The following is a 119,716-nucleotide window of genomic DNA, read 5'->3' as shown; positions in this document are numbered from 1 at the left end:
CCAGGTTATTTCATGCTGGCTGAGTTTTTCTTTGCTCTATCTTTTGAAATCAATTTATTTTATGATTGAATATTCCAAGTATTCTTTAAATATCTTGTTTTTAATTACCACAAATCATTAATTTAATTTTTTCTTTCCTACTTTATGAACAAAAATACTTTTTATATTACTACACATGGGTCATCCAAGTGTGATTTAAAATTAAATGCCTTAATACTATAATAATTTGTTTCAAGTAATTACTTTAGCAGTGAACGGGGCCAGTTATTTATTTATTAACTATGTCGTTAGCTAAGCCAATTACAATAAAATTAGCTAACTAAAGTAGAATATGTCGACAGCTCGGTAGCTAATAGTAATTACTTGTAACTTTCTGACAAGTAATCTACTCACTCTCAAGGGAACCTAAACATGATCAATTTTTTCTAAGGTAATGTTAGAACAATTGAAAAACATTACTTGCATGTATGAAATGGGTAAAGGGCGCTGTGCTGAGCTGTGAAATGTCTGACACAAGCACAATTCACAGTTCCCACCAAACGCTGGAGTAAATGCATGCGGCTCGGTTCTGACCCATGTGTGTAAACTTGATGTAGAATTACAAAAGCTGTGCTTGTTCATAACTTAAGAAAGGAAAAATAAAAATGATTTGTGCTAAACAAGATATTTACTGCATATTTGGAAAAGTAAATGACAAAATGAATTTATTTCAAAAGTATATGATAGAAACACTCAGCCATACATGAAATAACCTGGAAAATGAACGCAGGTCGTTTTTGACCCATGTTGTGCATTAGAAGGGTAGTGATACAAAAAGGGTTTTTATTCAAAAAGTAAGAAAAGAAAAAATAAAATAAGGATGTATGATGATCAAAAACAAATTAATTGAGGAATACCTTGAATACTGAATGATGGCATTAATTTATTGCAAAGATATAGAAGATAAAAACTCAGCCGGGTCACTTTTGACCCATGTTTTGCATCAAAGGGTTAATGTGGAAATTACATGGAATTTGATGGTTGACATGATTGACAGATTAGCTTAGTAGGCTACCTACATACATGAACATAATGTAAGACAACAATTAGACATCAATTTCCTTAATATTTAGTGCATCTTTAAGCTTTGATAAAATATTAAAGGGAAATTAAATTTGAGAACTCTATCTTCTAAAACTACAATGGCAAGCTGTTTCAGTTCACTTCTTCAACATTCCGGCGACTTTCATGACAAAAAGGTCTGCCTCAATAAAAGCTCTTGCTTATAAACAATGAGTAGACTTAAACACTTCTCAGTGCCTCAGTTGTAATGCTTGGACCTTTGTTGTACCATCAATGAAGTAGGGAATTTATTCAAGCTTGTTTAAGGGTGGAAAAAAATTCATCTTTGAGTTTCTAGCGCCAGTCTTTACTACTAGCAACGCCAGTGTGTTCGGACAAAAAATGACTGAACTCAGCATGACCTTTTAACATGCCATTTTTCATTTTACACCACCAATTTACTTTAATATTAATGAAAATAAGTGCTCCAACCCCTAGTAATTGTGTTTGTTGTTTTGTGAACAGAATAGGATGATACGGAGTGAACGAGTAACCAATGGATCCACACTCTATAATCGGTAGTGTACATTAAATAGCACATGTATAGATTTACAATTATAAGTCTGTAATTATTAGTCCTAAACATTAAGAACTGAAGCCATTTCAAAAACATATGAGATATCTTCATGATACCATAACGATTATTTTGTCATAACAGTCATTGTTATTTCTTCTTGGATGTGAATTTATGGGCCAGGGCGTTTCAAGATTGATACTTGATTCAAGGATCGGACTGGATGAAACCTACGCACATTCATAGTACTGTGCACATTCATAAATGTGAACTGGTGAAGTGCCAAAAATATGACAATCTAACCAGACATGGCAAGCGAACACATTATACACAAATATACTGTTATAATAATGTGTACATCTCATCTCATTATCTCTAGCCGCTTTATCCTGTTCTACAGGGTCGCAGGCAAGCTGGAGCCTATCCCAGCTGACTACGGGCGAAAGGCGGGGTACACCCTGGACAAGTCGCCAGGTCATCACAGGGCTGACACATAGACACAGACAACCATTCACACTCACATTCACACCTACGGTCAATTTAGAGTCACCAGTTAACCTAACCTGCATGTCTTTGGACTGTGGGGGAAACCGGAGCACCCGGAGGAAACCCACGCGGACACGGGGAGAACATGCAAACTCCGCACAGAAAGGCCCTTGCCGGCCCCGGGGCTCGAACCCAGGACCTTCTTGCTGTGAGGCGACAGCGCTAACCACTACACCACCGTGCCGCCCAATGTGTACATTGTTATTATATAATGTTAATACACAATGTAATTAATACACACATGTTGGAATTTACTCTCCTACCCTACAAAACATATATTCTGACCTTTTAATTGCATTAATATTTTGCTTTGGGCCTGAGATATGGGCAGATCTCCATTTGGTGGCCATTTTGGACGCCATCTTGAATTTCTCAGAGAGCACAAGGGGGCTTTCCGGGGACTTTTAGTATGTTATTCCTAAAGGTATTCTGAACATATTCTGAAATTTTCAGCTTGTTACTAATTTGTTCCGGGTATATGGAATCAATTTTGTGCCAAAATGTTCATACAATACTTTTGAAATATCAAACAAAAACGACAAATCAAAATTTAAAAAAAATTTTAAAAAGTCATTTTTTTTAGACTGGCAAACAAATTATTCGTGTAATCGTGCAAAATATCAGTCTATTACTCTTCAGAAACCTTTTATTTTTGTTCCACGTCTTTCTCAGTTTTGTCTGACGTAATTTATTTTGGTTGCGATTCCAGCTTTCTCGTTTGCGCTCCCTGACTTTTTGCTTGCAGTTTTGGCACAAACTTCACGTGTGGGTGGGCTGTCCAGGAATGCATTCCCATTGGCTAACTTGTGTTTGACTGACAGCTACGCTCAGCCATTCCCTACTCGGATTCTGGCGGACTGTTTGACGAGTGATCGATCCATTGATGGTAAACAAGGATCGAGTGGACTTCAGTGGCGACTATGATACTGAATTAATTCAACAGAGTGTAAGTGCGGGACAAATGTGTTGCAGTAGTGCACATTATGCAGGTGTTTCGTGGCAAGTCAAATGTTAGCCTTAGCTCCGCTACCCAATATAATAGCTGTCTTGCTAACGTTAAACACGCCTGCATAATGTGCACTACTTCAACACATACACAGTTTAGAGTGATCTTCATTGAAAAGAACAGAGCTTTTCTTTCAAAAATAAGGAAATTTCAAAGTGACCCCAAACTTTTGAATGGTAATGTATATAGAGCTCCAGATTCTAGTATTGAGGTCTTCAATAACTGGATAGAGGAAATGTACTCAAAAGTGAGTCACAAAACAGTCTTCATATGCGGAGACTTCAATATTGACCTGCTCAATCCAAATAAACACAAAATAACAGACAATTTTATCAACACAGTGTACAGTATGGCCTTATTCCCGAAAATTACTAGACCCAGCAGAATCGCCTCACACGGAGCCACCCTCATAGACAATATATTCACTAACAGTTTTAATGACAATTTAGTAAGTGGACTATTGATAAATGATATCAGTGATCATTTACCAGTTTTCTCAGTTTATGAAACAAAATTTGGGAATAATAAACCAGAAAACACAAAACTTTTCACAAAACTGACTTAGATCAGAGGAATCAATGAACACTTTTAGAAATGAATTGCTGGCACAAAACTGCGATGAAATATACCGACTAAAAGACATAAATAAAGCATATGAGGAATTCTTGAGGATATTTATATCATTATATAATAAAAATTGCCCAATTGTTCAATACAGTAAAAAAGTCAAACATACAGTATGTCCATGGATTACAAGGGGTTTACAAAATGCCTGTAAAAAGAAAAATACATTGTATAGAGAGTTCATAAAGCAGAAAACTAAAGAGGCAGAGGATAGATATAAAAAAATATAAAAATAAATTAACTAATATTATAAGGGGGGGCGGCACGGTGGTGTAGTGGTTAGCGCTGTCGCCTCACAGCAAGAAGGTCCTGGGTTCGAGCCCCGGGGCCGGCGAGGGCCTTTCTGTGCGGAGTTTGCATGTTCTCCCCGTGTCCGCGTGGGTTTCCTCCGGGTGCTCCGGTTTCCCCCACAGTCCAAAGACATGCAGGTTAGGTTAACTGGTGACTCTAAATTGACCGTAGGTGTGAATGTGAGTGTGAATGGTTGTCTGTGTCTATGTGTCAGCCCTGTGATGACCTGGCGACTTGTCCAGGGTGTACCCCGCCTTTCGCCCGTAGTCAGCTGGGATAGGCTCCAGCTTGCCTGCGACCCTGTAGAACAGGATAAAGCAGCTAGAGATAATGAATGAATGAATGAATGAATATTATAAGGGCTGCTAAGAAAGAATATTATAAGAAATTATTAAACGATAACAGAAATAATATCAAAGTAATTTGGAGCACTTTGAACAGTATTATAAAAAAAAATGGGTCAAGATATATAAATTATCCAAGGTACTTTCTTAATAATGACAAAGATGAATATAATATGGATGTGGTAGTAATAGTTTCAACCATTACTTTGTAAACATAGGACCAACCTTAACAGAACTAATCCCAGATCCAGGAACATCTGCTGAAAATCTGGGCAATTTGATAAATAATAATCCTTTTTCAATGTTCCTTACAGCAGTGGAAGAAAAATAAATTGTTGATATTGTTGGGAAATGTATGAACAAAAAATCTACCGACTGTGATGACATTGACATGATGATATTGAAAAATGTTATTGATGGAATATCCAAACCATTCACATATATATGCAATTTGTCATTTCTAACCGGTACATTTCCAAACAGAATGAAAACAGCAAAAGTCATTACACCACTTCACAAACTACAGACCTGTCTCACTAGCTTCGCAATTCTCCAAAATTCTCGAAAAACTTTTCAATAACCGATTGGATAAATTTATTGACAAACATAAACTACTTAGTGACAGTCAGTATGGATTTAGAGCATATAGATCAACATCAGGGCGGCACGGTGGTGTAGTGGTTAGTGCCGTCGCCTCACAGGAAGAAGGTCCGGGTTCGAGCCCCGTGGCCGGCGAGGGCCTTTCTGTGCGGAGTTTGCATGTTCTCCCCGTGTCCGCATGGGTTTCCTCCGGGTGCTCCAGTTTCCCCCACAGTCCAAAGACATGCAGGTTAGGTTAACTGGTGACTCTAAATTGACCGTAGGTGTGAATGTGAGTGTGAATGGTTGTCTGTGTCTATGTGTCAGCGCTGTGATGACCTGGCGACTTGTCCAGGGTGTACCCCGCCTTTTGCCCGTAGTCAGCTGGGATAGGCTCCAGCTTGCCTGCGACCCTGTAGGACAGGATAAAGCGGCTACAGATAATGAGATGAGATGAGATCAACATCACTGGCTTTAATAGAATTAGTTGAAGAAATCACCAATTCCATAGAGCAGAAAAAACATGCAGTTGGAATATTCATTGATTTAAAGAAAGCATTTGATACAATAAATCATGACATATTAATAAAAAAACTGGAATGGTATGGCATCAGGGGTATAGTTTTAAACTGGGTTAAAAGCTATTTAAGTAACAGGAGACAGTTTGTGAAGCTGGGAGATTGCTCTTCCTCATGTTTGGACATAACTTGTGGTGTTCCCCAGGGGTCAGTGTTAGGACCAAAGTTTTTTATACTATATATCAACGACATATGTAGTGTATCTAAAGTAATGAAGCTTGTCTTGTTTGCTGACGATACAAATATCCTCTTTTCTGGTGATAATTTAATGGAACTTTTGCAGGAGATTACAACAGAAATAAGTAAATTAATCACATGGTTCAACAGTAACAAATTATCATTAAACTTGAATAAATCCAAAATAATATTATTTGGTAACAACAAAACAAACACACAAATAAATATTCAAATAGATGGGGTTATTATAGAAAGATTTAAGGAAATCAAATTTCTTGGAACAACTATTGATGAAAAACTCAGCTGGAAACCACATATAAAAAACATACAGTCCAAAGTATCAAGAAGTATTGCAATATTAAACAAAGTCAAACAGTTTCTAGATCACAAATTACTCCGGATTCTTTACTGTTCTTTGGTTTCACCTTATTTAAGTTACTGTGCAGAGGTATGGGGCAATAATTACAAAAATACAATACATTCATTATTCATTCTCCAAAAAAGAGCAATAAGGATTATACACTAGGCTGGTTATCGGGATCATACAAATACATTATTCTTACAGTCAGAAATACTGAAATTTGCAGATCTGGTGGACTATCAAACAGCACAAATATTATTCAAAGCAAACAATAATCAACTACCATATATAATGACAGTCAATGAAAATGTCCAGGTGACATTTATGAAAATAATTTTATTCATAAGCTATGAAATCATGTACTAGAAGCTTACAGATCAATATACTGACATTTAACTCGAGATGAATAAACAAAAAATCACAATTGTTGTGAGCTTTGATAATGTACAGTCCGAACAAAATGGATACCCTGTAATTGGAAAGTTGCAGCTTCAGTACCGAGTATTGTCCCCACCAACAGCAATACAAGCCGTCAGTCTGCGACGCATACTGCGTATCAAACGGCGAATCCTGTCTTGTGGAATGGCCTGCCACTCCTCTTGAAGAGCCTGGATCAGTTGACCTCTGTTCATGGAACGAGGAACACGGTTCTGGATCTGAACACCAAGGTGATCCCATAAATGCTCAATGGGATTGAGATCAGGTGAATACGCAGGCCATAGCAGGGTTTGGACATTCAATCGACGCCCAACTTCTGAAAAACTTAGGCCGGCTTGCACCATGCCGAGGGCCCGCCATATGTCATCTGGATTTAACCGTGGCATCTTGGACATAAGGAATACAAAAGTCGGCTTTTTCATGGCCTTAATAAAGGCTATCCAACCCATCCTTTCAACTGTGTACAAATTTTTGTTTTTCTCCAAAACAGCACTTTGAGCTGATTCCTAAAGACCACTCCCTGAAGACTACTGAAAAATGTTTGGATTGAGGAGAACTCATTAATGACTTCTGTGCACGCTATTCAATAGAAACATCTCAAAACAAACATTTCCCCAACTCCGTATTGCATAATATGTTGAATTATTGACCTGGACTTTTTCATTGACTGCCAGTGTAATATTCAAAAACTGTTCACTGAAAGAGATGGGAGTTATAATTTAAGGGGTTTATTTAAATTTAAAAATTATAGGGTGCACACAACCAAGAAAAGTTTTTGTATTTCTGTTTGTGGGGTGAAGTGGTGGAACAGTATACAGTGGTGCTTGAAAGTTTGTGAACCCTTTAGAATTTTCTATATTTCTACATAAATGTGGCCTAAAACATCATCAGATTTTCACACAAGTCCTAAAAGTAGATAAAGAGAACCAAGTTAAACCAATGAGACAAAAATATTATACTTGGTCATTTATTTATTGAGGAAAATGATCCAATATTACATATCTGTGAGTGGCAAAAGTATGTGAACCTTTGCTTTCAGTATCTGGTGTGACCCCCTTGTGCAGCAATAACTGCAACTAAACGTTTGCGGTAACTGTTGATCAGTCCTGCACATTGGCTTGGAGGAATTTTAGCCCATTCCTCCGTACAGAACAGCTTCAACTCTGGGATGTTGGTGGGTTTCCTCACATGAACTGCTCGCTTCAGGTCCTTCCACAACATTTCGATCGGATTAAGGTCAGGACTTTGACTTGGCCATTCCAAAACATTAACTTTATTCTTCTTTAACCATTCTTTGGTAGAACGACTTGTGTGCTTAAGGTCGTTGTCTTGCTGCATGACCCACCTTCTCTTGAGATTCAGTTCATGGACAGATGTCCTGACATTTTCCTTTAGAATTCGCTGGTATAATTCAGAATTCATTGTTCCATCAATGATGGCAAGCCGTCCTGGCCCAGATGCAGCAAAACAGGCTCAAACCATGATACTACCACCACCATGTTTCACAGATGGGATAAGGTTCTTATGCTGGAATGCAGTGTTTTCCTTTCTCCAAACATAACGCTTCTCATTTAAACCAAAAAGTTCTATTTTGGTCTCATCCGTCCACAAACATTTTTCCAATAGCCTTCTGGCTTGTCCACGTGATCTTTAGCAAACTGCAGATGACCAGCAATGTTCTTTTTGGAGAGCAGTGGCTTTCTCCTTGCAAGCCTGCCATGCACACCATTGTTGTTCAGTGTTCTCCTGATGGCGGACTCATGAACATTAACATTAGCCAATGTGAGAGAGGCCTTTGGCTGCTTAGAAGTTATCCTGGGGTCCTTTGTGACCTCGTCGACCATTACACGCCTTGCTCTTGGAGTGATCTTTGTTGGTTGACCACTCCTGGGGAGGGTAACAATGGTCTTGAATTTCCTCCATTTATACACAATTTGTCTGACTGTGGATTGGTGGAGTCCAAACTCTTTAGAGATGGTTTTGTAACCTTTTCCAGCCTGATGAGCATCAACAACACTTTTTCTGAGGTCCTCAGAAATCTCCTTTGTTCGTGCCATGATACACTTCCACAAACATGTGTTGTGAAGATCAGACTTTGATAGATCCCTGTTCTTTAAATAAAACAGGGTGCCCACTCACACCTGATTGTCATCCCATTGATTGAAAACACCTGACTCTAATTTCACCTTCAAATTAACTGCTAATCCTAGAGGTTCACATACTTTTGCCACTCACAGATATGTAATATTGGATCATTTTCCTCAATAAATAAATGACCAAGTATAATATTTTTGTCTCATTTGTTTAACTGGGTTCTCTTTATCTACTTTTAGGACTTGTGTGAAAATCTGATGATGTTTTAGGCCATATTTATGCAGAAATATAGAAAATTCTAAAGGGTTCACAAACTTTCAAGCACCACTGTAAATAAGGACCTCAAGGGATGTCCAGACATGAAGCGGTTTAAAAAGATGTACAAAAATTTGATTTTCACAAGGTATAGGATGAAGGGGATTAATCATAACTGGCTGTTTATTGTGTAAATTTTCTTTTTTTTTTGAGTCTTTGTCTATTTGTTTTATTTTTATTTTGTTCTCCATTGTGAGCGTGGTATTTGTAGTAAACTTGCGTGTAGACATATGGATATACATATATAATTAATTAATTATATGATATAGTCATAGAGAATTGATATCTGAATAGTTGAAGTAATGAGTAGTATAGAGTGTATGTATGTGTGTGTGTTCGTGTGTGTATGTGTGTCTATAAGGAAGCTCGATAATCAATTTATATTGACTAAAGTAGAGGGGTGGGATTAAATAAGTTTTTACTTCAGCCCACTCCTTTTCAGACATGTAAACTCAAAACTGCTTAGTGCGTCCTTGTTTGTATTTTTGTCTTGTTTTCTTTTGTTTTGATTTTGATATATTATTATTACCTATATTATTTAAGGTTTATTTTCTAATTTAGTGGCTTTTTACGTGTTCTTGTTGCAAATGCTGTTTTGCTTTTCTTGTTATCTGCTTATTTATTCATTGTTTCTTTACATGTTTGAAATAAACTATCATCATCAAGTTGAATTCCATAAATGGGGACTTTTTTTTTGAAAGGTTTATAGCTATAGTTAAAGTGCATTAATGAGCTTTTATTTTGACAGGACTTTAGTTATGAAAGTTGCTCTAGTTTTAACTGTTATAGCGATGGGACTTTAATTTTGATAACTTGCTGGCTGTAGTTAAATTGGGTAAGTGAAAATGAGGATTTTTTTCAATTTCATTTTCTAGTTGTAGTTGTTTAAATACTGCAAATTAGACTTAAATTTTGGAGGAAAACAGTTATTGAATGGAGGAAATAAGGGGGACTTGACAGTTTTATTGTTGTAATTTTAACTGCAGTAAAGAGGATACTATAATTTTTATTACTGTAATTTTAGCCGCTGTAAAGAGGACTTTTTATTTTGAAAAGTTATATGGTTGTAGCTGTAACTGCAGTAAAAAGATTTTAATTTTATTTCTTATTGTAGTTTTAGCTGCAGAAAAAGAGAGGACTTTTATTATGAAAAGCTACATGGCAGTTGTTATAACTGCAGTAAACCGGGATTTTAATTTGTTATTATTGTCTTAGCTGCAGCGAAGACTTTTCAAAATAAGTTATATGGCTGTAGCTGTAGCTGCAGTAAACAGGGATTTTTTTTTGTAGTTTTAGATGCAGTAAAGAGAGGACCTTTATTTTGAAAAGTCATATGGCTGCAGTTGTAACTGCATTAAAGAGTTTTTTATTTCTTATTGAAGTTTTAACTGCAGTAAAGAGGAGTTTTATTTTGAAAAGTCATTGTTCTAGCTGTAACTGCAGTTTTTTATTTTAAAAAAGGATTTTTATTATTGTCGTTTAAGCTGCAGTAAATGGAGGACTTTTATTTTTGAAAAGTCATAGCTGTAGTTATAACTGCAGTAAAAAGGGGATTTTAATGTTTCTTATTGTAGTTTGAGCTGCATTAAAGGGAGGTTATAACTTTTCAAAATAAGTGAATGTAGTTATAACTGCAGTAAAAAGGGGATTTTAATTTTTTTCTAAGTTTTAATTGCAGTAAAGAGATGACTTTTATTTTGAAAAGCTACATTGCAGTTGTTATAACTGCAGTAAACAGGAATTTTAATTTTTTTTATTGTAGTCTTAGCTGCAGTGAAGACTTTTCAAAATAAGCTGTATGGCTGTAGATGTAACTGCAATAAAATGGGATTTTTTTTAAAAATGTAGTTTTAGGTGCAGTAAAAGCGAACCTTTATTTTGAAAAGTCATATGGCTGTAGTTGTAACTGCATTTAAAAAGGGATTTTAATTTTTGTTTCTTATTGAAGTTTTAACTGCAGTAAAGAGAGGAGTTTTATTTTTGAAAAGTCATTGTTCTAGCTGTAACTGCAGGTTTGTTTTTTAAAAAAAATATTTTTATAATTGAGCTGCAGTAAAGGGAGGACTTTTTTATTTTTGAAAAGTCAGCAGTAGTTTAAACTGCAGTAAAAAGGGGGATTTTAATTATTTTCTAAGTTTCAATTGCAGTAAAAGAGGACCTTTATTTTGAAAAGTCATATGGCTGTAGTTGTAACTGCATTTACAAGGGGATTTTAATTTTTTATTTCTTATTGAAGTTTTAACTGCAGTTAAGAGAGGACCTTTATTTTGAAAAGTAATTGTTCTAGCTGTAACTGCAGGGTTTTTTAAAGATTAGATTAGATTAGATTAGATTAGATTAGATTAGATAAGGATTTTTTTTTTTATAATTGTCGTTTGAGATGCAGTAAATGGAGGACTTTTTTATTTTTGAAAAGTCATAGCTGTAATTAAAACTGCAGTAAAAAGAGGATTTTAATGTTTCTTATTGTAGTTTGAGCTGCATCAAAGGGCGGAGTTATAACTTATCAAAATAAGTGAATGTAGGTATAACTGCAGTAAAAAGGGGATTTTAATTTTTTTATTGTAGTCTTAGCTGCAGTGAAGACTTTTCAAAATAAGCCATATGGCTGTAGCTGTAACTGCAGTAAAATGGGATTTTTTTTTTTTGTAGCTATAGGTGTAGTGAAAGAGGACCTTTATTTTGAAAAGTGATATGGCTGTAGTAAAGAGAGTTTTATTTTGAAAAGTCATTGTTCTAGCTGTAACTGCAGGTTTTTTAAAAAGGATTTTTAAAGTTGTCATTTGAGCTGCATTAAAGGGAGGAGTTATAACTTTTCAAAATAAGTGAATGCAGGTATAACTGCAGTAAAAAGGGGATTTAAATTTTTTTTTATTGTAGTCTTAGCTGCAGCGAAGACTTTTCAAAATAAGCTATATGGCTGTAGCTGTAGCTGTAACTGCAGTAAAATGGGATTTTTTTTGTTGTTATAGGTGTAGTAAAAGAGGACCTTTTATTTTGAAAAGTCATATGGCTGTAGTTGTAACTGCATTGGGATTTTAATTTTTCTTATTGAAGTTTTAACTGCAGTAAAGAGAGGAGTTTTATTTTGAAAAGTCATTGTTCTAGCTGTAACTGCAGGTTTTTTTAAAAGGATTTTTAAAGTTGTCGTTTGAGTTGCATTAAAGGCAGGAGTTATAACTTTTCAAAATAAGTGAATTTTAATTTCCTCATCTGAAGCGGTGACTTTAATTTTGAAAACGTTCCCGGCTGTAATTGAATGCGGAAGTGGGTCTGGGCGGCGCTTCCGCCTGTGCTGAGGAAAGTTGGGCTGCCAGATCAGGGCGGATTCTCGGATTGTGATCAGAAGATGGACAGTCAGGGGAGGAAAGTGGTGGTGTGTGATAACGGCACCGGGGTGAGTGCATGCGCTCTCTTTCACCTGCGTGTTGAGTGCAGGCTGTGATTAGTGGCGGCGCCATTTTAGATGGAAACGGGAAGTCGGGCTCCTCACCTACCAACCGTGTTGGGTGGAGGAGGTTTGTTCATCCGCACTCGTATTCCGGCAAGTCCCGCCTCTCGCTCAGGGATTGGTTAGAGCTATTCACTTTCCGTCTTCTGAGTGGTTGTAGTCGTTTGAACAGCCAATCACATGTTGTGAAGCGGAATACGGGTGTGTAAAGAAGTGTCGGAGTGGGTTACGGCTAGTCAATGGAATGTGATTGTCAGCAGTTGTTGTTCCGGTCGGTGAAAAAAAAAAAACCCATTTTAGCTTAAAAACCCACGGTGTGTTTGGAGAACAAACCACGCGATATGTTTTGGATGTGCTTTACATCATGTTAAAGATGAAGTAGGCGGTTTGTTAAGCTAGCATGTTAGCTCATTGATTCTTAGCTTCATAATGAAGAAATAAATTCACAAATCCATATTAATGAGGGGAAATGGACAGAGAGGACCTAAAGACCTCACAGGAGAGTGTGTGTGTGAGAGAGAGAGAGAGAGTGCTCAGGCCTTGCAGATGCTCCTGATCCGGAAGAGCAGTTTAGAGAAACACACCCACTGGCTTTACTGTCTTTATGAGGACCTGGTATTGACCTCATCCCCTTCTGTACCTCACACTAACTCTCTAAACCTCACATCAGTCACCAAAAGGACACGTTTGGACCTTTTTAGTTACTTTTTTTCCTTTCTAAATAGCTTTTTTCTTTCCTCATTAGGACCTGCAAAATGTCCCCACAAGATTAAAACTTCAAGTCAAGTCAACTTTTTATTGTCAAATATGCTACACATTTCTAGGTGCAGCCAGGGGCCGGAAGGAATCCTGTTTGGGAACCACAGGATTTCATCTCTGCTTTTTGCGGATGATGTTGTCCTGTTGGCTTCTTCAAACCAGGACCTTCAGCATGCACTGGGGCAGTTTGCAGTCGAGTGTGAAGCGGCTGGGATGAGAATCAGCACCTCCAAGTCCGAGGCCATGGTTCTCGACCGGAAAAGGGTGGCTTGCCCTCTCCAGGTTGGTGGAGAAGTCCTGCCTCAAGTGGAGGAGTTTAAGTATCTCGGGATCTTGTTCACGAGTGAGGGAAGGATGGAGCGTGAGATCGACAGGCAGATCGGTGTGGCCTCCGCAGTGATGCGGTCGCTTTACCGGTCCGTCGTGGTGAAGAAGGAGCTGAGCCAAAAGGCGAAGCTCTCAATTTACCGGTCGATCTACGTTCCGACTCTCACCTATGGTCATGAGCTTTGGGTAATGACAGAAAGGACAAGATCGCGGGTACAAGCGGCCGAAATGAGTTTCCTTCGCAGGGTGGCTGGGCGCTCCCTTAGAGATAGGGTGAGAAGCACAGTCACTCGGGAGGAGCTCGGAGTAGAGCCGCTGCTCCTCCACATCGAGAGGAATCAGCTGAGGTGGCTCAGGCATCTTTTTCGGATGCCTCCTGGACGCCTCCCTGGGGAGGTGTTCCAGGCATGTCCCCCCGGGGAAGACCCAGGACACGCTGGAGGGACTATGTCTCTCAGCTGGCCTGGGAACGCCTCAGTGTTCTTCCCGAGGAGCTGGCCGAGGTGTCTGGGGAAAGGGAAGTTTGGGCTTCCATGCTTAGACTGCTGCCTCCGCGACCCGGCCCCGGATAAAGCGGAAGAAGACGAGACGAGATGCTATACATGCTCGACATACAGCACAGATGAAATTTCAGTCCTCTCTGACCCACGGTGCAAACAGGCAGTGCAATAAATAAAAATAGAATAATTGAAAAAAAAAACAGTACAAACACTCTAGATAGGAACTAGACATAGACTAAACACTCAAACAATATAAACAGTAGATAAAAACAAGACATAGACTAAACACAGACGATATAAACACTAGATAAGAACTACACACAGACTAAACACTCAAACAGACAATATAAACACTCTAGGTATGAACTAGATGTAGACTAAACACTCATATATACATATAACCTGGCTAACGCGACTTCAAAGCTCTCCGAGCATTTGGTCTGGCCAAGCTATTAAGCCAAACCGTTTCCCAGAGCCCGTGGTTGACCCGCCTCCCTGAAATGCCTCAGTTTGCTATTGGTCGAAGCCAGAAAAGGCTGTGATGAAGCTTAGGACCAAGACATCACATCACTCTTTCCTCTGACGTATGTGACGCGACGGGGCTAACTGGTAGATTAAACTCTTACCGAAGCCGGTCGGGAGCAAGGCGAAAACGTCCTTCCTTTCAATAAATACCTCCAGGGCTGCTCTTTGCTCCGTTTTCAATGAGAACTTCCCGTTGAATGCTTTCAATACAGCATCTACCGCTGTGTCAAAGGCTTGCCGCTGCTCCATGTTCGTAATGTTTCTAGTGAATGAAGCGCTTCCGGCATAGATTCTGTAAACAATCTATGGCTTCCGGTCGCAGTTCTACTACGCCACTGCCTTGAACACGCCTCTACCCAGGGCCGTTGGAGATGCTCAAAGTTGATTGGTTCCCGATTTTTCAGGAGCTTGGAAATGCTGTAGATAGCCTGCCTGGCCAGACTAAGCTCGGAACAGGCCCTCGTGTTGCGTCACGCTTAGGATGGGCGGGCCCAGGCTAATATACATATACTACCCTTTTTCAGCTCACTTCAGCCCGACATGGCTCGCGTTTCGACTACCTCAGAGCAGCACGACTCGGCTCGCTTCAGCCCTACTCAGCACCCAAAACTCGCACCGTTTTAGAGTGGGGCTGAAGCAAGCCAAACCGAGCCGAGTGGGGCTAGGGGCGTGAGCAGACACTCCCCTGTGCACTGATTGGTGAGGAGGAGTGTCCTCACATGCCCACACACGCCCCGCGAGCACGCTGGGATCTATAAACCCGGAAGAAGAAGAATTACGAGAATTTCTGGAGCCTTATGCGCCTCGCCTCATCTATACGCTCTTGCCAGTATCTGTTGGCGTTGTCGGTGACAAGCCACAGCACCAAGACCAGCAACACTAACGACTCCATGTCCTCCATGTTTATTGTTTACTATCCGGGTCGTGAGACTACCGCTTAAAAGGTCACTGATGTCACTGTTTGCACCGCCTAACGACATCACGTGACGTCCACCCACTTTCGCTAACTCCACCCAATGTGTCCACCCACTTCCAGCCAGCGCGGTTGTAGTCGAAATGCAACTCCAACAGCCCCACTCAGCTCGGCTCAGCGTTGGTAGTGGAAAAGCGGCAATACATATATACACACACAGGGGCGGACTTACCATTAGGCAAACCAAGGCGGTTGCCTGGGGCCCCTAACAGTTAGCGCCGTCATGGTAAACACCAAACAATATATATGTAATCTTAATTTGTCTCTGATATTAAGTAGTCAACGATATGAATGGAAAAACACACCAAAATAGCATCAGAATATCGAATTCATGTGTATATAGTATTTGTCCCAGCACACACACACACCCTGGTTGTTTTACATTGGACTAGTCCATGATCTGACGACGTAGACAGGTGCGCGACGGAAATTCAAACCAAAGCAGAGGGAACTGTAAACAAGATGAAGCGCAGTTATGAGAGTGGTTGCGCTAAACGAAAAAAAAGGGCACAAAGCAAAAAGAATGCAGCTGCACTGCCAAGTAGGGATGACCATTATTCTGTATGTGTGTTTCAAGACTGACTTTTGAGGGCCCCATGTCTGTATTTCACCTAGGGCCCCAAAATGGCTAGAACCGCCCCTGCGCGCGCACACAAATTGGTTCAAATAACCAAACAGTCAAGGACACTTGAGGTATAGCAGGTAAACATAAAATAAGCAGTATAAACAAACTAGCAGCTGTTAAGATGAGGTAGTGCGGAATAGTGCAAATGAGCGAGGTAAAGCGAGATGTGCGGTCCCTGAGTTCAGTGCGGTAAAAAACTTGTCAGATTTCCTGTCCTTGTAGGGACATTTGGTCCACACACACTTCTCACCTCTGGCATCATTTCTCACATCTTAAAAACAGATTTTGTCAGTCATGATAAACTGTTATGATAAATCATGATACAGTGGCATGCAAAAGTTTGGGCGCCCTTGCTGAAAATGTCCGTTACTGTGAATAGTTAAGTGAGCAGAAGATGAACCGATCACCAAAAGGTAAAGACGAGACATTTCTTTTCAGCAAGATTTTTTTTGTTTTGTTCAGTTGAAAAGGAACACCATGCGAAAGTTTGGGCACTTTGCGTTCTCGGGTAACTTTTGACCAAGGTTCCAGACCTTAATTAGCTTGTGGCTTGTTCAAATTCTTCGTTAGGAAAGGTCGCAGATTTCAAAGCCGTATAAATTCTTTGACTCTTCAAACTTGTCCCTAAAATCAACAGCCATGGGCTCCTTTAAGCAACTTGTCGCATTCTGAATAATAAAATAATCGTTGCTGACAAAGCAGGAGAAGGCTACAAGAACGTAGCAAAGTGTTTTCAGGTAGCTGTTTCCTCAGATCGTAATGTTATTAAGAAATGGCAGTTAACAGAAACAGTGGAGATCAAGGTGAGGTCTGGAAGATGAAGAAAACTTTCTGAAAGAACTGCTCGTTGGATTGCTAGAAAGGCAAATAAAAACCCCTGTTTGACTGCAAAAGACCTTCAGAAAGATTTAGCAGACCCTGGAGTGGTGGTGCACTGTTCTACTATGCAGCGACACCTGAACAAATATGACCTTCATGGGAGAGTCATCAGAAGAAAACCTTTCCTGCATCCGAGCCACAAAATTCAGCGTCTGAAGTTTGCAAATGAACGTCTAAATAAGTCTGATGCATTTTGGAAACAAGTCCTGTGGACTGATGAAATCAAAATAGAACTTTTTGGCCACAATGTGCAAAGGTATGTTTGGAGAAAAAAGGGGGCCAAATTCCAGGAAAAGAACACCTCTCCAACTCTGAAGCATGGGTGTGGATCCATCATGCTTTGGGGTTGTGTTGCAGCCAGTGGCACAGGGCACATTTCATTGGTCGAGGGAAGCATGGATTCAAATAAATACCAGTAAACTCTGGAAGCAAACATCACACCATCTGTAAAAAAGTTGAAGTTAAAAAGAGGATGGGTCCTACAATAAGACGATGATCCAAAACACACCTCAAAATCTACAATGGAATACCTCAAGAGGCCCAAGCTGAAGGTTTTGCCCGGGCCCTCACAGTCCCCTGACCTAAACATCATTGAAAATCTGTGGATAGATCTCAAAAGAGCAGCGCATGCAAGACAGCCCAAGAAACTTGTAGAACTGGAAGGCTTTTGCAAGGACGAATGTGTGAAAATCCCCCAGGTAAGAACTGAAAGATTATTAACTGGCTAGAAAAAGTGTTTACAAGCTGTGAGACTTGCCAAAGGGGTGTTGCTAGGTACTAACCATGCAGGGTGCCCAAACTTTTGCTTCAGGCCCTTTTCCTTTTTTGTCATTTTGAAAATGTAAAAATGAAAATAAAAAATTGTTTTTGCTTAAAATATAAAGGGAATGAGTCGTCTTTAACTTTATGCCTTTTGGAGATAATTTCATCTTCAACTTGCTTAACTGTTCACAGTAACAGCAATTTTGACCAGGGGTGCCCAAACTTTTGCATACCACTGTAAATAACCAAAGTGCCTCTTCGCTGAGCCCTTCCTTCACGCTCTGGTGTACTGGATGAGCTCTTACAGGAAAATAACACCACGTCCTGAAGTGCTTTATTCGTCTTGTACCACAGATTTCGGGTTACAACTGATTTTTAATGAGCGACACTTTTGTTCTTTTTAATCCAAATCCAATATTAGAAGTTAGTTCCTGTTCTCAGTTCTGTTACAACAGGCCTCTTCTTTCTCTCTTCGTTGAAGACTAATAATCTTTACGGTAACACCAGCACCTCTCCTAACCTTTAAATTGATGAAACTCTTTATAGATGCTTTAATGTCCCAATCTGGCAACCCAGGGTGCTCTGATTAGTGTGTGTGTTCTCTATTTTCTGACAAACCCAGCGTACACACAGGAAGTCAGCTCGCACTTTTTTAACACTAAGCATGACTCAAATCTAAACTGTGTGCAGACGTGCAGCAGAACTCTGTCTGAAAAAGGATGTTAAAAAAAAAAATCCACCCTCAGGCTTTGAGTAGTTTATATCCTGCATTCTGTTTCACACTAGGCTTCAGTTTTGGAAAGTTTGTGTAGTTAGACTTTTTACTAATAAGAACACGGGTTCCTGTTCTAATTCTTAACCTTTGAAAATCATTGACTGGATGTGGCTTCAGTCTGGGCAGGAGAAGCTCCAGGCTGTGTGAGTGAAGCCCAGCAGTGGTCAGATGAATCCTGGATGGCAGGGCAGGGTGGGAGGAGGATTATGTGTGGGTCAGGGGAAGGCTGGATGGGAGAAGCTTTCGGCTGGCCAGGTGAAGCTCGAGGCTGGATGGAAGAAGCCCAGGGTCAGGCAGGAGAGGATTTACTGCACCAGCAGGAGCTTCACATCATGCACTGCAATAAAAGATCGTCCAGATTCACCAAGTTAGTCAGTTTGGTGGATGGTTAGTAGAAGAGGACACACATGCACACTGTGGCATGTTCAGACAGGCTTTTGATTTTGTTCCTCTTACTCACACACTGCCGATGGGCAGGAGATCAGGGAGCTGAGCTCAGCCAGAGGGGAAGATATGGGTGTGTGTGTGTGTGTGTGTGTGAGTGTGAGTGTGAGAGAGAGACTTGACTGAGAGCTCCATAAATAAATGTTTAAAATGTCTGTAACATGATGTGTGTAACATTTATTATATCGAGTGAACAGTAATGACCCTTTCTCTCTTCCCCCCCGCCCAGTTTGTGAAGTGTGGCTATGCAGGCTCTAATTTCCCTGAGCACATCTTCCCTGCGCTGGTGGGGCGACCCATCATCCGCTCCACAGCCAAAGTGGGCAACATTGAGATCAAGGTAACCACAAACGCTCTCACCAATACACCTGTGTACTCGTATGTTTGCATGCACTTGTTTATCCATGTTAGTACATTGTTGCCTACTTGCGTACTCGCACACTAGCGTACTTGCACACTACACAACTCATTTGCACACTTGCATACTCCACAACTCCGCACTTGCATACTCGCACATTTGCATACTACACAACTCCTCATTTGTATACTCGCACACTTCATACTTGCATACTACACAACTCCGCACTTGCATACTCGCACATTTGCATACTACACAACTCCTCATTTGTATACTCGCACACTTCATACCTGCACACTTACATACTACACAACTCCACATTTGCATACTATACAACTCCACATTTGCATACTAGCACACTTCATACTTGCATACTACACAACTCCACATTTGCATACTCGCACACTTCATACTTGCATACTACACAACTCCACATTTGCATACTCGCACACTTCATACCTGCATATTCGGACACTTGCATACTACACAACTCCACACTTGCGTACTCGCACATTTGCATACCTGCATACTACACAACTCCACATTTGCATACTCGCACACTTCATACTTGCATACTACACAACTCTACATTTCCATACTCGCACACTTCATACCTGCATACTCGCACACTTGCATACTACACAACTCCACACTTGCATACTCGCACATCTGCATACTACACAACTCCGCACTTGCATACTCGCATATCTGCATACTACACAACTCCACATTTGCATACTCGCACACTTCATACCTGCATACTCGGACACTTGCATACTACACAACTCCGCACTTGCGTACTCGCACATTTGCATACCTGCATACTACACAACTCCGCACTTGCGTACTCGCACATTTGCATACCTGCATACTACACAACTCCACATTTGCATACTCGCACACTTCATACTTGCATACTACACAACTCTACATTTCCATACTCGCACACTTCATACCTGCATACTTGCACACTTGCATACTACACAACTCCACACTTGCATACTCGCACATCTGCATACTACACAACTCCACACTTGCATACTCGCACATCTGCATACTACACAACTCCGCACTTGCATACTCGCACATCTGCATACTACACAACTCCACATTTGCATACTCACACACTTTATACTTGCATACTACACAACTCCACATTTGTATACTCGCACACTTCATACCTGCATACTTGCACACTTGCATACTACACAACTCCGCACTTGCATACTCGCACATTTGCATACCTGCATACTACACAACTCCTCATTTGCATACTTGCATACTTCATACCTGCACACTTGCATACTACACAACTCCGCACTTGCATACTCGCACATCTGCATACTACACAACTCCACATTTGCATACTCTCGCACTTCATACCTGCACACTTGCATACTACACAACTCCGCACTTGCTTACTTGCACACTGCCTATATACTACACAACTCCACATTTCCATACTCGCACATTTTGTCCCTGCATACTCGCATACTAAACTCCATTTGCATACTCGCACACTTCATACCTGCATACTCGCACATTCGATTACTCCCACACTTGCATAGTAGCACACTTCATATCAGCACGCATGCATACTTACACACTAGAATACCTACACAAATGCACACTTGCACATTTGCATCCCTGTATAATTGTGCACTTGTATACTCGCACAGTTGCAGACACACTTTCTCTCGCACACAGTCGTGCTCTTTAACTGTTCAACATCTGCAGCATGTGAGCTGCAATGGCGCTCAGGCTGCCTTTGTGATCTCAGCGAGTGTAAGATATTATTATTATTATTATTATTATTATTATTATGAATAATAATAATGCATGTTTCTGTGCGTTTCCATACTGAAATAACTGGATAACAGCAAGTGTGTAATGTATGAATGTTATCACTGAATGGGTGGCGCACACTGGTTAGGAACGTCTCTCTGAAGCTGAAACTTGGGGAAACAGGAAACTGAAATTCTTTCTCTCTTGCTCTTATTTCTGTTGCTCTTCCTGTTTGTGGTTTTGTGTTCTTTCGATTACCCATTCATGTGTTCAAGGGTAATGGATTGTGTCTGTGTGTAGCTATTCAATAACAAGGGTACAGTCTCTCGGATTTATTTCAGTGTGTGTGTGTGTGTGTGTGTGTGCTGGCTGCCTTTCAGTTCTCTACCCCTGGTGAAGTCACTAATGATTGCATCAGTGTTCCTCAGACCACTGTGCTGCAGATGTGAGCGCTAAATAAAGAACTTTACTTGCTCTCTCACTATCTCCACTTTAACAGGACGCATTTCCTTTAAAATTAATACTGCTAAATTGTTCTCAATATGGACAGAGACAAGGTATAATACGTTATTTCAGTCTTGTCTTTGGCTGTGTATGTTTGGCTTGCATGGAAGGAGATCATGATGTACACAGAAATGCAAACATGGCGCATGTATAGATGAATTTTATAAATGTATCCCTGATGAGCAAGCCTGAGGAGACAGTGGTGAGGAACAAGCCCCTAAGATGACATGACGAAGAAACCTTAAAGGAACAGTCCACCGTACTTCCATAATGAAATATGCTCTTATCTGAATTGAGACGAGCTGCTCCGTACCTGTCCGAGCTTTGCGCGACCTCCCAGTCAGTCAGACGCGCTGTTACTCCTGTTAGCAATGTAGCTAGGCTCAGCATGGCCAATGGTATTTTTTGGGGCTGTAGTTAGATGCGACCAAACTCTTCCGTGTTTTTCCTGTTTACATAGGTTTACATGACCAGTGATATGAAACAAGTTCAGTTACACAAACTGAAACGTGGCGATTTTCTATGCTATGGAAAGTCCGCACTATAATGACAGGCGTACTAACACCTTCTGCGCGCTTCGGCAGCGCATTGATACGGAGCTCAGATATCAATGCGCTGCCGAAGCGCGCAGAAGGTGTTAGTATGCCTGTCATTATAGTGCGGACTTTCCATAGCATAGAAAATCGCCACGTTTCAGTTTGTGTAACTGAACTTGTTTCATATCACTGGTCATATAAACCTATGTAAACAGGAAAAACACGGAAGAGTTTGGTCGCATCTAACTACAACCCCAAAAAATACCATTGGCCATGCTGAGCCTAGCTACATTGCTAACAGGAGTGACAGCGCATCTGACTGCGTCTGACTGACTGGGAGGTCGCGCAAAGCTCGGAGAGGTACGGAGCAGCTCGTCTCAATTCAGATAAGAGCATATTTCATTATGGAAGTACGGTGGACTGTTCCTTTAAGAGGAACCAGACTCAAAAGGGAACCCGTCCGTGATTTTATAAATAACCCACTTCTATAACTGTGTCCTGTGTAGTCAAAAAAAGTGGAATTGTGTAACCAGGAAATTCATTATAGTTTTGACATGAAGTCTATTGTGTTGAAGTCCTCAACTTATCACTGATGGAGACTTGAGTGCGTAACTTTTCATGACAGCTGCGGTGCTAAAGTTATGCCAATTGTAGTCCTAAACCATTATGGCAAAACTCCATTACGTGTCCAGAGCCATCTTCTAAGTGTATCTTTGGACAAAGGTTTCCATAGTCGTTGGCTGTCCATCACTAGCGATGATGACTGCTTCATTAGGACGTGCAGAAATCTCCTTTCCTAATGAAGTGCCTTGCACAGTGAGGTAAGACAAATGATGTCGTGCCCGCATTGTGTTGTCTCTCTGGACCGCCAGACCTGATGCCAAGTGGTGCACAAAAGTGCCACAGACCTGACAGGTATGGAAGTTGCCCTGCAGTGACAACTGGCTTGCCGAATGATGCCATCCGTTGGCCATTTGAGTGGCTCTTCTGCATGCCATCTGGTGGTGTGCCATTGACCCTGTTGGGTTCATCTGCCACATTGCACCATGGGGTGATGACTTGATGTCTCCAGCCAGAAGTAGGGCATTAGGATGGATCAGGCAGGTCTGGAGAGCAGGAGAGGTCAGAATCACTGGTATCTCAGGAGTAGCATGTGTAGCTTGACAAAGAGAGAGAGAGAGAGAGAGAGAGAGAAACATGTTGTTTGGTATGCGCCTTGTCATAGTAATGGTTAAAAACGGTGTACATTGTGTGCTGAGTGCAAGCATGGACTTCGGCAAGACTGACTATGACGACGTAACTAAAAGGGAGAGCCAGAAGGTAACATGGACATGAGGGAGCTCTGGGACATAAAGCAGCCAGCCACTACACAGTCAACAAACTTGAGTGAACATGTGCATCCATACAAACCAGTTTACCAAAGCAGTTTATGTCTGAGGACCCTCCAGATCTCCTCCACCAAGGCTTGATGAAACAGAACTTCTGATGCCCCTTTTCCACCAAAGCAGTTCCAGGGCTGGTTCGGGGCCAGTGCTTAGTTTGGAACCAGGTTTTCTGTTTCCACTGACAAAGAACTGGCTCTGGGGCCAGAAAAACCGGTTCCAGGCTAGCACCAACTCTCTGCTGGGCCAGAGGAAAGAACCGCTTACGTCAGCGGGGGGGCAGAGTTGTTAAGACCAACAACAATAACAAGACCGCGAAAGATCGCCATTTTTAAGCAACGAGAAGCAGCACCTGTACAAACGCGAAGTCATTTATTATTGTTGTTGCTGTTGCTGCTTCTTCCGTGTTGTTTTTGCTTCGATATTCACGCCAAGGTTTATGCAAACGTAGCGACGTAACTGATGTATACAGTGACGTAATGACGTGGCTTCCCTTAGCACCGCGAGCTATGGAAAAGCAAACTGGTTCTCAGCTGACTCGCAAGTTGAACGAGTTGTGAACCAGCACCAGCACTGGCCCTGAACCAGCCCTGGAACTGATTTGGTGGAAAAGGGGTATGAGTCCTGAACACTACTTGGAAGGCTGTTCCATAGCTGTGGGGCTTTGTAAGAAAAGGCTCTGCCCCCTGATGTAGCCTTCACTATATGAGGTACCAACAAATAGCCTGCACCTTTTGATCCAAGTCAGTGTGATGGGCCATAAAGGACCAGAAGTTCGCGGAGGTGCTGCGGCGCAAGACCATTCAGTGCTTTATAGCTCACTAGTAGTATTTTATAATTGTGAGCCAATGCAGTGTGGATTAGATAGGGGTGATGTGGTGATATCCTCTGGTTCTAGTAAGGACTATGCACGTATTTATGCACTTATTGGAACATCCAGTCAGTCAGGCTGGCAATAATCTAACCTAGAGGTAACAAAAGCATGAACTGGTTCTTCTGCATCGTATATGCAGAAGAATATTTTTGTAATATTTCTGAGATGAAAGAAGGCTGTCCGAGTAATATTATCTACGTGCGCTTCAAATGAAAGACTGGAGTCAGTGATCACACCAAGGTCTTTTACTGCTGCGCATGATGAAACCAAAAGATCATCCAGAGTTCTAGCTGTATGTGGTCGTAGTAAAAGTACTTGTGTCTTCTGAAAAGGAAGTTCATCAAAATCCAGTGTCTAATGTCCGTCACGCGTTCTTCAGTTTTATTAAGCTAGTTTGATACTTGTATACTCTACAAACTTTGCACACCTGCCTAGTAACACACTTGTTTACAAAAATTGACATCGCGTGATAGAATAATTCATAAAGCTCGTAAACAAAACTGTGCGCGTTATGATGAGCAGAAATCGTCTAATAGCAGCCGTATTTCCTGTAAGACACAGTTTCATCATATAGCAAGTTCTACAACAGTATGTGAGGGCCTTTTGAGTGTTCCAAGCTAAAACACCACAAGCCTTATGTGGCTCCCTGTTGAAAGAAAAATGTTTGACCGTGTGACCTGTGACCCCGACAGGACCTGATGGTGGGGGACGAGGCAAGCGAGCTGCGCTCCATGCTGGAGGTCAACTACCCAATGGAGAACGGCATCGTGCGCAACTGGGATGACATGAAGCACTTGTGGGACTACACCTTCGGCCCCGAGAAGCTCAACATCGACTCGCGCAACTGCAAGATCCTTCTCACTGAGCCCCCAATGAACCCCACCAAGAACCGAGAGAAGATCATCGAGGTATGTGATCTCTCACCACTATCTTTTATCCATTGCTCACGTCACTCTCGATTCTGCAACTTTTACACAATTTCTAACTAGCGTGACCAGCATCTCCATCTAGACACGGAGACTTTTATCTGGAACTGCTTTTTTGTGGCTGTGCTCAGTGGAGATTTGTCCTTCCTCGCTCTCTGTAGGTGATGTTCGAGACGTACCAGTTTACTGGTGTTTACATCGCCATCCAAGCTGTGCTCACGCTCTACGCTCAAGGTATCCAAACAGCACTCGGAGCGTTGGAATGATGTTGACGGTTAAGGGTTGAGAGTATTAAGCTGAGGGTTTGTGTTTAGGGTGCAGGGTTGAACATCAAAGCCTGAATGTTGGGCTATAGGCTAGGGGGTCAACAGACTTCAAGTTTATTTGGAACTATTAGCTCCATTTAACGGTTGGGGTTTAGGGTTAGATATAAAGGTTGGGATTTAGAGTTAAATCTGAAGGTTGAGGTTGCGGGTTGGGGTTTAGTGTTAGAGCTGAAGGTTGTGGATTAGGGTTGAGCATTAAAGTGCATATCACGGGTAAATTCAGGAGCAAGATCAATGTAATTCTCCTATTTTATTATTAAACTTTGGTCAAATATCTGTAACGTTCTGCATTCTCTGCAATTTTTTTACCTTGCACAATACCAGAAAAATTCAGTTGAAATCGAGCCATTTGAGGCGAATTGGTCCGCCTCTGAAAAAACTTGGCGTTTGGATTTCCCGGGAAACATTGATTTTCGTGACGTCATCTGCGGGACGCCTCCCTCTGAATCCTACATCAGCGCTGGTTTGTTTATGAGAAAACGACCTGGTGGTTTTCTGCAAATTTCTTCAACGTTATCGCGTAATTATTACAATGGTTAACAGATGTATCGTAGGAGGGTGTAGCAACACCAATCTTGATGGGATTAGTACTCATCGCTTTCCAAAAGACCGGACAATGAGAGAGAAATGGGAGCGCTTGGTCTACACAGGCTGTGCACTGAAACCGTGCAAAGCTCGCGCAGCCTGCTGGCGCTTCCGCAGGTGACGTCACGAATCTGGCTCCAGACTCCCTTGGGATTTTTCCAGACGCGTTTTTGTTATTTTATTTTTTTCTGCTGTAGACAGATGGCCTTGTGCAAAAGTACCCTTCTGGATGAGTGTGTAAAGGGACATACTTTCATATATAAAAAAAAACCCACGAAATTGGTCCAGAATATGCACTTTAAGGTCGGTGTTTAGAGTTAGATCTGAAGGTTGTGGTTTAGGCTTGGATATAAAGGTTTGAGTTGAGGGTTGGGATTAAACGTTAGACCTGAAGGTTGTGCTTTAGGGTTGGATATAAAGGTTGGAGTTTAGGGTTAGATTTGAAGGTTGAGGTTTAGGGTTGGGGATTAGCGTTAGATCTGGAGGTTGTAGGGTTGAGCATTAAGGTTGGGGTTTAGAGTTCTATCTGAAGGTTAAGGGTTGGGTTTGAGGGTGGAAGGTTTATGATTGAGGCTTTAATGTTGAAGGTGGATGGTTCTAGTTGATTGTTGAGGTATGGGTCTAAAGCTTGAGGTAGAAATTTATCAGATTGAGGATAAAAAACAAGGGTTACGAGTTGACTGTTGGAGTTGAGAGTTTAGGGGTGGTGGTTAATTAAAGTCTGGGGTTTATGATCAGGCCTCGAAATTAACTTTTTTCCCTATTGTCCCAGAACTGTCCCAAAAATAAATTCCAACTGTCCCAAAGTGAGGATGGACTGTCCCAACCTGGTTTTCAGGAAAATAATATAAATAAAATAAAATAACCTTGGTCGTTACAGCCAGGAACAGTTTATTGAAATCAGATTGAATGTCAGACAAGAATAAGGCCTTACTGTAGGTACTAAATTTATGAAAAATTTATACACCAATGGAATTTTCCTTACTTTAAAGTTTAACGAAAAAACTAATTTGGCGCCAATAATATTGAAGTGGAAGAAAAAATACCGAGGACTTGGACTTCTTCGCTGGCCGCTTGCCCGAAAGGCTGTTGTCCATGATCGTTCCCGAGTCCCCTTCATCACTTCCATTGGCGGCGCGCCCCCCCCCCCCCCCCCCCCCCCATCTGTAGGCCGGCAATCGGGCTGAACTTCAGATGTCACTGAAGTTGTCGGAGCAGTGACTGGCTGTTGAACTTGGAGCAGTGACTGGGGCTGTTTCGGGCGCTTTACCTCCGTGCGAGGTCTTGGACTTCTTCACTGGCCACTCGCCCGAATGACCTTCGTCAGTAATCGCCCCCAAGCCCCCCTCCCTCCTTACATCGGCACCCCCCTCATCTGTACGATCTGGAGGCCGACAATCGGGCTGAACAGCGTTGTCAGGTGTCACTGAAGTTGTCGGAGCAGTGACTGTGGCCGTCCTTGTCGCTCCCGTCAACGCTGGGGCGTCCCGCGAGGAAAAATACGTGAGAATTGTCCTCTGCGCCATGACCCAACATCACAACATACTGATATTTCTGTTTTCGGCAATTCCACTCGTCATTTCGCAGGAAACTTGGCGAAGTTTACCGAAACTCACGAGGTAGCTCGAACTACACCGTACATTCCCGAGCTTTGCCGGTTTACCATATTTGGCATTGTCAGCTGATCTCCCGAACATCACCGAGCTCATGATTCTTTACGAAGATCGTCCGGAAAGCGTCATTCAGGATGATTCATGCTACCGAACGTATTCCGGAAATATCCGAACATTAAACAGTTGCAGTTTGCAATATTTGGTGGATGCCTTGATTGGCTGGAAGCTGTGATTGGTTGAACGTTGTTTACATGGATAGAATGTCGGCGAACTGGCAGGAAAGTGATTCGCACACGCGCTGTAATAGTGCTGAATACAGATCAAAGGCGATGGGCGGGGTCACGAATCCGTGCGTCTCTGGCTCCCATGCGCGCTGTAATTGCAGAGAACAGATCAAATTCGGGGGCTTTTTGGGAGCCGAAAGCTGGGTCGCGCGCCTGACAAACGTATTGATGATTTTTCTACTGTCCCAAAAATGTCCCAAAGTGATTTTTTTTTTTTTTTTTTTTAGTTGTCCCGGCCTAAATTTTAGTGGCCATCGGGACACTGTTAATTTCGAGGCCTGATGATTGAGGGTTTGTGAAATAAGATTTAATATTTAGGGTTTGGATTAAAAGTAAAGATGAGAGATTAACCGAGGTTAACAGCTCATGCTGATCCCGTGTGTGTAGGCCTGCTCACTGGGGTGGTTGTAGACTCTGGTGATGGTGTGACTCACATCTGTCCCGTGTATGAGGGCTTCTCTCTCCCCCACCTCACACGACGACTGGACATCGCCGGCCGAGACATCACGCGCTACCTCATCAAGGTACACACACGTGCACGTTTCCTTTCCGTCGTATTGCATATCTACCCATGCTACCGCAGCAAAGTACACTTGCTTACATACACATCAAAACACTCACTCATTCCTTCTGATCTCCTCAATAACGTGTGTGCTGTGTAGCTGCTGTTGCTACGAGGTTACGCCTTCAACCACTCGGCTGACTTTGAGACGGTGAGGATGATGAAGGAGAAGCTGTGCTACGTGGGCTACAACATCGAGCAGGAACAGAAACTTGCGCTGGAGACCACTGTGCTGGTCGAGTCCTACACTGTGAGCTCTCACACATACACGCAGTCTCACGATAGTGTGAACTTCTATTTTGCCTCCACTAGAGGGCAGCAGAGGGAAGTTGTAACTTTCCACTTGTTTTCCTCTTTTGGGGGGGGAAGTTTTCCAGATGCTCTTGTGTACAAGACGTACATCTTGAACGATGTCTCCTTAGAGGCATGTTTAGTGTTCAACCTGTGCATTATGGGTATTCTGCAGCTGCTAGGTTACGTGCTACTTTATGCAGTGCACTGTGGGACAGAAAGAGAGTGTAATTTATTAACTCTCTCTCTCTCTCTCTCTCTCTCTCTCTCTCTCTCTCTCTCTAGCTGCCGGATGGGAGGGTAATAAAGGTCGGAGGTGAGCGTTTCGAAGCCCCCGAGGCACTCTTCCAGCCACACCTGATTAACGTGGAGGGGGTAGGCGTGGCCGAGCTGCTCTTCAACACCATCCAAGCAGCTGACATTGACACCAGGTCAGTTACCATGACAGCAGTTTGTCACTCTGGGCTTGAACGCAAGCTGTTCGTGGATGTTCATCTTCCTATAAAATTTTGCTGTAGTTTCCTGACGACGCTAATTTGACTCTCTCTTTTTCTCAGGGCTGAGTTCTATAAGCACATTGTGTTGTCCGGTGGTTCGACGATGTATCCTGGTCTCCCGTCCCGTCTGGAGCGTGAACTCAAGCAGCTTTACCTGGAGAGGGTGCTCAAAGGAGATGTGGACAAGCTTTCTGTTAGTACACACACTAGGGCTGTAACGATACACCCAACTCACGATTCGATTCGTATCGCGATTTTTGACCCACGATTCGATACGCCCACGATTTTTTTTTTTAATGTTTTTTTTTAAAGTAGTAAATTTGACTTATTAACATTTACTTACTTACATTAACTGTTTAATAACAAATAATTCAGACCACTGCAGAGAATGAGTAATATGTATGCAAAAATGAACAAATGTATAAACAAAGATTGTTTTATTTCTCAAAATAATACTGTTGAGCCGGAAGCTCTGTTTTTTTCGGTTCTGAAAGTCATTTTTCCAAATCGTGATTTTTTTTTTTTTTGGGGGGGTGGCTCTCTCACTGTCTCACACTCATAGGGCCAATGATTTTCTGTGATCGCGGAAAACGGATGGAAATTACGGAATTTTTATGGTGAAACATTGCTCACATGTCAAAATGTAACTGGCGCAGAAGGCTTCCGCCCAAGCAGACATGCCTTCAGTGTTGCCAGATATTGCTAACGTTTTCCACCCCAAAATATGTTCAAAACCAGCCAAAAAGCACCTAAACCCGCCCAATCTGGCAACACTGCATGCCTTTCCGGTCAAGTGATTGTGATTGGCTTGTGGCACACCTAGCCAGCCAATGAGCTGCTTGTTTACAGATTCGCTCCCCGCGTCGCAACCAGAATGGCGACTGCTTAAAAGAAATGAATGCTCTGCCAGTGGCGAGTGTGGACGTTGCGTGACTCGCAGAAGATTGTCGCAGGTCGGCGAAAAACGACTTACTAATAGATATAAAAAAAAATAAAAGTAATTTAAGTAAGTTTAAAATGTAATTTAAATAAAAAGTAAAGTATTCATAAATTGAAGTTTGGAAGCGCCTCTGTTTTTGGGCTGAGGAGAAGTTTGAAAGGGTGTACCGCGATTCTGCCGCCTTGTATCGCGATACGGATCGTGGCTCTGCGTATCGCGATTTCGATACGCATATCGTTACAGCCCTAACACACACACACACACACACACTTTCACATTTCGCAAGCTATTAGTCACTTGTGACACATCTGTGGATCTTCATTTATCGTAACAATCATTCTATAGGTTGTTTTCAGTCACATGACTTTGCTTGCGAGTTTACTTCCAGTGAATGAAGTGATGGTCAGACAAAACGATTTGGCTGCCGTTATGTAAATCACTAGTGAAACCGTCTCCGACTATTTTTGTAGTTTAAAGGCCAATGCATGGTCAAGATACCTTCAGAAAGTTGCTCTTTGCGATGGGATGGAGCCGTACATGCGAGTAAAGAAGAATTTTTTTTTTCCCCTACGAGTTGGAAAATCATCCATCCGTTGAGTTCCCAGACATCTCCAACTACCTGGTGCTGCAGATATCGTTCTACACGGACACAGGTGAAAACCTGGAAGAGCATAGAAGAGGGCAACTTTTTATATGTGGCTGGGTTAAAGATCTGGGGATCAGGGCACTACAAGATAAATCCTGTATGGTTTTTGCCCGGGTAAGGAGGAATTTCTGGGCTTTTTGTACACGTCTTTGTGATGGTTGCTAGGACACTACAAGTTTTAGTATCGGGTGTAAACAAGCCACAGACGCTGGATTCTCAATCCTCCCTGCTCTTCTCTTCCAGGTAAATAAATCCTTCATAAAGGTGCACAGAAACCCCTTTAAAGACCCGGGTGTTGGTGAAACAGGACGGAGAAGTTATCACTGCTCGCTGTACAGTGGTGCTTGAAAGTTTGTGAACCCTTTAGAATTGTCTATATTTCTGCATAAATGTGACCTAAAACAACATCAGATTTTCACGCAAGTCCTAAAAGTAGATAAAGAGAACCCAGTTAAACCAATGAGACAAAAATATTATACTTGGTCATTTATTTATTGAGGAAAATGACCCAATAGTACACGTGAGTGGCAAAAGTATGTGAACCTCTAGGATTAGCAGTTAATTTGAAGGTGAAATTAGAGTCAGGTGTTTTCAATCAAAGGGATGACAATCAGGTGTGAGTGGGCACCCTGTTTTATTTAAAGAACAGGGATCTATCAAAGTCTGATCTTCACAACACATTTGTGGAAGTGTATCATGGCACGAACAAAGGAGATTTCTGAGGACCTCAGAAAAAGCGTTGTTGATGCTCATCAGGCTGGAAAAGGTTACAAAACCATCTCTAAAGAGTTTGGACTCCACCAATCCACAGTCAGACAGATTGTGTACAAATGGAGGAAATTCAAGACCATTGTTACCCTCCCCAGGAGTGGTCGACCAACAAAGATCACTCCAAGAGCAAGGTGTGTAATTGTCGGTGAGGTCACAAAGGACCCCAGGGTAACTTCTAAGCAACTGAAGGCCTCTCTCACATTGGCTAATGTTCATGAGTCCATCATCAGGAGAACAGTCAGCAATAATGGTGTGCATGGCAGGGTTGCAAGGAGAAAGCCACTGCTCTCCAAAAAGAACATTGCTGCTTGTCTGCAGTTTGCTAAATATCATGTGGACAAGCCAGAAGGCTATTGGAAAAATGTTTTGTGGACGGATGAGACCAAAATAGAACTTTTTGGTTTAAATGAAAAGCATTATGTTTGGAGAAAGGAAAACACTGCATTCCAGCATAAGAACCTTATCCCATCTGTGAAACATGGTGGTGGTAGTATCATGGTTTGGGCCCGTTTTGCTGCATCTGGGCCAGGACGGCTTGCCATCATTGATGGAACAATGAATTCTGAATTATACCAGCTAATTCTAAAGGAAAATGTCAGGACATCTGTCCATGAACTGAATCTCAAGAGAAGGTGGGTCATGCAGCAAGACAACGACCCTAAGCACACAAGTCGTTCTACCAAAGAATGGTTAAAGAAGAATAAAGTGAATGTTTTGGAATGGCCAAGTCAAAGTCCTGACTTTAATCCAGTGGAAACGTTGTGGAAGGACCTGAAGCAAGCAGTTCATGTGAGGAAACCCACCAACATCCCAGAGTTGAAGCTGTTCTGTACGGAGGAACGGCCTAAAATTCCTCCAAGCCGGTGTGCAGAACTGATCAACAGTTACCGGAAACGTTTAGTTGCAGTTATTGCTGCACAAGGGGGTCACACCAGATACTGAAAGCAAAGGTTCACATACTTTTTGCCACTCACAGATATGTAATATTGGATCATTTTCCTCAATAAATAAATGACCAAGCATAATATTTCTGTCTCATTTGTTTAACTGGGTTCTCTTTATCTCCTTTTAGGACTTGTGTGAAAATCTGATGTTTTAGGTCATATTTATGCAGAAATATAGAAAATTCTAAAGGGTTCACAAACTTTCAAACACCACTGTAACTGCATGGCTGCTGAAGCAGTTTCGTGTGTTACCTCGTGAGCTCTGCTTTTGGGTTTACGTGGATCTTCTCGATTATCTTCTCTCTCTAGTGCAGTGTAGGAGCCCAATCTACATCATCGTGATTGATAAATTGAAAACAAGCGTGTTAATTTTTGAATATGGCGGCCACGATCGAACAGTCAACAAAAACACATCTGAGGACTGAAGTGTCTCCTGAACTTCCTTCAAAAGCATCATGAAATAACGAAATAACGGAAAATGGCGAGAAAAGGTGATTTGCGAATCCAAACGAAATAAATCTGAGGAATTTACAAATCTTTCACAAGGTGATCACTGCAAACTCGAGTGTTCTTTGACTCTGCTCCCTTCCATCGCAGCGAAAGGTTCAAGAGCCACCCTTTATCACTTCATGGAGAACTCAGAAGAAACTTTTATCAGTTTCATGGTTTGATCAATTCGAACAGCGCAAAACAATGCAAGTGTAGAGCATTTTAACGACTAGCAAGGTGTCCCAGTGGTAGTATCGCTTTGTGAACAGTGAGCTTAGCTGATCACCACTTCATGTCTTGCATATCTAATGAGGCGGATGTGACTTCGGATGGAACCGACCTACAGTATAATTAAGATTTGTTGGAAAAGCGCCATGTTGTGCCTCCACCACCAGGTGTCGCCAGAATCCACACAGCAGCTCATAAACGTATTTAAATCATAAACCTGGTTTAGGGCAGGGTGCATCTATAGGAACAAAAGGTTTATGGTCTTCAAAACAAGTCATGGGTGACTTTAAAGTCTCTAAAAATCAAAACTGATGTTTGGGAGCCTTTGTGCTTGTACAAAAATACAGCCGTATAACTTGGTATAAGAAAAAAAAATTGAAACCTGGGCTAGTTTTGGAGAGATTCTGCACGCCTCCATCAGCAAGTGTAAGCAGGATCAGTTTAAGTAGCGTAATAAGGGGATTTTCTGTCACCATAGGTGCTACCGATGCTCAATCTCATCTCAAAAACGTACACCATAAACATCAGATTGGACAGATGTGGGTGAAGAACCGGTGTTTCAGAACCTGTTTTTCATATTTAGCTCATTCGCTAAGCTGCTGTGAGGTTTGGTGGATGTGTCATGATTTTTGAACACCATTGGCTGTCACTCTGACTTCCTGTTTAGTCAACATGCGAATAGTTATACACTCACTGGCCACTTTATTACAAATCAAGAGCTTCAGTTAATGTTCAGACATCAGAGTGGGGAAAAATTGTGATCTCACAGTGAAGTGTGACTTTCTTTCACTGTGGTGAAAGAAAATGGGTGTTGGTTTGAGCCCGATGGAGTGGTTTGAGTATTTCAGAAACTGCTGATCATCATCTGGGGTTTTCACACACAACATTCTCTAGAGTTTATGCTCTATGAATGGTGCGAAAAACAAAAAACATTGAGTTGACCAAGTGAGCGACAGTGCCGTGGGTGGAAATGAACACCTTGTTGATTAGTGGTTGGAGGAAAATGGCCAGATTGGTTTCTAGGAAGGATATAGTAACTCGTATCACTCTTTACAACCGTGGTGAGCAGAAAAGCATCTCGGCAGAAAAGCAACAGCAGAAGAACGCGTTGGGTTCCAAGAACGGGCATCTTAGAATCAACAAGAAGTTCCTGTTAAAGTGGCCGGTGAGTGTACTGTATGTAGTAACACGTCTTTTTTTTTTTTTTCTCTCTCTCTCTCTGCAGAAGTTTAAGATCCGTATCGAGGACCCCCCTCGCCGTAAACACATGGTGTTTCTGGGCGGAGCCGTGCTCGCTGACATCATGAAAGATAAAGATAATTTCTGGCTGACCAGAGAGGAGTATCAGGAGAAGGGCATGCGTGTGCTGGAGAAACTCGGCGTGACCGTCAGATAAACCCCACACACACACTTGAAATAATTCACACACATTCATACAGGGTGGCATTTTGGCAGTGTATAAATGGGGAAAATAAGCAGTTCTACCTGATTGTTGTAATAATAATAATAATGATGAGAATAATAATAATAATACTTGAATTTTACAGTTGCAGCATAAAAATATCATTGTCTTATTGATGCAACGTTCTGACCACGATGTGGACTTTTAAAGCTCTGATAAGTGGGGAAAAAAACGGTTAAGTAAAATCTTTCATGTTAAAGTACTTGTTTATTCTGCCAAAATTAATCCTCGGATGGAGCTTCTCTCATGCTCGCTCGCGCTCTCTCTCTCATGCTGCCTCTCTCGCTCTTTCTCCTTCTCTCTCACTCATGTCTGTCGTGTCATTTTTGAAGAACGTACAGCTCAGTGGTTTAAAAGAGGTTACAAAACATGTAAAATAAACTTGGATGGATAAATAAATCAATAAATGAATCACCAGGAGATCCAGACAGCAAGAACAATGAACTGTAACGTTGTTTAAAGGTGCAGTCTGTAATTTTTTTTTAAAAAGTTCCTGGACTTGCAATAATCATGAGATTTTAGAGATAACTTGGAAAAACTTTGAGTCGTGGGTTTTTGTTTTGTTTTAGTTTTTTAAACTTATTTTTCTGGCCCTGAAATGATCTCTCCGGCAGTTCTGCCACTTTTCTCTGAAGCGCAACTCACAAGGCAAATGCATTTTGAACGGGTTTTTTTTTTTTCTCTTTCTAAAAATTACAAACTGCCCCTTTTAAAGTTTAAAGCCAACAGGATCAAATATTTAAAGGCACCCGGCTGAGATGGGCTGCTTTTTTTTTTAAATGTAAAATGTGTTCCTGTCCTGTCTTTCATGTTTTTAATTGTTTTTGTTTGCTTGTCAGAAGTGCACACACTGTTCAAGACGCTCTGCTCCACTAGAGGGCGCAAAAGTGAACAAACTCAGTCAGCGTTATTAGCCATGTAGTTTAGAGTGTAATGTGGTGTGCGGAGGGAATTAGGACCGTGTTCCATCCATTAGGACCAAATTACTATCATTCCCACTTAGTGTTAGAACTGGACTGGAACGGGACGTTTCAGAAATTAGCTTGGAGAAAAGGAAAAACGAAAAAAGATCCTGGATCAGTGTGGTACTTGGAACGTAGCCTTTGACGTAAATGTTACACGTGTCCACAATAATGTGAATGAAACCGTTTCCAGATCAGACCGGCATTTGAGTGAAATGTCAGCAGCGACGCTGCCCTCAGAACATTCCCTCGGAAGTTTAAATCTGCTAACGAGGAGGAATGGATGCTAGCGTTACTAACAAAGCTAACCTTCATTCATCGCCTGGAGAATCAGCATCGCGTTTTAATCAAACTGTCCCTTTCACAGCCACTTCATCGTGTCAGTTTCTCAGCTCAAATCTGTCCGCTAATTAGCATCACATGTTTTAACGGAGGTTGGAATTTTTAATTTAATTTTTTTTTTTTGGTATCCGCTTCTTATTTTGATATGGTTCATTTTCTCGACAGTTGGTTGGGTTAGCGCAGCTTGCGTACACAAGCAGGTTTTGTGCAGTCTAGATGAAAAAAAGCTTAAAAAAAAAAAAATGCTAATAATAAGCCTGGCTATGTTGCTACATGTTATTTGCAGTTATTAGCAATACTTCTCCTCACATTTAAACGGCTAGTAGATAGCTACTGTTGGCAGCTAGCTAGCTAGCTAGCATAGATCGACATATTAAGGAAGCTGTTGAATTTAAAGGTGCCTTTATGGTAAAAGAAACCTATTCAGAAATGTAAACAAAATTCATGATGATTTAACACTGGGGTTACTTCATGTAAAGACCGACAGAAAGGAGTTATATTTCTAAAAATCATGAAGGATTTTTTTTTTTTTTTTTAGATTAGCAATTAGCATTTTACTTCAGGCTTGAAAGCCTGGTCGCTATTTTGAGCTGCACATGTTGCTATGGTAACAGTATTACATAGTATATCTACTGAAAACAAAACAATCAGTCTTGGTTCGTTCACCGAGGTGATAATTGCACGCTAACTGGTATTGTCGCGTAGCACACAATACCAACAATATGTGCTAGCATACAAAAACAAATGATAACCCCGTCAGTCTTGATATTGCATTATATTACTGTAGAAAGTGATGTACACAATTGTGTACGCGGTGACCCGAAGGAGTTAAATCTGAAATCACATTTTGAATCGACGTTTGCTGACTAGCGATCTCGATTAGCATTGTTTCTGCGTGCTGGCCCTTTAAATGTGAGGACGGTTGTTGCTAATATGATTGCTGTGAGTGGTGATGAAAGCTAAAGGCTTTCTCACGCATGGAATACGTAAATAAATATATCACAGGGTTTCTTATTTTCCCTTTTTTCTCTCGTTATCCCCAAGCAGTAATGCAGTGCCAAGTCGTACCTTTTTTTTTGGGTTTTGTTTGTTTTCTGTATTTTGTTTATATTTTTTTATTTGTAGCATACTGCCAAACAACTGATTTAAATAAAGTAAATTCATTTATAATTACACAGTGAAGTCTTTTCTTTATACTGACTTATTGAAAGCAGGTGTGTGTGAGAGAGAGAGAGAGAGAGAGAATTGCTTTGATATGAAGTGTGTAACCATGACAGCGCACTAAGAATGACCACCGGTCTTGGTATCCATGGCAACCTGTACACAGCTGAGTAACTCTTTCTGCACATCTTTCACAGACTCGGCCAAGATGGGTCTGTTTCGGTGACCTGGTGTGTGTGTGTGTGTGTCAGTCACACTGGGCTGTGCTCACATTTGTTTCAGATTTACTGCATGTAAACACATCGTGGGAGTCAGACTCGGTGGGGCCGTTTAAATCAACACAAGACTACAACACGTTACATACAATACATATTACACACTACACTACCGTTCAAAAGTTTGGGGTCACTTTGAAGTGTCCTTATTTTTGAAAGAAAAGCACTGTTCTTTTCAATGAAGTTCACTTTAAACTAATCAGAAATCCACTCTATACATTGCTAATGTGGTAAATGACTATTCTAGCTGCAAATGTCTGGTTTTTGGTGCAATATCTCCATAGGTGTATAGAGGCCCATTTCCAGCAACTCTCACTCCAGTGTTCTAATGGTACAATGTGTTTGCTCATTGCCTCAGAAGGCTAATGGATGATTAGAAAACCCTTGTACAATCATGTTAGCACAGCTGAAAACAGTTGAGCTCTTTAGAGAAGCTATAAAACTGACCTTCCTTTGAGCAGATTGAGTTTCTGGAGCATCACATTTGTGGGGTCGATTAAATGCTCAAAATGGCCAGAAAAATGTCTCGACTATATTTTCTATTCATTTTACAACTTATGGTGGTAAATAAAAGTGTGACTTTTCACCCTGAAGCAGAAACTGGTCCACCCTAAGGACAGAATACCCAGACACAAACAGGACAACGTAGTGTATGCAATTCAGTGCAGTGAGAATTGCACGGATTCGTATATTGGGGAGACGAAACAACCGCTATACAGGCGCTTGGCCCAACACAGGAGAGCCAGCTCCTCAGGCCAGGACTCGGCTGTCTACATTCATCTTAACAACAAAGGACACTCATTTCAGGATTGTAACGTACGCATTTTAGCCAGAGAGGATCGTTGGTATGAGCGAGGAGTTAAAGGCTACGTTTACATTACGTCGAATCAGCGGATCATCAGATTAACGTTCTTAAAACAATTCGCGTTTACACTAAAACCGTTAGCCGTGCACACAGCAACACCAATACACGGATACGCTCGGCTCCGCAGGCATCCTGCGCTCCAAATCACTCCGCCCTGAACAGCGAGTGCCCTCTGGAGGGTGCGCACTCCGGCCCTGCGCAGCTCACAGAGCGCGCGAGTGAAGTGCACGAGCCACGATTCGGGACTGAGCCGCTGTGTGTGTGATCCCAGCGCATATCACTTACTACTTGCAAGTGGAAGGATGGCAAGCCTAAAGACAATCATTAACTACACAATGGGCAGTATTTGCATCAGTATTTGCAGTATTTTCATACTTTTATACTCTTTAATGAAAGGTGATACAAGGCGGAAGTCCGCGCCGTTTTTCAGCAGTCGCGTCATATGACCAACGCCAGCGAATCAGGAAGGTGGATGTCACAGTGACGTTGTCCAATGACGACGCCAGCTAGAGCTCAGCACAGCGTATTCGTGTATCTCAATGTTTACACAGCACCGGACCAGACACGATCTAGATTGAATACGTGGACCCTGGCGGATTCCCGTTTCCTGGCTTTTCCAGGTGGTTTAATGTAAACGGACAGTGCATCCGCGAAGAAAACGAGACAGATACGGTCTAATGTAAACGTAGCCAAAGAAGCCATTTTTGTCAACCTGGAATGGCCATCACTGAACAGAGGTGGGGGTCTAAGACATAATTTGTCAACCATCTACAAGGCGGTCTTGGACACTCTTCCCAGACGGCTGGGTGTACGCCAGGATCCAGCTGTTTTCGGTGACTCACAGGAGGACAGGGAGAGTCAGATTGCCATTGATCACCCTAACGGGCGATCCTTTGATCACCCTAATGACTCGCCGTTCACACCCAGCCTCCAGTGACCCACACCAACATGATGCCTCAATGACACCTTAGATGAGCTGGTCATCAGAATTCTGATTCTGATCCAGGAGAGGATAAATATCTGATACTCCCTATTAGTCAGACAGAACTGAGGAAGCCTTTTGGACGAGAGGTGAAACGTTTTCAAGAATCTTCAAGCAAGTCCAGTTGCCCATTTCTACCACCCACAGTGTGACTTTTCATGGAAAACACAATTGTCTGGGTGACCCCAAACTTTTGAACGGTAGTGTATATACACTACACTACATACACTACCCACATTACACTACACTAGACTATACACTACACTACACACTTTTTTTTTTTTTTCCCCCTCTTCCTTTCCTCTCCCTAATTGTAAAGCAACCTTGGGTGTGAGAAAGGTGTTCTATAGAGTCAAGCCGGAAAGTCTGCACACCCCTTTCACCTTCACGTTTTATTACATTAGATTTATTCTACAATAGATTGAGTTAATTTACTGTCCCAAAATTCTACACAAAATGGCCCATAATAACGAAGTGAAAGCAGGTTTTTAGACATTTGTGCTAACTTATTAAAAATCAAATTGTAAAATATATATATACACAAGTGTGCACACCCTTTGATATGACACCCAAAAGTGAGCTGAGGTGCATTTTGTTTCCACTGATGCTGCTTGAGATGTTTCTACAACTTAATTGGAGTCCACCTGTAGTTCAATTGATTGGACATGATTGGGGATTGCCAACACCTGCCTATATAAGGTCCCACAGTTGACCGTGCATGTCAGAGCAAACTCCATGCCATGGGGTCAAAGGAATTATCTGCAGACCTCAGAAACAGGATTGTGTCAAGGCATAGATCTGGAGGAGGATACAGAGAAATTGCTGCAGCTTTACAGGTCCCAAAGAGCACAGTGGCCACCATCATTCGTAAATGGAAGAAGTTTGGAATCGCCAAGAATCTTCCTAGACCTGGCCGCCTGGCTAAACCGAGTGATCGGGGAAGGCGGGTCTTGGCCAGGGAGGTGAGCAGGAACCTGAGGGTCACTCTGACAGAGCTCCAGTGTATCCTTGTGGAGATGGGAGAACCTTTTAGAAGATCAGCATTCCACAAATCAGGCCTTTATAGTAGAGTGGCCAGACAGAAGTCACTCCTTAGTAAAAGGCACATGACAGCCTGCTTGGAGTTTGCCAAAAGGCACCTAGAGGACTCCCAAACCACGAGAAACAAGATTCTCTGGTCTGATGAAACCAAAATTGAACTTTTTGGCTTGAATACCAAGTGTCGTGTCTGGAGGAAACCAGGCACCGCTCATCATCTGGCTAATGCCATCCCTACAGTGAAGCATGGCGGTGGCAGCATCATGATGTGGGGATGTTTTTCAGCAGTGGGAACAGGGCAACTAGTCCTGATAGAGGGAAAGATGAATGCAGCTGAGTACACCGAGATCCTTGAAGAAAACCTGCTCCAGAGCGCTCTGGACCTCAGACTGGGGCGAAGGTTTACCTTCCAACATGACAACAACCTGAAACACACAACCAAGCGAACAAAGGAGTGGCTTCGGAGAAAGTCTGTGAATGTCCTTGAGTGGCCCAGCCAGAGCCCAGACCTGAATCCAATTGAACATCTGTGGAAGGAGCTGAAAATGGCTGTGAACCGATGCTCCCCATCCAACCTGATGGACCTTGCAAGGATATGTCAAGAGGAATGGGCAAAAATGTCCAGAAACAACATCTTTCCCAAGATGCCTTGAAGCTGTAATTGCTGCCAAAGGTGCATCAACCAAGTATTAGGCTAAAGGTGTGTACAGATATGTAACCTCTATAACTGAGATTTGTCAGTAAAATAAAATTGCATATTTTCTAAAAAACAATAATTACAAATGTTTTCACTTTGTAATTATTGGTGATTGTGTGTAGATGTTTGAGGCAAAAAACTCAATCTATTGTAGAATAAGTCTGTAACGTAATAAAACGCGGAGAAGGTGAAAGGGGTGTGCAGACTTTCCGGCTTAACTGTAAATTGAAATAATATTTTTACTACACTATACACTAGACTCCACACTATACTCCACACTATGTACACTGCGCAACACTACACTATACACACACTATACACACTATATACAATACACACTACACTAGACTGCACACTATACACTACACACTGCACTAGACTCCACACTATTACACACTGCACTACCCTATACACACTGCACTAGACTCCACACTATATACAATACACACTACACTAGACTGCACACACTGCACTAGACTACGTACACTATATAGACAGCACACTACACTAGACTAAACACTACACTACCCTATACACACTACACTAGACTACACACTACACTACCCTATACACACTATACTACAACACACTATCCTATATACACTGCACTAGACTCCACACTATTCACACTACACTAGATTACATACACTATATAGACTATACACACTAGACTACACACTATACACACACTATATACAATACACACTGCACACTATACACCTCATCTCATTATCTGTAGCCGCTTTATCCTGTTCTACAGGGTCGCAGGCAAGCTGGAGCCTATCCCAGCCGACTACGGGCGAAAGGCGGGGTACACCCTGGACAAGTCGCCAGGTCATCACAGGGCCACACTATACACACTACACTATATAGACAACACACTACACTAGACTAAACACTACACTACCCTATACACACTGCACTAGACTCCACACTATACACTAGACTACACACACTACACTATATAGACTACATACTACACTACAACATACTACACTACCCTATATACACTGCACTGTATAAACACACTACACTATAACACACTACCCTATACACACTACACTAGATTACACACTATGCTACAACACACTACACTACCCTATATACACTGCACTAGACTGCACACTATTCACACTCCACTAGACTACATATACTATATAGACTATACACACTCCATACTATGCACTACACACACTATATACAATACACACTGCACTATACTCCACACTATACACTACACACACTATATACAATACACACTGCACTAGACTCCACACTATACACTACACACACTATATACAATGCACACTGCACTAGACTCCACACTATACACTACACACACTATATATACAATACACACTGCACTAGACTCCACACTATACGCTACACACACTATATACAATACACACTGCACTAGACTCCACACTATACGCTACACACACTATATACAATACACACTGCACTAGACTCCACACTATACGCTACACACACTATATATACAATACACACTGCACTATACTCCACACTATACACTACACACACTATATACAATACACACTGCACTAGACTCCACACTATACACTACACACACTATATACAATGCACACTGCACTAGACTCCACACTATACACTACACACACTATATATACAATACACACTGCACTAGACTCCACACTATACACTACACACACTATATATACAATACACACTGCACTATACTCCACACTATACACTACACACACTATATACAATACACACTGCACTAGACTCCACACTATACGCTACACACACTATATACAATACACACTGCACTAGACTCCACACTATACACTACACACACTATATATACAATACACACTGCACTATACTCCACACTATACACTACACACACTATATATACAATACACACTGCACTAGACTCCACACTATACACTACACACACTATATATACAATACACACTGCACTAGACTCCACACTATACACTACACACACTATATACAATACACACTGCACTAGACTCCACACTATACACTACACACACTATATATACAATACACACTGCACTAGACTCCACACTATACACTACACACACTATATATACAATACACACTGCACTAGACTCCACACTATACACTACACACACTATATATACAATACACACTGCACTATACTCCACACTATACACTACACACACTATATACAATACACACTGCACTATACTCCACACTATACACTACACACACTATATACAATACACACTGCACTAGACTCCACACTATACACTACACACACTATATATACAATACACACTGCACTAGACTCCACACTATACACTACACACACTATATACAATACACACTGCACTAGACTCCACACTATACGCTACACACACTATATACAATACACACTGCACTAGACTCCACACTATACGCTACACACACTATATACAATACACACTGCACTAGACTCCACACTATACGCTACACACACTATATACAATACACACTGCACTAGACTCCACACTATACGCTACACACACTATATACAATACACACTGCACTAGACTCCACACTATACGCTACACACACTATATACAATACACACTGCACTAGACTCCACACTATACACTACACACACTATATATACAATACACACTGCACTATACTCCACACTATACACTACACACACTATATACAATACACACTGCACTAGACTCCACACTATACACTACACACACTATATATACAATACACACTGCACTATACTCCACACTATACACTACACACACTATATACAATACACACTGCACTAGACTGTACACTACACTATATTCACTACACTATACTCCACGCTATGCACACTGCACACTAGATACACTGCATGATTATACACGCTACCCTATACAACACATTATACCATACGCTACTCACTGTAAAACACACAATAGACTACACACTAACAACACACTGCACTCTAAACTACACTTCAGGCTACACAACACACACTACTACACAGTACATCATACTAGACTACACACTTAAAGGAACAATCCAGTATTTTTCAACATAATTTCGATTTATAGTGTGTGTGTGTGTGTGTGTGTGTGTGTGAATGCCACACATCTTCCTGTCCAGCGGAAAGAGCAGGACGCCTGTTCTCAGATGGTGTGGTGGTTGTATGGAGTATTTCCTGATGCATGCTGGGTATCGGAGCAGCAGCACACTGGGATTTCCTGGAACACAACTATTTCACAGCGCTGAGGTTGAGGAGATTCGTGACTGTTCTGTGGAAATCTACACTGTAAGAAAAACACTGTACTCTGAAATGATTAGGATTTTTTTTAATGAAATTCATCACGCAGGAGGTCAGAGGTCACACATCAAACACGCACCATGCGTCGTTTCATTCATGACTGCAGATATTCGGCAAACAAAGGTGTGTATAGCAGCATGGAGACAACACACACACACCGTGCATCATTGTCTCCGGCTCACCGCCCTAGAGCAGCGTGGGAAAGTTTGTTTGAAAGTTGTCAGAATGTGTGTGGTTTTTCTTTCCTCTCTGTCTCCGTTCCCCCCCTTCCTGTCTGCACTTTTCTTTTTCAGCCATTGATATGAGTGACCTTGACATGATCTCACACACACACACACACACACACACACACACACACACACACACACACACACTGTCTTGCCTGCACTACTTCCACCCCTGACTGATTGTTGCATGTCACGCACAACAGCTTCCTGGTGTGTGTGTTTCCTGGAGTGAGAGGACGTCTGCTCGTCCGGAGACCGGTGTCTCTAGCACGAGACAGGTGTGAGGTCAGTGCCCCTGTGAGAGAAGGACGGCGTGTAATTGTGCACCGAGTTGTGCATCTTAACCTCAATCTAATAACCTCAAACCTTCACCAGTATTTGATCACATCATCATCGAACTCCCCCTGAAGCACATGGAGTATCGTTCTACTGAAATATTCCTCATGAGTTCAGTGAGTCCCGTGTTGTATTTTCATTGTTCCTGTGAGAAGGTGGTGGTTGTGCTGTGCTTTAATATCACAGGAGGACGTCGTTGTAGCCTGCAGAGTCCCACTGGAGTTTAATAAAAGTCTCATATGGTCAGGTGTCTGTCTGTCTCTGTCCCCTTGTCTATCTGTGGGGATCCTTCTGGATCGCTTTCAGACTCCCACTGTGTGTGTGTGTGTGTGTGTGTGTGTGTGTCCCTTTCTGTATTTCTCTCTCGTTCTGTCTGTGTATGCCTTTCCCCTCTCTGTGTGTCTCTCTATGTATATGCCTGTCCTCCTCTCTGTCTCTCCCTCTGTGTACTCCTGTCCTCTCTCTCTCCCCCTCCCTCTGTATGCATGTCTGTCTCTCTGCCCCTCTCTCTCTCTGTGTCTCTCACTCTCCCCTGTGTGTGTCTCACTCTCCCTCCATGTGTCTCTGTCTTCGGGTCTCTCTCTCTCTGTGTCTCTGTCTTCGGGTCTCTCTCTTTCTCTGTCTTTTGAGTCTGTGTCTCTCTCTCCTTCCCTCTGTGTATGCATGTCCTTCTCTCTGTATGTGTCTCTCTCTCTCCTCTCTCTGTCTGAGTCTCTCTCTCTCTGCATGTGTGTCTCTCTCCTCTCTCTGTCTTTGAGTCTCTCTCGTGTCTCCTCTGTGTGTGTCTCTCTCTGTCTCTTTCTCTCTCTTCTGTGTGTCTCTATCTCTGTGGCTGTCTCTCTCTCCGTGTGTCTCTGTCTTTTGAGTCTGTCTCTCTCTCTCTCTGTATGTGTGTCTCTGACTTGGTGTATGCACCTCTCTCTGTCTATCTTTTTGTCTTTGTCTCCTGTGTGTGTGTCTGTCTGTCTCTCTCTCTTTTTCTCCCTCTCTCCCGTGTGTCTGAGTCTCTCTATGTCTCTCTCTGACTTGATGTCTCTCTGTCTCTCTCTTGTGTGTGTCTCTTTGTTTTGTCTCTCTGTCTCCTGTGTGTGTCTGTCTGTGTCTCTCTCTCGTGTGTGTATCTCTGTCTGAGTCTCTCTCTGTATGTCTGTCTCTCTCTGTGTCTCTCTTTTTGTCTTTGTCTCTCTGTCTCCTGTATATGTGTGTGTGTGTGTGTCTCTCTCTCTCTCTCTCTCTCTCTGTGTGTTGGTGTTGTGTTCTGCTTGGACGTGTGTCACATCACACCCCCTCAGTCAATAAAACCTTTCACTTTTACACCAAGTTCCTTTCGTCTGTGTTTCTGATCTGCAGTCCCTGTATGATAAAAAAACTGCTGTTTGTGGACACGGATTTGGCTTTTTTTAATCTGTGGATTTTATTTCACTGTTTATTTCCCACAGTGCCATAAATTTCCCAGCGCAGGCTTGAAGATAACCTTTATTTTATTTAAAAAATAAACTTGAACATAAAAAAAATTGCTAATCTGGGATCAAGTTTTTCTCTGTCTATAGACCTGGTTTGAAAAACCTCGAGCTCCAGCAGGACGTCCCTGTAAACACGAGCCACTTTCTCTTTCGACCGCTTCATTACAGACAGCAGAGATGTTCATTTGGAGTTTAAAGATTGTCATTGTGAGACATCCTGTAATTGTTCTGTCACTTCCTGTAGACAGGATGCTGTAACATTGAACACACATTTCCTTTAAAAGAGGATTTCACCGAAATAAAAAAAGACGATGCTGAGAGAGCTCGCGCAAGTACGACCCACGCCTTCTGACCAGTCAGTCAGGAGCTCGGAGGGGTGTGAAGACTTTTACACATCACTGCGATTTCTCGAAATGTACACAAGAAACATGGAGCAGGTTGTTCAGGCACTTTCCTTTAATATCTCAACATCTTCAGGAGCAGGGAGTCCATAGGATGGACACACACACACACACACACACACACGGGGCTCTTTGGGCTTCCTGCTTCTGTTTATCATTATAAAAATAGAACAGCTTATTCTTCATCCTTTCACTCTTTCTCATTATTGAACGACACCGGTATTGCAGAAGCTCGCAAAAACAGAAGAAGAAAAAAGAAGGCGAGATCGAGATGAGTACGACGACGTATTGGGGCCATTGTAGGTAAATTACAGAATGGGGGAGGGGGTCATATTCTGAGGGAAAAAACTCAAAGGTTAAAGTGAAATTTGCGAGAAAAAACTTGGTTTACGAGAAACAAAATTCAGAAAAAGTGACTTTAAAAAAAGGTTGGATCAATATCATGACACCACAGACGCCACGGCTGAGCTGAGAGTTTGAGGAAACACAGTCTAAAAGAAAAGCGTAACAGATTTTCAACTACGTTCCCCAGAATGCACTGCAGCTGGGAAGCCTGTGATTGCTGCGCTTCCTGGATGCAGTGAGGGATGAATGGGTAAACCACAGGTTTGTTTATCCGTGTCCTGTCTTTGTCTTTCTGTTTATAATGTATAATTATTGTGTAAGAGCAGTTTCCTGTGACTTTCAGCGAGTGGTTTCTCCTCGTCTGTACAAATCTGTGTCACTCTGAAACGCCTCAGATGAGAGATGTGGGACACGCAGGCTCTGGTGTCAATGTGGTTCCTTGGTAGCAAAAAAAAAAAAAAAAAATCACAATTTTTCTGGGTTTTGTTTCTCATAATTTTGTGACCTTTTTTATTCTTGTAAATGTGTGACTTTTCTTGTAAATTTTTGACTTTTTTTCTACTCATAAAATTTGTGACACTTTTCTTCCTGTAAATTTCTGACTTTTTTTTCCTGTCCTAAATTTCTGACTTTTTTTTCCTGTCCTAAATTTGTGACTTTTTTTCTTTTCGTAAATTTACGACTTTTTTTCTTCTTGTAAATTTGCGACTTTTTTCTCATAAATTTGTGACTTTGCCCTCGTAAATTTGCAACTTTTTTCTTGTAAATTTGCGACTTTTTTCTGCTCAAATTTCTGACTTTTTTTATTCTCATAAATTTGTGACTTTTTTTTTATTCTTGTAAATTTGTGACTTTTTTCTGCTCATAAATTTGTGACTTATTTCCTTGTAAACTTGACATTTTTTTATTCTCGTAAATTTGTGACTTTTTCTTGTAAATTTGCAAATTTTTTTCCTCGTAAATTCGTGACTTCTGCTCATAAATTTGTGACTTTTTTTCCTCATAAATTTGACTTTTTTTATTCTTGCAAATTTGTGACTTTTTTTTTATTCTCGTAAACTTGTGACTGTTCCTCATAAATTTGTGACTCTTCTTGTAAATTTGTGACTTTTTTTTCTACTCATAAAATTTGTGACTTTTTTCTTCCTGTAAATTTCTGACTTTTTTCCTGTCCTAAATTTGTGATTTTTTTTCTTTTCGTAAATTTACGACTTTTTTTTTTATTCTTGTAAATGTGTGACTTTTTTCCTTGTAAATTAGTGAGGTTTTTTCTTCTCATAAATTTGTGACTTTTTGCCCTCGTAAATTTGCAACATTTTTCTTCTTGTAAATTTGCGACTTTTTTCTCATAAATTTGTGACTTTGCCCTCGTAAATTTGCAACATTTTTTTCTTGTAAATTTGCGACTTTTTTCTGCTCAAATTTCTGACTTTTTTTATTCTCATAAATTTGTGACTTTTTCTTCTTGTGAATTTGCAGGTTTTTTTCCTCATAAATTTGTGAAATTTTTCCTCATAAATTTGTGACTTATTTACTTGTAAACTTGACTTTTTTATTCTTGTAAATTTGTGACTTTTTCTCCTTGTAAATTTGCAAAATTTTTTCCTCGTAAATTTGTGACTTTTTTTCTGCTCATAAATTTGTGACTTTTTCTTCTTGTAAATTTGCAAATTTTTTTCCTCGTAAATTTGTGACTTCTGCTCATAAATTTGTGACTTTTTTCCTCTTAAATTTGTGACTTTTTTCCTCTTAAATTTGTGACTTTTTTTATTCTTGTAAATTTGTGACTTTTTTTTTATTCTCATAAACTTGTGACTTTTCCTCATAAATTTATGACTCCTTGTAAATTTGTGACTTTTTTTTATTCTCGTAAATTTGTGACTACTTTTGTTCTTGTAAATTTGTGACCTTTTTCCTCGCAAATTTGTGACTTTTTTCTTCTTGTAAATGTATGACACTTTTTTTTCTTCATAATTTTTTTTACATTAATCTCAAAAATCCTGAGTTTTTTTCCTTGGAATATCACCCCTCCCCCAGCTCCATGTTTTTTTTTTTTTTTAAATACCTAAAATGGCCTTAATACTGTTGTAAATGAGAGCCAAGGGTACGGGATTGACCTCATGGAGACGTGGTTGTCCGCTGGTTAGTTGTTGGTGTGTGTTGTGTTTGAGCATTAAAAGTCCGATCATCTGCTTATACTGTGTGTGTTTGTGCTTTAGAAAAAAAAAGACAGCTTTTTATTTGTCTTGTAGATAATTACATTAATTTTGAGGCTGGTTCTCGATTTCAAATATACACAGTGTAAATACGGCTTCACTCATTCCCCCCCCACAGACGTTTACAATACAGTTTGACAGCGATGTAGGCTGCGTGTTAACTGGACATTCAGAAAAGCAGTTACAGTTGTGAGATTTAGAACCTCTGAGATTTTTTTTTTTTTGGATTTCTGCATGAATCGGCTTTATCCGTGTCAAATATATAAAGACGATTTTATTTAATATAACAAACCATTTTTATAAAATGGTGCATTTCACAGGTTGGTCATTTTTTCCCCCTGGTCTTAAACGACGGCAAACCCGGAACGAGCGCGTTGGAGAATTTCTGATTGCGGCAAAATTCATGGTCACGTGAACATACATTTAAAAAAAAAAAAAAACATCTTTGAATCTTCAGGGCTTAATTGAAATTTCAGGAACAGAATGAACAAAGTGCGATGGGAGGCTGCTGAATCGTGTCGTATCAGGCCTGACTCCGCCCCCTGGATGTTTGGTTCTGGTTCAGACAGGAAGTTTGCCACCATGATAAAATCACATGGTGCATCCAGTTTGTAATTTAAGGGTTAACAAAAAGTTGTCCATATATATTTATAGGTTTTATGAGAACATGTCCTTCATACTTAAAAAAATACTGCGACATTTTAGTAACAAATGTTAAAGACGGTTCCTTAGTAGTTTCCTAATAATAAGAAAAAAAAGATGTTAAAAAATATTAGCAGGACATTTATACGTACATCCTCGGAACCTTTTCTTCATGTTGTGACATTTGTTGATAAGGGTGCAGTATAACACTACGTTCACACTGCGAGGCTTAATGCTCAATTCCGATTTTTTTGTGAAATCCGATTTTTTTGTGAGGTCGTTCACATTAACAAATATATGCGACTTGTATGTGATCCTCAGTATGAACGAAAAGCGACCTAAAAGTGTTCCGCATGCGCATTGCAGGATACGACGACGTCACACGCAGTGAGCATGACCAGTGTTTACGGAAGTAACCTAAAGTTTCCTGTGTATGACAGTAGCCAGCATGGAGTACCTGGCGATGATGCAGTTGTTGTTGCGACGGAGCCAGAACATGCACAATAGCCTGATGTTAAGGAGGAGGTTGAGAAGAAAGAGGGCAAGGGTTTTGGCTCAGGCGTTCTGCGGGGTAGTGACTGCAACCTCCGTTCAAAGGAACATCAAAGCCATGTTGTTGTAACTTTTTTTTGAGAGACCCGCCGCCTACTTCAGCGCAGAATAGTGACGTTTGTGGCTTGTTGATGACGTGTAAGTCGGACGAATGCGACCTGGCGGTTCAGACTGAAGTCGCATATGAAAAGATCGGATAGGGATCGGAATTAGGACCACATATCCAAACGGCCTGGGTCGGATTTGAAAAAATCGGATCTGTGTCGTTCATATTGTCAATAAAAGATCGGATACAGGTCACATATGGGCGAAAAGATCGGATTTGAGTCACTTCAGCCTGCAGTGTGAACGTAGCGTAACTGACTCAAAACGTTACTGTAACGTTCTCGTAACATTCTCTGGTTTATACGAACATTATAGGAAATTTATTTATTTATTTATTTATGGAATCCTTCGAACACCTTCCTGCCTGATCTGAGAACACACACTGTGTCAGCATGTAAAGAAATTTCAACAAAAATACACATCAATAAAAAGGGTTTGGATGTGTTTCCCCCCCCATCATCGGCGACGTTAACGGTTTAAGGACAGTTCTTCAGCAGAGAGGTCAAAATTATGAAATTATTAACGTGTCAGCTCAGTGATGTCACTAAAGTACAGAATCCGAGGCAAAATGGACTGAAAACCGTATTTTTAAAAAAATCGCCTCAATTATCGCAACATTGCTTCAGAGAAATCTTGGTTTGAATTTTATGAAATGAAAGTTCAGTTTTTTTTCTGACATAATTCCGTTACTGACTTTTCTTTCCTCATAAATTTCTAATTTTGCGTTCGGAGTTAAACGTAGCCAATTTTTTTAGGGTTAAAAGATACCCCATACAGTGTGAAATATTTATTCGGGCTCAAGCACCGCAGGTGCAAAGCCTTATTGTTTCCGGCGTGGTTTTTCTTATTGTTTTTGAGGCACGTGTGATGCTTGAAAACGCAAGAATTTTGATCACATGCATAAAATCACAAAGTTACATTAAAGAAGGGACTGGGCGTGGTCCTGGAGCTCTACAGCGCCCCCCAGAACAAGCTATGGTTGAGATGAAGTTTCTCAGATAGGCACAAGATTCGGTGTGATCAATACTCTTGTGATACAGGACAAAGTTCACTTGGTTCTACTTGACTCCGCCCAACAGGAAGTCAGCCATGCTGGATAGAATGTGGGATTTTTTAATTTTCCTACGCTGTTTTGAGAGGCTCACTATGGCTAAAAACTCATGGAAATTTGCACATGCATTTGTCCTAGGATATAATTTGAGTTGAATCAGTCTAGGTGGGCTTCATTAACTCCATAGCGCCCCCTAGTTCAAACATACAGATTTGACACTTTGGAAATATTCGAAAACTGAGGAAATTTCGTGCACTTGTGAAAATAGTGCAAAGGTTTATTATTTTTAGGTTAGTTGCCTTGGGTGAGGCTAGAAGGCATCACAGTGCCGAGTGCGAGGGCCGTTTATCGCCGCTAGAGGCTATGCTTTAATACCATTATCTTGAGTACTGCAACTAAAAAAAAAAAAAGTTATCACATTTTGCTGTGAATGTAATTCCGTTAACGAAGAACTACCCTTAACCATCGCGCGATAAATGAATGGAAATGTGAAATAACGTTTGTTAAATAAGATTGTCTTTTAGTTGTTATTATGACAGTTTAAAACCCTTTCATGGAGAAATCCAGACGATTCCATTCTGAGGTTTCTCTCTCTCTCTCTCTCTCACACACACACACACACACACACACTTTTCTATCACAGTTGTACTTCACTGTGGCACATTCAGCCCGTACACACGCTCGGCAGCTTATCGTTTTGGCTTCAGCAAAAAAATAATTTCCACATTTTTGTCTCCATTTCATCACATACAGATACAGCACACATTCGGGTTTGTCTGTTTGGACAGGATGGACGTTCACGTACGAGTTAAACGCCTCCGATGGGAGGGGAGAGCTCCACCTCGGATTGGCAGGCCACGGCGACGGAACGAAAAGTAAACAAAAACGAAACAATATTGTAAAAACGTTAAAGTACCTGGATATATATATATATATCCAGGTGTGTGTATATATACACTTTATTATATATATATATATATATAAATGACTATATAAATGAATTTACTGTTAATGGCATAGAAGCTGAATTGAATGGCACCAAAAATAACTGATAACACATCAGGTGTCCGGAGAAACCAAAACCCTGTGGAAAAAAAAGTCACCGTGTGACGTTTGCTCACGTCAGTCTCCCTCCACTTGTCTGTCCGTGTCACCCGGCGGCCTTGTGTCGAGCGCCGCAGCAGTGGCATGCAACAGCGCAGCGATGGCAGGCACGCAGCGGTGCGTAGCAGCACATGCAGGGTGCGATGAGCGACAGGCCGAGCAACGCAAGCCAGCGCAGGACGAGACGCCCGTCACTGGGGTCACAGGAGCACGGCTCTGAGTACTCGCCCTCGGCGTCGGCCATGCAGTGGTACAGCAGGCTGTCGGCACACCACATGAAGCTCACGCGCCGTATGAGCGCCACCACTGGGTCGGGCGCTTCCTGGCACTGTCCGCGCCGGTTCTGTGAGGGGCTGAACACGTCTCGGCAGTACACGCAGCGCACACGTTCGTCCTCCGTGCGCCACGGGGCCCGAGGCTGGCACGACACCACGCCACCACTGATGCCTGATTTACCGTCGTCTCCAGAGAGCCTGTGCGGGTATGGGTAAGTGTAGTCGTGTTTGGGCACTTCGCTCTTGGCGAAGGAGACGTAAGTGTCCGTAGGTTCCGGGTGCAGGAGTTTGTGGGCGGCCGTGGTGGCGTGGCGGTAGTCCTCGTAGCCCGTTAGCCAGGCACGCTCACGCGGGTTTATCCGCACAAGCTCCTCCTCTTCCTCCAGGAAGTTCACAGGAACGTGGGGGAACATTGGCACCGCCTGGAGTCACACAAGAGCAAGAAAGAGATCACAGTACGGCAGACAGCGTTGTGTAACTTTACAGTGGAGTCGTGACGATTCCACATGTTGTCGGATTTCTAAAGTAAAAACTTTAACGTATCTTAACATTAAAAGAGGCCGCGGATTAATTAACAATTACTCACCTGAGGCTTAGTGAATATCGGTGAATAATAAGCGAAACGAAGTCGAGGCTATTATTCACCGATATTCACTGAGCCTGAGGCGGATAATTGTTTTAGTACAACCCCGATTCCAAAAAAGTTGGGACAAAGTACAAATTGTAAATAAAAACAGAATGCAATAATTTACAAATCTCAAAAACTGATATTGTATTCACAATAGAACATAGACAACATATCAAATGTCGAAAGTGAGACATTTTGAAATTTCATGCCAAATATTGGTTCATTTGAAATTTCATGACAGCAACACATCTCAAAAAAGTTGGGACAGGGGCAATAAGAGGCTGGAAAAGTTAAAGGTACAAAAAAGGAACAGCTGGAGGACCAAATTGCAACTCATTAGGTCAATTGGCAATAGGTCATTAACATGACTGGGTATAAAAAGAGCATCTTGGAGTGGCAGCGGCTCTCAGAAGTAAAGATGGGAAGAGGATCACCAATCCCCCTAATTCTGCGCCGACAAATAGTGGAGCAATATCAGAAAGGAGTTCGACAGTGTAAAATTGCAAAGAGTTTGAACATATCATCATCTACAGTGCATAATATCATCAAAAGATTCAGAGAATCTGGAAGAATCTCTGTGCGTAAGGGTCAAGGCCGGAAAACCATACTGGGTGCCCGTGATCTTCGGGCCCTTAGACGGCACTGCATCACATACAGGCATGCTTCTGTATTGGAAATCACAAAATGGGCTCGGGAATATTTCCAGAGAACATTATCTGTGAACACAATTCACCGTGCCATCCGCCGTTGCCAGCTAAAACTCTATAGTTCAAAGAAGAAGCCGTATCTAAACACGATCCAGAAGCACAGACGTCTTCTCTGGGCCAAGGCTCATTTAAAATGGACTGTGGCAAAGTGGAAAACTGTTCTGTGGTCAGACGAATCAACATTTGAAGTTCTTTATGGAAATCAGGGATGCCGTGTCATTCGGACTAAAGAGGAGAAGGACGACCCAAGTTGTTATCAGCGCTCAGTTCAGAAGCCTGCATCTCTGATGGTATGGGGTTGCATTAGTGCGTGTGGCATGGGCAGCTTACACATCTGGAAAGACACCATCAATGCTGAAAGGTATATCCAGGTTCTAGAGCAACATATGCTCCCATCCAGACGACGTCTCTTTCAGGGAAGACCTTGCATTTTCCAACATGACAATGCCAAACCACATACTGCATCAATTACAGCATCATGGCTGCGTAGAAGAAGGGTCCGGGTACTGAACTGGCCAGCCTGCAGTCCAGATCTTTCACCCATAGAAAACATTTGGCGCATCATAAAACGGAAGATACGACAAAAAAGACCTAAGACAGTTGAGCAACTAGAATCCTACATTAGACAAGAATGGGTTAACATTCCTATCCCTAAACTTGAGCAACTTGTCTCCTCAGTCCCCAGACGTTTACAGACTGTTGTAAAGAGAAAAGGGGATGTCTCACAGTGGGAAACATGGCCTTGTCCCAACTTTTTTGAGATGTGTTGTTGTCATGAAATTTAAAATCACCTAATTTTTCTCTTTAAATGATACATTTTCTCAGTTTAAACATTTGATATGTCATCTATGTTCTATTCTGAATAAAATATGGAATTTTGAAACTTCCACATCATTGCATTCCGTTTTTATTTACAATTTGTACTTTGTCCCAACTTTTTTGGAATCGGGGTTGTATAAATACACAGGTGACTATTTAAAAAAATTGGATTAAAAATTATTTATTTCAAACTTCAAAAGCGACATGCAAATGTAATAATGGTGCGGCGCACATTTGTGTCACTTATCTACACCGAGTCACATAAAATACTTTGTTCTGAAATCGATAAAATAAATCACAATCCCACCTTACCTTTGAATAGACGAGAAAAATGGCGAGCTGCAGTTAAACAGGAAGAAAAACATCCCCGTGTGTGTGGAGAACATTTTTTATTTTTTTCACGGTGCAGTTTTCATCAAATCCTGCGCTCTGATTGGCTGGCAAGCGGGTCCGTATCCTATGGTACAGACCCCGGTTACGGACCCCGGTTATGGACCTCCGGCGTCTCGCTCGTTCACAGCAGCAACAAACTTAGCAGCAATTTTTGTCAACATTTATCTTTTTTATAAGATTTATTTATAAGATTTTTATCAAAAATCTTGTAAATTTTTGCCAGCATTTCTCAGGAGAATAGCATTAATTTTACATCATGGATAGCGATAACGACAGTGTTCACAGTGAAAGCGAGTTTTACTACCCTGAGGAAGAAGAAATAAAAGAAAACATTTCAGGAGAAAGCTAAAAACCTCTAACTTGCTAACGCCGAGCAAAAACATGGCTGAATCCTGAATGACTCCTATTTGTATAAATAGGGGACTACACAGGCGGCAAAATGTAGTTTTTTTTCCTGCCATGGAAGTGCACTTGTATACCGAGGAGGAAGCCATTTGCATTACAGCCATGAATGAGGATTCAAAATGGCGGCTCGGCTCGGTTTTCCCTTTCGGGCGCTCTTGTTTTCTGTTAGAATTTGGTAAAGAAAAAATAAATATATTATTTACCAGCTTAAGGTCGGTCCGTATGGTGAAATACCGTGACCTCGGCCTTGAATACTGACCTCGGCCCAGACGGCCTCGCTCAGTACTTTCAAGACCTTGGTCACGGTATTTCACCATACGGACCTCCCAGCTGGTAAATAATAAATATATATGTATCAGGTTGGGGCGGCACGGTGGTGTAGTGGTTAGCGCTGTCACCTTACAGCAAGAATGTCCGGGTTCGAGCCCCGTGGCCGGCGAGGGCCTTTCTGTGCGGAGTTTGCATGTTCTCCCCGTGTCCGCGTGGGTTTCCTCCGGGTGCTCCGGTTTCCCCCACAGTCCAAAGACATGCAGGTTAGGTTAACTGGTGGCTCTAAATTGAGCGTAGGTGTGAATGTGAGTGTGAATGGTTGTCTGTGTCTATGTGTCAGCCCTGTGATGACCTGGCGACTTGTCCAGGGTGTAACCCACCTTTTGCCCGTAGTCAGCTGGGATAGGCTCCAGCTTGCCTGCGACCCTGTAGGACAGGATAAAGCGGCTAGAGATAATGAGATGAGATGAGATATATCAGGTTAGTGTGAAAGCTCTGTGTGATGTTAAAATGTAAATTTGGATGTGGGCTTTGGTTTGGACGTGATATATTTTATTAGACCTAACGTTTGTTTCGACCAGCAGCATGTTTGTTAAGTAGTGATAATGTAGATGTGGCTAAACACCATAAAATATGCTAGATTTAGGCCCTGGATTGTTTATTACTGTTAGAAGTCCAAGTTTGAGCTTACCTTTGTCATAATAAGGTATTTTTCTTTATCAGGAATTTCCCATAACGTTCCAGCATACACGAAACCTGCCTCGAAATATCGGTCGGCATCTGTACTTTTGTCTGCCTTTAGCATCTCCGATGTATTTCGAAGTCCCAAATACTAAACAGTTCAGGATGTCATAGTGTCCCAAATCCGGTAGCTGGTCTGCCGAACACTTTTTAAGTGGAATAAATAAATTTTTGGGTAAATTAAGGGAAAAAAAGAAGCCCTTATTTTTTATTTTTGTCACATGCAAACTAAAGCACAGCGAAATTCCTCCTCTGCATTTAATCCAAGCTGAAGCAGTGAACAAGCATGTGTGCACACACAGAGAGAGAACAAGAGAGCAGTGTGCAGAATAAATAATAAATAAATACATTTGTGGGTAAAGTATATGGCTCTTAGATGCCTGCATGTTTCAGCTTTTGGATGTAACTCGATCTGCTGGTATAAAATAAATTTTTAATCGCTTCAGACAGATTGTACTGACTGCATTTTCATTATTAACTGTTGTGGCTGTTTCTTTGTTTGCCCGGCAATATGGCGGATGCTGCGTGGAAAAACAAAAATCTGTGACGTCAGTGAAAGTCCTCTATGCTTGCCTTTCGATGTTTCTTTACATTCTTCTGTAATCTAACTCAAAAATCTGGAACTGACAGGGCACATAAAAAACAACAACGAATGATCCATGAATTGGCGACGCAGATAGATTTCAGAGTCATAGACTGAACTGCAGTTCTTCGTAACATGAACTGTAGACACAAATGCAGATGTAATGACGTACCTGGTCCAAGAAGTAATGTTCGGAGTGCCTGTGCTGGTTGTAGAGATGTCCCAGAATGCACTGGTGGTGATGCGATTCACAGAAGCTGATCGGTGCGAGAGTCTGCAGCGACGGCTCCCTCTTCTGAGACGAGTTCGACGAGCTGTCTGTGGCAGTCTGATGGATAGTGAGAGAAATAAATAAAAACGTCAGAATAAGAAAGATTAATATATTCTTCTATATACAACCCTGATTCCAAAAAAGTTGGGACAAAGTACAAATTGTAAATAAAAACGGAATGCAATAATTTACAAATCTCAAAAACTGATATTGTATTCACAATAGAACATAGACAACATATCAAATGTCGAAAGTGAGACATTTTGAAATTTCATGCCAAATATCGGCTCATTTGAAATTTCATGACAGCAACACATCTCAAAAAAGTTGGGACAGGGGCAATAAGAGGCTGGAAAAGTTAAAGGTACAAAAAAGGAACAGCTGGAGGACCAAATTGCAACTCATTAGGTCAATTGGCAATAGGTCATTAACATGACTGGGTATAAAAAGAGCATCTTGGAGTGGCAGCGGCTCTCAGAAGTAAAGATGGGAAGAGGATCACCAATCCCCCTAATTCTGCGCCGACAAATAGTGGAGCAATATCAGAAAGGAGTTCGACAGTGTAAAATTGCAAAGAGTTTGAACAGATCATCATCTACAGTGCATAATATCATCAAAAGATTCAGAGAATCTGGAAGAATCTCTGTGCGTAAGGGTCAAGGCCAGAAAACCATACTGGGTGCCCGTGATCTTCGGGCCCTTAGACGGCACTGCATCACATACAGGCATGCTTCTGTATTGGAAATCACAAAATGGGCTCAGGAATATTTCCAGAGAACATTATCTGTGAACACAATTCACCGTGCCATCCGCCGTTGCCAGCTAAAGCTCTATAGTTCAAAGAAGAAGCCGTATCTAAACATGATCCAGAAGCGCAGACGTCTTCTCTGGGCCAAGGCTCATTTAAAATGGACTGTGACAAAGTGGAAAACTGTTCTGTGGTCAGACGAATCAAAATTTGAAGTTCTTTATGGAAATCAGGGACGCCGTGTCATTCGGACTAAAGAGGAGAAGGACGACCCGAGTTGTTATCAGCGCTCAGTTCAGAAGCCTGCATCTCTGATGGTATGGGGTTGCATTAGTGCGTGTGGCATGGGCAGCTTACACATCTGGAAAGACACCATCAATGCTGAAAGGTATATCCAGGTTCTAGAGCAACATATGCTCCCATCCAGACGACGTCTCTTTCAGAGAAGACCTTGCATTTTCCAACATGACAATGCCAAACCACATACTGCATCAATTACAGCATCATGGCTGTGTAGAAGAAGGGTCCGGGTACTGAACTGGCCAGCCTGCAGTCCAGATCTTTCACCCATAGAAAACATTTGGCGCATCATAAAACGGAAGATACGACAAAAAAGACCTAAGACAGTTGAGCAACTAGAATCCTACATTAGACAAGAATGGGTTAACATTCCTATCCCTAAACTTGAGCAACTTGTCTCCTCAGTCCCCAGACGTTTACAGACTGTTGTAAAGAGAAAAGGGGATGTCTCACAGTGGGAAACATGGCCTTGTCCCAACTTTTTTGAGATGTGTTGTTGTCATGAAATTTAAAATCACCTAATTTTTCTCTTTAAATGATGCATTTTCTCAGTTTAAACATTTGATGTGTCATCTATGTTCTATTCTGAATAAAATATGGAATTTTGAAACTTCCACATCATTGCATTCCGTTTTTATTTACAATTTGTACTTTGTCTCAACTTTTTTGGAATCGGGGTTGTACTTCGCATTAGCGCTGGACTCTCATCCAGCAAGGTTCAGCACCGAACGTATCCACAAGGTTAAGAGCGGTATGAGAAAAACCCGAGCCATCAGACAGCACAATAATCTCATGCGAAAGCATAATAACAAAAAAAAAGAAGTAGAATACACAGTAAGATGTCCATGTCAGAGACTGATATCTGATGATGTCGTTCTGTACACAGTGACGTGAGACCGTACTGGTGCTCCGTTTCCAGTTGTCTATGGACATAAAACAATGAGGAGATGAATGTCAGTGTTCCAACAGCAATTTGTGTTGTGGCATTCTTAGCTATCCAACTTTACTGCAAACATTAGCTACCTGCGTTAGTTTACTACATAAAGGGTATTTATTAGGTAATGTTTTGGTAAAAGAGTAAATCAACTCGGCCTTATCAGGAACATTAGTCACTGCTGTAGCAAATAAAATTAGAGAAATGCATTACAGTATTATAAAATGTTATCCTCCACTGGGACTGACAGAGGCCACGCCTCCTTCATTAGGAATGAAAGGGTACAGGGGCCACGCCTCCCTCATTACAACTGAAATTCACAGAGGCCATGCCTCCCTCATTAGGAATGAAAGTCACAGAGGCCACACCTCCTTCGTTTGGAATGAAAAGCACAGAGGCCACATCTCCTTTATTAGAAATGAAAGTCACAGAGGCCACGCCTCCTTCATTAGGAATGAAAGGGACAGGGGCCATGCCTCCTTCATTAGGAATGAAAGTCACACAGGCCATGCCTCCTTCATTGGGAATGAAAGGGTACAGGGGCCACGCCTCCCTCATTACAACTGAAATTCACAGAGGCCACACCTCCCTCATTAGGAATGAAAGGGTACAGGGGCCACGCCTCCCTCATTACAACTGAAAGTCACAGAGGCCACACCTCCTTCGTTTGGAATGAAAAGCACAGAGGCCACATCTCCTTTATTAGAAATGAAAGTCACAGAGGCCACGCCTCCTTCATTAGGAATGAAAGGGACAGGGGCCATGCCTCCTTCATTAGGAATGAAAGGGACAGGGGCCATGCCTCCTTCATTAGGAATGAAAGTCACACAGGCCATGCCTCCTTCATTGGGAATGAAAGGGTACAGGGGCCATGCCTCCCTCATTACAACTGAAATTCACAGAGGCCACACCTCCCTCATTAGGAATGAAAGTCACAGAGGCCACACCTCCTCCGTTTGGAATGAAAAGCACAGAGGCCACATCTCCTTTATTAGAAACGAAAGTCACAGAGGCCACGCCTCCTTCATTAGGAATGAAAGGGACAGAGGCCACACCTCCTTCATTAGAAATGAAAAGGACAGGGGCCACGCCTCTTTCATTACAACTGAAAGTTACAGAGGCCACAACTCCTTCATTACAACTGTAAGTCACAGAGGCCACGCCTCCTTCATTAGGAATGAAAGGGACAGGGGCCATGCCTCCTTCATTAGGAATGAAAGTCACACAGGCCATGCCTCCTTCATTGGGAATGAAAGCGTACAGGGGCCACGCCTCCCTCATTACAAATGAAATTCACAGAGGCCACACCTCCCTCATTAGGAATGAAAGTCACAGAGGCCACACCTCCTCCGTTTGGAATGAAAAGCACAGAGGCCACATCTCCTTTATTAGAAACAAAAGTCACAGAGGCCACGCCTCCTTCATTAGGAATGAAAGGGACAGAGGCCACGCTTCCTTCATTAGAAATGAAAAGGACAGGGGCCACGCCTCTTTCATTACAACTGAAAGTTACAGAGGCCACACCTCCTTCATTACAACTGTAAGTCACAGAGGCCACGCCTCCTTCATTAGGAATGAAAGTCACAGAGACCATGCCTGCTTCTTTACTAATGAAAGTCACTGAGGCCACACCTTCTTCATTTGGAATGAAAAGCACCAAGGCCACGCCTCCTCCATTAGGAATTAAGGGCACAACGGTCACGCCTTATTCATTAGGAATGAAAGTCACAGAGGCCTCACCTCCTTCATTACAAGTAAAAGTCACAGAGGCCACGCCTTCTTCATTAGGAATTAAAGGAACAATGGCGACACCTTCTTTAGGAATGAAAGGTACAGAGGCCACGCCTCCTTTACTAAATCTGACAGACAACACAGAGGCCACGCCTCCTTTACTAAATCTGACAGACAACACAGAGGCCACGCCTCCTTAATCTGACAGGTGACACAGAGGCCATGCCTCCTTTACTAGAAGCTGACAGACGACACAGAGGCCACGCCTTCTTAATCTGACAGGTGACACAGAGGCCATGCCTCCTTTATTAGAAGCTGACAGATGACACAGAGGCCACACCTCCTTAATCTGACAGGTGACACAGAGGCCATGCCTCCTTTACTAGAAGCTGACAGATGACACAGAGGCCACGCCTTCTTAATCTGACAGGTGACACAGAGGGCATGTCTCCTTTATTAGAAGCTGACAGATGATGCAGAGGCCTCGCCTCCTTTACCAAATCTGACAGATGACACAGAGGCCACACCTCCTTTACTAAATCTGACAGACAACACAGAGGCCACGCCTCCTTTACTAAATCTGACAGACAACACAGAGGCCACGCCTCCTTAATCTGACAGGTGACACAGAGGCCATGCCTCCTTTACTAGAAGCTGACAGACGACACAGAGGCCACGCCTTCTTAATCTGACAGGTGACACAGAGGCCATGCCTCTTTTATTAGAAGCTGACAGATGACACAGAGGCCACGCCTTCTTAATCTGACAGGTGACACAGAGGCCATGCCTCCTTTATTAGAAGCTGACAGATGACACAGAGGCCACACCTCCTTAATCTGACAGGTGACACAGAGGCCATGCCTCCTTTACTAGAAGCTGACAGATGACACAGAGGCCACGCCTTCTTAATCTGACAGGTGACACAGAGGGCATGTCTCCTTTACTAGAAGCTGACAGATGACGCAGAGGCCACGCCTCCTTTAGTAAATCTGACAGATGACAGAGGCCACGCCTCCTTTACTAAATCTGACAGATGACAGAGGCCACGCCTCCTTTACTAAATCTGACAGATGGCAGAGGTCACGCCTCCTTTACTAAATCTGACAGATGACAGAGGTCATGCCTCCTTTACTAAATCTGACAGATGACACAGAGACCACGCCTCTTTTATTAAATCTGACAGATGACAGAGGTCACGCCTCCTTTACTAAATCTGACAGATGACAGAGGTCACGCCTCCTTTACTAAATCTGACAGATGACACAGAGGCCCCGCTTCCTCTACTAAATCTGACAGATGACACAGAGGGCATGTCTCCTTTACTAGAAGCTGACAGATGACGCAGAGGCCACGCCTCCTTTACCAAATCTGACAGATGACACAGAGGCCACGCCTCCTTTAGTAAATCTGACAGATAACAGAGGCCACGCCTCCTTTACTAAATCTGACAGATGACAGAGGCCATGCCTCCTTTACTAAATCTGACAGATGACAGAGGCCACGCCTCCTTTACTAAATCTGACAGATGGCAGAGGTCATGCCTCCTTTACTAAATCTGACAGATGACACAGAGACCACGCCTCTTTTATTAAATCTGACAGATGACAGAGGTCACGCCTCCTTTACTAAATCTGACAGATGACACAGAGGCCATGCCTCCTTTACTAAATCTGACAGATGACAGAGGTCACTCCTCCTTTACTAAATCTGACAGATGACACAGAGACCACGCCTCTTTTATTAAATCTGACAGATGACAGAGGTCACGCGTCCTTTACTAAATCTGACAGATGACAGAGGCCCCGCTTCCTCTACTAAATCTGACAGATGACACAGAGGCCACGCCTCCTTTACTAAATCTGACAGATGGCAGAGGCCACGCCTCCTTTACTAAATCTGACAGATGACACAGGCCACGCCTCCTTTACTAAATCTGACAGATGACACAGAGGCCACGCCTCCTTTACTAAATCTGACAGATGACACAGAGGCCACGCCTCCTTTACTAAATCTGACAGATGACACAGAGGCCACGCCTCCTTTACTAAATCTGACAGATGACACAGAGGCCACGCCTCCTTTACTAAATCTGACAGATGACACAGAGGCCACGCCTCCCTTACTAAATCTGACAGATGACACAGAGGCCACGCCTCCTTTACTAAATCTGACAGATGACACAGAGGCCACGCCTCCTTTACTAAATCTGACAGATGACAGAGGCCCCGCCTCTTTTACTAAATCTGACAGATGACACAGAGGCCCCGCCTTCTTTACTAAATCTGACAGATGGCACAGAGGCCACGCCTCCTTTACTAAATCTGACAGATGACAGAGGCCCTGCTTTCTTTACTAAATCTGACAGATGGCAGAGGCCACACCTCTTTTATTAAATCTGACAGATGACAGAGGTCACGCCTCCTTTACTAAATCTGACAGATGACACAGAGGCCACGCCTCCTTTACTAAATCTGACAGATGACACAGAGGCCACGCCTCCTTTACTAAATCTGACAGATGACACAGAGGCCACGCCTCCTTTACTAAATCTGACAGATGACACAGAGGCCACGCCTCCTTTACTAAATCTGACAGATGACACAGAGGCCACGCCTCCTTTACTAAATCTGACAGATGACACAGAGGCCACGCCTTCTTAATCTGACAGGTGACACAGAGGGCATGTCTCCTTTACTAGAAGCTGACAGATGACGCAGAGGCCACGCCTCCTTTAGTAAATCTGACAGATGACAGAGGCCACGCCTCCTTTACTAAATCTGACAGATGACAGAGGCCACGCCTCCTTTACTAAATCTGACAGATGGCAGAGGTCACGCCTCCTTTACTAAATCTGACAGATGACAGAGGTCATGCCTCCTTTACTAAATCTGACAGATGACACAGAGACCACGCCTCTTTTATTAAATCTGACAGATGACAGAGGTCACGCCTCCTTTACTAAATCTGACAGATGACAGAGGTCACGCCTCCTTTACTAAATCTGACAGATGACACAGAGGCCCCGCTTCCTCTACTAAATCTGACAGATGACACAGAGGGCATGTCTCCTTTACTAGAAGCTGACAGATGACGCAGAGGCCACGCCTCCTTTACCAAATCTGACAGATGACACAGAGGCCACGCCTCCTTTAGTAAATCTGACAGATAACAGAGGCCACGCCTCCTTTACTAAATCTGACAGATGACAGAGGCCATGCCTCCTTTACTAAATCTGACAGATGACAGAGGCCACGCCTCCTTTACTAAATCTGACAGATGGCAGAGGTCATGCCTCCTTTACTAAATCTGACAGATGACAGAGGTCACTCCTCCTTTACTAAATCTGACAGATGACACAGAGACCACGCCTCTTTTATTAAATCTGACAGATGACAGAGGTCACGCCTCCTTTACTAAATCTGACAGATGACACAGAGGCCATGCCTCCTTTACTAAATCTGACAGATGACAGAGGTCACTCCTCCTTTACTAAATCTGACAGATGACACAGAGACCACGCCTCTTTTATTAAATCTGACAGATGACAGAGGTCACGCGTCCTTTACTAAATCTGACAGATGACACAGAGGCCCCGCTTCCTCTACTAAATCTGACAGATGACACAGAGGCCACGCCTCCTTTACTAAATCTGACAGATGGCAGAGGCCACGCCTCCTTTACTAAATCTGACAGATGACACAGGCCACGCCTCCTTTACTAAATCTGACAGATGACACAGAGGCCACGCCTCCTTTACTAAATCTGACAGATGACACAGAGGCCACGCCTCCTTTACTAAATCTGACAGATGACACAGAGGCCACGCCTCCTTTACTAAATCTGACAGATGACACAGAGGCCACGCCTCCTTTACTAAATCTGACAGATGACACAGAGGCCACGCCTCCCTTACTAAATCTGACAGATGACACAGAGGCCACGCCTCCTTTACTAAATCTGACAGATGACACAGAGGCCACGCCTCCTTTACTAAATCTGACAGATGACAGAGGCCCCGCCTCTTTTACTAAATCTGACAGATGACACAGAGGCCCCGCCTTCTTTACTAAATCTGACAGATGGCACAGAGGCCACACCTCTTTTACTAAATCTGACAGATGACAGAGGCCCTGCTTTCTTTACTAAATCTGACAGATGGCAGAGGCCACACCTCTTTTATTAAATCTGACAGATGACAGAGGTCACGCCTCCTTTACTAAATCTGACAGATGACACAGAGGCCACGCCTCCTTTACTAAATCTGACAGATGACACAGAGGCCACGCCTCCTTTACTAAATCTGACAGATGACACAGAGGCCACGCCTCCTTTACTAAATCTGACAGATGACACAGAGGCCACGCCTCCTTTACTAAATCTGACAGATGACACAGAGGCCACGCCTCCTTTACTAAATCTGACAGATGACACAGAGGCCACGCCTCCTTTACTAAATCTGACAGATGACACAGAGGCCACGCCTCCTTTACTAAATCTGACAGATGACAGAGGCCACGCCTCCTTTACTAAATCCGACAGATGACAGGAGGCCACGCCTCCTTTACTAAATCTGACAGATGACACAGAGGCCACGCCTCCTTTACTAAATCCGACAGATGACACAGAGGCCACGCCTCCTTTACTAAATCTGACAGATGACACAGAGGCCACGCCTCCTTTACTAAATCCGACAGATGACACAGAGGCCACGCCTCCTTTACTAAATCTGACAGATGACAGAGGCCACGCCTCCTTTACTAAATCTGACAGATGACAGGAGGCCACGCCTCCTTTACTAAATCTGACAGATGACAGGAGGCTACGCCTCCTTTACTAAATCTGACAGATGACAGGAGGCCACGCCTCCTTTACTAAATCTGACAGATGACAGGAGGCCACGCCTCCTTTACTAAATCTGACAGATGACAGGAGGCCACGCCTCCTTTACTAAATCTGACAGATGACAGGAGGCCACGCCTCCTTTACTAAATCTGACAGATGACAGGAGGCCACGCCTCCTTTACTAAATCTGACAGATGACAGGAGGCCATGCCTCTGTGGTATCGTTTCTAAATAAACACTAAAATTATTTTAAAAACACTCCATGATCTTGAACTTTCACCTCCTTTGTGTGCTAGTGAGGAAATAAAGTGCTTGTATATACGATAAGCCATAACCTTCACCCTACAGAGTCAGAGCTATCCTCTTCCTGCACCACTTCCTGTCCTGTCAGGACTATTCTGAGCCATCGTGTGTGTGTGTGTGTGTTTGAACCAATTTCTGAATCAAGAGTCATGCTGGGAGAGCTGTCCTGCCAGTAATAACAAAAATACAGCCCATGCGTGTGTGTGTGTGTGTGTGTGTGTGTGTGTGTGTGTGTGTGTGTGTGTGTGTGTGTGTGTGAGATGACTGCTCTGTCCACTATGAGGAAACAAATTACAGTATGTTACATTCAGATCCTGACTGGGTGCTTCAACAGATCGGATGGTTCAGACACACACAGGAAGTTGTTTTTGTTTCTCACATTCACAGGAAGGTGAGGGGTTTTCCTCTGGACACTGTTTCTTCTTCTTCTTCTTTTCTTGACTGCAGTGACTGTTTATCGTTCATTCTCTCTCTCAAATCTGAGACCTGCGAGCTCAGTCTGTTAGCTTACACAGTAGTTACGCATTTATATTAATGTGCTGGTTCTAACATGTTATTGTTTCTATAGTAACAGCTCACTGGGACTTATTCTGCAGACGCGCCATGTAATCTAAAAGTAATAATAAAACATGTTATTTAAGAAAGAAAAACGTATAATTGTTGAAATGGTGCGGTTTTCTGTTAGGAGGCACTACTTTTTGTAGTATTTATGGAAGGAGTCTCCAGTGTTAGAGGTAATGATGCAATGTTTTGTGTATGTGTGTGTGTGGGGGGGGGGGGGGGGGGGGAGGGGGGAGGTTCATCTCCTCTGCTTTCAGGCATTCGGTGTGTTTTTGTTGTCTTGATTTAGGAGCAGCAGGGGAGTTTAGAGGCCACTTCCTGAAAACATCCCCCTCACACACACACACACACACACACACACACACACACATACCAGAGACAGAGACAGTGAGTGAGTGAGTGAGACAGTGAGAGTAAGACAGAAAAGCAGAGAGGGATCCTCACCGTAAAGACATCGTCGTCTCCCAGCTCCGTCTCGTTCTGTAGAGTAGACGAGGACGTGGTGGAACCTGCACACGCAACAAACACCACCCTAAATACACACATTACAGTGAAAGGCTTTCCAATACATTATCGTTTCCATAGTAACGGCTCATTCACAGAATTGAATGTACGGCGGACGCTCCGCATAATCTAAGGCTAATAAAGATAACGTGTTTTTAATTAACAAGTAAAAATGTAGAATCTTGTAAAGTGTTTTTTTTGTAACGAGGCGTTTATTTAATCATTTATAGAAGGAGTTTCCAGTGCAAAAGATTTGTAACAATCAGCAAGTTTTATACTTTCTCCACGTTTCTCTGTAACATGAAATGCTGCGGGGTGTTTTTTTCTCATCAAGAATAAACACAGGCTTGTAAAGGAGCCACTGTTTATTGCTGTTTAATGTAAATGAGAACTTGTATCACGGACGTTCCACAACATTAAAGCTAGACTGCCTTCAGATTTTTCACGTGTAGGTCATAAAAAGAATTTTCCCCGACATCCAATTATTTTTGTTTAGTGGAATGAAAGCGCCTGAATTCGAATCACAGACTTCCAGTTTTATTAGTTTTTTTTAAAAATAGAACAATTAATGAATTTAGGGCCATGTGGCCCTAAATTCTCTACTATTTTTTCCTGCTTCACCATGACCCAATACAAGATACTACGTCACGCATCACGTGGTGGGTTTTACCCGTTCATGGAAATTTGTGGGATGCAAATTTGAAACAGGAGAGAAAAATGGAGGACACGAATGAAACGTGAAAGACCGACTACAGTAACGGAAAGCGAGAAGAAAAGACGTTATGTTATATACGAAGGAAAGGAAACGCAGGAAATATCAATCTAATAAATATCGGCGCTCAGCAAGCACCTCGGTGTGATCAGCTGTTCATTTAGCGACAGAACGATGGAACTGTCAGTGCACGCTCAAAGGTAAACCTGCGCATGCGCACACGGACTTCCTCTGTCTGCTTGACTGCGCGAAGCGAGCGATTTCATGCACGTTATTTGCTTTAATCCCCTCAAATTAAATAACTTCCCAGCCACAGAATGGCCTGATATTCTGTGAGATATTACAGAAATAAACATACATCACAATGACCACATTTCAGAGGGAACTAAATTTCACGAAAATTGAAAGGCCGTCTAGCTTTAAATGTAACAATAAATGGATGAAATCTATGTCTTATATCTAGCTTAAAAGTTGACGTTGCATTTTTCAGAACATCAGATGTTCTGTAGGTGATACGACTTATGAATCAAAGCTTATTTATTAGCATATTTGCAGTTGCTGTGCTGCACCAGCATTTTATATATATATATATATATATATATATATATATATATATATATATAAAATATATACCCACAGCGACGATGTTGCTGAAATTCGCTTGATTTTATATATCCTCAGTGATCCAGGATTCAAATAAAAGTTCACTATATGTATATATTTTTTTTATTTAAGCCTAAAACACATAATTAAGCCATCCTGACATCATAATCACTACATACGCTCACTACATAGAGTGAAGGTAATGGTGATGTTGAGGTTCAAACCAGGGCGGCACGGTGGTGTAGTGGTTAGCGCTGTCGCCTCACAGCAAGAAGGTCCGGGTTCGAGCCCCGTGGCTGGCGAGGGCCTTTCTGTGCGGAGTTTGCATGTTCTCCCCGTGTCCGCGTGGGTTTCCTCCGGGTGCTCCGGTTTCCCCCACAGTCCAAAGACATGCAGGTTAGGTTAACTGGTGACTCTAAATTGAGCGTAGGTGTGAATGTGAGTGTGAATGGTTGTCTGTGTCTATGTGTCAGCCCTGTGATGACCTGGCGACTTGTCCAGGGTGTACCCCGCCTTTCGCCCGTAGTCAGCTGGGATAGGCTCCAGCTTGCCTGCGACCCTGTAGAACAGGATAAAGCGGCTAGAGATGAGATGAGGTTCAGACCACAGGTCCAATATGTCAGCTGTTGGAAATGAAATACACTGCGACCCTGTGATAACGAACTCCTTGGGTGATGTCCAAATAGTTTGTTATACGGAAAAGTTCGTAAGACTGAAATGGACCCACTTGTCACACCAAACCCTCTCGTTATATATGAAATTTTAGGCACACTGAAATTCCTTATCATGGATTTCTCCTTCTGAGTCACTATTGCAGTTCACTGACTGAGTTAAAGGATCACGGAGGCGATGATTGATTTCTTCGTCTGTTATGGTCATGACGGAGGTGACCGGTGTATCGTTTGTTGTCAATATCCACCCACCGACACACTGTTGCCCCTTTTCCACCAAAGCAGTTCCAGGGCTGGTTCGGGGCCAGTGCTTAGTTTGGAACCGGGTTTTCTGTTTCCACTGACAAAGAACTGGCTCTGGGGCCAGAAAAACCGGTTCCAGGCTAGCACCAACTCTCTGCTGGGCCAGAGGAAAGAACCGCTTACGTCAGCGGGGGGGCGGAGTTGTTAAGACCAACAACAATAACAAGACCGCGAAAAATTGCCATTTTTAAGCGACGAGAAGCAACAGCTGTACAAACGCGAAGTCATCCATTATTATTATTATTATTATTATTGTTGTTGTTGCTGCTGCTGCTTCTTCCATGTTGTGTTTGCTTCGATATTCGCGTCAAGGTTTATGCAAACGTAGCGACGTAACTGACGTATACAGCGACGTAATGACGTGGCTTCCCTTAGCACCGCGAGCTATGGAAAAGCAAACTGGTTCTCAGCTGGCTTGCAAGTTGAACGAGTTGTGAACCAGCACCAGCACTGGCCCCGAACCAGCCCTGGAACTGATTTGGTGGAAAAGGGGTATGAGTTTTCTAAATCCTCACCATTCAGTTCATTCATGTGTCGCAAATCACCGATGCTGTCATTTATGTTGAGCCGCATGGCTGGGCTGGGCGGGGCGGGGGGGTATAAAAACACCGCCAGGATGCTTTAACTAGTTGTTAAGTTTAGTGGTATCAGCAGTCATTTCGCCCTTTTATCGATCATCGTTCTCGATAATTGTTAGTGATCAACACCTAAGTGAAGCTCGTTAAGCTTTTGTTTTATGGCGTTAACACGTATTGTTTAGTCAATTAATCACTGTTTGTATCTGGTGGGAAGAGGCGCGCATGGCTCAGTGTGTCATGTAAGCAGGCGAATGACGGACGTAATTGCCGGAAGTGTGTTTATTTACAAACAGGCAGGCAAACATTTCAAAAATGTAAGACAAAGTCAGGGTCGTGAAACGGGCAACGGTCAGGCGAGGCACAAACAGAATGGGAGAGGCAAAGATGAAAGGCAGAGTCCAAATACACACACACAAAAAAAAGAAACAAACAAAAAAAACAGAAAGACAATACAGAGATAATAAGGCTTGGTAATGTGAGACACTTGGTACAGCGTATATACTTCATCAAGTCTGTGTGTTTAAAGAGTTCTGATAAATGCACGCTGTGATTGCGCTCTAATCCGTAACAGGTGCATGGTAATTAGTCTGAATGCCGCTGCATGTGTGCATGCTCTGAGCGCCGGTGCGTATGGACGTGACACAGTGATGCTTCTTTGAAGGCTCTGAACGCATTGTCATGAAAAGCGGGGACACGAACTTAGTTTGTTATATGCGAAAGTTCATAGTAAAAGAGTTTGTTATAGTGGGGATGCAGTGTACTTGCGTATACTGGGTTTTTACGGCACATGCTTTGTTTAATGCTGTGTTTTATTTAAAAAAACACAATAATAATAATAATAATAATAATAATAATAGCATTCCATAAATGACATTCAGTAATTTAAAGGCTTTCACCTTCATCAAGTAACACAATGCTGAAAGGTTTAGTAAACATGTTTTGAGAGTGGAAACGTAGCACACACGATCTTAAACATTCCAACATTCCAACATGTAAATATTTTGAAACTTCCGTTAATATTTGTCCTCCTCGCTCACCATCAGTCAGGTCTTCGATGGCCTTCCTGACGCCACGGTCGAAGGCACGAGCGTCCGCCGGACTCTGGAACGTCAGGCCGCACTTTCTGTTGTCGACTTGCCAGTGATGGAATGTGGGAGTGGCTTTAGTGTAGATCAGATCCTTCTTCAGGAAGCACTTGAGGATCACCTGCGTACAATACAGCACTCTGTATCACTGAGTCTGTAACCGATACAAGGTGAGCACAGCTTCTTCATCAACACTTGAGATTAGAACCAGGTTTGTTTGAATTTTTGTGACGGCCTACTTAAGACACAATCTGATGAAGCTGAGGTTGGGTTAATACCAGGGATGCTTCATTACCACTACTGTTATCAGCTATTGGTCTGATACTTCTTGTTAAAAATGCTGTGATATCAATAAGATGCTAACAGTTTTGGTCTGGATGTGTGACATATCCATGCTGCATGTGAATCAAATGCTGTATACGCTAAGCTACCGGGTAAGCTAATATAAGCTGTTCTTTTTTAAATCATATTTTATACCACAGTTCCAAACCACACAAACTAAAAAATAAATAAATAAATAAATAAACATTACTACAAAACTGACATATTGCATTTTTGCTGTGTCCAAGTGAAGTGATGGATCAGGAAGTCCTTATTTGGGCGTAAAATTTTTTTAGACTTTGTGAGTGAGGCAACACTAATGGGACAAAAACTAAACTCGACCACACCAATAGGGGGCGATGAAGTGTCACTTTAGTGGTAAGTACAAACATCATGGGAAATTAAAAAAAATGTCTGGTATGTTGGTGCAACTTATACAAAAATATTTAGGAACACGTGTCCACACGTACACACACATATACATTTAGCATGTTAGCCATTACCATGTTAGCATGTTAACAGGGTAGCAGTTAGTACAGTGGTGCTTGAAAGTTTGTGAACCCTTTAGAATTTTCTATATTTCTGCATAAATATGACCTAAAACGTCATCAGATTTTCACACAAGTCCTAAAAGTAAATAAAGAGAACACAGTTAAACAAACGAGACAAAAATATTATACTTGGTCATTTATTTATTGAGGAAAATGATCAAATATTACATATCTGTGAGTGGCAAAAGTAGGTGACCCCCTTGTGCAGCAATAACTGCAACTAAACGTTTGCGGTAACTGTTGATCAGTCCTGCACACCGGCTTGGAGGAATTTTAGCCCGTTCCTCCGTACAGAACAGCTTCAACTCTGGGATGTTGGTGGGTTTCCTCACATGAACTGCTCGCTTCAGGTCCTTCCACAACATTTCGATTGGATTAAGGTCAGGACTTTGACTTGGCCATTCCAAAGCATTAACTTTATTCTTCTTTAACCATTCTTTGGTAGAACGACTTGTGTGCTTAGGGTCGTTGTCTTGCTGCATGACCCACCTTCTCTTGAGATTCAGTTCATGGACAGATGTCCTGATATTTTCCTTTAGAATTCGCTGGTATAATTCAGAATTCATTGTTCCATCAATGATGGCAAGCCGTCCTGGCCCAGATGCAGCAAAACAGGCCCAAACCATGATACTACCACCACCATGTTTCACAGATGGGATAAGGTTCTTATGCTGGAATGCAGTGTTTTCCTTTCTCCAAACATAACGCTTCTCATTTAAACCAAAAAGTTCTATTTTGGTCTCATCCATCCACAAAACATTTTTCCAATAGCCTTCTGGCTTGTCCACATGATATTTAGCAAACTGCAGACGAGCAGCAATGTTCTTTTTGGAGAGCAGTGGCTTTCTCCTTGCAACCCTGCCATGCACACCATTATTGTTGACTGTTCTCCTGATGGTGGACTCATGAACATTAACATTAGTCAATGTGAGAGAGGCCTTCAGTTGCTTAGAAGTTACCCTGGGGTCCTTTGCGACCTCGCCAACTATTACATGCCTTGCTCTTGGAGTGATCCTTGTTGGTCGACCACTCCTGTGGAGGGTAACAATGGTCTTGAATTTCCTCCATTTGTACACAATCTGTCTGACTGTGTATTGGTGGAGTCCAAACTCTTTAGAGATGGTTTTGTAACCTTTTCCAGCCTGATGAGCATCAACAACGCTTTTTCTGAGGTCCTCAGAAACCTCCTTTGTTCGTGCCATGATACACTTCCACAAACATGTGTTGTGAAGATCAGACTTTGATAGATCCCTGTTCTTTAAATAAAACAGGGTGCCCACTCACACCTGATTGTCATTCCGTTGATTGAAAACACCTGACTCTAATTTCACCTTCAAATTAACTGCTAATCCTAGAGGTTCACATACTTTTGCCACTCACAGATATGTAATATTGGATCATTTTCCTCAATAAATAAATGACCAAGTATAATATTTTTGTCTCGTTTGTTTAACTGGGTTCTCTTGATCTACTTTTAGGACTTGTGTGAAAATCTGATGATGTTTTAGGTCATGCTTATGCAGAAATATAGAAAATTCTAAAGGGTTCACAAACTTTCAAGCACCACTGGATGTTAGCTGTTACAAATCAACTTCAACTTACTGGACACTTTATTAGGAACATTTCTGTCCGTATATACACACACACAAATTTAGAATGTTAGCCATTAGCATGTTAGCATGCTAGCAGTTAACATTGCGCAATCCTGCGTTCTCTTTAGGGAATGCGCGTTCTAGTTTGCTATTTTTTTGTCTCTTAGTAACATACCGTATGCTACTACAATACACACGTTATACACACACTATTTATACACTTTTTACTTTTTTTATCCACACACCTGCTTGTCTCGGAGTCTCTCTCCGTAGATGAGGAACCCGTTACGGCCAAGGAGGTCCAGGTCTACTGGAGACACCTTACACACGCCCACCCGGCTGAGCCCGCCCCCTTCCTGAGCCAGCCAACCACCGCTTGAGTCGTCCCTCGTCATCACTACTGCCTTGACACGCACCAGGTAGTCGTCACTGTGGAGACCGACAAGGAGACGAGGAGGAAGTGTCACATGAGGAGGGGAAAAAAAAAAACTTCCATGACTCAGTAATATTCAGCACAGAACCTGAGATCCGAGCAAAGTGTCAGATTTACCTACACGCCCCAAAAGGAGAGCTATGCAAAGTGGTGCCGTAGGGAATCAGATTAAAGGTGTTTGTGCTGCCAAACTAAAGCCAGTTTAACTCTGGGAACAGCAGCTATAATCACAGCCCCGGGCCTGTTAGGCAAACTCTCACCTCCCGCTACTTTATCTCTTCAGAGGCTGCTGGTTTAATACACATGCACACAAGATTATATAGAATAGATGCGAAATCGTTTCACGTTTCGTATAATTCCACAGCGCTGCTGAATTCCCAGTTCTGATTGGTCAGAATATGTTCTCAAAGGGAGATCGTAAAAACATACCCAAGGACTCATGGGTGATGTTTTCTAGAAAGACATATTTATTAAACTTTTGTAAGGAGTCTCCAGTGCCAGAGCTTTGTACCAGTCCGTTGTTTATTTATTTTTTCAACGTATTCAATTTAAAGCAGCAGTTTGAAACTTTTAAATATTAAACTGCAATTGCAATAAACACAATGACAAGCCTTCTCTTTTTCAATCGACTCACCAGCCCCACCCACTCTTTTATAACAATGTACAATATGTACAGGATAAGAGTTTTGTTCTGAAGTAGCACCCTTGAGCCCGAAGGCTCGCCGGTTTGATTCCTGGGACCGGCAGGAAAAATGTGGGTGGAGTTCAGTGAACGAACAGCATTTCCCCCTCCCTCTGTATCATGGCTGAACCCCCAACTGGGTATGTGTGTGTGCTCATTGCTCACGTGTGTGTTCACTGCTTCAGATGGGTTAAATACAGAGGAGGAATTTCGCTGTACATGTGACAAATAAAGGGTTCTTCTTCAGACTGGAGGCGGGGCTAATTTCAGGTCTGAAAAACAAGGGGAAAAAACCCAACACTGACATCAAATAACCAACCACACCCTCTCTTTTGAAACTATGAATGCATTAGGCGCTACTTTTTCAGAATGTACTAAAGCGTAGCAGTTTGTCCTTATTTGGGAAAATGACTGAGTTAATTTCAGGGCCAGAAAATGTTAAATAAACAGAATCCTGAAATAAAAAAACCTAGTCACAGCCCATACATGGTAATCTTATAAATCGCACACGTTTTGTGATTTTTTGAAATTCGATATGGATTACAGGTCCTGAAACACTTTGTAACATTACATACTGCATCTTTAATCCCGTTAGTCGATTCCATGAAATGACGAAAGTAGCCACATGTACTTTTCTGATCGTATATAGCACTTCTGCATGTATGCTGAGTAATCACAGAGGACCTTGGCTACAGATGTTTCAATCACTAAGATGTACAAACCTCGATTAATTGTGATTTCCTCCGTGTGTGTTACGCGACACGCTCCATGCTGACCTCTAGCCCATGGTCTGTGATGCAAAAGAGGACTCATCAAGTCACTAAGAGGAAGAGACTAGTTATGCAAATGGAGCTGGCTCTTGGCAGAGAGTGTGGGAACCGCTTTAATTGAAGGCCCGATTTTCATGCCTGGGTTTGAGGCTACAGATCAAAGCGAGATGCCGAGAATGGCGACGGTGTTTACGGTTCATTCACACGGCGCTCCTTGAACCAGACAGCCAGACAATTCGCATAACCGTTCGTTATATTTCCACAAATGTATAAAGGTGTAACCTTTGTTGTTTGGTTGGTTGTTGTTTTTAATTTAATCACCACCATTCTGTCACTTCTGTTTGGTACGAGTCAGCTAAGGGGGGGGGGGGACACGACTTGAAAGAGGTTGCCATGACTACGAATGCTAAAAAAAGGGAAGACTTCCTGTTGTTTCTTGTTCTCGCTCCTGATGCTACATCGACAGTAACACAACACTGCATCAGCAGGACAGAGAAACAGCATATAGACCACGCAGATGTGTATACGTGTGTTTGTGTGTGTGCAAGGTGCATGAGATATATCTGTAAGACTACATCAATACTGGATCAGCAGTGAGAAAAAAAATAACCTTCATGTAGGGTTAAAGAACTTTATCACCGAGCACTGGACAGTAGTAGCAAAGGTGAATATTTCAGCACGGCTAGATTCCCTCTTTCCTGTTCACTTATAAGGTTATATGCAAACAAACAAACAAAGGGCTTTAATAGATCTTCTTTATTCTTTACATCAACATATGGTGCTGTTAGCCACACCCCTTATGGCCCTTTTCCACTACCCTTTTTCAGCTCACTTCAACCCGACACGGCTCGCGTTTCGACTATCTAAGAACAACACGACTCAGCTCGCTTCAGCCTTACTCAGCACCCAAAACTCGCACGGTTTTGGAGTGGGGCTGAAGCGAGCCAAACCGAGCCGAGTGGGGCTAGGGGCGTGAGGAGACACTCCCCTGTGCACTGATTGGTGAGGAGGAGTGTCCTCACATGCCCACACACGCCCCGCGAGCACACTGGGATCTGTAAACACCGTAAACCCGGAAGAAGAAGAATTACGAATTACGAGAATTTCTGAAGCCTTATGCGCCTCGCCTCATCTATACGCTCTTGCCAGTATCTGTTGGCGTTGTCGGTGACAACAAGCCACAGCACCAAGACCAGCAACACTAACGACTCCATGTCCTCCATGTTTATTGTTTACTATCCGGGTCGTGAGACTACCGCTTAAAAGATCACTGATGTCATTGTTTGCGCCGCCGAACGACATCACCTGACGTCCACCCACTTTCGCTAACTCCGCCCAATGTGTCCACCCACTTCCAGCCAGCACGGTTCAGCGCGGTTGTAGTCGAAACGCAACTCCAACAGCCCCACTCAGCTCGACTCAGCACGGCACGGCTCAGCCCAACTCAGCCGCGTTGGTAGTGGAAAAGCGGCATTAGTGTCATTAACTTCTATAAGGGTCAAATTAGGCAGGTCTGATGTAACTGTCAAATGTAACATGGAATGAAAGACCTTAAAGCATATACGCAGAACCATGGCCTCACTTTTCGTTTATAAATGCCTTGAGACCTCAAGAATGGCACAGGAATGGTTTTAAGCGTTAACAATAAATCTAATATAGTAATTTTTATGATTAAAATGATTCATATAGGTAGCGGTGTGCGTGAATGATCTTGACATCTGTGACGTCACAGCAGGAAGGCTATCGGTCTCATCGCCATTTCCGCTATACTAAAACACAGAGCTGACTGCAACTCCGATCCTCCATTTTGAGCTAATTTATCGTCATGCCACGTAGATGTGCTGCTGGCCACTGCGGCAACACGACAGAAGCTGGATTTACGTTGCAGTCATGGCCCAAGAATGTTCAAACTGAAAAGATTTGGACACGTTTTGCGAGAAATTCACGGGCACATTTTACTGAGGACTCGTACAAGACCTCTGATCTGTTGAGAAGCGTTGGCTATAAGCCCGTATTGAAAGAGGATGCGGTACCAACAATTAAAGGAAAAGAAAACTACAAGAAGGGGTGGCACGGTGGTGTAGTGGTTAGCACTGTCGCCTCACAGCAAGAAGGTCCTGGGTTCGAGCCCAGCGGCCAGCGAGGGCCTTTCTGTGTGGAGTTTGCAAGTTCTCCCCATGTCCGCGTGGGTTTCCTCCGGGTGCTCCGGTTTCCCCCACAGTCCAAAGACATGCAGGTTAGGTTAACTGGTGGCTCTAAATTGACCGTAGGTGTGAATGTTTGTTTGTCTATGTGTCAGCCCTGCGATGATCTGGCGACTTGTCCAGGGTGTACCCCGCCTCTAACCCATAGTCAGCTGGGATAGACTCCAGCTTGCCTGCGACCCTGTAGAACAGGATAAGTGGCTACAGATAATGGATGGATGGATGGAAAACTACAAGAAAAGGAAAGTAAGTTCAGTTGCACCAGTTCTCCCAGAGTGTGAGCCGAGCAGTAATGGCGGAGTACTCAGTATGGAGAAAATGGAGAATGAGTGGACCAGTCATCAGATTTCTCCGCTGGATATGCTTGCCTCAACAGCAATATCTCGCCCTTACGTGGAAGAAGCGAATGAACGAAGAACTGAAAGTCAGATTGTTTCTGAACAATCGGCCACAAAATTGGCCTTCAAGAAGCGAGAACACAGATGGGTAAGATGCAACTCTCATTTGGTTACATCACAACAACAACAACACTCGTTGTTTACCTGCATTTAGATTAACAAATGTAACTTGCATTGTATATTTAAGTTACCGGTATAAAATCATTTAATTTGCTTCAGAATGTGATTGTCTCAGTTCATCTCATTATTTAATTAGCCTTCTACGTTTTATCAGTGAAAATGCATGCGTGTACATGCATGTTGCATAAGTTATAACACCTATCCTGTTTTAATGAGAGTCACATGAGACTGCCAGTTCAATTCCATCCAATTCTCTAGACGGCTTTGTTCTCTGGCTTTATTTCGTAAAGTGGGGGCCTCCGTGGCCGATGTGCTACTATCGGATTCACTTTCCGATGGTTCAAACTGATACAGTTCTACGTGTATAGCAGTAGCATGTACACACACTCCGATTTCAGGACTATCACAGTCAGGTGTATTACTATCTGAGGAATCTGAAGAATCGCCAATAAATCCGAACGAAGAGGCCAGTGTAATCACTCTCGCCTGCCGAGTCTGGCTTTGCTCTATAGCTGTCAAAGGCCTCGGCCTTAAAACCGGTTACCGCTGTGACGTCACGCACTCAGGGCTGGCTGGCTCAGCGGGGCAGTGCGAATGCCAACTTTGTGGTCAATTTTAACTCTCAAAAATATATATTTTTTATTCCCATTTATGCAGCATACAAGAGTCAAGGATGGAGATACTATCCACTCAGAAATGTATTTAAAAATAAAGGTTCTGTGTATATCCTTTAAGGCCCCGGTCCTACAACACCAATAACTATAACTCTACCTACTATAACTCCAACTCTGACTGTCCCTCTGCCTGAATTTAGTTCCAGTCTGGAGCAGAAACACCACAAGTATAATCCCGACTATAATATCGCATGGTCCTGACACTCAGGGAAATAAATGCATGCAACTTAAAGGAACAGTCCACCGTATTTCCATAATGAAATATGCTCTTATCTGAATTGAGACGAGCTGTTCCGTACCTCTCCGAGCTTTGCGCGACCTCCCAGTCAGTCAGACGCAGTCAGACGCGCTGTCACTCCTGTTAGCAATGTAGCTAGGCTCAGTATGGCCAACGGTATTTTTTGGGGCTGTAGTTAGATGCGACCAAACTCTTCCGCGTTTTTCCTGTTTACACAGGTTTATATGACCAGTGATATGAAACAAGTTCAGTTACACAAATTGAAACGTAGCGATTTTCTATGCTATGGAAAGTGCGCACTATAATGACAGGCGTACTAACACCTTCTGCACGCTTCGACAGCGCATTGATATCTGAGCTCCGTATCAATGCGCTGCCGAAGCGCGCAGAAGGTGTTAGTACGCCTGTCATTATAGTGCGGACTTTCCATAGCATAGAAAATCGCTACGTTTCAATTTGTGTAACTGAACTTGTTTCATGTCACTGGTCATATAAACCTATGTTCCTTTAAGAACAGTCATGGAAGATTTTTCCAAGTAGTAGCACATTATTCCAGGTCATACTGTCCAGCTTGGACTTCAAAACAACCCATGTACACACTCCGGTGGTTGATATAATATGGATAGGTCACGGATTACGGAAGCATAACAAAAAAGTACACAAAATACGGCATGGTTACGGATTTTAATACGGCTGCATCACAGATGCTAATGATTTATTTATTTTGCTCACAGACGTTTCAGTATATTACAGATCGGTTACCGATTTCATACGGATGATGCATCACGAATACAAAATTAAGAAGAAGTCTAAAACAATTAAATATTTGGCCTGCCGAAGTTCATAATTAAAATATCTTACCTGCATTTATATGTTTACTTTATTAATTTACTATTGGTATTTCACGGAAAATAATCACATATCCGTGAATAAAAGATCCATGCTTTGTATTATATTTTTTATTTTCCGGGAATCCGTATTCCGTGACTCCATGATGCAACAAGGATGTATAAAGACGCCCGGGCAAAAATAGCACGTGCTCAGACAACATCACATGTAAACAATTACCTGATTGGTCAGATGTTTTATCAGATCAGGTCCAAGCCTGGAAAAATGGCTCCAGAAGCAATCTCAGCGATACGGATAAACCCAGACATGGGCTTTCGGGATCGTTATCAGTCTGGTGTGAGCACCAACCACATAAACTGCAGGGAACCGATTTATTTATAGTTATCGTTATCAGTATTGTGGTACTGTACTTTAAGTCTTCTTAAGTTCAAAAGGTGCAGGCTATCTGCTGGTACCTCGTATAGTGAAGGCTACATCAGGGGTCGGAGCCTTTTCTTACAAAGCCCCACAGTTATGGAACAGCCTTCCAGGTAGTGTTTGGGAATCAGACACAGTCTCAGCGTTTAAGTCTAGGCTGAAAACATATCTGTTTAGTCAAGCCTTTTGTTAATGGTGTTTATGAGGTAAAGGAGTAGATCTGGAGGATCCTCAGACAGAGTGTTTTGGTAAACTGGGATGTATGGATGCTGTCAGTCCCCACTCGCTTGCTCACTCGAGTTTGTTGATGGTGTAGTGGCTGGTTGCTTTATGTCCCGGGGCTCCCTCATGCCTGTGTTACCTTCTGGCTCCCCCCTTTTAGTTATGCTGTCATAGTTAGTTGCCGGAGTCCCTGCTTGTACTCAGTGCAATATGTATACTGTTCCTACTTATTCAGGTATTGGGCATACCTAACAACCTGTGTTTTCTCCCCCCCCCCAAATCTGTCCCTCCGAGTTATGGTGATGATACACGGGGCAACTTTTTGGGCAATGTTGCCGAGCAATGTTGCTGGACAATTGCGTTTTGACTCTTTTCTATTGAGATTGGGCAACATTGTTTCTTTCTGAATGGTTTTGATAATCTCTGGCAACTTTTTGAGATAAGCCAATCAGAACGCGAGTATCGAGTCATGTGACCTCCGGTGAGGTTCAGATCAGAAATTTCAAACAAATATGGCGGCCGCTCAGTGTCAGTGGAGTGAAGAGATGGAGAGACTCCTCATCTGTTTTTACGCCGGTAAGTTGTTATTTTAATATTCTATATGGAGGAATTTACCTCACCAAAGCTCTAAAAAACAACAGACAGCTTGATTAAATGGTCACAACAAAAATTAAGACATCGTTTTTTTTTTTGTTTGTTTGTTTTTTTTTAGCTGCCGTTGCTAACTGTTGTTGCCCATTGTTAGTTGCCCTGAAAAGTTGCCCTGTGTCTCACCTAGTTGCCCGTTGCCAGCAACATTGCTCGGCAACATTGCCCAAAAAGTTGCCCCGTGTATCATCACCATTACTTGTCGGTCCTGGGATCGAGATGCTGACCTCTTCTGCTCGTCGGACCTGCCTGATCCATCCTGATGCCCTGTGTCTGGTTGGAGTCTCATCGCATCGCTCCTGTAGAGGGCGGTCCCATGTGGACAGTTGGGGGTCGCGCTTGGAGGACACTCTGGAGGACACTTTTGTGGCTGGGGACTGCAGTTGACTTGCTGACTTTGGGACTACGGTTGTCGTGAACGGTTTTGTGCTCGGGTTTCCGTCGGTGGGGGGTTTATAGCATCAACGAAGCTGACTTTATGTTAGGACTGTTAATGTTATAGTCATGCTGTCTGTTGTTGCCCGGATGGGGATGGGTTCCCTTTTGAGTCTGGTTCCTCTCAAGGTTTCTTCCTCATGTTGTCTGAGGGAGTTTTTCCTTGCCACCGTCACCACAAGCTTGCTCATTGGGGATAGATTAGGGATAAAATTAGCTCATATTTTAAGTTGTTCAAATTCTGTAAAGCTGCTTTGCGACAATGTTTATTGTTAAAAGCGCTATACAAATAAACTTGACTTGACTTAAGTTAAGTTAAAAAAAAAAAATCATTCCACATGTTGGATGGGTACAAATCAAGGTTGAACAGGACCACTAAAATAAAATAAAAAACACCCCCTAATAGGGCCAATTAGGAGTCTGGTGGAGGAGCTGATGCAAAATCCGAATCATCCTTCAGGAACTCATCAGATACTTTACATGAATCTCTTCTAATCAAAATGCTCATAATAATAATAATAATAATAATAATAATAATAATTTGAGTGTTAATGTGATTTCTCAGTCGCTATACCCACGCTCCTTCCTGTTAGATCCCGGAACTCTGAGCCACGTAGAACCGGAGATCATTATTAGAACAGGATACAGGAAGTGGGCTGAGAAGTAGGACATGCTGGGTGTGGAAGTGCTAGTGATGACCCACTTCACACATCCTGCTTAGACGATCACAAATGATAGTGGGACCTTTCAGCAAGAAAACGGCTTTAACGCTTAACTGTATGGCCATAAAGCTCACAGTACAACACATGGGCCAATTAAAGCTGAACACACACACACACACACAGCAAGTGAAATCATCTTGACCTGTTAGTCAAGATTATATCTAAGATTATATCTATCAATTATATCTAAGTAGATATTAGCTATCTATTATTAGATGGATCTACTTGGTGGATATTATATTGAAAATCTATTTTCAGTATAATACCCTTTTACGAGAGAGAGAAAGTTCAATAATCAAGAGTTTATTAACAAGGAGTGTAACAGCCTAAGTAAAACTTCATAGTAAAAGAAAGTAGCTAAGAGAGTAGCATTTATTATCTACTACTCGCTAGCAATGAATGACAAGAAGAAGAGAGTTAGCATTTTCCTGACTGTGTAGATTGGATCATGCTAACTGGCACGCGCTTAGCTTTTAATGATTGTTAGCTGTGTTTGAATTATCAACAAAATCAGTAGGAGCGAGTCAGCATTTTTCCTGACATGATAACTGTGATTTATTTCACTGTGCTAGCGTTGTCAAGTTTAGCAAACCACACTAACTAGCTCTCGTTGATTGCTAGCTGTGTTAACAATATTGTCAAGTGAAGCATTCGGTTTATGCAGCAGAATGTAGTAAAGGACTAGCCTGGGCCCACCCATCCTAATGGTGATGATACACGGGGCAACTTTTTGGGCAATGTTGCCGAGCAATGTTGCTGGCAACGGGCAACTAGGTGAGACACAGGGCAACTTTTCAGGGCAACTAACAATGGGCAACAACAGTTAGCAACGGCAGCTAAAAAAAAACAAACAAACAAAAAAAACCCGATGTCTTAATTTTTGCTGTGACCATTTAATCAAGCTGTCTGTTGTTTTTTAGAGCTTTGGTGAGGTAAATTCCTCCATATAGAATATTAAAATAACAACTTACCGGCGTAAAAACAGATGAGGAGTCTCTCCATCTCTTCACTCCACTGACACTGAGCGGCCGCCATATTTGTTTGAAATTTCTGATCTGAACCTCACCAGAGGTCACATGACTCGATACTCGCGTTCTGATTGGCTTATCTCAAAAAGTTGCCAGAGATTATCAAAACCATTCAGAAAGAAACAATGTTGCCCAATCTCAATAGAAAAGAGTCAAAACGCAATTGCCCAGCAACATTGCTCGGCAACATTGCCCAAAAAGTTGCCCCGTGTATCATCACCATAAGCGTGACGCAACACGAGGGCCTGTTGCGAGCTTAGTCTGGCCAGGCAAGCTATCTACAGCTCTTCCAAGCTCCGGAAAAATCGGGAACCAATCAACTTTGAGCATCTCCAACGGCCCTGGGTAGAGGCGTGTTCAAGGCAGTGACGTAGTAGAACTGCGACCGGAAGCCATAGATTGTTTACAGAATCTATGCCGGAAGCGCTTCATTCACGCTTCCGCATCTATTACGCATAGATGCTGTATTGAAAGCATTCAACGGGAAGTTCTCATTGAAAACGGAGCAAAGAGCAGCCCTGGAGGTATTTATTGAAAGGAAGGACGTTTTCGCCTTGCTCCCGACCGGCTTCGGTAAGAGTTTAATCTACCAGTTAGCCCCATCACGTCGCATACGTCAGAGGAAAGAGTGATGTGATTGGTTTAAGCTTCGTCACAGCCTTTTCTGGCTTCGACCAGTAGCAAACTGAGGCATTTCAGGGAGGCGGGTCAACCACGGGCTCTGGGAAACGGTTGGGCTTAATATCTTGGCCAGACCAATAGCTCGTAGAGCTTTGAAGTCGCGTTAGCCAGGCTAGTAAAGGACAGCTAGCAGGACTGATATTAGCATTTTCCTAACTAGGGAAAGAGAAACAGTAGCCTACAATTGATAATTTTTCTTGCTATTTGGTACATTTTAGCATGGGTGCAGCCCTCAAACCACCCCAGTATGACATTATTATTATTATCATTACTACTCTATTATTATTATTATTGTTGTTAATATTATTAACTGCACCCATTATCCGTAGCCGCTTATCCTGTACAGGGTCGCGGGCAAGATGGAGCCTATCCAGCTGACTATGGGTGAAAGGCGGGGTACACCCTGGACAAGTCGCCAAATCATCACAGGGCTGACACAGAGACAAACAACCATTCACACCTACGGTCAATTTAGAGCCACCAATTAACCTAACCTGCATGCCTTTGGACTGTGGGGGAAACCGGAGCACCCGGAGGAAACCCACGCAGACATGGGGAGAACATGCAAACTCCACACAGAAAGGCCCTCGTCGGCCACTGGGCTTGAACCCAGGACCTTCTTGCTGTGAGGCAACAGTGCTAACCACTACACCACCGTGCCGCCCCTATTAATAACTCATTTTTGTTAAAAAAGTATAGATTCTGAAACTGAAGAACTTGCTAAATGTTGTGGACTTGTAATAACAGAATGCCTACAACAAATTTCTCTGGGAAATTTGTTAAAATGTCATCATTATCCAACAGCAAGGAACGTCAACATGTGTGCTAGCTTGTTAGCTAGCTAACACAGAAGAACGTGATTCCCTGGCTCCACCGGCCATAAACAGCAACCAGACAAGCAAACGTTAGTATGTTTTTTTACATTAGCGATATTCATTTATTTATTTGAAGGCATAACATGGGATTTCATCAGCAATTTAGCTTTAGCTGCTGTTAGCGAGTGACATTGAATTCGTTACACTAGCTTCGATACTTCATAATGTGAGGTTAGCTAGGTCAGTCAAGTCAAGTCAAAGTCCCTCTCACACCAGAATCTGGTCTTCTCAGGCAGTTTCTTATCCCCGTACTAACCAATTCTTTAAGGTGTAAGGTTGCAGCGCCGATCTCCGTTTCGATAGCCCTTGGCCTCTCGCCTATACAGCTAGGGTTACAGTGGGGGGCTGGTCCTCTGGTAACCGCGAGAGTTTGACTTCCCCACTCACGTCTGTATTGCCGCGTGACTTGCCAGACGGTAGTAGTAGTAGGACCATTTTTATGATGGTCTTTGGTATGACTCAACCATGAGTAGAACTCGCGATCTCATGGTCGAGAGGCGGACACGCTAACCACTAGGCCAACTCACGGTCAATGTTAGCTAGGACAGCTTGCTAAAAACAAATGTTGCTTAGCTATGTGTAATTAATATCCGATGACGGTCATAGTCAAGTCATATACTAGATGAGGTAGCCACGTTATGTCATTTTTTTAATGGCTGTGGTTTAGCTAACAAGCTAGCACACATGTTGACAATCCTTGCTGTTGGACAATGATGACATGTAATTTGTTCAATTTCCCCTCTGGATTATTAATTTGTGCTACCAGCACTGGCGCAAATTGTTACTCTCACTCAGGATCTTTCTATCTTATTATTATTTGTATTATTATTATCATCCTAACTTTTTTTAGGACGCTATTTCTCCTTCAATTTTCAACCAATCATCACTAAATTTCACATGAAGAATACTTCTGGGCTGAATTGCGTTGTTATGACTTTTGGTGGTGATCTGGATCACTGATCCTGAATGATCCATGAAAAACAGGAATTTTTTCGAAACTCATAATTCTGTCAATTTTCATGATTTTTTTCAACCAGGTGTTTTTTTTTCTTGTTCAGGGTGGCAGGGCACAACTTTTCCTCACAAAGCATCATTCTCTATCTTTCCGTTCCAGATCTATAGGGACGAGACACCAGGCGGTTTCTAACAGCTAACGCAAATTACTGTGACTTTAGTCACAGTCTCTACCTAGTTAAAATATTTCTGATTATGATTAGTATTTTACCCCATCCTAGATTGCCTAAATTGGTGGGGAAGCCACTGGCCTAATGGTTAGAGAAACAGCTTTGGGACCAACAGGTTGCTGGTTCGAGTCCCTGGACCAGCATGACTGGCTGAAGTGCCTTTGAGCAAGACATCTAACCCCCAGCTGCTCCGGCAAGAGCAGTGGCGTACCTGATAAGCCAAAGAAAAACTGATGATGCAATTAATATTAACTAATAAGTAGATTGCCACCCCAGTAAAATCACTGGGCCTATCTTGGCCACCCCACTGTAATAGGTCTCACTATACCCCTTACTTTCCTATCAGAAAGGCTTCCAAATAAAACTCTTTAAGACATGAATCCCTGACTAGCCAAAGAACTCTTGAGAAAGCTAGAGAATTATACTATCCTATTACAATGCATTGTGGGATTTCATGAGCACACTGGATATTATCCGCTATGGTTTTGGACATTGCTACGAAAACTTTTTTGGGACTTAAATCCCATGATGCGTATCATTAAGTACTGCAGGATTATAATTCAGCCTTTTTCCATCTGTGGATAAAAACCAAGGCATTTCTCGGACCATTACTATTTATTATTATACGCTGCCTGACATTCCAGCCTGCCTCGCGTGTCGGTGTGTGTGTTTGCTCAAAACGGGTGTGAGCGGGTCATAAATTATTATAATAAAAGATAACAACCCCCACAACACCCAAGTCTCACACACGTTCTGTCCACAAGAACAAGATAAAGATCAGCGATAACCAAAGAAAGGAGTTTTAGCTGATAGGGTGTGTTGAACCTGCGGGAGCCGAGTGCTATCAGTCTTGTGAGCTGATTTTAAGCAGACAGAGAGCCAAAGTACTGTTGGATTCTCAATTCTGATTGGTCAGAAGGTGTTGATTCATCTTCTATAACAGCAGCTCTGACAGTACCGTCCTGCTGTAAATTAATCACAGGTTTACATTCATGTGCTCCCTCGAATACGTTATTGTTTAATAAACAGATTAAAAAACTTTTTTTTTAATTTGTGTGTGTTTGTTTTTGTCTTATTAACTTCACAAGTGAGAGTAAACCAGAGACAGTGCGGGAACTACTGTTTATAGCTGCTATAATGTAAGTGACACAGGAACAAACTTGTTTCACATCACACCACCTTCTTGTGGGTTATTTTCCACACTTCCCATCATGTTTTATTCCTTACACATTCACAGGAGGTTTTTTGATCCTGATACATTGCCTTTCACACGCTGAATAACAGTGCTGATTACAGGAGTTAATGTTAAGCTCCTAAAGTGCTCGCTTAGCCAAAAGTAAGGTGCTATTAGCCAGGGACTTTGATCGGCTTTTCCAAGCTATATAAAAACCCAAAGTCCTTATGGGCTAATCTGTAGGAAGTATGATTTCCTTCAACAGTAAACGTCATGCTTTGATCAATTTGATGAATAGCCACGTGCTACAAACAAACTGACATAGGCCTAATCAATTCAGTTTGTAATAAGATGTCCGTGATACTCCAGTCAGAATTAAACATTTATATGTAATTTTGAAACTACAGAACTACGTATATATAGTAGAAAATCTCAAAATTTCACCGTGTGAAAGGTTTTCCCTGATCTCCATACTACCTAACAGAACACGCTCTGATATCGTAGCTGATACTTCAGAAACCGAAATGACGAAATCTGCAAGTGGCCCAAACATAAATAAAAACCATGACATTTGGTATCTTACAAATGATCGATGGTGCCATACCAGTGACCAGGAAACAGGTTGGTACCTTTCAGGGCTTGACATTAAGGGTAGTCCGACTGTCCAGGACTACCAAATGTTTGTCAAACCCGCATCTGCCAGTCTGACAGGACGAGCTGAATATTTGTTGAAAATCACCATTTTTATAGTAATTATTCAAGAGTTATATCAATAAAGTTCCAACAAAACCAGTTCAATCCCCTCAGTGATCCAAAATCTGACAAATGGTGATCAAATACCTCAATTAAACAAACAATTTCACCATGTGAAAGGTTTTCCCTGATCTCCATGCTACCTAACAGAACACGCTCTGATATCGTAGCTGATACTTCAGAAACCGAAATGACGAAATCTGCAAGTGGCCCAAACATAAATAAAAACCATAACATTTGGTACCTTACAAATGATCGATGGTGCCACACCAGTGACCAGGAAACAGGTTGGTACCTTTCAGGGCTTGACATTAAGGGTAGTCCGACTGCCTAGGACTACCAAATGTTTGTCAAACCCGCATCTGCCAGTCTGACAGGACGAGCTGAATATTTGTTGAAAATCACCATTTTTATAGTAATTATTCAAGAGTTATATCAATAAAGTTCCAACAAAACCAGTTCAATCCCCTCAGTGATCCAGAATCTGACCTTACAAATGATTGATGGTGCCACAACACTGACCAGGAAACAGGTTGGTACCTTTCAGGGCTCGACATTAACGGTAGTCCGACTGTCCAGGACTACCAAATGTTTGTCAAACCCACATCTGCCTGCCTGACGGGACGAGTTGAATATTTGTTGAAAATCACCATTTTTATAGTAATTATTCAATAGTTATATCAATAAAGTTCCAACAAAACCAGTTCAATCCCCTCAGTGATCCAGAATCTGACAAATGGTGATCAAATACCTCAATTAAACAAACATCTGTGGTGAATCTTCATTTCATTCTGACTTTTTATTGTGTTTTTCTTTTGTAAGGTTCACATTAACCATCACAAATGTCGTAAAATATTTCGGGGGAATTTTACGACAGTGCCGAACTCGCTCACGGTTTGTTTTCATTCAGTGTGATTCTGTCCCTGTATCATGTCCAACTCGTTTTCTTTAAATTAATTTATACTTCAAGTTTTACTGGATTAATCAAGATTTAACTTATTTCCTCCAGAAGCTTTGAATTTGGATGAGTCTAACTCTTAAAACTGCAGATCAGATAATGGGTTAGAACAATAACAATATACACACACCATAATGGGGCTTTGGATAGTTTCTGTTTACTGCTACAGTTAAAGTTTGAGTTTTATTGAAAAATTATAAATCATTAAAGGTAGACTGCCTTCCAGATTTTTTTAAGTGTAGGTCATAAAAATAATTTTTCCCCGACACCTAGTTATTTTTGTTTAATGGACCAAAAGCTACTGAATTCGAATCACAGACTTCCAATTTTATTAGTTTTTTTAAAAATAGAACAATTAATGAATTTAGGGCCACATGGCCCTAAATTCTCCACTATTTTTTTCTTGCTATACCGTACAAGATACTACGTCATGCATTACATCGTGGGCTTTCCCCATTCGCACAAGGCATTGTGGGATACAAATTTGAAACAGGAGAGAACAATGGCAGACGTGAGTGCGCGAATGAAATGTGAAAGACCGATTACAGTAACAGAAAGCGAGAAGAAAAGACGTTATGTTATATACGAAGGAATGGAAACGCAGGACCAAACTAATAAATATTGGCGCTCAGCGAGCACCTCGGTGTGATCAGCTGTTCGTTTAGCGACAGAATGATGGAACTGTCAGTGCACGCTCAAAGGTAAACCTGTAGATGGCAGTAATGCAACACTGGATGCCAGCTGCCGTAAAACCCAAAAGATAAAGAAGATGACGACGACTAAAGGCCAATTTATGCTGACAACCCAGTCCTCGCAAATGGCGTCGCAGATAGCGTCTGCGTAGCCCCCCCACCTTCGCAGACGCTCTGCGCGCACCTCCCAAAAATTGTGACCACCGCAGAAGCATCGCAGACAGCGTCGCAGACAAGAGGGCTCTGATTGGTCCACTCTACATCTGCTGTACACGCACTTCCGCTTCCCTACTTTCCCGGTTTGGTTTGTTTTCACGACCGCCATTTTTAAAAACACGAGCGAAGATGGAGCAGCACGAAGAGTGGTTGATCGAGGAAGTGAGGAAGTACGTACATCTATACGACTCCAGTTCTAGTCATTATAAATAACCGGAGGATAAACACTCCACTAACCACACCCACCAACTACTCCTAGCGATTTCGCGACTTCGCGCCCCCTTGCATTGTGGCGGTGAATAACATCGCGCACGCCTATTACTCCCCGCTCAACGATAAATTACAACTGTCTGCGAAAAGCTATCTGCGAAAGCCTTGTCGCAAGAGTATGCAGAGGCCTTGAGGTAAACCTGTGCATGCGCATACGGACTTCCTCTGTCTGCTTGACTGCGCTAAGCGAGCGATTTCATGCACATTATTTGCTTTAATCCCCTCAACTTAAATAACTTCCCAGCCACAGAATGGCCTGGGGTTTTGTTAGATATTACAGAAATAAACATATATGACTAGATTTTTCTGAAATCTAAAGACCGTCTACTTTTAAAGCATAATGATTATCAGACCTATACCTGCGTTCTAATAAACTTTGTTAGTCACTTTCCTTTCACTGAACTAGTAAATACATAGTAATAAAAAGGTTATGGTCAGGACGAGTGAAAAATCTTGCTGCTTGTCCGAGTGGATTAAAAAGTAAATGTCGAGCCCTGCCTTTGTCTCTGAGAGTGTAAATAAGTCCATAACATTCAATAAGCCAATCTCTTCTGTTGGGCGTAGCCACATGGGACGCACACAAACCTCACAACCTCAATTGTTACTTTCTGAGAGGCCTTCTCTCAGTGAGCACGGACTGATCAGGGACCGCCATTATTAGCCCTTTATGAATTATTTTGTCCATTTAAGTTGGTACTGAGCTGGTCCACTACAATCTGGCCCCTAAATAGGCAATAAATCCTACTTTCTTCCTTCCGTTTGTTGATAGATTTCCTTTTTGAAACAGGAAGTGAGTGATGGCCTGTTGAAGTGCTTGACAGATTAGCTTTCAAGACACACTCAGTACGTTTACATGCACGTCCAAATCGAGCTACTGTCGGTAATCGAGCAAAGGGTCCCAGCAGGGGTGCCAGAGAAATCCAATCCTACATGCACAAGTGAAATCGGGCTATTGTGCAAGGTGCATTGTGCACCCGAGCCACACGTGGCGCTACACGCCCCATCGTGTTGGTACACTTCCGGTTGTCGTCATGAAGAAGAGCTATAGTGTTGCCAGATACTGCTGACGTATTCCAGCCCAAAACATGTTCAAATCCGCTAAAATGCACTTAAAACCCCCCAATCTGGCAACACTGGCAGTTCCGTGTTCAAGCTGTTAGGCTTGCTCTAACAGACTGTATGGCTACAAACTGTCCGGCGCAGACCACTGTTTTGTAAGACAACTTATTTTGCACAATAATATTTTTCTAAAGTCCATTTTTTGCTTACAAAAAAATTTTTTTTTTTTGCTTACAATTTAACTTATGTCTTAATAAACACACAAAAAGTTCAATTGTTTTGTTTTTATTGACATTCTTCAGATGTTGGACATATATTTGTGTGTGTATATACACACACACACAAATACAATGACTTGTTTATGTACACAATTCACAGCTATGCAACAGCTGTACAGATGTATTTGGTGATACAGTAAGTGAGCTAAATTTTAACAGTGCAAACAATGCCACAAAAAGAAAAAGATTCATGCCGTTGTCATGATTCGTTGTCATGCCGACCGAGGCTGTTGTGTTTCCCTTGTGGTCTCGTCACTCGTCACTTCCGGAAGGGGCAGTGCTGAAGTAAGTAGCTCGAATACGTAGCTCGATAGGGTATACATGCACTAAGTAGCTCGGCAGAAATCGCATAATCTAGGTCGTGTAGCTCGATTCCGAGAAATCAAGTTCGGTTCAATTTCAGCCGAATTAAGGTGTATACATGGCATTTTGAACTTCGATTTCAGTCGAGCAACGGCAGAAATTCGATTCTCTCTATGTGCATGTAAACGCACTGACTGAATCTAAACAAACCTGATTGTAACCTAGCTAAATACTGTAAAGAACATTAAAGAGTTCAGTGAAAGTTTTTTATTTTATTTTATTTTTTTATTCTGGAGGACTTCTCACCATTGCTTTCACCTTCACACACGCCTGTTCACTTAAAGACGGGGAGATAATTTTGGAGAAACCAGCAGAAGTTAGCTAGATTTTGAAAATATCTAACTGAAAAATCCCACCCCCTCCGTTCAGCACTTCCTACAAAGCCACTCCTCCAAAACACATGAACGCGCACCGCCTGATTTGATCACTACTCAAGAACAAGTCCACGAGAGAGAGAGAGAGAGAGAGAGAGAGAGAGAGAGAGCATCGAGGGGAGTGGGCGTAGCATGTCATTGTCATATCCAACTACCTCATGACTCACTGACATGTACGACAACAACTAACATTATCATAATGAACGTAAATAACAAACATGGCTATTGTTATTGTACTTACAGTGGTCGACTAGCTTTACCGCTATGCCTTCCTAGCCTTGTGGAAGACTCCGGTCACACTCAATGAGTGCATGTGCAGATAGCCAGGTAGCTATTTAGACAGGCAGGTAGGACATCCAATCATTTCATTCGGACCAAATGAAGTGATTGGACGGACTCCGTATAGCCCCCAGGACCCAGCTCTCACTAACAGGGTGGGCCAGGAAGATTTTTTTTTTTGGGGGGGGGCAATATTATAAATATATTACTTTTTTCCTCTCTCTTGCCAGCCTTGTGATGGGGTGGGCCAGGCCCCCTGTAGAGCTGGGCCAGAGTGGGCCAAGCCTCCTCCGTAGACCCGGGCCCGCCTGAGACTGCCACAAATCGCTTCTTTTTTTCTTTTTATTATCTGAGCATTTGATTTCTTCATTGCTGCACCTACCTAGTCTGGCTAACGCGACTTCAAAGCTCTGCGAGCATTTGGTCTGGCAAAGATATTAAGCCCAACCGTTTCCCAAAGCGCGTGGTTGACCCGCCTCCCTGAAATGCCTCAGTTTGCTACTGGTCGAAGCCAGAAAAGGCTGTGACGAAGCTTAAACTAATCACATCACTCTTTCCTCTGACATATGTGACGCGACGGAAACTGCTTGAGTAACAGGAAGAAGATAAATACCTCCAGGGCTGCTCTTTGCTCCGTTTTCAATGAGAACTTCCCGTTGAATGCTTTCAATACAGCATCTACCGCTGTGTCAAAGGCTTGCCGCTGCTCCATGTTCGTAATGTTTCTAGTGAATGAAGCGCTTCCGGCATAGATTCTGTAAACAATCTATGGCTTCCGGTCGCAGTTCTACTACGTCACTGCCTTGAACACGCCTCTACCCAGGGCCGTTGGAGATGCTCAAAGTTGATTGGCTCCCGATTTTTCGGGAGCTTGGAAGAGCTGGAGATAGCTTGCCTTGCCAGACTAAGCTCGCAACAGGCCCTCGTGTTGCGTCACACTTAGGATGGGCGGGCCCAGGCTAGCACCTACCCTGATTTTAAAGATGGACGATATTCTAGATGTTTCTCGAGTTGTGCTGTACATGTTTAAGCCAAGCTCTACCACAGGCTCTGATGAGAGTTGCATGGTCATCACCAGGAGGCCCTGACGTGTTTGAGATAATGATATTATTAACTCTGATGGAGAATGGAGACGCCCTGATGGTGTATAAAACCAGAATCCCATCGAAGATCAGTTTGAGTCCTACACAGTAGGCATGTCACCTGGAAAGACTGTTCTTCTCTGTTCTTTTCTTCTCTTTTCTGAACTTGTAGATAAGTAGTTGTATCTGGCTAACCTCACACTTCCGGTATTAGGTTTGATCAGACGTACGTAGCAGATGTGCCACAAGTTGGTCGGGTCACAAAAGTAATACAGTATTAATTATTTTATGGCTGAGGACTACAGTTGACTTGCTAACTTTAGGACCAGGGGCGTAGCTAGGATTTTTCGGGGGGGGGGGTCACACACTGACTGGCAGCCTCAGTACATTATGTAACAAAAAATAATTACCATTGCTAGTAGCTTAGAAACCAGCTCTTCCGTTATTGCGGTTTCTTCCACATTTTCTTGATGCTGTGTTCTAGAAACGGCACTAAAACTTCGCTTCGAAGCCACAAAATGTAACTTTGATGGAAAAAAATACATAATAAATTGCTTACCTCTCTTCACGTTGAAAGGAGGAAAGTTTCGCTTGTTCTGACATGGCGAATTATTAACACGAGGAAATACTCATAATTCGCAACTAAAAAGACCGCAGCTACACTGGCAGCTTGACCATGCTTTCTAGTGCGATCGTGTTGCGCTTGCGCAGAACTGTTTCAGTCCTGCGCGCCTTGGCTCGTGCACCTGAAGGCGCGCCTTGGGCTGCGCATGCGCCTACCGAGCTCCGGCACGCACGCTGTTAACAAAGAACACCTGTCTTTAATCAATGAACTGTGTTTGGACTATATAAGGACTGCACCCATGCAAGGACGATGCGAAGTATTACGCCGCGTCTAATGTGCCTTACTGAGCCTTGTTTCCTGGCCCTGTTCTTGTTGACCTCCTGGTTTTTCGACTCCTGTTTCTCGTCCCTTGAGCTTATATAGTTTTGCCTCTGATATTCTGTCCGCGCCTCGATTGACCTCCTGCCTGTTTCCTCGATTACAACTTTGCCTGCTGTTTCAGACTGTTTGCCTGTTGCATGCGTTTTACGCACTTTATGTTCATATCGCACTGTGCATTATTTAACATATCTGCACTTAGATCCGCCTCTCCCGCACACACTCTGACAAACTGGGTTTTTGCGCCCAAACCACAGGAAGTCCATACAAGGTTATAGAAACCCTAATGAGGCTGAGGTGACAATCTAGTTTAAAAAAATGTTTTTTAGAAAAATTACAGTGGGCGCTTTTCTAATATTCTTATGTGGCTATTGAAAAAAATGTATGGTCCGACAAAGGGGGGTCACGGGCACCCCAGGACACCCCCCCCAGCTACGCCCCTGAGGACTGCAGTTGTCATGAACAGTTTTGCACTCAAGTTTCCATCAATGAGGAGTTTATAACATCAACGAAACTGACTTCATGTTAAAACTGTTAATGTTATCGTCATGTTGTCTGTTGTTGCCCAAACGAGGATGGGTTCCCTTTTGAGTCTGGTTCCTCTCGAGGTTTCTTCCTCGTGTCGTCTGAGGGAGTTTTTCCTTGCCACCATCACCACAGGCTTGCTCATTGGGGATAGATTAGGGATAAAATTAGCTCATGTTTAAGTCATTAAAATTCTGTAAAGCTGCTTTGCGACAATGTTTATTGTTAAAAGCGCTACAGAAATAAACTTGCCTTGACCCTTTTCCAAATAAATTAAGTCATATATATGTTATTTACCAGCTGGGAGGTCCGTATCGTGAAATACCATGACCGAGGTCTTGAAAGTACTGAGCGAGGCTCTCTGGGCCGAGGTCAGTATTCAAGGCCGAGGTCACAGTATTTCACCATACGGACCGACCTTAAGCTGGTAAATAATATATTTATTTTTTTCTTTACCAAATTCTAACAGAAAACGAGAGCGCCTGAAAGGGAAAACCGAGCCAAGCTGAGCCGCCATTTTGAATCCTCATTCACGGCTGTAATGCAAATGGCTTCCTCCTCGGTATACAAGTGCACTTCCATGGCAGGAAAAAAAACTACATTTTGCTGCCTATGTAGTCCCCTATTTATAGAAAATTGAGTCATTCAGGATTCAGCCATGTTTTTGCTCGGCGTTAGCAAGTTAGAGGTTTTTAGCTTTCTCCTGAAATGTTTTCTTTTATTTCTTCTTCCTCAGGGTAGTAAAACTCACTTTCGCTGTGAAGACTGTCGTTATCGCTATCCATGCTGTAAAATTAATGCTATTTTGAATCCTCATTCATGGCCGTAATGAGCAATTCCAGCGTTATGGACGTGACACTTGAACTCAAAATGGCAACAAATGACCCAGTGCATGTTTTATTGTCTCCCAGTATTTAAACAGGTGTTGCATATTTTAAGGCTGTACCATACTGGAGAAGTGATAGAACAAGAACAATTCACATAGTACATCTAGGGCATGCCAGAAAACGCCAATAAAAGATGCGTTATGGATGTGACAGAAAAAGTATCACTTTTCTTGGGTGACTGTACATTTTTATCAAACTCTGTGAAATTGTAAACCTAATGTCGAAATGGAGATATCCATTTGATAGAGGGGTCCAAGGTGAATATTAAATAATCTTTGTTTAAAATATTTTGTATTTCATGCAGAGTTTCGGAAGGAAAAGTCAGCGTTATGGATGTGACGAAATTCCGTTATGGATGTGACGCGTCTGAAATAGACATGGCATACGTTTAGAAAATCAGCAATTTAACCACCATAACCCTTTGAAAAACTCTCTAAATATCAGCTAAAACTATCAAAGTTCTTAAATAATATTTAAGATGGCTATTGTTTTGCTGTTTTGTGGATTTTAGCATACATTTCTGTGGCTTGTGGCAATAATATAGAATTGTACATGATCAAAGTTGATTTTAGCTTGGGTTTTACATTATAAGAAAGAAAGACTGACATATTAAGGCGAAGGGAACAATTCTTGTGACAAATTGGTTCAACTTATTCACATCTGTAAAATACAGGCCTAGGCGATATCTCTGGGAGTGGTTTTGATGTATTACATGTTGCTTTATTCTTGCATGGTGAGGTTGACATTTACATGGAATTGCCCTAATGCAAATTGCTTCCTCCTCGGTATACAAGTGCACTTCCATGGCAGGAAAAAAACTACATTTTGCCGCCTATGTAGTCCCCTATTTATACAAAATTGAGTCATTCAGGATTCAGCCATGTTTTTGCTCGGTGTTAGCAAGTTAGAGGTTTTTAGCTTTCTCCTGAAATGTTTTCTTTTATTTCTTCTTCCTCAGGGTAGTAAAACTCGCTTTCGCTGTGAACACTGTCGTTATCACTATCCATGATGTAAAATTAATGCAATTATACTGAGAAATGCTGGCAAAAATTTATAAGCTTTTTGATAAAAATCTTATAAATAAATCTTGTAAAAAAAGATAAATGTTGACAAAAAATGCTACTGTTTGTTGTTGTTGTGAACGAGCGAGTTGCCAGAGGTCCGTAACCGGGGTCCGTACTGTAGGATACGGACCCGCTCGCCAGCCAATCAGAGCGCAGGATTTAATGGAAACCGGACCGCGAAAAAACCAAATATATATATTTTAATCAACATGAATCCTGTTTACTGCTAACAAGACACGTCCCTGGTCTATAAAGCATTTCAATTTAGTTGGATGAACACAGAGGCTCCGACTTGGGAAATTGCAAAGAGGAAGATTCTCCATCTCTGCGAGTAGCTCAGAGGGAGACAAGTTTGAGCGCCGTAGGCACGAAGGTGAGTTTTATATATATGTACGTGTGTGTGTGTATAATGATGTGTGTATAATATATATATATCTATAGACCCTTCCCACTGACGTCACCGGAAACCGGAAGTAAACAGACCCTACGCCATATTGGAAGACCAACAAACTCGTGATCAGGGGGAAATAACGGCAGCGCGCGGAATTTAAACCCACGAGGCACTTGATTCATCATAAACCTACAATGGTAAACTTTTGTGCTGTGTTAGGGTGTTCCAACAAAGCTGATGGGAAAGGTGAAAAGAAGTCGTTCTTCAGAATACCAGCTGTGATTGAGACACAAGGGGAGCAAACTAAGGAGCTTTCTGCCAGGAGACAGAGAATAAGTGCATTACTGAGTGTCTGTGAGCAAAGGAGAGCCTGAACGTTGCAACCTCCCTATTGGCTGTTTATTGGCTGTTTGTAAAAATGTATCAATTGTTGCCCTTCATCGCGGACTCGAGAGACGAGACCTGACGAGTTAGTTCGTTGGTGGCAGAACAAAATGTCTGGACACAAATCGGGTTTTCAGAAAAGGAAAGAAAATAAACGCAGGGTCAAAAATACAAAAAAGGAGGCAGAAAATGCAAAACGAGTTTTAAGGTAGGACAAATGGTTACTTTTCTGAGGCAGCCCGCCGTGGCTGCCTGCAGCCTTATTTATTATAGCCCATTTAGTTAAAATAGTTGATCTAAAATGTTTATAGTTATAGTTATGTGATGGTTGTCCTCAGTGTTCGAACTATGCCGATATTTTCGGGGGGTCCCTTTTTTTCCCTGGGGGGTGCTTGCGCTTGTCTTGGAGCGCGGATCTCCAAACACGAGAAGCCTATCTTACGCACATATCACGCGGACGCCACACCTCCACACACGCATCGCGTCTGAAGTCATAACTCATCAGGGGAAATCGTGTCCGCATTGGCATGTTCAAAAAACAACCTCGCGTCAACAATGATACCACACGCAAGAAAAAAAACAGTCAGGCTACTCAACAACCAACCTGGCAGCAGCAGTCGTTGTCATATCGGTTTATTTTATCTTTGATGTAAACACAACACTTCGGATATGCAAATGCTTCCCGTTACACACGATTGCTATGTCAATAAACATCATTTTGCCAATATTTTAGAGACCCCCCCCCAACATTTCCCAAATCATGTTTTCAAGGGATCTCATGTCTGTTTCAGGGGATCTCGGATCCCCCAAGTACCCCCGTAGTTTTTTTTTGGGGGGGGGGGGGGGGGTTGCGCAATGTTGCACCCGGGTCCAGATTAGGGCAGAACCGGCCCTGGCTACATTTCAGGTGTAGTTTGTTTTATGTATGTATGTACTTGCATAGATGTGTACTTGGTCTTCCAATATGGCGACTACCGAAATCTCGCGGCGCGGTGACGTCATGCGGGATCCCTCTATATATATGAATAATTCACCACGTTTCGTGTCAATTAAATCTTATTAATAGTAACGGATCTAGATAAATCCAGTGACTATAAACCAAAATTCAATATGCCTAAAGTCAATGTTAATGTAAATAATGACTATTATAAATTGCCAATGGTAGACCCTCTGATGATCATGTTCTTCTAATAATATTCTATTTCTAAGTTAGTAAAAGTCAGACAAAAAAAGTCAGACAAGTTCGTTAGAATCTAACATCTGGTCTGGTGATCTAACCCTGTCAGATATAGGGTCGTCTTGCTGCCGTCCAGAATAGTCCGCCATTCGTCCCTGGCGACCATCGCGACAGGCGATCCGAACTTTATCTTGGTGATTTTCTGATATTTTTTCTTCATAGTTTGGCTTTCGCCATTTCCACCAACGGAACTTCGTTTCATTATCTTCATTCAAGAGAACATAAAGTTAAAGACGAGCAGGCGATAAATACAGATGAAATGCAGATGCGAAAAAACAAACAAAATGGTTGAGTGTCGCAGATTTTCTCATTCTCTCGCACGTATCATTAATAGCGCCATCTGTATGCTTTATCGGTAACTGCTAAGACATTGGGTGGGCTCAAGTGTGTACCCCGTGGCATACCGAATTCCGCTCGATTCATATGCGCGCTTGATCTGCGCGCGCATGCCTCCGGCATTCACTCCAATCCCCCCGTTACGTCGATCGGTGTACCAACCGGGGAATCGGCATATACCGCGGGGTACACACTCGAGTCCACCCATACAATATCAGACACATGAAAAGCAGAAAGTCAACTATTAATTTTCGTCAACATAAAAGTATCAAGGTCCGGGTTCGAGCCCCGTGGCCGGCGAGGGCCTTTCTGTGCGGAGTTTGCATGTTCTCGCCGTGTCCGCGTGGGTTTCCTCCGGGTGCTCTGGTTTCCCCCACAGTCCAAAGACATGCAGGTTAGGTTAACTGGTGACTCTAAGGCTACGTTTACATTAGACCGTATCTGTCCCGTTTTCTTCGCGGATGCACTGTCCGTTTACATTAAACCGCCTGGAAACGCCGGGAAACGGGAATCCGCCAGCGTCCACGTATTCAATCCAGATCGTGTCTGGTCCGGTGCTGTGTAAACATTGAGAATACGCGGATACGCTGTGCTGAGCTCTAGCTGGCGTCTCATTGGACAACGTCACTGTGACATCCACCTTCCTGATTCGCTGGCGTTGGTCATGTGACGCGACTGCTGAAAAACGGCGCGGACTTCCGCCTTGTATCACCTTTCATTAAAGAGTATAAAAGTATGAAAATACTGCAAATACTGATGCAAATACTGCCCATTGTGTAGTTATGATTGTCTTTAGGCTTGCCATCCTTCCACTTGCAAGTGGTAAGTGATATGCGAAGGGATCACACGCGCAGCGGCTCAGTCCCGAATCACAGCTTGTTCACTTCACTCGCGCGCTCTGTGAGCTGCGCAGGGCCGGAGTGCGCACCCTCCAGAGGGCACTCGCTGTTCAGGGCGGAGTGATTTGGAGCCCAGGATGCCTGCGGAGCCGAGCGTATCCGTGTATTGGTGTTGCTGTGTGCACGCAAATCGTGTATTGGTCTTGCTGTGTGCACACTAATCGTTTTAAAAACGTTAATCTGATGATCCGCTGATACGGTCTAATGTAAACATGGGCTAAATTGACCGTAGGTGTGAATGTGAGTGTGAATGGTTGTCTGTGTCTATGTGTCAGCCCTGCGATGACCTGGCGACTTGTCCAGGGTGTACCCCGCCTTTCGCCCGTAGTCAGCTGGGATAGGCTCCAGCTTGCCTGCGACCCTGTAGAACAGCATAAAGCGGCTAGAGATAATGAGATGAGATGAGATGTGTAGTAAGGGTGGGTGGGAGATTTTTATGTTGTCAGTGGGAGGTCGGGAGGATTTTCTAAATGTATACATGCACTCAATAACCTGATTATTATATATTTAGTACAATACACAGGTGATTATAGAAAAATCGTGCATGCTGATCGGTCGAGAAATTTGTACCATTTCTCAATCACCTCGAACAACTTGGCAAAATGGCGGCCGATCACGTCGTCTAAAGATGCTATGAAGTTTGGTCTGAAACTATTCAAAGGTAAGGCGGAGTTGGGATTTATTTTATCGATTTCAAAACAACGTATTTTATGTGACTCGGCGTAGATGTCCAGGATGCTGTACGAGTGGTGCAAAAAGCTCTGAAAAAAATCTGCATTTTTTCTGAGTTTCTGGGGAAACTTTAATGAATCATATCGGAACCATGTTTGCTGTAGCCTGATGATTACATGGTTTCGGTATTAGAAACTACTCAGTAAGGATGACACCCGGAAACACTGTTCTGTTCTTTTCTTCTCTGAACTTGTAGATGAGTAGCTGTATCTGGCTAACCTCACACTTCCGGTATTATGTTTGATCTGTGAGGTGAGGTAAGGTGAGGTGAGGTGAGGTAGTGTCAGATGATCTGGGGTTATGGTGGTGTTTTGATTTGGTGTTGTGTGATGATGCAGGTTAGAGGTCGAGTTGAGCTGAGCTCCGCCTACAGCCTGGGAGTTTTTTATGAATGAAGCGTGATATGCAAATGAGAGAGAGAGAGAGAGAGAGGGAACATGGCGGACTCAGCGGCCCACACACACACACACACACACACACAGATGAAGAAGAAATGCACCAAAGGCTCGCGCGCACCTCCGGTTAAACACCACGTGTTTACAAAGAACCATCCCAGTCACAGGAGAATCTTCTGTTTGCAAAACATTTCCGCTTCAGCCCCCCCACTGCCCCCCCCCCCGTGCCCCCCCTCTTTCTGCTTTGCTCGCGCGGAGGAACCAGGGGTAAAAACAGAGGGCCCTACTCGGGCCGTCTCTCTCTCTCTCTCTCTCTCTCTCTCTTTCTGTTTTGAGGATCATTGGTGTATGCATTTAAAAAAAAATAATAATAATAATAATAATAAGTGCATCATATGTGTGCGCGCGCCTCAGATTTGACAAAATCTTAACAATCAGGCATTCAGAAATCAACGCACCAGGGCCAGGGGGGGCCCGGGGGGGGTAAGTGGGAGGGGTTGCAGGGTTAGTGTGGGGTACTTACTCGTCTGGCTGTGATTCCTCGGTCATTTTATCTCCCTCGTTTCACCTACAATAATAACATCCCAGAGCGCGCGCGCACCAGCGTCCAGGCTCCATTTTGTCTCCCACCGATCCGGTCGGTGTCTCGGTGTCCCCTCCACACCCCCCAGTTTTCTTTCTTCTAGCTATATACCTTTTTTTTTTTTTTTTTTTTAAAGCGCGTCTTTCTTTTTTGTTTGTTTGTTTGTTTGTTTGTTTGTTTTTCGTCTTGCACTTTAAGCAGTGTGCGCGCGTGCGCCACCCTTTATATATTCTATAGAATCCAGCCCGACGGTCTCGCGGACGTTGGAATCTTCGGTCTGTGAGCGTGAGGAGCGCGCGCGCGACGACGACAACGCCGCGACTGCAGTCGCGAGCTGCTCTTGGTGAGGAGGAGGAAGAGGAGGAGGAAGAGGAGGACGGCCCTGCGCGAGCCCCATCGCCGCGCCGCGTTCACTCCATGTTGGATTGTAGAGTCGGCAGAAGACTGAGAGAGAGAGAGAGAGAGAGAGGGAGGGAGGGAGGGAGGGGGTGGAGGTGAGTGGGGGGGCGGCGGAAGTAATGACGTCAGAACCGAAGGACCGACTGTTTCGGACTTGTTCTCCCTAAGCACAGACAGATAGATCAAGAATCAATTCAGTGAGCCGATTCTTTCCAGCACGCTTATTTTGATTTGTTCGATTCCCCTCTGAGGGAAAAAAAAAAAAAAAGGTTCTTTGGATGGTTCTGGCTTTCTACTAGGAACCTTTGGAACTGGTTCCACAAAGTACAAACTCAGGAACGGTTTAGTCCACTACATGAAACACCATATATTATATTATATTATATTATATTATATTATATTATATTCAGGGACTGATTAGTAAATCGTGAGCAGGAACATTACTCCATGACTTATTCAGGTGACATTAGGCAATACCTAATAACCGTGTCCCCCCCCCCCCCCCCCCCCAATCTGTCACTCTGAGTTACATGTCGGTCTTGGGATCGAGATTCCAGCAGCAGCATTACAGATAAACAGAGAAAAGAAATAGAGGAAAACTTCTAGATAAATTAAAATAAATTAAGTATTTACATATACAAATGTGGGGCGGCACGGTGGTGTAGTGGTTAGCGCTGTCGCCTCACAGCAAGAAGGTCCGGGTTCGAGCCCCGTGGCCGGTGAGGACCTTTCTGTGTGGAGTTTGCATGTTCTCCTCGTGTCCGCGTGGGTTTTCTCCGGGTGCTCCGGTTTCCTCCACAGTCCAAAGACATGCAGGTTAGGTTAACTGGTGACTCTAAATTGACCGTAGGTGTGAATGTGAGTGTGAATGGTTGTCTGTGTCTATGTGTCAGCCCTGTGATGACCTGGCGACTTGTCCAGGGTGTACCCCGCCTTTCGCCCGTAGTCAGCTGGGATAGGCTCCAGCTTGTCTGCGACCCTGTAAAGTGGCTAGAGATAATGAGATGAGACATATACAAATGTAAAAAGAATAAGATATGGGGAAGAGAGGAAGGGGGGAGGAGGAAAAAAAAAGGGGGCGGCAAGAGAGATATTGCACTTTATATTGCACATTATATTGCACATTGTAGGGCGGCACAGTGATGTAGTGGTTAGCGCTGTCACCTCACAGCAAGAAGGTCCGGGTTCGAGCCCCGTGGCCGGCGAGGGCCTTTCTGTGCGGAGTTTGCATGTTCTCCCCGTGTCCGCGTGGGTTTCCTCCGGGTGCTCCGGTTTCCCCCACAGTCCAAAGACATGCAGGTTAGGTTAACTGGTGACTCTAAATTGACCGTAGGTGTGAATGTGAGTGTGAATGGTTGTCTGTGTCTATGTGTCAGCCCTGTGATGACCTGGTGACTCGTCCAGGGTGTACCCCGGCTTTCGCCCGTAGTCAGCTGGGATAGGCTCCAGCTTGCCTGTGACCCTGTAGAACAGGATAAAGCGGCTAGAGATAATGAGATGAGATGAGATTGCACATTGTCCGGTATTGCTTATTGTTATGCTAGGCTACTGCTCCTTCCCGTCCTCTGTCCTCCGGTTACCCCTCCTCCCCCCCAGAGAGGAGTTGTACAGTCTGATGGCATGAGGGACAAAGGAGTTTTTGAGTCTGTTCGTCCTGCACTTGGGAAGGAGCATTCTGTCACTGAACAGGCTCCTCTGGTTGCTGATGACGGTGTGCAGAGGGTGACTGGCACCGCCATGATGTTCAATAGTTTGTCCATAGACCTCTTCTCTGCCACCATCACCAGAGAGTCCAGCTTCATGCCGACCACAGAGCCGGCCTGTCTGATCAGTTTGTCCAGCCTGGATGTGTCCTTCTTGGATGTGCTGCCCCCCCGGCACACCACGGTGTAAAACAGGACACTGGTGACCACCAATCTGGTAGAACATCCACAGGAGTTTCCTGCAGATATTAAAGGACCGCAGCCTCCTAAGGAAGTATAGCCTGCTCTGTCCCTTCCTGTATAAGTGTTTGGTGTTGCAAGTCCAGTCCAGCTTGCTGTCCAGCCACAGCCCGAGGTACTTGTAGGAATCCACAGCCTCCACCTCAACTCCCTTGATCAGAACTGGTCGTGACCTTGGTCTGGACCTCCCAAAGTCAATGACCAGCTCCTTGGTCTTTGAGATGTTGAACTGCAGATGGTTCCTATTGCACCACACAACAAAGTCCCTCACCAGGCTCCTATACTCCTCCTCTCTGTCATCACTGATACACCCAACGATGGCTGTGTCATCGGCAAACTTCTGAATGTGACACAGCTCCGAGTTGTAGCAGAAGTCCGCGGTGTACAGGGTGAAGAGAAGAGGGGCCAGCACCGTGCCCTGGGGTGCTCCGGTGCTGCTAACCACCGTGTCAGATGTGATGTCCTTCAGCCTGACATACTGCGGCCTGTCAGTGAGGTAGCTGGAGATCCAGGTGACCAGGCAGGGGTCCACTCGCATTCTGTTCAGTTTGTCCTGAAGCAATAGGGGCTGGATGGTGTTGAAGGCACTCGAGAAGTCCAAGAAGAGGATCCTCACTGTGCCATTTCCCTTATCCAGATGCGAGTGGGCTCAGTGTAGCAGGTAGAGGATGGCGTCTTCCACACCGACACCTGCCTGGTACGCAAACTGCAGAAAGTCCTGGGCATGTTGTACCTGGGGTCTGAGGAAGCTGAGGAAGAGCCGCTCCAATGTCTTCATCAGATGTGAAGTGAGTGCCACCGGTCGGAAGTCGTTCAGCTCGCTGGGCCAATTCTTTTTGGGAACTGGAATGATACATGATGTCTTCCAGAGGGTGGGCACTCTCCCCAGCTGCAGGCTGAGGTTGAAGATGCATTGGAGTGGTTCAGCAGCGCAGGTCATCAGTAGTCGGGGACACACCTTGTCCGGGCCTGCTGCTTTCCTGGGGTGAAGCTTCCTCAGTTGACCTCTGATCTGGTCTGCAGTAATGTATGGAGGAGTCTGTGTTGAGGTGGGGGAGGAGGGGGCTGCTGTGATGACTGGGGGGAGGTGTGTTGAGGGAAGAGGGAGAGATGGCTGCAGTGAGGGAGAGGGTGGGGGGGACATGGGCTGGTTGAACCGATTGAAGAAGTCATTCAACTCATTCGCCCTCTCCACTGTCCCCTCAACGACTCTGGTCTTTGTATTGTGGCCTGTGATGGTTTTCACACCTTCCCAGACCTCCCTCATGCTGTTCTCCTTCAGCTTCTGCTCCACCTTTCTCCTGTAGCTGTCCTTAGCTTCCCTCACACAGCGTTTTACCTCCAGCTGTGCTGCTTTCATCGCCTCCCTATCCCTGCTCCTGAAGGCAGCCTTCTTCCTGTTGAGGACAACTTTGACTTCCTGTGTTACCCATGGCTTGTTATTAGGGTAACACCGTACAGTCTAAGCGGGGGAGACCACGTCTGCACAAAAGTTGAGGTAATCCGTCAGACAGTGTGTCAGCCCCTCACAGTGTGGGCTAAGCAGCACATCCCAGTCCGTGATGTCATAGTAGTCCCTGAGGGCATCTTCCATTTCAGGGGACCACCTCCTGATGGAGCTAGCTGTTGCAGGCTGCCTTTGAATCAGGAGGGTGTACTTTGGCTGTAGAAGAACCAGGTTGTGGTCAGACTTCCCTAGTGGGGGGAGGGGTGTGGCTCTGTATGCATCCCTCACATTAGCATACAGCAAGTCAATTGTCCTGTTGTTCCTTGTTGGACAATCCACAGCCTGGTAAAAAGCAGCCAAAGTAGAGTCCAAAGTAGCATGATTAAAGTCCCCAGAAATGATCATAAATGCCTCAGGGTGCTGTGTCTGCAGCCTTGATGCTGACCTCTTCTGCTCTTCAGACCTGCTTGATCCATCCTGGTGCCCTGTGTCTGGTTGGAGTCTCATCGCTCCTGTGGAGGGCGGCCCCATGTGGACAGTCGGGGGTCGCGCCTGGAAGGCGCTCTGGAATCTTGCAGTGGTGCTTTTGTGGCTGGGGACTGCAGTTGACTTGCTGACTTTGGGACTGCGGTTGTCGCGAACAGTTTTGAGCTCGGGTTTCCGTCGGTTTATAGCATCAACGAAGCTGACTCTATGTTAGGACTGTTAATGTTAGTCATGTTGTCTGTTGTTGCCCGGATGGGGATGGGTTCCCTTTTGAGTCTGGTTCCTCTCGGGGTTTCTTCCTTGTGTCGTCTGAGGGAGTTTTTCCTTGCCACCGTCGCCATTGGCTTGCTCATTGGAGATAAAATCGGCTCATATTTTAAGTCATTCAAATTCTGTAAAGCTGCTTTGCGACAATGTTTATTGTTAAAAGTGCTATGCAAATAAACTTGACTTGACTTGACTTGACACATCCGCCATGAGTGATATCTGAGTTATTTACATGTAAAACACTGACAAATTAATTTCAGATTCTGTGAATTTATACACATTCTAATATGTTCCTCAGAGGAGAAGAGCTTGAGCTTGTTAATGAGTTTAAGTATTTGGGAGTAACCCTGGACTCCACATTAACCTTCAAAAATCATGTTAAAAGGGTGTCAAATAAAGTCAAATTCAACTTTCACAATTTCAGGCAAATTAGGCCATTCCTCAACATGAAAGCTGCGAAGATGTTTCTACATTCTATGATTTTCTCACATATTGAGTACTGCTTCATAAATTGGTCATTAACTAGTACAGCAACACTTAAACCAATAGAATTGCTTTTTAAAAAAGCTATAAAAATATTTGATAAGAAAGCATTATCATTTCATTATTGTGATATGTTTAAAAAACACAATCTTTTGAGTTTTGAGAATTTTAAGAATTATAAGCATACATGTTTTATATATAGAGCCTTATGTGGGCTTGCTCCACCTCCATTAAATGAATTTTTTAAAAGAGTTGATGGTGGCATTACAAGGGCTTCAAAAAAAAGATGACTGTATAATACCATTCAGACATACTAGTTTTGGGCAAACTGTACTATCTGTAAAGGGTTGCAAATTTTGGAACAGCTTACCACTTACATTAAGGGAGTACCCTACATACCACCAATTTAAAGTCCATGTCAAATTATGGCTGATGGTAAATCAGAATTGCACTCATTTTTAATATGTCATATATCTGATACAGGCGGCACGGTGGTGTCGTGGTTAGCGCTGTCGCCTCACAGCAAGAAGGTCCGGGTTCGAGCCCCGTGGCCGGCGAGGGCCTTTCTGTGCGGAGTTTGCATGTTGTCCGCGTGGGTTTCCTCCGGGTGCTCCGGTTTCCCCCACAGTCCAAAGACATGCAGGTTAGGTTAACTGGTGACTCTAAAGCTAGCTGCACACTACGCCGATCCACGCGGTACCGAACCGACCCATTTCAGAGCCGACTCCCGGCAGGGCACGCACATATCCCCGACTAACTCACGACTGAAAGAAAGCGGAGGTTAATATCTTGGGCCATTATTAAAAAATGTTCTGTTTCCGGTCCACCGGCCGGGTGAGTGCCGTTTGTGCGGGTGAAATTTTTTTAATGCCGGTTTTTCGACATTTTTTTCGGGTTCGTAAATCTAAAATCGAACTTGACATTTCCGCATTCCCAGGGCTTTCCACTAACGCTCATACTAGCCAGCCATGACAAATAAGTAGCCAGCCCGGGGGGGGGGTAAACACAAAATAAACTCCTGTGCTATAGGATTAAATGTATTTTCCACAGACCATTTATTTATTCACTTTACTCAAATACAAAGTAAAATGGAAGTAAATCTTCTTTCTTTTCTTGCGTATTGCATCATGAGGCGTTCCTGGCTTGTAAATCTCTTATTTTCGGTGCATGACACATTCACGCAACTGAGCATGCGCCGAGTGCGCGCGCACACCGCATGTCGGGGCGCGGATCTCCCTTGATCAACGGTTCAGTTTGACATTATTGTCAGTCCGTTCATTTTTCGAAAAGATAGAAGTCACATGATCACGAAATATCACGTGTTATATGTGAAAGATATGATTGGCTATTGCTAGCGACTCTCGCCGATCAGTCTGGCTCCCGATTAGTTTTTCGAATCAGCTGTGAGATGAGTCGGTACCATCGAAAACTAGTCTTTACGCCTGACTCGCGACTTCAGTTGGCTCGGTATGCTGAAAATCGGTGTAGTGTGTGGCTAGCTTAAATTGAGCGTAGGTGTGAATGTGAGTGTGAATGGTTGTCTGTGTCTATGTGTCAGCCCTGTGATGACCTGGCGACTTGTCCAGGGTGTACCCCGCCTTTCGCCCATAGTCAGCTGGGATAGGCTCCAGCTTGCCTGCGACCCTGTAGAACAGGATAAAGTGGCTAGAGATAATGAGATGAGATATATCTGATACAGGTTTTCTTCTTTCTTTTTAACAGTTGTTTTTGTCCTACTTTGTTTTATGTTGTGCATTGTGGTATTGTTATTTTTTTGGTCTTGTTTTTAGTAAATGTTTAGTTGTAATGTGTGTCTGTAGAAATTAGCAGTTATGCTAACTCCGGCGTCTTTACACTATGTATTTATACTAATGTTCATTAAGATGTAATGTCCCTATCAAATAAACCAATAAAATAAAAATAAAATAAATTGTTCGGTGTGACTTAACAACAAATCAGTCTGATCACTTAAGCCAGTATCTCACTGGGCTGTGACAGCTTACGACAAATTGCGAACATCATTCAAATGAGAGAGTTTCGAAAGTGTCTTGAAGCATTCGCGGGGCTTCTCAATTTCCTCACATGAGTTGCAAGCGTCGCTCCTTCGTCGCTGAAATTTTGAACATGTTCAAAAAATTTGTGCCGCAAAATTTCTCTCAAAATAGCCGCAAATGCGTCGCTGGTGTCGCAAAGCCGTCACGAACCCTTCTCAAGTCAGTTTCCGTGAGACAGGAAGTGCAAGTTGAGACAGGAAGTGTGAGTGTATCTCACTGGGCTGCGACAGCCTGCAACTAGTTGGAGATACAACAATTGCGGTAAAATATGCGAATATCAATTCAGTGTAATTCCAAGTGAAAATTGTCGCTAATTCACATATTTTATCGCAATTGTTGTGTCTCCAACTAGTCGCAGGCTGTCACAGCCCAGTGAGATACTACCCTTAGTTTAAATGTACACCCCTTATAGATGACTTGCAACCACGTGATCAAAATGTGCGAGAAAGAAAGAAAGCACAACTTTATTCATCACACACTTGTGAAATTCCTCTCTGCATTTAATGCATCTGATGCTGTGAACACACACATGCGCAATGAGCACACACACATACCCAGAGCAGTAGGCAGCTATGCTAACAGTGCCCGGGGAGCAGCTGGGAGTTAGGTGCCTCGCTCAAGGGCACTTCAGCCCATATTAACCTAACTGCATGTCTTTGGAGGAAAACCGGAGCACCCGACACAGACACGGGGAGAACATGCAAACTCCACACAGAAAGGCCCCCACCGGCTGCTGGGCTCGAACCCAGGACCTTCTTGCTGTGAGGCAACTGTGCTAACCACTTACACCACCGTACCACCCATGGCATGAGCGTCCGCCATGATGGTGGATACACAAAGCGACTAGGATGGTAGCCGCTGAAAGCGTGTCTGTACACAATGCTGAATTTTCTTTGTATTACCACGATTTGAACTGTCAAGCGAAGATTTGATACAAAGAGAAGATGTGTGGTTTTGACCCATATTATTTAAAAAAGTCAGACTTTTCTGAAGATAAGACGCTTCTACTGATCATCGAGTACCCAGATATCGTGTTCTACGGTATCTGATTTGGCTGCCGAAGAATCCTCGGACGAAACATAATGCATTTTCTGAGTGGGTGCCCAGTCTGGATTGTTTCTATCGTATAACTGTGCTGGCGCTCCTAGAAGCGAAATGGTAATATCCATCCATCCATCCATCCATCCATTATCTTTAACTGCTTATCCTGTACAAGGTCGCAGGCAAGCTGGAGTCTATCCCAGCTGACTATGTGCGAGAGGTGGGGTACACCCTGGACAAGTTGCCAGATCATCGTAGTGCTGACACATTGAGACAAACAACCATTCACACTCACATTCACACCTACGGTCAATTTAGAGCCACCAATTAGCTTAACCTGCATGTCTTTGGACTGTGAGGGAAAATGGAGCACCCGGAGGAAACCCACGCAGACACGGCGAGAACATGCAAAGTCAGCACAGAAAGGCCCCCATCAGCCGCTGGGCTCGAACCCAGGACCTTTTTGCTGTGAGGTGACAGTGCTAACCACGACACCATCGTACAACCCGTTCTCCTGTATGGAGAAGAAAACTCATTCCATTGCTACATCATCCTACAGAATTATGATGAACATCAAGCTCACAGACCGTGTCAGAAACACCAGGTTAGTATATGAGATGACCAACACATAGCGTCTCGTACATACATCTTGTAAGATCATGACAACTCTGGTTTCTGGGCCAAAGAAATCTTAAGAATGCCAGAGGAAGAACCAAGTACGAGGTACACCCTTTACTGCTTAGCAAGAGGAAACCCGGCTGATAAAGATTGTTATATTTCCCATATATCCGGAGGCTGCTGGGAGACCGTGACAACATACTACATCAAATGCTGGCGTAAAACTTGCTGAGGACAGAGTACGATGGAGAAGCTTTGTGGTCGCCTGCTCTGCAGCCGATCGATGATGATATCGGTAATCCATCCCTGGTCACAATGTAATCCATCCCCATTAAGACCCTATGGAAATCTATCTCATAACAGATTATCCAAGGTGGGTCTTGGGGGACGCTGAAGCCAATCCCAACAGCCGTTCACTCTCACATTAGAGTAGGAAGTTGACCACCTAATCTGCATGTCTTTGTACTGTTGGTGGAAACCAGAGGACAGGAAGTAAACTCATTCAGGTATGAGGTGAACATCTACACAGAAAGGCTCCAGTCAACCGCAAGATTCAAACCCAGAACTTTCATGTTGTGCAGTGACAGTGTGAAAGATCTACCCCAAACCACATCCAATTCCTTCAGTGATCTCACACAGAGGTGTTGATGTGGTTGAGGATGCAGTTTGATTCACAGAAATCTGTAAACATGTACAGTGGTGCTTGAAAGTTTGTGAACCCTTTAGAATTTTCTATATTTCTGCATAAATATGACCTAAAACATCATCAGATTTTCACACAAGTCCTAAAAGTAGATAAAGAGAACCCAGTTAAACAAATAAGACAAAAATATTATACTTGGTCATTTATTTATTGAGGAAAATGATCCATTATTACATATCTGTGAGTGGCAAAAGTATGTGAACCTCTAGGATTAGCAGTTAATTTGAAGGTGAAATTAGAGTCAGGTGTTTTCAATCAGTGGGATGACAATAAGGTGTGAGTGGGCACCCTGTTTTATTTAAAGAACAGGGATCTATCAAAGTCTGATCTTCACAACACATGTTTGTGGAAGTGTATCATGGCACGAACAAAGGAGATTTCTGAGGACCTCAAAAAAAGTGTTGTTGATGCTCATCAGGCTGGAAAAAGTTACAAAACCATCTATAAAGAGTTTGGACTCCACCAATCCACAGTCAGACAGATTGTGTACAAATGGAGGAAATTCAAGACCATTGTTATCCTCCCCAGGAGTGGTCGACCAACAAGGATCACTCCAAGAGCAAGGCGTGTAATAGTTGGCGAGGTTGCAAAGGACCCCAGGGTAACTTCTAAGCAACTGAAGGCCTCTCTCACATTGGCTAACATTAATATTCATGAGTCCACCATCAGGAGAACAGTGAACAACAATGGTGTGCATGGCAATGTTGCAAGGAGAAAGCCACTGCTGTCCAAAAAGAACATTGCTGCTGGTCTGCAGTTTGCTAAAAATCACATGGACAAGCCAGAAGGCTATTGGAAAAATGTTTTGTGGACAGATGAGACCAAAATAGAACTTTTTGGTTTAAATGAGAAGCGTTATGTTTGGAGAAAGGAAAACACTGCATTCCAGCATAAGAACCTTATCCTATCTGTGAAACATGGTGGTGGTAGTATCATGGCTTGGGCCTGTTTTGCTGCATCTGGGCCAGGACGGCTTGCCATCATTGATGGAACAATGAATTCTGAATTATACCAGCGAATTCTAAAGGAAAATATCAGGACATCTGTCCATGAACTGAATCTCAAGAGAAGGTGGGTCATGCAGCAAGACAACGACCCTAAGCACACAAGTCGTTCTACCAAAGAATGGTTAAAGAAGAATAAAGTTAATGTTTTGGAATGGCCAAGTCAAAGTCCTGACCTTAATCCAATCCAAATGTTGTGGAAGGACCTGAAGCGAGCAGTTCATGTGAGGAAACCCACCAACATCCCAGTGTTGAAGCAGTTCTGTACGGAGGAATGGGCTAAAATTCCTCCAAGCCGGTGTGCAGGACTGATCAACAGTTACCGCAAACGTTTAGTTGCAGTTATTGCTGCACAAGGGAGTCACACCAGATACCGAAAGCAAAGGTTCACAGACTTTTGCCACTCACAGATATGTAATATTGGATCAGTTTCCTCAATAAATAAATGACCAAGTATAATATTTTTGTCTCATTTGTTTAACTGGGTTCTCTTTATCTACTTTTAGGACTTGTGTGAAAATCTGATGATGTTTTAGGTCATATTTATGCAGAAATATAGAAAATTCTAAAGGGTTCACAAACTTTCAAACACCACTGTACTTATATGAGCTGATAGCCTAGTAGCAGAGTAGCCAATCAGAGCACACGATTGCTCATATCCAGTGAATGTGGATAGAATTTTTGCTATTGGCTGAGGTAGGCTCGCGTTACTTGTTAGCAACATTAGCTTTACCCTGTAGCTCCAGCACAAAAATAAAGAAGACACAAAACATGTCCTGATAGAAACAGGGGATATGTTGCGTAAACTTGTCATTATTTTTCCTTGTTTGATTGATACTAACATACTACGTATAACCGCATAATAACACAGTAAAACAGTGTGTGTTTATTTTCATTCGCAAGATGCTACGCCTGCATGTTTTTAGGCGTGAAAGAGGAATTTAAACTGCATTCATTCACAACAAATGACCTCACAGCATGAGAAAAAGATTTCTATTTATATTTTGACATACCCAGTGCAAAAGACTCACTACACAGTCACAGAAACAGGTTTACAGTTCTCATCTCATCTCATTATCTCTAGCCGCTTTATCCTTCTACAGGGTCGCAGGCAAGCTGGAGCCTATCCCAGCTGACTATGGGCGAAAGGCGGGGTACACCCTGGACAAGTCGCCAGGTCATCACAGGGCTGACACATAGACACAGACAACCATTCACACTCACATTCACACCTACGGTCAATTTAGAGCCACCAGTTAACCTAACCTGCATGTCTTTGGACTGTGGAGGAAACTGGAGCACCCGGAGGAAACCCACGGGGACACGGGGAGAACATGCAAACCCCACACAGAAAGGCCCTCGCCGGCCCCGGGGCTCGAACCCGGACCTTCTTGCTGTGAGGCGACAGCGCTAACCACTACACCACCGTGCCGTCTTGTTAACACTTTCACATTCAATTTACGTTGTCATTTTTTTACAGCTGAATTGTCCGTTTACACTAAAGCTACACACATACATCCTTGTTATTATATATTTTATATCACAAATCCATTAATTGCTGTTATTTTTTCAAAGATAAAATAATAATCTAAAGAATAGAGCAGTCAGCAGGGTTCATGTGAAATAAAACCTTGTCATCTTCTGCCACCTAGTGGTCATGTTACATAAATACTTATTGCTAACTTCATGAAGGGTTTAGTAAAGGGGGGAGAAATCATAAACAACAACAACAACAACAACAACAGTTTTATTTTGCACAATAGAAATAGGTTTGCAATAGACATATAAAAACATACAATGATTATGAAAAAGAAAAAGAAAGAAAAAATGTTGTTTTGAACTTTTGTGCCTAGGAGCTAAGTGAACAGGGCTGACACATAGACACAGACAACCATGTGCACCGTGTCCCCGTGGGTTTCCTCCGGGTGCTCCAGTTTCCTCCACAGTCCAAAGACATGTAGGTTAGGTTAACTGGTGGCTCTAAATTGACCGTAGGTGTGAAAGTCGTCTAGTGAACCCCGAGTTAATTTTTCTCATCTCATCTCATCTCATTATCTCTAGTCGCTTTATCCTGTTCTACAGGGTTGCAGGCAAGCTGGAGCCTATCCCAGCTGACTACGGGCGAAAGGCGGGGTACACCCTGGACAAGTCGCCAGGTCATCACAGGGCTGACACATAGACAACCATTCACAGTCAATTTAGAGTCACCAGTTAACCTAACCTGCATGTCTTTGGACTGTGGAGGAAACCAGAGCACCCGGAGGAAACCCATGCGGACAACATGCAAACCCCACACAGAAAGGCCCTCGCCGGCCACGGGGCTCGAACCCGGACCTTCTTGCTGTGAGGCGACAGCGCTAACCACTACACCACCGTGCCGCCTAGTTAATTTTTGTTTACAAAGTTAATTGGTATATGGTGAAAAGGAAACTATATGATTTTAACAAAAGACTGAATTTTAAATTTTTGCAAAGTTCATTTTGAGTAATTAGGATTTAGTTTTTAATAAACAACCTGTATATTAAAGCTAGACGGCCTTTCGATTTCATAAAATCGGTGAAATTTACAGCGCCCTCCACAATTATTGGCACCCTCGTTAAGATATGTTCTTAGGCTTCTAATAAATTCATTTAAAAATGTATATATAGGACAACAATGCAAAAAAAGAGAAAAATCCAACCTTTAATTCAAGTGCATTTATTCAGTGGGGAAAAAAAGCCCACATTAAGAAATAATTCTTTTACATGAAATCATGTGTGCTACAATTATTGGCACCCCTGATGTTAATACTTTGTACAACTCCTTTTTGCCAACAAGACAGCACTTAATGGGGTGGCACGGTGGTGTAGTAGTTAGCACTGTCGCCTCACAGCAAGAAGATCCGGGTTCGAGCCCCGTGGCTGACGAGGGCCTTTCTGTGTGGAGTTTGCATGTTCTCTCCGCCAAGTTTATTTGTATAGCGCTTTTAACAATAAACATTGTCGCAAAGCAGCTTTACAGAATTTGAACGACTTAAAACATGAGCTAATTTTGTCCCTAATCTATCCCCAATGAGCAAGCCTGTGGCGACGGTGGCAAGGAAAATCTCCCTCAGACGACATGAGGAAGAAACCTCGAGAGGAACCAGACTCAAAAGGGAACCCATCCTCATTTGGGCAACAACAGACAACATGACTATAACATTAACAGTTTTAACATGAAGACAGTTTTGTTGATGTTATAAACTCTTCACTGATGGAAACTTGAGTGCAAAACTGTTCATGACAACTGCAGTCCTAAAGTTAGCAAGTCAACTATAGTCCTCAGCCATAAAAGCATAAGAGTCCAGAGCGTCCTCCAGGTGTAACCCTCAACTGTCCTCATGGGGCCGTCCTCCACAGGAGCGATGTGATAAAACTCCAACCAGACACAGGGCACCAGGATGGATCAGGCAGGTCTGAGGGGCAGAAGAGGCCAGCATCTCAATCCCAGGACCAACATGTAACCCCATGTCCGCATGGGTTTCCTCTGGGTGCTCCGGTTTCCCCCACAGTCCAAAGACATGCAGGTTAGGTTAACTGGTGACTCTAAATTGAGCGTAGGTGTGAATGTGAGTGTGAATGGTTGTCTGTGTCTATGTGTCAGCCCTGTGATGACCTGGCGACTTGTCCAGGGTGTACCCCGCCTCTCGCCCGGAGTCAGCTGGGATAGGCTCCAGCTTGCCTGCGACCCTGTAGAAGGATAAAGCGGCTAGAGATAACGAAATGAGATGAGACAGCACTTAATCTTCTCCTATAACATTTCACAAGATGGGAGAATACAGAGAGAGGGATATTCAACCATTCCTCTTTGCACAATCTCTCTAAATCATCCAGAGTCCTGGGTCCTCTCCTATGCACTCTCCTCTTCAGCTCACCCCACAGGTTTTCAATTGGGTTGAGGTCTGGGGACTGAGATGGCCATGGGAGGAGCTTGATTTTGTGTCTGGTGAACCATTTTTGTGTAGATTTGGCCACATGTTTAGGGTCATTATCTTGCTGAAAGACCCAGTGACGACCCATCTTTAGCTTTTGGGCAGAGGCCACCAGATTTTGATTTAAAATGTCCTGGTATTTCAAAGCGTTCATGATGCCATGCACCCTAACAAGGTTCCCGGGGCCTTTGGAAGAGAAACAGCATCACCGATCTTCCCCCATACTTCACAGTGGGCATGAGGTGCTTTTCCGCATACTCATCTTTTGTGATGTATTAGAGTGTTTGTTGCCAAAAAGCTCCATCTTGGTCTCATCTGACCAAAGCACACAGTCCCAGTTGAAGTCCCAGTACCGCTTAGCAAACTCCAGACATTTACATTTATGCTTGTAAGTGAGAAAAGGCTTTTTCCGTGCATGCCTCCCAAACAGCTTGTTGGCATGTAGATAGCGCCTGATGGTTGTTATGGAGACTTTGTGACCCCAAGATGCTACTCTTTGATGCAATTCTCTAACAGTGAGCTTTGGAGAACTTTTTACTTCTCTTACCATCCTCCTCACTGTGCGTGGTGGCAAGATAAACTTGCATCCTCGTCCAGGCTTGTTTGCCACTGTTCCAATTGTTTTAAACTTCTTGACGATTCCTCTGACTGTAGATATGGGCCAGTGTAGGCGAGTGGCTATTTTCTTGTAGCCGTTGCCTGACTTATGAAGGTCAACACACATCTGCCTTACTCGAATGGTGTGTTCTCTTGTCTTTCCCATGTTGAAGAGTGGATAAGAGAAATAGGCCTCTGTGTCACATCATATTTATACCCCAGGGAAACAGGATGTGATGAATTACTAATTAAAGGTTCCTAGATACTCTGATCAACTTTATAAACTACAGTAGAAATGACAGAAATGCTTCAATTACATTTATTTTCTAGGAATTGTTATGGGTGCAAATAATTGTGGAACAGGTGATTTTCTCATCTCATCTCATTATCTCTAGCCGCTTTATCCTGTTCTACAGGGTCGCAGGCAAGCTGGAAAGGCGGGTTACACCCTGGACAAGTCGCCAGGTCATCACAGGGCTGACACATAGACACAGACAACCATTCACACTCACATTCACACCTACGCTCAATTTAGAGTCACCAGTTAACCTAACCTGCATGTCTTTGGACTGTGGGGGAAACCGGAGCACCCGGAGGAAACCCACGTGGACACGGGGAGAACATGCAAACTCCACACAGAAAGGCCCTCGCCGGCCACGGGGCTCGAACCCGGACCTTCTTGCTGTGAGGCAACAGCGCTAACCGCTACACCACCGTGCCGCCCACAGGTGATTTTTATGAAAAATAATTATTTCTTAGTCAGGGATCTTTTTTTTTAAATCCACTTGAGTTAAGGGTTACGTTTTTCTACAATTTTCAGTGTGAGATTATACTTCTGCAATAAAAACTGAATTTATTTTAAGGCTTTTAACACATCTTAACCAGGGGTGCCAATAATTGTGTAGGGCACTGTAGTTCCGTCTGAAATGTGGTCATTGTGATATATGTTTATTTCTGTAATATCTCACAAAATATCAGGCCATTCTGTGGCTGGGAAGTTATTTAATTTGAAGGGATTAAAACAAATAATGTACACGAAATCGCTCGCTTCACGCAGTCAAGCAGACAGAGGAAGTCTGTGTGCGCATGCGCAGGTTTATCTTTGAGCGTGCACTGACAGTTCCATCATTCTGTCGCTAAACGAACAGCTGATCACACCAAGGTGCTCGCTGAGCGCCGATATTTATTAGTTTGATATTTCCTGCGTTTCCTTTCCTTTGTATATAACATAACGTCTTTTCTTCTCGCTTCTCGCTTTCCGTTACTGTAGTCGGTCTTTCACATTTCATTCGCACACTCACGTCCTCTATTTTTCTCTCCTGTTTCAAATTTGTATCCCACAATGCCTTGCGTGAACGGGGAAAGCCCACCACGGGATGTGATGCATGACGTAGTATCTTGTATTGGGTCATGGTGAAGCAGGAAAAAATAGCGGAGAATTTAGGGCCATGTGGAGATAAATTCATTAATTGTTCTATTTTTTTTTAAAAAATCTAATAAAATTGGAAGTCTGTGATTCGGATTCAGTAGCTTTCGGTCCATTAAACAAAAATAATCAAGTGTTGGGAAAATTGTTTTTATGACCTACACTTGAAAAAATCTGAAAGGCCGTTTACCCTTAATGTTTGTCGTGTTTATAATTAACATTTGATTTTAAAAAGCATCCAAGATTTATTTTGTATTGAAATTGTGACATGTTGGTGTGTTGTTACTTTGGTTAAGAGTTTCCTACGTTACCCACAATGCCATACGTAACTCAGTATCGTATA

The 119,716-nt window shown here is 42.9% G+C and overlaps 2 protein-coding genes across 2 annotated transcripts; one reads left to right on the top strand and one right to left on the bottom strand.

Annotated features, from left to right (window-relative positions):
• Nucleotides 1-12,223: 12,223 nt before the first annotated feature.
• On the top strand, nt 12,224-37,468 carry actr2a (actin related protein 2a). The gene is made up of 9 exons (XM_060899068.1): nt 12,224-12,365; nt 19,218-19,328; nt 25,120-25,335; nt 25,515-25,587; nt 28,549-28,685; nt 28,824-28,973; nt 29,300-29,445; nt 29,572-29,704; nt 34,755-37,468. The coding sequence occupies exons 1-9, from the start codon at nt 12,228-12,230 to the stop codon at nt 34,923-34,925; spliced, it is 1,275 nt and encodes a 424-aa protein (XP_060755051.1). The 5' UTR covers nt 12,224-12,227; the 3' UTR covers nt 34,926-37,468.
• A 7,171-nt stretch (nt 37,469-44,639) lies between these two features.
• On the bottom strand, nt 44,640-103,404 carry spred2a (sprouty related EVH1 domain containing 2a). Its single transcript, XM_060899067.1, has 6 exons — nt 102,894-103,404; nt 74,745-74,928; nt 71,988-72,156; nt 68,024-68,088; nt 58,062-58,217; nt 44,640-53,765 (listed from the first exon to the last, which is right to left on the bottom strand). Exons 1-6 carry the CDS (start codon nt 102,917-102,919, stop codon nt 53,115-53,117), a joined length of 1,251 nt encoding a protein of 416 aa, XP_060755050.1. The 5' UTR covers nt 102,920-103,404; the 3' UTR covers nt 44,640-53,114.
• Between the last annotated feature and the right edge of the window lie 16,312 nt (nt 103,405-119,716).

The sequence above is a fragment of the Neoarius graeffei genome, chromosome 18, assembly GCF_027579695.1.
Source record: "Neoarius graeffei isolate fNeoGra1 chromosome 18, fNeoGra1.pri, whole genome shotgun sequence".
NCBI classification, from domain to species: Eukaryota; Metazoa; Chordata; class Actinopteri; order Siluriformes; family Ariidae; genus Neoarius; species Neoarius graeffei.
The sequence above is the reverse complement of the archived record's forward strand: the minus strand, read 5'-3'. Positions and strand labels throughout refer to the sequence as shown.

Bases quoted from the DNA above. Each gene is read 5' to 3' on its own strand.
- spred2a (XM_060899067.1), bottom strand. From the start codon at position 102,919: ATGACCGAGGAATCACAGCCAGACGA. The intron at 74,929-102,893 runs GTAAGTACCCCA...CGGTCTCCACAG, and splicing joins GAGGAATCACAGCCAGACGA to TGACGACTACCTGGTGCGTG. The intron at 53,766-58,061 runs GTACGTCATTAC...GTGTGACTCCAG, and splicing joins AACATTACTTCTTGGACCAG to GCGGTGCCAATGTTCCCCCA.
- actr2a (XM_060899068.1), top strand. From the start codon at position 12,228: ATGCGGAAGTGGGTCTGGGCGGCGCTTCCGCCTGTGCTGAGGAAAGTT. The intron at 25,336-25,514 runs GTATGTGATCTC...CGCTCTCTGTAG, and splicing joins ACCGAGAGAAGATCATCGAG to GTGATGTTCGAGACGTACCA. The intron at 28,686-28,823 runs GTACACACACGT...TGTGCTGTGTAG, and splicing joins TCACGCGCTACCTCATCAAG to CTGCTGTTGCTACGAGGTTA.